Source organism: Maniola hyperantus, chromosome 17 (assembly GCF_902806685.2).
Source record: "Maniola hyperantus chromosome 17, iAphHyp1.2, whole genome shotgun sequence".
Taxonomy (NCBI): Eukaryota; Metazoa; Arthropoda; class Insecta; order Lepidoptera; family Nymphalidae; genus Maniola; species Maniola hyperantus.
In genome coordinates this window covers 10,980,579-11,105,914 of record NC_048552.1, presented here as the reverse complement: position 1 = coordinate 11,105,914, position 125,336 = coordinate 10,980,579, and the positions used below count along the sequence as shown (strand labels likewise).

The following is a 125,336-nucleotide window of genomic DNA, read 5'->3' as shown; positions in this document are numbered from 1 at the left end:
AAAAGTTTGTACCTACCTATCCCGGAGACAGACATTGGCTTATTTTCTTTTTACGGAAAATCAGAGTTCTCACGGGATTTAAAAAAAACCGTGGGAATCATCTATCAAAATTACCTATAGGACATAGGTACCAACTATAGGTATCCAGTGTAACAAAATGCAGTTTATTTATAGAGAATGTTTACCTAACTAGTTAATAGTTTTAATTACGCTAAATTAAAAGTTTGCAGACTGTGCAAGATGAGTTTCGCTTAAATTTAACTTTTGAAGTAGTTTAAAACGGTTAAAGTTCTAGGTATCTACCTACTCCTATCTTTCTATTCTTGAGAAGTCAACATTTTAGTGAACCTAGTATGCAAATGCTCAGTAATTTCCTTGAAGTGTAGATAAACATTAAAAAAATATAACAAATGCTCATGATTTAGTTTAAAGGTATCTATACTAAAACTTTTAAAACATTAATTGTCTGACTGAAGATAATTTCCAGAAATTGAGTTTAAGGTGATCACAATATAGACTTTAACTTTAACACACCTTTTTTCTCCATAATGGTCTCTTATGGAGAACTCTCAGGCGTGCAGGTTCCCTCACGATATTTTTCTTCATCGTTAAAGCCTAATACTTCATCGTTAAAGCCTAATACTTAATTGTTTAAAACGCACATAGCTCTCCGAAAATAGAGGTATTCAACCTCAAGATTAAGTACGCATATTCAAGGTTTAACATGAAAACAAAATCGTAAAATATTGGCAGGGGACAGGGCCTGACAGGGGAGAATGCTTTGTTGTGATTGGTGAACTCATAAGTCACATAATCAAGACAATGTGCGCAATGAGGGTACCTAACGGGCGTGAGCAGACTTTTATGCTAAGCAACTGCCTAAGCTTGGCGATCGGGGGTGTCCACTGTCCGGCTATTAGGCGTCTGTGCCACTATAGGCTATCGTCGCTTTGTTATTAACCATAGATCCATCCATTTCATTTGTCGGGAGTGATTAAGTTTTTAGGGTTCCGTACCTCAAAAGGAAAAACGGAACCCTTGTCTGTCTGTCTGTCCGTCCGTCCGTCCGTCCGTCCGTCCGTCCGTCTGTCTGTCTGTCTGTCTGTCTGTCTGTGTCTGTGTCTGTCTGTCTGTCTGTCTGTCTGTCTGTCTGCCTGAAATTTTGCAGGTAGGTAGATCTTATAGCTGACATTTGTGGAAAAATCTGAAAACCGTGAATTTAGGGTTAGATCACACAAAAAAAATTAAATTGTGGTCATGAACTAATAATTAGTATTTTCAACTTTCGAAGTGAGATAGCTATATCAAGTGGGGTATCATATGAAAGATCTTCACCTGTACATTCGAAAACGGACGATTTTTATTTATTTTTATGCACCATAGTTTTTGAATTATCGTGTCGAAAAAATACGACTGTAGTACGGAACCCTCATTGCGCGAGCCTGACTCGCACTTGGCCGGTTTTTTAATTTACACTAGTTATTCGATAGATGTAGGTGTTAAAGTCAAAATAAACCGTTCGAAATTGTGTTAAAATTCTACTATATGAATTTTAACAGCTCAGGGATACTATACAATGTGCTCGGGAATAATTATAACGAGGATGTAGTGCAATTTGATTCGGTGCGAGTTTCATCCGCACATGTTAATTTAACAAACGGGTGCCCACTTTTGCGTACATTAAATATCATAATTATTAACTAGCTGTTATTATAATATTAGTATCAAGTCAGCTTAATTATAGGCATGAACGTGATATCATACGTAGGTGGTTTGGTTTATGATTTATTTAAATATTAAAACTACGTAACGTAACGTAACGTTACGTAATATCTAGTGAAAAATTCTAATAGCTTTTTACTCGTCTTGACCTTTTATAATTCGCAAAATAATTATCCATAAAAGTACTTAAAGAATACATACCAAAAGTCCTGACTCACTGACTGGCCAGATTTTTCGAAATTTCTATGGGATAGGAATTATTTATATTTTAGCCGAGCGAAGCCACTGGCGGTCACTGTATTTCACACATATATACGTACATAAATAATCAAGAAGTGCTTTTTTAAACTAAAAGGCTTTTCCATATGAATCTACCAGTGGTAGATGCATCTGACGATTCAAAAATACTTGTAAAAGTTTAATTAGATAAAAAAAATTTTTTTTTTTAATTGCAGCTTTTCGGTTAGTTATCCTCTCCGTAAAAGTTATATCTAATACTTTTATTTGCCAGTTACCTTAAGTAGATTAAAAAGGTAATAGTAACATTTGAAGGCCTTTTTAATTTAAAAGCAACAATAAAACACCCTCTCAAGAACGGATTGCGGCTTATACTTTTCTAAAAGCTTACAAGTTGGGTGTAGATTTATGTGCCGCTGCAAAACGGAGCCGGCCGCCGTGACGGATCCGGTTCAGACCCGGCAACCCGGGAACTTTCCGAGGATCACTCTTCACTACGGGCTTAAAGCTTGTTACACACTTACTATAAGCTTACTATAAGCGATGAGAAACTATAGCTAATTAGAACTATAGCTGTGAAAAATATATTGTCTCATACTTTTTTGATGCCACAATATGAACTAAGCATTTTTTTAGGTGTGAGTCTCAATCAACAAAGAATGTGTAGATGTTTTGAATTCAAATGTCGTTTGAAAACAATTTCTAATTATATAAAAATTAATTAAAAACCTGAGCCGGGTAAAATGCATTAAAAACCTGTTATTGCTCAAGCCATGTCGTACCGCTAGTAAATGACTGAATAATTGTCACATAAGGAATCTAGTAACAAAATAATATTTGTCCTTTTTGGAGTAATATTGTTAGTAATTTTTAATTATGCTATTTACAAAATGCTCTGAAATTTTGTAATGGTCAATTGGTTATTATACTTTTACATCTTGCTTCTCTTACCTTCTTCTTTTACTTTTCCTTTTTGTTTTTCCAGCGGAAGAATATTAGTCTATTATTTTTAACTATTTAACATTTTTCTGTTATATAGCATCGCTAACACTGGATTCTAAGACCAAGTCTACAGTGGCGTGACGAATTGTTCAGAAAACTTAGTCCTCGACGGAGGTAGGAAGGAAAAATATATGTTAATAGGACTTTTGGATTAAACCGTTGTTCGCGATCGCATTGTGGACTCGTATAAACGTTTTGCTGTTAGTAAACATACACGGTACTTGGAAAAAGTATGCTCAAACTTAAAGTGGGTTAAAGTAGGGACTACTTTGCGTTTAAGATTTACCTACTTATTTCATGAACTGCCTCGTTGGCAGTGGCGTGCACAGGAGTTCAAGCCAGGGTATGCATTTAGGTATGAACTTATTTTACGGCAGGATATAATGAAAAATAAGCATTGATTTATTACAATGAGGGTAAGCAGTGCGTTTATGCCTCTATAAGCTGCACGCCACTGCTCGTTGGTCTAGTCGTTAGCATGTTGGACTGCAGGTGATGATGTCCTGGGTTCGATTGTGTGGGCGAAAAATAGTTGGGTATTGGATTTCTCTGTCAAGAAACTGCTATACGGAGTTAGTATTCACAGTTAGGAGCACTTAAAGCTGTCGGTTCTGCGTCTGATCTCTCTCCGGTCAAGTTCGATTTCCGTCCCATCGGGTTATGAGAGTGAGGGTGTACAAACACATGAATACCCAGCGGTCAAGGGGGTACATGAATTAAGTAAGATAATTTAAATTAATAAGAACTGTAATCTAATTAAGTTACTAACCAAGTTAATAAGGTCTACTGTTACTAACAAATTATGGATGAAATATCTGAAATAAATGTTTATTATTATTATATTACTATAATTATAATTTTATATTTTACTAGCTTGTGCTCGCGACTTCGTCCGCGTGGACTACACAAATTTCAAACCTCTATTTCACCCCTTTAGAAGTTGAATTTTGAAAAATCCTTTCTTAGCGGATGCCTACGTCATAATAGCTATCTGCATGCTAAATTTCCCCTCCAACTAAGCGTAAAGCTTGTGCTAGGAGTAGGTACGACAATATTGCAACAAGTGGGATTTGAACCGCCGATCCTTCGGAAATCAGTCCACTCCTTAACCGTTGAGCTATTGAGGCTCAAGTTAGAGGTAGGTACTCCTAAAATCGAACCCTCGATCCCCCTGAACAGAAGTCCAGAGGTTCAACCACTACGCTATCATCTAGTATAATAAAATGGAAATGTAAATTGTAGCAGGAACACAAATTGAGTTTTGTACTCACAGAGGCGGAGACAGCTGTAATATCCGGAGGGACCGTGGTCTCTCCGTCGACCGAAGAAACCCTGTAGCTGCATAAATAAGTTCTAATAATGAGGAACTTGCAAACAAAACGATGTAGTTACACCTCTTATCAAAATAATTATTTTTCTTTAATCTGCACGATATTTGGAACTCAATATAAAACTGAACAAGCGAAACAGCCTACTATTTTATATATTTTTATTATCAACATAACATACCTACACAAAACATACTTAACTTGTTAAATTGAGTTCAAAGTTTGTGAGTACAATCACTGAATGTAATTTTCAAAACTAAACGGAATAAAACTGTGCTGAAATTGAGTCTAAAGTTCTTGATTTCGATCAAAATGCTACAAAAGCATTCTTTTAGTTTTTAGTAAAATTTTATTTCATGCAATTACATCGTTTTGCTCGCCAGGCCCTCAGTAAAATAAACGCTTTCAATAATTATTAATGGTTGAATTGGAATTCAATGTTAATTGAAACAAAATCTATACTAATAGTAGTTATACATGCTAAAGTGTGTCTGTATGTATGTCTGTCTGTCTGATAGCTTTTTGCGATCCATCCGTTAAATTGATTTTGAATATAGCTTCCATCTCGGGGACGGACGTAGGTTACTGTCACGGAAAGTCAAAAAGTTCCCACGGTTTTTTTTTTAAACCGCGTTTAATTCCGCGTAATAAAGCCGCGAGTATCAAATATTTGGTACAGAGTTAACATACGTCACGTAAGTATACCAATGTCCAATATGGGCTAGTTTTTATCCCGGAAAATAAAAGAATTCCCGCGTAAAAAACTATGAACGAAGTAGGAATAAGGAATACGGTACAAATCTTTTGTATGGTCTAGCAAAAATGCATTTACTAAGTTCTGCTCCGCAGCTGTAACAGTTGGTCTCACAAATACTGAAGTAATAATGTCTCGTACGGGAGCGGTCAGTTAGTATGTGAGTTCCTCAATCTGACTTGTTGGAGATAACTACTTTAACTTTGCTTGGAAAATTGTTCTAAAGAACTCTTTAAACATTAGTCAAAGTCAAAGTCAAAGTCAAATGATTTATTCAAAATAGGTAATAAATTACTCTTATTGATTGTCTGGTATAGTGTTAGATTTGTAAGATATAGTGGTGATAATTATAACGCAAACTTAAAACTAAAGCTACGAGGGTTCCAAACGCGCCCAGGTCTGAGAAGAGCCCACAACAAACTCAGCCGGGTATTCTTTTTATTAAGATTCATCATCATAAACCAATAGACGTCCACTGCTGGATATAGGTCTCTTGTAAGGACTTTCACACGCCACGGTCTTGCGCTGCCAGAATCCAGTGGCTCCCTGCGACTCGTCTGATGTCGTCCATCCACCTAGTGGGGGGGTCTTCCAACACTGCGTCTTCCGGTGCGAGGTTGCTATTCCAGCACCTTGGGACCCCAACGTCTATCGGTTGTACGAACTATGTGCCCTGCCCATTGCCACTTCAGCTTCGCAACCCGTTGAGCTATGTTGGTTACTCTAGTTTACCTACGGATCTCCTCCTCTCCATCGGCCGCTGAGTGACTCGGAGCTTTCTTATGAGGCCCATAGTTAGCGACCATGTCTCGGATCCATATGTCGTCACTGACAACACGCACTGTTCGAAGACTTTGGTCTTCAAGCACTGAGGAATTTTGGAATAAGACATCTCGAAGCTTCCTGAACGCTGCCCAACCGAGTTAAATTCGGCGGCTGACCTCTTTCTCGAAATTGGACCTACCCAACTGGATTGTGTGTAACTTTTAATATGTATAAATTATTCGGTATTATCTGTGCCATTTGCAGTTTTGTCAGCAAATCAATTTCAATTCCGAATCGCAGACAGAGAAGTAGGTTCTCGTTTTATAGACTTAAATAATTTATGTGCTCGAATCCACACGTGAAATTGCGCTCCATAAATATAATTATTTCAACTTATGTAGATAGTTAAATACGTGCGTTGATAGATCAGTCAGTCAGTCAGTCAGTCAGTCAGTCAGTCAGTCACCTTTTCCTTTTATATAATATTTAAGATCTACTGTACCTATGTGAACTGACCCGGGCCGTATATGAACAGTCATTCATATAAGGCCGATATCGATTTTTAATCACAAAAAGCAAAAAGTAGCTTAAAAGTCAGAGCGTAACACGAAATATAGCACTCTATAAAACGAAAAAAAGCATCGAGAGCCTCTCTTCCCTTTGGTAACAAAATTACTCCAAAATTTGGATCAAAGAGGTCTTTTATATCTGCATTGCAATTCAGTGCGCACAGTTAGTTTGGTGTTTTTACATTGAAAGAACCTTGCTTACGTTCATTTACAGTACATTCAAAGTGACCTGATTTTCGTTAGGGTTCCTTGCAGAGGCGGATTAAATGTCGAGAGCACCCTAGGTAAGCATCTCATAGATATTGGATTGTGTTTAGGTATCATCATGATCAACCCATCGCCGGCTCACTGCAGCGCACAGGTCTCCTCTCAGAGTGAGAAGGGTTTGGCCATAGTCTACCACGCTGGCCATGTGCGGATTGGTAGACGTGTTTAGGTATAATATAACAATATCGTTAAGTTTTTGCTAGCGCTTTCTGGTTACAGCCTGTATACAAAGTAGCGTAAATTGACACGACAGGGTGTGTTTACACAATTTCAAAGTACTTATGTGGAATAGAATCAGGGCCCTCTTTCCCACTGGGCACTCTGGGCACGTGCCCAGGGCCCACGATCGATAGGGGCCCACTAGTCGCTGCAACTAAATCACCAAACTATAAACGACCGACCGCTACTTTATTACTGAAAAATCAAAGGTCAAAAAGGCCCTCCAAACATGACCATAGAGATTGTTAACCAGTCAAGACTGACTTATATCCGAGCCTTCTTGTTTTTACTTACTCTGTCAAGATCATAGGGGCCCCGTTATACTAATGTGCCCAGGGCCACCAATGGGTTAAAGACGGCCCTGAATAGAATTCAAAGTGTGAAATAAGCACGTGCTCATATAAATTAGTTACGCAACACATATATCACGCCCCCTTTCAGGGCACATCCTCAGAGATTCATCAGTAATGATCAGCTGTAACAGCCCCCCGGGGCGCTATTAGCTCTTAAGAGTAAAACGGGTTGTTGTTTTACACCAAAGTTCTGCACTACGCCTCTTAATAAAGATTTGCAGTGTCATACTGAAAAATATCGAGGATTCTTACATAAGGCTATTGTTTAGAGGTTACCAGAGAGATCGAAACAAGTAGAAAAATAAAGCGTGCAAAGGCGGTCTTATCACTTATTGATCTTCTACAGTCAACCCTTTTTAGACGACTGCCCACAAAGAGGAGTGTAATTTTTTCATGGTTCATGTAAGTATACGTGTGAGTTTTTTATTCCACCATAAGGGTGTCGTTAGAACTCTTACATCATTAAGACTGGCAATAGCCAATGTTAATGATATAAGGGTTCTATATATAAAAAATCAAGTTCTTAAAAAAAATATTTTAAAGAAAAAAAAATCAAGATGGCGGCTGTATTGTGCAATTTTTTAATGTGAAAAAAGAATTTATTTCACTTAATAAACACCAGACACGCGGGGTATTTCTCTAACTCAGCGTCTAACGGTAAATGATAGCCATCGAGCTCATTTGATATTTATTTTTAATCCAATGAAAAATTTTTCACGAAAAATAATTTTGATATCACCCAGTGAAGGAAGAAGGAGGCAAATCGCTGTGGCAAATATCCGTGGAATTTCGACTACGTACGGGTGCAGACCTTGTTATGAATAACTCCTATATTGCATCGCTTCAATCCTCCTACATTGAATCGCTTCAATAAATTCATTACTTTAGCCATAAATTACACCGCTGTAGGGTTCCTTTGCGAAGGTTCGTCAGAAATGATCAGCTAACAGCCCCCTTGAGCGCAGTTAGTCAGCCCTTATACTAAACTTCATGACTTGGAGTTCAAAATCCTAGATCACCTACCTACATGAGTGTGTAGGTAAAGAGTGTTTGTCTGCTACCTTTACGATCGTTAAGTAAATTATATTTGGCACAAAAAATAACGTGAGTTGTTAGGAGGGCCTTGCACAGTGTTTCCATCTACACGGTAATTACCGTAGATGCACCGTAATTCAGTCCTAATCTACCGTCAAGGTAAACATGCCATTACCTTGACCGTGTCACCGTCATACAAAAATCACGTTAAAAATTCATAATATACTGCGTAATACGAGTACGAATCTTAGTCACGTTAGCATATTTCGTAATGGCAACATTTCTCTTGCTCTCGGTTAATCTCAGCAATCTATTTTCGTCCTTATTCAAGCAATTAGGAAGGAGTGAAATGTAAAATTAATGAGATTTAACAAAATATTAATATGAATAAATCCGTTTATGAAAAACATATTGCTATGCTAGGAGAGTCAGATTCAGAATAATATTAATAATTGATTAAAAAGCAAATTCGTGACTTTTTTCTTTTAAAAATGACACGGTAATTTACACGGTATTCTTTTAGCTAATCCACCGTAATTTAATCTAGAAACACCGTAATTTTAACCCTTCAACACGGTAATTCTCGATTTACATATGGAAACACTGGCCTTGCATGGCACAGCCTGTGTGAATCGCTATATTGGTATCGCGTCGTCAAACTAGTCGGGCATACACCGACAAAGACGTGAGTTTAGAAAGCCGTCATACTATATTTGTAATGAAATCCACTCATGACAGTTATACACTCTAAAATAAACTCTTCACGTTAGTTTAAATTTTAAACTCAGTTAAAACAGTTTGCAAAATTGTACCTATATACGGAACATCATTAAAACACACGGCGAAACTAAGCTGATTTTAGTTCCGGCAAAAGTTCATCACACCCGCACTTTGTGCAGCATTTGCCTATCTGTGAATTGAACAAACACCGCCCCCGACGTTTTGAAATTATAACTCTATGCATACCCCACTCGGCGCGTTGAGTTTACATTTTAATGGCCTCTGAAACGGGTTTCATTAAATTTTCATATACCTACTTAACGAAACCGATGATCTGAAACTGGCATTTCCAGTTTCTAAAATCATTACTACTTATTAATAATTAAGTAGAAATAGTGGCATCATCGGCCTTTGTTTAGTCCGCGACAGGTTGAGATTGCAATCGTGATATGAGGTGGGGGGACGCCCCGTAAGTCACACGCGCTCGCCCGCACCGGGTTAGCGCGGGGGTTTCCTCCCCGATTGTACCCAACAGGGGTGTTACAGATATTCGCATCCTCATCTGCAAATGCGGAACATTCGCATGAATTCAGACATCAGCATCCGCATCCACGCATGTCAAAATATTGGCATCCGCCAACGATTAGTTTGATAATTTTGACTTGTCGATATTTCAACCCAGTTGAAATGTCGACCAGTCGAGATACTCTGATGTTTGCATGATAAACATCTGAATTATTCTCTGCTTCTTCATTCATTCTCCGATCTCACCCCAATGTCTTATGTCTTACGAGATACAATTAAATACATAAATTTTCATTATATGTATCTATTTCTTTACTTTATTTTCTATTTATATAATTATTTCTTTTATCATATAAGCACACCTACAGTACGCCTCACACTTTCTTAAAAGGTTGACTGGGAGATAAGGTTCTTGAACCTTAGGTCTGTTCGCCTTTTGAACGATGTATTTTGGTTAATGGGATTCCAACATCAATGGGTTATGCAATATAGTAAAAAAAAAATGTAGATACGTATTATTCCGCCCAATGTCACTTCAGATTTAATTTCACAAGGGAAAATAACAACATTTAATAGTTACTTGTGTAACAAGGAGCCTAACCGCCGTACTCAGAGTCGCTAATCGTTACTTAAGATTGAGTTAAAACGAGACAGATTTATGTGAGAGATATAGCTCTGTCTCGTTTTAACTAAACTTAAGTAACGATTATGCGACTCTGAGTACGGCAGTAAGTGATTTTTTGTTTCTCGAGGGCGGTATTTTGAGTTTAGAGCGTAGCAAAGAAGAAAGAAGAATTAGTTTGGCCATCCAAAGAGGTAATACTGCCAGCATCTTGGGTACAATGCCTCGCTGCGGTGGTTTCAATGAGGTTTTAGATTTAATTTAATTTATTTTAGTTTTAATTTAATGTTGTTTTTTTTTACTTATTCAATTTAGAATATGCTCGCAACGTCCACGTGGACTACACGAATTTCAAACCCGTTACATTGTAGTAAGATGCGGTGTTTTTTGCTTTTGCCTTGCAAAATTTTAGAACTCTTGTTAATTTTTTGTGCATTTTCCATGTTGTTATAGGGGTGTTGTAGGGTTCCAAATTCTACGAATTGTCTCGAAATCTACTCTATTTGTTTTGTACACGAATTCACCTTGGAAACCAGGGGAAATATACATACTTACATAAAGACGTCATGTACAATTACATGTATAGACCGCTTAAATAATTTCGTTTTTGCTTTGCCGTAGTCGGATAAAAATTGCTCACATAATATAACACCCCATAATATTTTCATAAACCATACAAAGAGCACAAAACGTTTGCTACAAACCATTATTGCGCACCGTAAACTAAGTTACGTCATACAGCTTTTACATAAAACGAATATGCACTAGATAACTGCATTAGGCAAGTTCGAAGCGCGTTCCTGTTTTCTATTTTTGTTTTCGAAACTTCATTTTCATTGTAGTGAGACGCGGCGCTTTTTGCTTTTGCCTTGCTAAATTTTAGAACTGTTGTTAATTTTTTGTGCATTTTCTGTTATTGTACGTGTCCAAATTCAAATTCTACAAAAGCATCTCGTAACGATTTTCCCGTTATGTAAGTAACTAGCTTATGCTCTACAACTTTATGGACTACACAAATTTCAAAACCTTATTTCACCCCCTTGCGGTTTGAATTTTCAAAAATACTTTCTTAGCGGATGCCTTCGTCATAATAGCTATCTGCATGCTAAATGTCAGCCCGATCCGTCCAGTAGTTTAAGCTGTGCGTTGATAGATCAGTCAGTCAGTCAGTCAGTCAGTCACCTTTTCCTTTTATATATTTAAGATTAAATCACTCGCTTAATCGGTGAAGAAAAACATCGTAAGGAAACCTACATGCTCTTTTATCAGTACTAATTCATTAGAATGTTTAAAACAAGAAAGTAAGTAGGAAGTGTAGTATTTACAAGAAACCAAAGTAGAGTAACAATAATATTTAAACTGTTGTCATTAAAAGCTTGCATTTAATTAGTCCGTAATAAGAAACCTACCGCTGAAAGTTTTTATCACTACCAGATAATTTAATAATTAATAAACTGTTACAACACACTACACTGGCGTTGATTCTGTTGTTTTTCTCTAAAGTATCTACATCCTTTTCTTTTAAAATTGCTAAAAAAAGGACGGAACGTGAATTTTTCATTTATAAACTCTAAATTTTAGTACAAATTTAAACAGTACGCTTGCTTGCAGTAGGCAGCTAAAGTCACGACGTTTGACAGCTCTAAATTAAATTTAAAACTGTCGAACTGTGTCTGTCCTTTCCATATTATATTAGTAAGAAGAGGATGCGAATGATCTAAAATTTAGTTATGCTTAGGATCAGTACCAATTGTTTGCCAGCTTAATACCTAATTATTTGACGTTCTAACTCAATTTCTATCTCTCTTATCGTTTATAACTTAAAGGATAATAATTACTCACTTGCTTTAACGGTGAAGCTATGCCGGCTAAAATATTCATATCTTCAAAAGAAAAGAAAATATCTAGGTATTCTCTAGCCAGATGTGCTCCAATTTAAGTGCCTAGCATTTTAGTATTTATTATAGCTAGATCTGAAGTGTGTAGTAGACAGCAAGCCTTCGAAAAAAAAGCTATCAAAGTTTTCTAAATATGAAAAGCCTAGCTGAGCCTAGACCCTAAGCTTTAAAGCTATAAATAAACTATTTATTTGTGGAGTTTAATCGAAACGTTTTTGAATCAGGAATCAGCTTTGACTGGTTAATATTTGGGCATTATTGCACAAATTCGAAATAATATTGTGTTCGTACCAAAACATTGCCCCTACTTAATCTATGCAGTATGAAATGCTATTATATGACCAGATTTAATCTCTGTTGTTACCTGCACTAAATAGTGCAGAACGAAACCAAGCATTAAATAAACATAGCATTTATGTGCCTAATAATAAGAGCTATAATGGCCTGGCAAAATCGCATTCCGTTTTGCGGTCCCGTATACAAAATGCAGCACAATTAATAGAGACCCCGAAATACAGTATGTGGGAAGCAAAAGGTAGTTTTCACAATGAAAATGAAGTTTTCGGAACAAAAAAGCCAAACCGACGAATAAAGGCAATACTCGCTTTGTGCGGTGTAGTCACCGAGTGCAGTGAAAGTTAGTTTTTTGTAAAATTCAGTAACGTGCTTGATTTTGCTGGTGTACCTATTGTTTTGTTATAATGAGTGAAAACAGTCGTTTTTGTGTTTCGAAAAACGATTCTACTTTTTTAAATCTCTAAACTCTGTTCTTAAACATTTTATAAAACACTAGTTGTTGCCCGTGACTTCGTCTACGTTCCGCGGGACCTGTTTTTTTTCAAAAAAAAAATCTTTCATACAAACCTTGTCGTAACAATAACGAACACAAAAAAAGAATTATATCCAATTCGGTGCAGTCGTTCGGAAGTTATGCGCGTAGGTACATACATTTCGGTGATTCGTTTTTATTTACATACCTACGTAGATTAAAACACTCTTCCGGTGTGGCACTACTGAAAGCCATAAAGCAAAATAAGAAGAAGAAGAAAATACTCTTCTGTTTCATTTCTCATTCATAACGCTATGATTTGCAATTTTTCAGCGTCTGTTTTTCTATAGGTACTCACACTTTTTAAAAAGCGAATCTACAAATTAAAAATGAATAGGCGCATCTTCTATGCCAGCACGCTCTTTCTTAGTCTGCATTGGGTATTAATTAGCATAAGGCGTGATTGCCATAATATTATGCCAGCAGAGTCGTACCGAGTTGGCCACTACAATTATTATAAAAGGGTCGACCATTAGTTCTTCAATTTCCTGGTTTTCCTTAGTCTCCAGCCAGCGCCTATCTATTCTATTTTCTTTTTAGATTAAGTGCACTTGCAGTAACCATTTCAGTGTGATTAATTTTCTATATCTGTCCTTTTCTTGTCAAACGTGGAATAAACTTGTCAGAAAGTGACACTATTACACAATTTTGCTAAATCAATTTGGTATAAGTCCCGAAAATTGCTATTGCACTGGAACCATGTCTCATTATAATCGAAAAGACGACGTCAGCCGAAATAAAAATGTACCATCAGCTTGCAACTTCAGTCTAGTGCTGACTTCACTAAAATGGCGGCCACGCGCATTAGAAATTTGCAGGGCTTATACAAGTGGTCCTTAAAATTTTAATCCAAGTGTAGCATGACATTTCAAAAATGGTACGGGTGGGCGAAAGCGCAATGCATAAAATGTCAAAGATACTCAATATAAGCACGGTTTACAAGTCAATAATTAAGTCGCGAAAGGTCACATGTCAAAAGCCTGGTGAACTTTGGCTTAAATTCCAAAGAGACTAAATTATGAACAGAAATTAAGTGCCCCAAATAAACAAAAGTAATTTTCCGTATTCATTATGAAGGCCCTAATGTAACTTTTGAAGTTAAAAACATGGAACTGGAGATTAAATCTGCAAAAGTATGGATTTGTTAAATCATAGCGTCTGTCTGTCAATGCCTAGCTTTCAAAATACAGAGTGTAACCAGAACGCTGGCAAAAACGAAGACGGTGATAGTACCTACTGATGATTACTGATATGATACCACAAAAAAAACGAGATTTAAAAAAAAAAATCCTATAATTTTATAACAGTTTACGAGATATTGCAAATAAAACGTTGCGAAAGTAGGGCACTCGGAGTCAGTGCCGCGTCGTAGGCCAAGCATTGACCCGAGTTTTGCACGCTATACATTGCGGGTTTGAAAAATACTAAATCACTGAAACTACAAAATGGGGCAAATGGTTATCTGTATTGGACTGTATTTAGGAAGTATAACAATAACGCTAAGTTTTTGCTAGCGTTCTGGTTACACCCTATATGTCAGACTAGATGATGTGATGATGATGATGATGATGTGGATTTAGATTTCAAAAATCCCGAGAAAACTTTGATTTTCCGGCATAAAAAGTAACTTTGTCGTACTCCAAATCATTGCTCCGTTGTGGCGTTATAGTAAAATACTCATGAGTTAAAGTTATACTTAACGTAGATGATGCCCGCGGATCATCCACGTGGATTTAGGTTTTTTGAAAATCTTGCAGGAACTTTTTGATTTTACGGGATAAAAAGTAGCCTATGTCCTTCCCCGGGATGCAAGTTATCGCTGTACCCAATTTCGTCAAAATCGGCTGAACGGATGGGCCGTGAAAGGCTAGCAGACAGACAGACAGACAGACAGACAGACAGACAGACAGACAGACAGACAAACAGACAGACATACACACTTTCGCATTTATAATTTAGTATGGAACTATGGATAATCTCTATTCTATAATATAAAAATGAATCACTAAATGTGTTGCGCATCGCAAATCTCGAGAACCGCTGAACCAAATTCGCTAATTCTTTTTTTATAATATTCCTTAAAGTACGAGGATGGTTCTTACGGAGAGAAAAATTGAAAAAAATTGAATCGACTGTTAGGCGGTGCGAAGTTCGCCGGGGCAGCAGTATAGTAATAAAATTTATGCTCCTAAAACTAAGCGTAGCTTGGTGCTACGAGCTGCTACGGCAATAGTCCAAAGTGTGGGATTTGAACCAAACCAAAGGTTTAGTCCACCTTTGAGCTAAACAATAAATTATTGTTTTCCTATTAGCTTTTGAACTCAGCTTCGCCTGCGTATATGACGAGGCAATTATTTTAAGTTGTTTTGATCTTGGAGTATGCACCTATGTATGTCTGAACTCGAACTATAGTACGCGACAAGTTGAGATAGCAATCGGGGAGGGAATGCCCAGCACACCCGCACAGCTCCCGGTGCGGATGAGCGCAGGTGACGTGCGGGTATGCTGGTAGTCACCCCGCCTCATACCCCTATCGCCATCTCAACCTGTCGCGGACTATTTAACGTGAAGTTTAAAAAAAATTACACAGACAAACTTATACTTTATAGCAGTAGATATTTTTCTTAAGTTACAGATGTAAAACTGTGACAACAATTTAGAAAATAATGCTACGCTGTAAGTACATTTTGTTTCTTGCAAAAGAAAAACAAAATATTTTTTTTGGTATTATTCCCAAGGAAACAATATAATATTTTGTAATTCAATATACGTAGCTGTAGAATATTTTTATCATACTGAAACTCTCGGAGGGAATTTGTCGCTTTTCTTATTATTGTTGGTCCAAGTTATAGGAGAATCAGTACCCTTATTATAAATGTGAAAGTGTGTTTGTTTGTTGGTTTGTTGATTTGTTGGTTTGTTAATTTGTTGGTTTGTTGGTTTGTCCTTCAATCACGTCGCAACGGAGCATCAGATCTAAGTTAAACAGCTCGATGCATCCGGTGGTTTGAGCTATGCGTTGATAGATCAGTCAGCTTTTTATTTTTTAACTAGCTGATGCTCGCGACTTCGTCCGCGTGGATTTAGGTTTTTAAAGATCCTGTGGGAACTTCTAAATTTTCCGGGATAAATAGTAGCCTATGTCCTTCCCCGGGTTGCAAACTACCTCTGTACCAAATTTCGTTAAAATCGGTTGAACGGTTGAGCCGTGAAAAGCTAGTAGACAGACAGACAGACACACTTTCGCATTTATAATATTAGTATGGATTATATGTTTTCATATATATTAGTGTACTTAGAGCATCGATATGGAATCTTGTACGCGTAATTATTTTAAGAGTCTTTGTTATTTGAAATAAACTTCTATTTATTTATAGTAGCCAGTTGGTCTAACCGGTTATAACTTGGTCTCCATATAAAGCCGTCAGAGACAAGCGCTGACTTAAATAATAACTCCTTTCTAGTTTACTTCTAGGAAATAGTGACATAACCCGAATAACGGACCTTACTCCAGCTCTTGCGTTAGTATTAGAAGGAATTTTGCATCATTAAAACACTAACTGACTCGCCCTGACTTTACACTGGTCAATTTAAACGTTAATCAGTTGGTATCATAATTATAACCTATCTACTAATCTGGTGGCACGGCAGTGCCACCGCCAAGTCGACTCTAATTTTGATGACCTCCCTGGCACAGTGGTAAGCGCTATGGTCTTGTTAGTGGGAGGTCCCGGGTTCTTTGGACTTTGCCGGTAGGATGGTAACTAGCCACGGCCAAAGCCTCCCACCAGATAAGACTAGAGTAATTATAAAATTTCAAACCCCTGCCGGAAATCGAACTCGGGACTTCTCACTAATAAGACAACATTACAGCGTTTACCACTGCGCCAGTGAGGTCGTCAAATGGAGATTAGATGATACCCGCGATTTCAGCCGCATGACTTAAGTTTTTTTAATTCCTTAGGCATTATTTGATTTTCAGAATGGAAGCAAAATCAACTAAGGTTTTGCTTTCATTAAAATAATGTACATCGGCCTTTAGAATTACATTTCGGCTTTGTAGAGCGTTGTCTCTGTCACTCATACCTATTTATGACGTTTTGTCGTTGTCAACGACAAAGACAATGCTCCACAAATCCGCTATCTCCTTCTAAAGGTCGAGTACTTACATTATTTTTTATTATTTTCTGCTGAATGCAAAGCCGATTCATGCAACCGTCTCATTACGAAATTCATCAATAGTACGTATACTATACTCTCTCACATTAATATTAAGCTTATATTATGTAAATCGTTTAAAACATTCTATTTTAATTAACTTTCATGTTGTGACGGTATTAGTCATTCCTTGCGGTAATCCCTGCTAAGTAATGGCACACAAAACTTGCACGTAAATTGCATATTTTTATACCGGCGAAAGCTTATTAAAATTTATCAAACGAAATCTTTCAGCATTTAGACATACCATAATAATATGTATTATTTTAGATGTAATTATTGCAACAATGTAAACGGAAGTAGATACTATGCAAAAGGGGCCTATGTCTAATAGTGGATTATCATCATGATCAACCCATCGCTGGCTCACTACAGAGCACGGGTCTCCTCTCAGAGTGAGAAGGGTTTTGGCCATAGGCTACCACGCTGGCCAAGTGCGGATTGGCAGACTTCACACACCTTTGAGAACATTATAGAGAACTCTCAGGCATGCAGGTTTCCTCACGATGTTTTCCTTCACCGTTAAAGCAAGTAATATTTTAATTACTTAAAAACGCACATAACTCCGAAAAGTTAGAGGTGCGTGCCCGGGATCGAACCCCGAACCTCCGATTGGAAGGTGGACGTCCTAACCACTAGGCTACCACAGATTCAATAGTGGATGTCTACTTGCAATTGGGTATTTTCCTACTTTTGAATTTGATAAATATTATTACTTTATTATAATATATCTACCTACTAGGATAAAGGAAAAAAACGGAACCCTTATTGGATTACTTTGTTGTCTGTCTGTCTGTTCATCTGTCTGTCTATCTGTCAAGAACCCTACAGGGTACTTACTTTTCGTTGTCCTAGAATCATAAAATTTGGCAGGTAGGTAGGTCTTATAGCAGACATTAGCGGAAAAATCTGAATACCGTCAATTTGTGGTTACATCACACAAAAAAAAATTGTGGTCATGAACTAATATTTAGCATTTTCAATTTTCGAAGGAAGAACTCTATACTAAGTGGGGTTCTAAAATAGATTTTTATTTATTTTTGTGCATAATAGTTGTTGATTTAACGTGCAAAATGTCGAAAAAATACGACTGTAGTACGGAACCCTCGGTGCGCAAGTCTGACTCGCACTTGGCCAGTTTTTTAAATAAAACCCACAAGCAAGGTCAACACAATCCACGATTATTTACACTGTAAATTATACTACGAACAATATTATGCGGGCGAATTTTCTTTGTTAACGTGAATTAATTAAGTAAATTAATTCACATTTTGAAATAAGTAAATCTCGCTAATGTAAATTTTTGTGAAAGGCTTTTATTTTATCAGATAAATTGTAAAGTCGGATTTGTTTAAAAAACTGGACAGTTAATTAGAAGTTTTACTTTTAAGCACGAAAATGTTAAATTGTTTTACTTTCAAACATAAAAACTGTCCCGCACAGAAGTTTTAAAATGTTTTATGAAACAAGATACAAGGAATTATTGACTAGTACCTATAATATTCGAAAACTAGCTTATGCCCGCGATTTCGTCCGCGTGGACTACACAAATTTTGAACCCCTATTTTACCCCCTTAGGGTTGAATTTTCAAAAATCCTTTCTTAGCTGATGTCTATTACAGTCTAGGTCATAATAGCTATCTGCATGCCAAATTTCAGCCCGATCCGTCAAATAGTTTGAGCTGTGCGTTGATAGATCAGTCAGTTAGTCAGTCACCGTATCGTTTTATATATTTAGATTTATTTTATTTTTATTTAGTCATCTTCATTACACACACACAGAAAAAAGTGGAAAAGGTCGCTATTTAGCGATAAGACCGCCTTTTTCTACCTAACCTACTTTTTAAGATTTCCTTTTTGTAACCTGTCATTTGTGTTTTGTAGTGCAATAAAGAATATACATACATACATTCATTCATAATATGTACAGAAAATCAATACAAGTAACAGAAGCTACTATACAAAGGCGGCGTTTGCAAAGTTTGTTTTTTTTGTATCCGCGGCTTAAAAAAGGAACCATTTTAGTGCTGTTTATTTATTTATTTATTTTATTTATTAGTAAAGTCAGCAACAAAGCTAGGTTTGCACCGGCCAGTACAAGCGACGATGGACGGGTGCAAACCTAGCTTTTCTACATTCATAATGGAAATCACTCATAAACACTAAACCTAGCTTTGTCGCTGACTGTACTTATATCAAGATACATAATAGGTATTGTATAATTCTAGGTTACCCATCTGGATATTGCGTCCATAAATCAGTAAATGTTGCTTCATCACTCAATTTGGGTAGTTCATTTATTTCGTGGGATTGTAGGCGCTAATTGTGGACGGACATGTTCCTGCGCCTTCATATATCTTCCTAGGAGATGGATGTTCTGTTCTGCTTGATTAATTTAGTCTTTGATCTCCAGTGAGCTTAGGTGCTTTACTTAGTATTCATCCATCTAATATTTACTGTGATACTAAATTTGGTGCGTGTTCACGTTGTGGGATGAAAGCGTGGGCTTCATACGTTTTTTGGTTTTTAGGGTTCCTATTACTAAGCCTCCGCTGTCCATCTGTCCGTCTGTGTCACACCCAGCTTTACTCACGTGTTTAGTCGACGTTAGCCCGACTAGTTTCGAACCCATCCGGGGTCCTTTTTCAAAGGGACTAAGCTCGCGCACGTTCCAGCGATGAAGATCAGCAAGAACTGTCGGGATACGGCGCGCAGTCTCAACCGCGACGCGTGCGCGAACTGCGTCCCTGTGAAAAAGGACCCCGGATGGGTTCAAAACTAGTCAGGCTAACGTCGACTAAACACGTCGTGAGTAAAGCCGGGTTTAAGATATGATATTTTAATCACACATAGCTCCGAATAGTTAGAGGTGTGCGCCCGGGATAGAACCCCCAACCTCCCGAATAGGAGGCCGACGTCTTGACCACTAGGCTATCACCGCTCTATAAATTAATGTAGTAGGTAATGCAGCAATAGAAGCGGCAGTGCGGACCATCATATTTCATCCAGCCCCCGAGGGAATGGTATGTATCGATGTCGATACAGTACCCGTAGTATAAGATTTTACGTCTCACCAAACGTTGCTAGAATTCGAGAATCGAAACACAATAACAAAGTAAAATTGACCTAAAGAGCCTTGTTGTTGTTGTAAATTGGACCTAAAGGTCCAGTTTACTATAACGCAGATGTGTTTCGACTCTCGAATTCTAGCAACGTTTGGTGTGACGTAAAATCTTATACTACGGGTACTGAATGTTTTAGTTTATACTCTCATATTGTAATACAATATTTATTACTACAAGAGATAAATAAATGGATCTATTTATTTTTCATAGAAATAGAAGGATTTTTTATTCTTTTTTCTTTTTTTATTTATATTTAAAAAAAAAAATATTAGCCATGTTAAATGACTAATATTCCCCTTTCCTCTCCAACTAAGCGTCAGGCTTGTGCTAGGAGTAGGTACGACAATAGTGCAACGGGCGGGGTTTGAACTTTCAGTTTTCAGTCCACTCCTTTACCCGTTGAGCTACTGAGGCCCTACCATTGAGCTATTGAGGCTCTCGATTAAATATTTGCAAGCACCTACTTTTTAATCATTTAATTCCTCCACCACTGTACTGGTTCGGAACTTATAATGCCTTGAAAAGTACCCTGGACGGGTTCTAAATTAGTCGGACATACTTCGCCAAACAAGTGAGTTAAGCTGTCATACATAAATGGTCTAAGATCCCGTTATAGAACGACCTTCATCGAGCTGGTTAATGAATGAAACGTATTTTATATTCAATTTAATATGTCAATAAATATATTGCATATGGGTTGCCTAAAAATTTTAGCCCAGTATATGAGTAATTAATAATTTAAAATAAAAAAAAAATTTAAATCATTTCACCGGTTTGTTTAATTGACAAATTTCATATCAATCGAAAGTAAAAAGCCCATAGAATATGCAAACGTTATTGTTTTCTACGGGTAGGCAGGTATAAACAGGTAAATCGATACTAGTAACTTGCACCGCGTTAATGAATAAAAGTTAAATGAAACTAAACATTATTTCATTAACCTAACGTTTGCATATTCTATGGGCTTCATATTTTCGATTGGTATGGAATTTGTGAATGATTAAAAAAAAGTTTTATTATTATTAATTAATCATCCTGGACTGAAATTTTTTAGGCAACCCATATGCAATATATTTATTGACATATTAAATTGCATATAAAATACGTTTCATCCATTAACCAGCTCGGTGAAGGTCGTTCTATAGCGGGATCCTATACTAATATTTATTTTCTATCACCTATCCATCATAGGTATAGTTTTTCGAATATTATGAAGTTCTAGGTTCGATTTCAATTTGAAAACAGTAGTATGTAAAGAAATGTACATATTCTATGCACTGAAAACACATTATTTAAGGCATAGTTCATCCACCGCTGGACATAGGTATTTTGTAGGGATTTCCACATGCCACGGTCTTGCGTCGCTTGGTTCCAGCGGCTCCCTGCGGCTCGTTTGTTCAGGTGCACTGCCTCCGCGCTAACCAGGTGCGGGCGATTCCCCGATTGCCATCTCAACCTGTCGCGGACTTTTTATTTTTTATTTTTTTTATTAATATACAAGTTAGCCCTTGACTGCAATCTCACCTGATGGTAAGTGATGATGCAGTCTAAGATGATGGCGGGCTAACCTGGAAGGGGTATGGCAGTTTTTACTAAACCCATACCCATTTGGTTTCTACACGGCATCGTACCGGAACGCTAAATCGCTTGGCGGCACGGCTTTGCCGGTAGGGTGGTAACTAGCCACGGCCGAAGCCTCCCACCAGACCAGATCAGAAATTTAGAAATTATAAAATTCCAAACCCCTGCCAGGAATCGAACCCGGGACCTCCCACTATTAAGACCACAGCGCTCACCACTGCGCCAGGGAGGTCGTCAAACTATATGTTGATACTTATTATTAAGTAGGTACATGCTATATCCTTGGATAAATGACTATCTAGGTAACACGCAACGGTGAGGGATTTGTAAATGAAAAGTAAACAGTTATCATTTCAGTTTATTTGTTGTAAACAGTCTTATAATCGAGCGATGAGTTCACAATGAAATGTAAACAATACTTGAATTTGGCGAATCTAAGCGAAACTTCGGTTACAAGAGTAATGGTCCAAGATCCCACTGCCGCCAGACGTTCCTTGTTTTCTGAGAAACAAAATATTATCTGGGATATAGTAGTGTTAGTGTGTAGGAGACAAAGAAAAGTGAGTATTTTTTTTAAATAGGTGATAATGAAGCCACCACTCGCCAACAAACTGGCTCACCAGTTTGGCGAGAAAAATAATGTAAATATTTGGTGTACCTACGCTTGTTATAAAAAAAAAAAAAGTTAACAGATTATGCGTACGTTAATAGTAACACTGCTCTATCCCACACATTTTATTTCTCAGAAAATAAGGAAGGTCTGGTAGCATTGGGATCTTGCTCTATAATCTGTTAGATACATCGTTGTCATGTCACTTTACAATTTAATGTTACATCTTACAAGTTAATATTTACACAGAGTTTTTAACCTTTTTCAACTCGCAATATTTTCTATGACATTACGAACTTGCATCGGTCCGTCAGACCGATCATCCAATGATTTTTTGTTTAGTCTTACTAAATGTCTTAATTGCATTAAAATAATAACTGTATGCTTAGTACGAGATTTTATGTCTCACCAACGTAGATAGTATTCGAGTGTTGAAACACTTTAGCGTTATAGTTAACTTGATCGTAACCTGCCTTGTTTTGAAGCTCAAGTTTGTCTTCACATTTACAGCCAGCGTTACATGCGGAAACGTTGCAAAATTTTGAAAAATGACGTATTTTTTTAATTTTCATGTGTAAAAATAAAGCAAAACAAAAATGCTCTGATTTTTTAAATTATTCATCCGAATGTTTTTTAAACTGAAAATAAAAAATTGAAATTGTGAATTTGGACTATTTAATGCAAAAATTACCAGAGCGCAAACAGAGAACTACAATTAATTTTATGGGTAACATAAATAAAATCCAGATAATTATCATGAAAACGGTACTAAAGTCGGTCTATGAGACCGCCACGCGAGTTCAGTAAGGTTAAACACGAAACTTACTTTTAAAGCAATAAAAATGATTCAACGCTTTATTTACATCATAGTGACTACGTTAACATGAATATATAGATACATATCAATATTGAGATCAATGTCCTTTCTGAATTTAATTTGGTTTCCGAGTTTCCTTTAGCAGCTTCCGTGAGACCTGTTGACAGAAAAAATATCTAATTATTACTACATCATAGTGTTACAAATAGCTCAACATACAGGGTGTAACCAGAACTCTAGCAAATTCGAAGACAGGTGATACTACTGATGATTACTGATATGACAACACCAAAAAAACACGAAAAAAAAAAAACGAAAAAAACCTACATTTTGTAAAAGTTCTCGATAAATTGCGAATAAAACATCGGACTGACGCTAGAGGTCAATGAACGTTGCGTAAGTAGGCCATTTGGAGTCAATGCCACGTCATAGGTGGGGCATTGACCCAAGTTATGCGCGCTATACATTGCGGGGTTGAAAAATACTAAATCACTAAAACTACAAAATGAGGCAAATGATTATCGGTATTGTGTTATTTTTAGGTATTATAACAATAATGCTAAGTTTTTGCTAGCATTACACCCCGTATTTTTTAGTAACACTTAAAATCTACGTAACCTAAAACAGGATCTATTTGCCAGCACACCACCCACACATCAGTGGTATAGTACGCGGCCGAAAGTAATGTACATCGATCTTTAGAAGGAGATAGCAGATTTGTAGAGCATTGTCTCGGGCGTTGAGACCGACAAACCGTCATATAGGTATGAGTGACAGAGCCAACGCTCTACAAAGCCGATATGTCATTCTAAAGGCTACTTTCTGCCGCATACTGTACTAGTATTGACAGATAAACCTGTAACCAAATGCCCTGAGTGTTGGAACTGGTGTCCAGACTTTGGGCAACGGAGACTTTTAGTTTCTTTGTTATATCTAAAAGGCCACCTGGTAACAATCCAAAACGTAAGGATAGATAATTATTTTAGACTGTAAATGGACCGGGCCGTGAATCATCCTTAACGACGGTAAATGAAATGAAATGAAATGAAAATGAAAATGAAAATGAAAATGAAATGAAAATCTTTTTTTATTCGTATAAACTTTTACAAGTGCTTACGAATAGTCGGATGCATCTACCACTGGTTCGGAATGCCTTTCCTGCCGAGAAGAACCAGCAAGAAACTCGGCGGTTGCTCTTTTCAAATATTTGATATAGGTACAAAATTATGCCATGTATAAAATAGTATTTGCAGTCTTGTGCGTTGCTGGAACGAGCTGCAGGTCAAATCCACGCTCTTTTATCATTTAGATAATCTTCAATTGTGTAATATGCTTTTTTCAGGAGCATATTTTTAATAGATTTTTTAAACTTGTGCAAAGGTAAGTCCAAAATAGTTTGCGGGATTTTATTATAAAAGGTAATAGGTATAGAGTATCGTGATTAGAACTTATGGCATTGCGGTTTATTCGCGGTGGTTCCCTGATATTTAACGGGTTATTTATAAACTAGCCGGGCACCGATTCTAAGCACAACCTAATTTTAGAGTATCCGCACCCTCTTCTTATTATTGTAATATGTAAAGGACAGAAGCAGTTTGACATTTCTAAATTTAATTTTTAGATGGTAAAACCCGTGATTTTAGCACGCACTCGCGAACCTACTGTTTAAATTTGTATTGTGCACTAAAATTTAGAGTCTTTAAATGTGAAAGTCATGTACCGTTCCTTTTTTAGCATTAGTAAAAAGAAAAGGATGCAGATACTCTAAATTTAGTTTAGAGAGAAACTAGAGAGTTGGGGCCATGTACCACTACCCAATTAAATGCAAAAGTGTGTTTGTTTGTTGGTTTATTGGGTTGTTGGTTTATCTTTCAATCACGCCGCATCTGAGCAACGGATTGATCTGACTATTTACATGGATATAAAAGAAGAAGAAGTGGTGTCTTCAAAAATATTATGCCCAGACTAACCAATCCCAAGCTCGAAGCTTCCAAATAAGTCGTTCCCTCTTTAGGTACAAGTGGATTAAAAATTAAAACACAATTTCCATCAGAACAAAGTTAGGAGAGAAATGTTTAATAAAATTGTACCACTTGCGAGTGGCAGTTATGCCGTGTTACTCAAACCTAATTCAATGGAAGTTACTTGCCAAAGTTTTGCCGAGTTCGGGTTAATTCGCACTGGAGTGGGAAAATCGCGAGCTCGACTCTATTCTGCTTTTAGAAGAAACTGCAAACTGATTGCGATAATAGGCATGCTTATAAATATCATATACTAGTAAGATTTTCTACACTCTTCAAATCCGTAGGGTTAGGTAAAAAACCTGACACCTCGAATAGGACACTAAATCATGATCGAGTGTGCTTGGTCTATACCCAGTTAAGTTATTTTTCAGATCATACGTCAGAGGTAAACTGTATGTAAAATCATTTTCTAAGGACGGAAAAGGGACGAAAATGGTTTCTGTCCCTTTCCCGTCCTTACTAAAGGACAAATTACTGTACAGTTAACGTTAACTTAAGTTACACTCAGGCGCTGTCCTATTGTCATCGTTCGCGCGATGGTGCGATGCGATATCATTTTGCGATGAAATACAATATGAACACATCGCAAGATCGCGCGATATTCAATAGAACATTCAGTAGAACACAGTTTGTTTGAACGCACGGGACGCGCGATCATTTTCGTCGAACGCACGCATCATCGCACGAGCGATGACAGCAGGACGGCGCCTAAGGCCTCAGGTATTGTTTCTGTCCACACCAGATGATATTTTCACGCACAAAACGACATAAAATCGATTTTTCTCTCCCGTGCGAATGAGCCCTTACTTGCAAAGTTTTTCCAAGTTATATACGAATGTCTGACATTAAGTTAGGTAAAGAAGTTGATACTGTACCTCCAGCGACGCTTATTTGATTGCTGAAATCCTCCGAGTACGAATTGAGCTTTATTTCTGTAAAGAAAAATTCAATTGATTAATAAGTACTTATGCTATAATATTCCAGTGTTTTTTTTGGAATAATAGATACCTACTAAAATTCCCCTAAAACTTTTTTTTAATAAAAGAATATTAGCCGTTAAATGACTAATATTCCCCTTTCCTCTCCAACTAAGCGTCAAGCTTGTGCTAGGAGTAGGTACGACAATAGTGCAACGGGCGGGGTTTGAACCGTCGACCTTTCGGTTTTCAGTAATCGACCCCGGAATATTTCGCTGTTAAGGCAATCAAGAGCCAGAGAAGTCTTCAAAACGGATATGGAATTCGTTCCGTGATTTGGCACATTCAAAACATTTCACACGAACTTCGATATCGAAATCTACACGCCGGATATTGAATACACGTGCGATATACAAAAATGGGATACTATTGGCACGCGACTTTCTCTCCATTTTCCGCTATCGTATAGCACTTGGCAAGACGCCCGGCAAACAGTCTTGCCTTTTCATGGCATTTTAGCGCTTATTAAATAGTATTGTGGGCTTAGTACGAGATTTTAAATCACACCGACGTTAATGGAATTCGAGCATCGAAACACTATGATGGTTTTCTTTGTAAATATTTGTCACTGTCATCAAAATTGGGACTTTTTTATTGCTTTATTATAAACTAGAATAAAAATAATGACGTAAACTGAAAAAACTAATTAAATCGATCAAATAACAAAAAAGTTATAAGCATTTAAATATTTCTGATTAGACAGAGATAGCGATACAGCAGTTTGACGTCACACCTACTAATGCCATAGTAGCTTCGTGCGGTTTCATAAAAATTTTCGTTTTGCGAGAAAGGGATAGAAGACCGTCCCACTCCAAAATTAAAACGCCTGTAACTTTGTAAATCTTTGTTGGATTTTAATACTTTTTTCAGTATGCGTCATTATTTTTATCCTAGTCTAAATATATAAAAGGAAAAGGTGACTGACTGATCTATCAACGCACAGCTCAAACTACTGGACGGATCGGGCTGAAATTTGGCATGCAGTTAGCTATTATGACGTAGGCATCCGCTAAGAAAGGGATTATTGAAAATTCAACCCCAAGGGGGTAAAATAGGAGTTTGAAATTTGTGTAACAAACGCGGACGAAGTCGCGAGCATAAGCTAGTTTATAATAAAGTAATAATATTTATCAAATTCAAAAGTATGCAATTAATACCCAATTAGATCAGGAGGACATTATTTATTTTCTTACCGTATAACCTCAAGGTCCCTTCACTCTTGCCCAGAGAGTTCGTACTGACGCAGTTGTAAGTCCCGATGTCGCTCTTGGCGAACTGACGAATGGTCAGCCACATCGACACCTTGTACGACGTCTTTTCCTCCCGTATTGTGTACTTTGGTCTGAAAAAAAGAACTTTTAATATAGCATTGTCGCCGATTCTGTCATCTTTCTGTAATCTAAATTTAGAGTATGCATCTTTTTCCTTTTAATATTGCTAAAACGGGGCGGAACATGAATTTTACATTTGAAGATTCTAAAGTTTATTGCACGCTACAAAAAACATTAGACTTGCGACTGGCAGCGGTTTGACGGCTCTAAATTAAATTTAAAACTGTCAAACTGTGTCTGTCTTTTTCATGTTACATTAGTAAGAAGAGGATGCGAATACGCTAAAATTTAGGTGTGCTAAGAATCAGTACCAATGAAACTTTATTATGTCTAACTTTCGGGTTGAAAGTCTGAAAGCCTTATTTTTTTACTACAAGTTTTTCCATTATAAGTTAGCCCTTGACTGCCCTCTTACCTGGTGGTAAGTGATGAAGTACCACTTCCCGTTGACCTAGAATCATGAAATTTGGCAGGTAGGCAGGTCTTATGGCAGACATTCGGGGAAAAATCTGAAATTTGTGGTTACATCATACAAAAAAAAATTAATTTGTGGTCATTAACTAATAAATTAGTATTTTCAATTTTCGGAGTAAGATAACTATCAAGTTGGGTATCATAAATGTGTGCAATGTAAACCTGTGCATTCTAAAACAGATTTTTATTTATTTTTATGCATCATAGTTTTTGAATTAGGCGTAAAAAATGTCGAAAATACGACTGTAGTACGGAACCCTTGTTGCGCGAGCCTGACTCGCACTTGGCCGGTTTTTTTTTTTGCCACAAAGTGAAAAAAAATTTAACCAGCGAACAATTTAGGAGTGCGGCAAAAAAATTTTTATTACGAACATTTTCTACTTTGATAAAAATAAACAGTTGCGAAAAACAAAAGAAGTAAAAACGTTGAAATAAAAGAAAGACTAAAGTGAGTCTCAATTAGGCCGTAAGCTCCTCTTTTCAACTTATCCAATACAAAGTACAAATTGCTTTCTCTGTCGAATTATGAAGCGTCGATGTACTTTGTTTGGCAACAAACTTGAAGAACTTTGTGACTGGCACCTCCTTGCAACTTATACACGTCTTTTCTTCATTTATTTAATTTTTTAAATTATCAACCCATCGCCTGCCACTCCTGATCGCCTCTCGTATCAAGACTGCCACCAGCTCGGAAATTAAATTCTACTGCGAAGAGCCAGCAAGAAACTTAGCAGTTACTCTTTTCAAAACGCAAAATGTTATTCTAGAATAAAATTTGGCTAGAAATCTGTCTTATAGGAGTAGTAGTTCCCTCTCCATCTTAGACTGTATTATCAATTACCACCAGCGCAGCGTGATTTGCTAACTCAGTATTGATAGACAGTTTTACATTGCTGCTTCACTGAGTGATACTAAAATAATTTTTCGTAGAAAGCCTTTAATGAACTAAAAATAAATGTTAAAGGAACTCGGAGGCTATCATTCAGAGTTCGATTAAGGAACTAACAAATGAGATCGTAGTCATGGGGCACTAGTTTTCGTTTAAAATAAAATACAGACAGTTTCATTGTATTTCAAAGTCTCGCAAGCAATTTGTCCCGTCCATTCAACTAGAAAACCAAGCGAACATTGCTCTCATATTATCCTGTACAATTCAACTGGTAACCGCACTTAATTCCGTTCTGTTCAAGCTTCCAGATAATTCCATTTCGATTTTTGATTTTTTATTTATTTGTATATACTATACCTAGACGTTTTATTTTTTATCATAGGCTATTTTCGTGAAGACTGCCTGGGGTGGCAAATACTGTGGTTTAATGGTAATAAGTGGGATTTACCGGATTTGATTTCCGCAAAGGGCAATTTGCAAATTTATAATTTCTAAATCGCCTCTAATTTAGTCTAGTGGTAGTGGGAAGCTTTGGCTAGACTGTCGTACCAGCATAGACGTGCCCCCAAGAGATGAAACGTTCCAGTACGATAACAACCAAGTGAGACATCCGTCCATGAGAAGCGGGTTGATTAATGATTTATCATCAAAGCTGTGAGGTGTCGTGAGACATCTGACTGAAGCGAAACTATAGTTTAGTTAGTTAGCTAGTATGTGTATTAATGTCACCATTACAAATTCAACAACTGGCAATCAAAAAGTGTACTCTCTGTGCTATTATTATAATACATCTACTGCGATCACCAACCTGTCTGGCCAGACTATGGGCAAACCCTTCCGATGCATAAAGTCCAGCAGTGGATTGGATACTGAAACTGATGACTTACCCGTCTAGCAGCATCTCCCCCCGGTTCTTAATCCAGTAGTTGATAGTATTAGGGTAGGCCTCCACGTAACACTTGAGTTTCACGTCAGTGCCGAGCGGCGCGCCGAGCAGCTGGTTTGGCACTTTTACTGTTGGTGCGACTGGTGGACAAAAGGTGAAAGTTAGAACAAGTCATAGAAAGCCAGCATCTGCCCGCGACTTCTTGGTTAAATGGTTGCTTAAACTTAAAGGTAGGAGAGACCTGTAGCCTATTGCGCTGGTTTACCATCGTTAGTTAAATCGGTAACTTGGGTAACCGATTCCGTAACTTGGAGAGCACGTAAAACCGTTGTTGATCCTGGTTAGTATCACTGTAATTTGTAAATAATCGAACAAAAATGTGAGAGTCGAAATCTCGCTCGTATGCTATAGGATCTGCGAGCCTACCTACTGCATTGATATCACAAAACACCCCTACCATTTTTTTATAAAAAACTAGCCTATGCTCGCGACTTCGTCCGCGTGGACTAAACAAATTTCAAACCCCTATTTTACCCCCTTAGGGTTTGCATTTTCAAAAATTCTTTCTTAGCGGCTGCCTACGTCATAATAGCTATCTGCAATCTGCATGCCTGATCCGTCCAGTAGTTTGAGCTGTGTGTTGTAGATCAGTCAGTCAGTCAGTCAGTCACCTTTTCCTTTTATATATTTAGACTAAATGATCCGCCCAGCTTTGCTCGGGTAGAATTTCATGTAGGTACCATATTCAAAATATATCGCCTATTTCAAGATAAAGTATCTTTCTAATAGTGTAATATTTTCAAAATCGGTTTAATAGTTTCCGAGTTTCCGAGTAGTTAGTTAGTTAGTTAAATATAAGCAGGTAGTTTATAGGTATTAGTTAGTTAAATATAGATATAGATTGGATAGGGTAAGACGGGTAATGAGGAATACGACGAAGAAGAGAAAGGAGAAATAAAGTCTAGGTTCTTAATCACGGTGTAATTTGCCACCGTACCCCGAGATTTGTGCTCCACAGTGATAGATGAAGTGACGTCATTGGCGAGGCGCCAACGTGCAATGCCTAGATTCCTAGGCCAAGGTACACAGGAGAATGTAGCCAAAAGTAAGATTATTTATTTAGGCTACACAATATGAATAACATAATATTTTGGCTCTGTACGTCACCCGCGTTCGCCTGCACTGGGTTAGCGTGGGGGCTGTGCGGGTGTGCGGGGTGACCCCACCCCGATTGGCATCTCGACCTGTCGCGTACTATATTATCCACTGTGATTTATACCGATCGGAGCGACCATTATTCTGAATCCGGTATAATCCCTCCTGGAAGCGGTCCAGGACAAAACAATTCATCGTGTATGGATGGAATAACACGCATCACTCCGGCGAAATTCCGAATAAAGCCATAATATCGGAATTTTCCGTAAACAAACATACTTAATTTGAAACTTGTTTTTCCTAACAACAGAAGTTACACGAGTTACTTATTGATTTTCAGAAATAAATTGTTATTTTACACAAATATGGCAGACAGAACATTTTCTTTTGTTCTCAAGTAAAGTTATGATTAATTGATACATTTATAACAGACTAGCTGACGCCCGCGACTTCGTTCGCGTGGATTATGTTTTTAAAAATCCCGTGGGAACTCGTTGCTTTTTTGGGATAAAAAGTTGCCTATGTCACTCTCCAGGTCTTTAACTATACCCATGCAAAAAATCACGTCAATCACGTTGCTCCGTTGCGACTCGATTGAAGGACAAACCAACAAACCAATAAACCATCAAATAAACACACTTTCGCCTTTATAATAAGGGTACTGATTTAATATAATATTTCCTATACTACCTATACTGTAGTACGGACTCGCACTTGGCCGGTTTTTTTTTTTACGAAAAAAAATTCCACTCATGTCACTTATTTGTAAAATTGCTTGAAATTCAAAGTATTCTTATACTTTGAAATAAGAATTATAAGTTTTAGTTTAATAGTTTTTTTGTATAACAAATTACTAGAAGCTGCTGCCGTGACGCATTGCTGCAACAGCTTGCCAGAAAATCATTCTGTAGCTAGGTACGTACGGTGTTGCCGTGTCGTCGCGCGTGAGAACTAAAATACCCAGGGGTTATTTTAGCGTTTAAACTACCGTGAGTGATTTCCATTATAAATAGTATCTGTCCCGGCTTACTCACGTGTGTAGTCGACGTTAGCCCGACTAGTTTACTTAGTTTTAGTACTACTTACTTACTACTTACTTACTTACTTATTTACTTAGACTTAGTTTTAGTAGTTTAGTGGACCCCGGATGGGTTCGAAACTAGTCGGGCTAACGTCGACTACACACGTGAGTAAGCCGGGACAGATAGTATTTACCCAGGGGTTCATAAATTGCTTAGAGTTAAAATTCAACCGATTGCCGACTGCGGGCGGCATGTCGTTCTATCGCTGTCGTCACGCATTAGCGTTCGAGGCACCGTGATACCAGGGCTTCATAAATTACTTACAGTTAACATTCAACGTGATCCTCTTGCTGACAGCGGGCGGCACGTCGTTTGATGCTATGCAGAGGAATGCACCCATCTGTCGTCTGTCGACCCGCCACAACGGCATGGAACTGCCTACGTAGCTTTCCACTGCACAGAAAAAAATACAGTTAATTTAAGTACAGCTATAACAGGTGAGACCAAGTTGCAAGTTCTCATAATATTATAAGAGGAAATGACTATAGAACTAAAGTCTTCTTATTTCAAGCCTAAGGAGGCTATAGTAAAATGTTTATGCTTTCAACCTCTTCCAATGATCTTTTTATTTCTACATTTTTATTTATTTTTTATTTTTCATGTACCAAAATTGTAGTTACAAAGTAATAATAAATACGTTCATGTCTTTTCATAAATCGACTTTTCCCAAAATATTAGCCAGCTAAATAAGTTAATAAATCAACTCACAAAACTTTTATATAAAACGAGATATATTTGCAAAAAGTTGCGAAGAGCCAAATAAGATCAACTTTTTTCAAAAGAGCTATTCAAAAGTCAAATCTATTAGTATACGCTCGAAATATTAAAAGAGTGAGGCATTTCAATAAAATTTCAGCTCAACAGATTGCATTTACGATCTGAACGAACGGATCTTACTACGTTTTTACATTGAAACCCATCAGTCTCCCAACAAAAGTTTAAAATAATATAAAATACTAGCTGATCCCCGCGGCTTCGCCCGCGTAGATTTAGGTTTTTAAAGATCCCGTATAGCCTATGTCACTCAGGAATAATGTAGCTTTCTACTGGTGAAAGAATTTTTAAAATCGGTTCAGTAGTTCTAAAGATTACCCCCTACAAACAAACTTAACGACATTACCTCTTTATATAATATAATACAACGGGCCGTGCAGCAGAAATCGTAATATTTTAATTTCGCCATAACTTCAAAACCAAACGTCCAATTTTAATCATTCAAATACCAAATATTATCTCCATAAACTGTTCTTAGTGATGAAATCATTTATTTTGATAAGGATTAATAGCATGAGTAAAATAAACGCGTTTAAATGTAGTCCAAAAAAAATTCAAGATTTTTAAATAAAAAAATGGTTGCTGTGCCTCACTCGACATAGATGGGTATAGTGTGTCGCGGACTTTTTTGTAGATATTTATAAGATCTACAATTAATTAGAACATTTTATGGTTCTATCTTTTATAGTTTAGGCAGCGTACGCAAAATAAGTAACTTTTCTGGTTGATTTTTTACACCTTGTGTCCGAAAAACCCAAATATCTTACGGAACCCTATTTTTTTCCAAAATAAAATATAGCCTATGTTACTCGTGGATAATGTAGCTTTCGAATGGTGAAAGAATTTTTAAAATCGGTCCAGTAGTTTTTGAGCCTATTCAGTACAAACAAACAAACAAACAAACAAACAAACAAACAAACAAACAAAGTTTTCCTCTTTATAATATTAGTGTAGATGAAATATCGGAAAAAGTCTCAGAAAGCCAAATAAGATCAACTTTTTCAAAAGAGCCATTTAAAAGACAAGCCCATTATTGTACGCTCGAAATATTTAAAAGAGTAAGGCTCTTCAATAAAATTTGAACTCAACAGATTGCATTTACGGTCTGAACGAACGGATCTAACTACGTTTTTACATCGAAACTCATCAATTTCCTCATGAAAGTTCAATTTCAGTGGCAGACGGAGCGGATGATTAAGTCGCGGATTTTTCTTTATTTTCCTAGATCCAGGTTATTCAGAAAGCGCTACAATGACGCTCGGTTTTCTATTTCTATTTTTTGTAGTATAAAGCAGCTATGATTTTTTTAACTAATATCAGTGTTTGAATATTTTGTGTGCGATATTTCTTACAGTATTTTTAAATTCATCTTTTATTATGTTTTATTTTTTGCAAAGTTTTGCAAGAACACTTTTCTATTATTTTCCTAGATCCAGTTTATTTAAAAAGTGCTAGATAGATGTTTTGTATCTTCAAATTATATTTATTGAACTTGTACTGGACATAATATAAACAAAATTTACATAATATAAACAATTTTTTTATAAATAAGCGTGGATTTTGCATTCCAAAATCCGGTCAATTTTTATTCTTTTATATAAAAAGTAGGTATTTTAATAAATAAAAGAGATGTGATTTTGACAGTGGCGAATCTTTAAAACGTATTTTGTTTTAATCATCTCTTGTTTTTGTCGAAGTTTTGAACATTTTCGATGGAAGGACATCATTTACTGCAAAATATTGACTGAGGTAGTCACGATTCCCAGTCATAAGGGACCAACTGGAATAAATAGAATAGAATAGGCACCTTTTTTACTGAAATAAACTTTTACAAGTGGGTATTTTTGAATCATCAAATTATACATCTTTAATTATTATAATTATAATTTTAAGTAATCTCTTGTGGCCTTCTGTTAAAACTAGATTTAGCGTTATTCTAATTCTAATAATTCTAATTATGTAATTACGCTTCAAATAAACAAAATAAAAAATAAAATAAAAATCTGATTTGGAATATCAAGAAGAACCAGCAAGAAACTGGAGTGAGATAACAGCCATAAAATCCTTATTTTTACGCCAGGGAAAAAGGGTTTTAAAAATAAGCGCTGTTTAGATACCTAAGTAAACTCACTCAAAATTTGCGTCGCCAGCGCTGCTGAGGCGGGAAATAGAAGTAGGTATGAGCAAAAACCACGCCTCCAATCCTTGCAGCAATTTGTGAACGCACCTGCGCTCCTTCGCTTCTAAAGCTTAGAACACACTACGGGATCTCAAGACTTGTATAAAATGTGGCGGACACAACTTATGTGTGCTCAGCTTTATCCATTTCTAGGGTTCCGTACCCAAAGGGTAAAATATGTTACTCTGCAGTCTGTCTGTCTGTAAGCGTGTCACGGGTCTCTAGCTCGTAAACAAAATGAGTTTACAATGTGTGGTATTTGGTGTAAATTGTAGAACTTTGACCGAAAACTGAATAGTTAATAAGAAATTGAGTTAAATTATTTTTCAGGGCGGCTCCCATACATGAAAAAGGAGCCGGAAAATAAAAAATCTTTTCCTAATGTGAAGTACGAATATCATTGACTAGACCTCATTGAGTAGGGTACAATAGTATAGTGGATGCCGATCTAAGGCTGGAAAACGACACATCTCTTTCGCGACTTTGACACAGACAACTTCTTCACACAATTTCTTTCGCGACACATTGTGTCTATATGGAAAAGGCGCGAGAAATCATTGTCGCACTGATCACGCTTGGGCTGCTGAATACTGTAATAATTCTAGTTTTACACGCTGTAAATATATCTGACATACGATCGACGTATTGACACGATAAAATAAATGCTGTTTACTGCTTTCGCGATAATGTAAACATTTTCACGAGTGTTATTCCACGGTCAACGTAGTTATGGTTCGCCCATCTGTGTTAGATTAAGACGTACCTATAGTGTTCCACGAATGTAAATTGCGTGGTCAGCGTCTAGACGCGGTGGCGATCTGCGCGTCGCCCGATTATTAATTCATTATTAAAGCAGCCTCAATATCGGCTTTACGTGTTTTAATTAATCATTTTCCCTGATGAAAATCTCAGGGAAAACCCTAAAAGCTCCCGTAATCAAAAGTGGCGCAGCCCGGGACGGATTTTCCGACTTAAAATCGTAAAGGAAAATTCGTAGAACCAAAACAAATAAATTTTCTTTTGTGACGAGTGCGAAAAAGGGGCCAAGTATGGAAATAGCGAAGCGGTGAGTTATCCTTTCGCCAATCCTTTGTCCTACAAATATAGAGACTATTAATATAAAATGTATTTTTTTTAATTGTTGCAAAGATATTAAGTATAAATTATAAATTAAAATGAATTTATTTTAATTTAAGTTTTATTTTAATCAAAAAAATAATTTGCAAATAAATTAATATTAGAAATTAAAATGAAATTATTTTAATTTCAAGTTGTATTACCTATTTACAAAAATATATAAGTTTTAGCGGTAATGTACTTTTTACTTTATTAATTTATAACTTATACAAATCTTATTTCTAATTCCAATTTTTTTATTTTTACATTACGCTTTTATTGTGTTAAGGGCCCGTGTGTGTCTATTGTGTTAAGGGCCCATGTGTGTCTATTTTGTTATTTTCTAATTCCAATTTGTTAAGGGCGCGTATGTGTCTACTGTGTTAAGGGCACGTGTGTGTCTATTGTGTTAAGTTAAAGTTTTTTGAAAGCCAGTTGCATCCTCATTTCATTACTATTATCATGGCAACCCCGTCCATCTTATCTGTACCGAAGGAAATCGTGCAATTAATTCCTTTGTATGGTGGTGATAAAAGACAGTTAAATCTTTATTTGCGAAAATGTCAGTACGTGATTGATCGGTTTCAAGGAAATGATGAACAAAATTTTTACATTTTTAATGTTTTAACGAGTAGATTAAAAGACGATGCAGCTGCGCTCCTGTCCGAACGAGAGGACATCGTTACATGGTCCGCATTAAAAGCCTTGTTAATCCAACATTTTGGAGACCCTCGCAGTGAAGCGTGCATTAATATCGAGTTAGAATCTTTAAAAATTAATCCAGGTGAAAGTTTTCTTGATTTTTGCAATAGAATCCAAAGTGTTCGTTCGTTATTAATGTCGAAGGTAAATTCGAGCGATAATTTGGAATTAAAACATTCTAAGGCAGTTATATATAATAACACAGCTCTTAACGTGTTTCTGTATAATCTTCCCGAAAATATGGTGCGTATTGTTAGGCTGAAGGCACCCACTACTTTAGAGGCGGCTTTAAGTATCGTACTCGAAGAAGTAAACTTTTTAGAGCAATATAAGACGCGTAATCGTGTGCATGATAATAACCCAATAATGAGTTCGAGTTCAAGGCCAATTAATTTTAATAACCCACAAATGAAGATGCCTCAATTTCAGGGTCAAGGTCAACCACCAAACCCAGCGTTCGGTCATAGACCTCATTTAGGTTTTCAGCCACAACAGTTAGGGATTAGGTCCTCACAACAATTTGGGTACATGTCCCCACAACAATTTGGGTACATGCCCCCACAACAATTTGGGTACAGGCCTCCACCACAATTTGGGTACAGGCCTCCACAACAATTTGGGTACAAGCCTCCACAACAATATGGGTACAAACCCCCACAGCAATTTGGGTATAAACCACCACAACCCCAGCAACAATTCGGGTACAAACCACCACAACAATTTGGGTACAAACCCCCGCAACAATTTGGGTATAAAACACCACAATCCCAACAACCAACTAATGACGTATCTATGAGAACAGCACAGCCGAAAATGCAACAAAATTTTCAGTTGAACGAATTAACTTTGACTAACGATGAGGACAGCTTTCCGAGCTATGGCGATCATTATAAGTATGACAATGACTCTTCAAATGACATTAACTACGGTTATAACGTTGACATAAATCAAACAGAGAATTCTAACTCTAACGTATCTTATCATAAATCAGTACCACTAAATGATATTGAAACCCCAATTCCGGATTTTCAGAAAACAGCCTCTGCAAATAAACAAGAAGTCATAGAATTAAATTGTGACCCCAATTTAAAACTTCCCTATATTTATTTGGAAGAAATAGACGCAAAAATGATGATTGATACAGGCAGTATGAGATCTTTTCTCAGTCCTCGAAAAGCTCATGAGTATTTTAGTGACTCTATTAGAAAAGAACAATTTCAGGTAGTTAGCACTCATGCTTCTAGTAGGCATGACGAAGTGATAGAAATTCCTCTCTTACCTAGTTTCAGAAATGAAAATTGGCATAAGTTCTACTTATATGACGTAGACAACCGTTATGACGGACTTATTGGTAATGATCTTTTACAACAATTAGGCGCAATCATAGATTTGAAAGACCAGTTATTGAAAACTAGCACTACTTGTATTCCAATTATAAACAACAATTTAAATTATACGATTAATATACCTCCAAGGTCAGAACAGCAAGATAAGTTACCCATCGATCAAAAATCAGGCGATGCTGATGCTCTGTCTACAATTAAAATTATTACTCTAAATTCAAGCGAAGAAAATTTGTCACTAAAAGTTAACGTAGATCAAAATTTGAGTAGCAAAGATTCATCTACAGTAACTATGTTAGATTTGAACCGAACAGCAACCGCTAGTTCCATAGAATTTAATGGTAAAAACGTAAATGATTTCCCAGTACGACCAGAATCTAGTAAAACAGATACAATTAATTTAGCTATAAATCCAGATTTAACTGGGATACCGATTTTGAATGAGGTCATAAACAGAAAACCTGTTTTACAGCTTACAAAAACCCAGAATGCCCCGTTTCAGGAATTATTCATTGATCTTTTTAGCATTGAGGGAATAAAGAAAAAGGTTAGGAAAAAGAAACGTGGCGAAGCTAATATTGAGTTTTCTGAAGGAAACATTGTTTTTGCAAAGGATGTTAATAGGCGTAAAAGTAAAGATAAACCTAGATATATCAAAGCAAAAGTTATATGTCGTTCTGAAGGAAATATTTTACCAATAAAAGTAGGAGAAAGGAAATCCAAAACCTCCATTAAAAACATTAAACGTCCTCCGCAGGTTCTGCTATGTCCTGCTAGTGGTGATGCAGTCACAGACTTTTCATAAAAAAAAAAAAACTTAATGTAAAAGAAACTGACTTGATTGTCTCTAAAATATTTGATCGTTTTATTAATGTAATTAGCTGCTAAGCAAAACAATTGGATTTTTGTAACTTTTTACAGGATTATTTAGTATATTTAGAAGTAGTTCTCGTACTATCTTTGTTAGATTAAGTGAAATTGAAACAGCATTAGCGTTAAGCAAAATCTCTATTTTACATTAATCAATTGTGAACTCTACTGAATTACTCTATGTATCATTTAAATGTAATTTCTAACTCTAGAACCCTAGCTATCATTCCCAAATATCCTTACCTTTTGGCGAAAGGAATAAAGTATGTACTTACCGCTTGCTAAATCATGTCAAGAATTTTCTACCGGCAATCAGTTCCTATGCACTGCAGATAACCGAGCGTTATATCATTATGGACTTACCCTGGTCACAATCGACGAACCGTGTGAGCTGGAAATTTATGGCATTCACCTCCACCACCGCATTATCGTAGAATCAGATAATATGAAGATGATTCCAATTATTACACTACCTCAATTAAACGCAAATGAGACTCTATCTGGTGCAAGTGTAGTTAACATGGAAGCAATTAGTTTAGACGAAGTGAAATACATGGCCTTTTCATTGAAACATAGTGCTGTTGTTGAAAGTGTTTTAAACGATCAAAAGGACAGTAAATTCAGTGTAATTTTAGGATACCTGACATCAGGTTTTGTAGTTTTAAGTATTTTTGTCTTCTTATGTTACTCCTGGCTAAAATCGCCAAACTGTTCATTAATTAAGAAAAATCATCGGAATGAATCTAGAATCGATCCTTCCGATAATTTTCCTCTTAGGGATGGAGGAGTTATGGTTCGCCCATCTGTGTTAGATTAAGACGTACCTATAGTGTTCCACGAATGTAAATTGCGTGGTCAGCGTCTAGACGCGGTGGCGATCTGCGCGTCGCCCGATTATTAATTCATTATTAAAGCAGCCTCAATATCGGCTTTACGTGTTTTAATTAATCATTTTCCCTGATGAAAATCTCAGGGAAAACCCTAAAAGCTCCCGTAATCAAAAGTACGTTCGTTTCATGTTTACTCGTTTATAGAATAAACAGAATTTAATATTATACTGACATGGTAAAATATAAGTATCCATAAGCATTTTGCTAATAAAAATAAATATACACTGCTTAGATATATTTGACGTTAAATGTGTGACAGAAATGTGGTACCTATAAGATACTATTATGAGATTGTTAGTTTATTTTTGTAAATTGTTTTTGAGGGTATATTTGAATCATCGAATCGATTTTAGTCCTTATTTTAAAGGTGAAACCGTACTTTTGACATGACAGTTGACCCATAGACTTAAAATAGCGTGTGAGGAGTCATTTTGTACGGACTATACTCTCTCTCTCTCTCTCTCTCTCTCTCTCTATTTCTATTTTGATTAAGTGGTTGCGATAGCAATTGCGCCTTGATAAAGTTTATATTGCAGTTAGTTAGTTTAAATATTAAAATTAAAACTCTCGATAAGCCTCTACACGTTACGATCTTAGATATCCGCGCGCCAATTTAATATGAGAGGACATATTTTTAAGTTTTAACTAACTTCTCCAAAACTAGCTAATAATTTCCTGTTTTTCTGTATGACTCATTTAAAATATAAAAAAATAAAAGAATAAATTTCGCATTTATAATATTATAGGGTAGTAATAGGAAAATAAAATTAATAAAAATTAATTATAGCCTTGCTTTTTCATAATTAAAATTATAAAAGCTTCAATTTTCTTTGAACTAGGTTAAATAAAAATAATAATTAGTACCCATTATTCAATTAGTCAAGCGTTCAGGTGGGTTTTTACAACTAATGAATAAAATGGAGTCACGGTAAGAAAATAAATGGCTTTTTCGTGCTAATTACAATTTTACATGACACGCCTTTATGTCCTAGGTTTTATGGTAACGGACTAATAGCACGTCTAGCAGAGAGTATTTTATAGTATAATGTAAGTACTTTATTAACACGAACTGCTAAAAGTAGTAAGCCAGTGGATTATAAATTCGAAACTATAATATTTTATCATTTCCTATGGATTCTCGATATTTTTCCATCTCCATACGTCAAGAATTCAAATGCGATACGAATCCCAATAAATAATTCACCCGATGGATTGGCTTCATTCAATTCGTGCGTTTCAATTTATCATGAATGTAGGTACTGTATGGAGAATTTGTATACAATTCGTTTCGGATATATTCAGTACGGGCGAAACAATCGAAATAAAAAGAGCAACTGCCGAGTTTCTTGCTGGTTCTTCTCGGTAGGAACGGCATTCCGAACCAGTGGTAAATTAAAACTACCTGACTATTCATAAGCACTTTTAAAAAGTTTACATGAATAAAAAAACATTCTATTCTATTCTATTCTATTCTATAAATATTTCTCGATATTACTTAGTCGACAAGTGAAAAAACAGTGTGAAATCACTCAACCATAAATGGATCCCATTTTGAAAATTATTTATCACGCGGACGAAATCGCATGCAAAAGCTAATTTATACTAATATTATAAATGCAAAAGTGTGTTTATCTGTCTGTCTGCCTGTCCACAAGTTTTTCATGGCTCAATCATTCAACGGATTTTCATGAAATTTGGTACTTACATCCCGGGGATGGACATATGCTACTTTTTATCCTGGAAAAGAGTTCTCACGGGATTTTTAAAAAACTATACTAACTACTTAAATATTTTATCATTTTCTATTTTTTTTTAAACATTACTATAAAACTTATCTAATTACTATACAAATCATGCCCGCGTGGAATGGTGCTAAGAATACTGCCTGCATTTACGCGCTGGACAGCCAGGCTGATCCTTTGCGCAAAAAATGAGCCAGCCCTTCTGAGCTAGATGAGATGAGGCTATTAATCGCGGTGAAATGTCTCGTAAAAAAATTTTAGCACTAAGACTCCATGCAGGCAAACGGAACAAAAATGTAACTCTCGATAAGGGAGGCATACTTGCTCCGCTTGCCGTTTTCAGCTGTTTTTGCTGCGGCTCCCGGTCTTGATGCTGTCTCCCTGATATGACACGGGGTCAATGTGTCAACACAAGTTGCGTCCCACATTAGCGTCCGTCCCCGTTCCCAGGGAACCAGCGTCAATCCATCAGGTCTTTTCTATGGATTCTTGATATTTTCCCATCTGGGGTCATAACCTGGGGTTCGATCCCAGACTCCTCGACTAGGTCGCCAACGTCCTAATCACTAGATTATCACCGCTGTACTCTAAACGTAAGCCACGTGTAAATCTACGAAATTACAACGAATTAAGTACTTTACTTTAAAGGCACGCCTCATAAGGAAGTGCTTAAATCAGAGTTGAGTAGCGTGACGGACACGATTACTTTATAAAGTTTCCTTTCGTGAATTACTTAAGCATTTTTCCTTACAACGCTTTTATTTCATAAATGACGGTTCTTTCAGCTTATACCCATGCATCATGCGAGTCGATATTGTTTTCTGACGTAGTTCGCCACCCGCTGAGCTATGTCGATTATACTCTGGTTCTCCTACGGATCTCCTCATTTCTCAATTGATAATAGGGTCTTGGACTGTATTAATAAAATGATATGATGTTTTGTATAGCGGTAGCTTAAGGGGCTAGAATTCAATATTAAAGAGGATAAGTAATTTGAATTTATTTATTTTTAACACGAACGTCACGCTGTACGGAAGACGATTAATGATGTCACAATCCATAAGCGACAAAAAAATCCAATTTTTAACATAAAAATAATTTCTGCGGGATAATATTTTTATGTTAAAAAATTTAAGAGTATTTGTCGTTTACGCATGCCTTGTGATGTCTAATAATTAATTGTTAAAAATAACCAAAATTCTATTTTTTTTAACTATTCTCTTTAATAATGAATAATTCTAGCCCCATAAACTACCGCTATACAAAAAATCACATCATTTTATTCCTACAGTCCAAGACCCTAACTCTGAGCTTTCTTATGTGGCCCATAGTTAGCAACCATGTCTCGGATACAGATTCCATCACTGGCAACACGCAAAGATCTTACCTTTATCAAAATCCCTTGAAGAAGGCTTCTTCAATAGTATAGGTTCATGATCCTCTCTCCTCCAGGTTATCTTGGGAGGCGGATGGCCGGTGGCTTTACATGTCAGGGTGGCGTTCTCCAACTCTTGCACGGAGACGTCACCCGATGTGTCGTCGCTGACGATGTCTGGCGGTACTGTTGACAATAAAATCTATTTATATAAACAGATGGGGTTACTGACTGACTGATTTTTTTTTCCAAACCAAATTTATGATTCTAGGTAACCTAATGTTTTTGATTCCCTTTTCTTGACAGATACGACAGACAGACAGAAGGACAACGAAGTGATCCTACAAGGGTTCCTTTTTCGTTTTGAGGTACGGAAGCCTAAAAAAGATTGTATGTTGGTCAGCATGTTTGTACCTATAAACCGATCCACAAATTGTGACTAATACCAAAAAAAGTTAATGATATACCCAGTTTTATATCCGTTAAATAATTGGCATTCGTTGGAAATGTTGAATTTACATTAAACATGTCAGTAATTTTCCAAACTTAACTACTAAGAAATAAAACATATTTCACAAAAGCATTTTGCATAGGTGTATTTAATATTTCGTTCAAAACATAAAAATAAAATAATATTTTCCGTGGAAATAATAAAACTACGGAGTGTAAGTACGGGTAAGTAATGCCCATTATCGCAGAACACTTTTGAAAACAATATTATTAAATATACCGCATTTTTCATCATTACACAGAAACACAGTGGAAATCGCAAGTTCAAAGGGGAACTATTATAAATAACGACCGCCTCAGTTCGCGTCGGACGAGCTCGCGAGCTCTTTGTGATGAAAACCCCTCCACTTAGAGAACACAAGAGTTCTACAACTTGTAATCACGCGCTGTTTTATTTACAACAACAAATTATCACGGTTGGTTTTTCTACAATAGAATGAAAACAGCTATAATTTTTACAAAGCTGTTTTTAAAATTTTGTTAAAATCCTTTTTACATGTCACTTAATTTATTGCATGAAAATAGTAAAAGACCTGAAGTCTTTTACTATTTTCATGCAATAAATTACGTCGATTCTTTGCTCCATTGCGGCATGATTGAAGGATAAACTAACAGATAAAGACTCTTTTATATTTATATTATTAGTAGTAATATACCGCATTTTTCATCATTACACAGAAACACAGTGGAAATCGCAAGTTCAAAGGAGAACTATTATAAATAATGACCGCCTCAGTTCGCGTCGGACGAGCTCGCGAGCTCTTTGTGATGAAAACCCCTCCACTTAGAGAACACAAGAGTTCTACAACTTGTAATCACGCGCTGTTTTACAACAACAATTATTACGGTTGGTTTTTCTACAATAGAATGAAAACAGCTATAACTTTTACAAAGCTGTTTTTAAAATTTTGTTAAAATCCTTTTTACATTTTTTGTAATCACGCGCTGTTTTATTTACAACAAATTATTACGGTCAGTTTTTTATAGAAAGAATACAGCTATAAGTTTTACAAAGTTGTTTTTCAATTTTGTAAAAAAAAGTAGTCTACGTGAATCTGTATAACGCAATTTGGCTCTCATTTGAATAGTTATTAACAAAACAAACTCAGTGAAATTTTCTAGAAGCGGGTTGCCGGATTTCTGTCAAAATGTGTAGTTTTAAACTTTTCCAAACTATATTTGTATGGAGTACTTACGATACGGATAAGCTCATCTTCGCCTAAAAATAATATTGTATTAATAAACAGATTTTATCCAACAGGAGGAAAACGCTCCTTTGTCACGTGGGACTGACTACAAAGCGAAATAAATTCGAGAGAATTCGATAAAACTTGTATATAAACATTACATTATACTAATGTACACGATCATCCCCAAAACTCACTTTTTCGACGTGTTCAACAAAAAGTTTTGTGTCAAAAAAGCTGACAGTGTTTTTGCGCGCCCCAAAGTTTATTCTACTATGTTTTTTCTCGTTTTTAGGATTCCGTACCCGAAGCAGAGTGAACAAAAGTGAGGAAACTCTCGGTTTGATGCTGAATCGACGATATGTCATATCGTCAATAAACCAACAAACAAACACACTTTCACATTTATAATAAGGGTATTGATGCGAAAGTGTGTTTGTTTGTTGGTTTATTAGTTTGGAAGGACAAACCGCAGTCCTTCAATCACATCGCGACGGTGCAACGGATTGACGTGATTTTTTGCATGGGATAGATAAAGACATGGAGAGTGACATAGGCTTTTTTATCCCGGAAAAGCAAAGAGTTCCCACGGGATTTTTAAAAACCTAATTTCACGCGGACGAAGTCGTGGACATAAATTAGTTTATCAATAGAATACAGATGCCTATAGTTTTAATATAATACTCTGTAAATAGCTCCATAATCTCTCGCAGCTCAATAACTCAACTTTCTATAGCTTTCGCCACATCAATAAATCTTGTACGAAACAAGGAAGATAACGATATATTTTGATATTTTCGGCACGGACCAACCGCGGGACCTTCACGTACGACGATGATATGAGCAACCTTTTTATTACAAAATATTACAAGCACCTATATAGCATTGAGAAAGCTGTGATAGCCTAGTGGTTAGAACGCCCGCCTTCAAACCGGAGGTCGGGCGTTCAATCCCGGGCACGCCTAACTTTTCGGAGTTATGCGTTTTAATTAATTAAATATCACTTGCTTTAACGGTGATGGAAAACATCGCAAGGAAAATCTGCATGGCTGAGAGTTCTCCATAATGTTCTCAAAAGTCTGTCACGATATCATGATGATGATGATTATGATACAACAAAATATAAATGTTAAGTTGAAAAGGAAACGTCGCTAACGAAAAATATATCCACCATAACCCCATAAGAATATTTTTCTACACTTCCAAATATAATAAGTGTATTCAAATGCTCAAATACGATTGAAGGGCTGGAAATAAACCCGTTCGATATATCCAAAATATCCAATTCCAAAACAAATTATGTCAGCAAAGTGTCGGCCCCCAATATACTGTCAATAGGGGCTTAATTTCTTCCCCTGTATGGTGCAATCCGTCATGATTGATGTGTTCGTCGATACCTCGTATAAATAACAGTCACCGCGGATCATTGGTCATGGGGTTTAAGCCTCTTTGATTGACGTCACTAAGAGGTGTGCACTGTGCATGTTGCAGAGTGTATGGGAATTTATGGTGTTATGGCGAATATCGTTTCAAAGCTTTAGAGCTGTAAAGTTAGAGGTAAAAATGTCTTACATAAAATAATATTAAGTTTAATTTAATTTAATTTAATTTATTTATTTTGTAGATACAAACAGTTACAATTAGATAAATAGTTAGTATATATATAAAAAAACACTTAAACCTAAGCAGTCTCCTATGTGAAATTAATACTTTTAATAAAAATTATGTCCACAAAAAAATGCGAAAATAATATTTTCGTAAAATATAATATTATCAAAGAAGCAATAACATTGTCAAGAGTTTCACAGGTGCTCTTTGATACAATATGAATTCCTACAAAATTCAAACAAAACTAATAAACTCGGAAATAGGGGGAAAAGAAAGGCGAACTTCGCAACGATTTGAAAGAAATTTCCATTCTCCACCAACTGGCCAAGGAGAAATGGCTGTAAAAAACTAATCGAGTCGCAAAGTCAGGTCGCGTTCGAATATGGAACAAGTTCGAAATTGGAAAAGGAATCGCGACAGCCGCCATGCAAATCGCGGGCGCAAATAAAAGTAAATTGGCAAACTTTCAGTATTTTGAGGCTAGTGAAATACATTCGTTTCCGAACTGCCCGAGCTGTGGGATTTGTGAGAAATGTTAATTTGTTACACCGATTCTCGTTTCGTCCGCGTTCCGAACTTTATTTTTCTGACTGCGCTTTATTCCGATCTTAAATTGGATATACAGTGCGACAAAAAGTTATCTTGGCGCGTGGCAAAAATTGGAACTAACGTTGCCGTCAAGTGTCCCCTTTGTTCTCCAACAACACCCGCCTGTCAATGTCATTCAAGTGCCAAGGGAGCCTTGTCGCATTGTAGATAGGCTGAGTATAATGCACAATCAAAAAAATCATTTATTTCATGTAGGACATATTACTGTCTTTTATACTACGTTTGTGACTCTACCACTGGTTCGGAATACAGATTCTATTGAGAAGAGCCAGCAACAAAAACCCTTCTCATTTTACGATGAGACTCGTTCTCAGTAGTGGGTCAGCAATCGGTTTATGATGATGATGATGATAAAAACACTAAACAAAGGAAATACATTAATAGAAGTACAACTGACGGCCTCATCTAGTGATATCTACCAGGCAACTATGTTGCAAAGGATATGGAACTGTTCTAAATAATATCTGTCCACGGCTGTACTCACGTGTTTAGTCGACGTTAGCCCGACTAGTTTCGAACCCATACGGGGTCCGTAGTCCGTTCGCGCACGTGCCGCGGTTTGCAGTCAAAACCGCGGCACGTGCACGAACTCCCTTGAAAAAGGACCCCGTGAGTACAGCCGTGGACAGATATTATTTAGAATGGAAATCACTCACGGTAGTTTAAACGCTGAAATATGGAACTGACTATGAGAAACGCTTAAGGTGACGCAGTACCTACGCTTGACCTAACCTGTTTGCTTTTCACTTGACATTGTATAAGAAAGGTGAGAGGCACGATGATTTTCACTGAAATCAAGGGTTTAGGAAAAGTATTTTTGAGAAAAAAATACTAAATGTATGTTTGCAAATTAAAAATATTTCACACTGAAATGAATAAATAAACTATGTCTAATGTTAAATTGCTTTAGAATTTTCATACCCCTAATCTTGTACGCCCAAAGTTGTCATAAATTTAGTGTTATAATAGGAATCTTTTGAGGCTCGTAACTTTAAAATCAATATTTTTTTCAATGTTTAATATATCAATAAACCTAAATAATGACAAAACAAACCGATATAATACCTATTAGTTTTGAGCATACAATTATCAAATAATGTAGTAATTACCCTCCTACGTTTGTATGAAGAAAGCACCGAACAGAGCCCACTTAAACGGTGTACGCAAGTACTTCTTTGAAAGTTATCCAATAAGTTTTGCAATTGTCTGGTAAATAAATGGACTATTTTTCTTCCTTCTTCTCTATATCCTACAATGTATACAAAATAAACTAACTTTCGAAGCAGAAACGAATAGCAGAAGTGTACAAACGTGTCCTCCAACGATACTGAATCGCAACTTTATCTTATTCCCAACTTTCTCGAGAAAGGTTAAGGCGTCAACACACTGGACTCACACGAAACGTGACGAACCGAACTGCTAGGAGCTATAATGCCCGTGTCATATCAGGATAAAAATATATCCAAATTATTATGCTAAAATTGACCCAATCATAAACTTGGAGTCTACAATAAATATTTGTAGTAATAATTTAAACAGAATCGTTATCCCGCGATAGGATATCAACGTCAATGGTACCTACCATTGTACCAACATAAATAATTATTGAAAATATCATGTGATGGTCGACGTCCGCCTGTTTTGCGACGGAAAGATATAAAAGTAGCTACCTCGACAGAGGAGCCACAGTCTCTAAGTGAAATTGATTCGGTGTTAGTTCAATTCCTGTGTTAACAACAGTTTTATAGTGTAATTCGAAAGGTGAAGTTATCTGTGCAGGGCAAACACGGCGGACCTTACTAAAGCTAAGTATTCTTATGTTTTATCGCAATTGTAATGTAATCACTTGCCTATTCTATCTTACTTGTTATAACCATGTACCAAATATGTTTTATATATTATGTAATGTTATAATGCTCTTAAAAGATGTGTGTTGTGGAGTTTCTTTGCTCATTTCTTCTCCACAACAAAACACTTTTGGAAACGGGTGGTAGATTCATTTTAATATAAATAGACCTATGCTGAGAAATACAACAAAATACAGATAGGTCTATAAAGATTAAAGTATTAAAGATCTTTCAATAAATGATTAATTATTATTCGACTTGGTTGGTTTTACTTCTGTATTTATAACCTACCCTCTTTTGCTATTCATTTTATACATTGAGATAAAAGTAAACACTAGGTTGTTAGCTTCTAATTATTATAGAAGCTTGTTTAGATGATTAGGATTCTTACTTTAAAATAATACAGCAGATGCTTTGCTTGATTTTAATAACTTAATATTTTGGCCTTACCTGACAAAATTTACAACTACCTACATTTTCAAATAAATGATAGATGATAACTTTCATTAATCATCATCACTATTAAAGCCCACTGTTTTAACTCTTTTATCTAAATTTGTCACCCGCTTTTCATGCATGAATCGCGCCACGAAAATTCTTGAATATTCCGTGAATGGCACGAAACAACCCTTCAGACTATTTTTGGGCAGACACGTGCTTTCACGATTCGCACTCGGGTGAAGACTTAGAACTTGTGCTGCTTAGTATGAGATCTTACATCCCATCAACATATTATAGAATTCAAGCATCAAAATACTTCAGCATTTAAGTAAAATAACTTGATGGCCTTGTTTTAAAGCTCAATTATTACGTTTATATTAATATTATACCTACAGCTAGCGTTCCAAGCGGAAACATTTTGAAATAAAGGTCAGTGTTACTGAATTTACGTCTTTAAATCAAGGATCTTCAAGTATTTTTAACTTTAAGTTATTGTCTTTTGATGCTTGAATACTATCAACGTGTGTTAGAAGTCTCATATCAAAAGTTACTATATGAACTGTATGTAGGTACACAATCATTCGTTGCTACGTCCAGCCGTGCGGTTTTTGTCCCGCCTTGTCTGTTCATGCCTTTATTCCCAAGTTTCGCGGGAAATGTTTAATGTCAGATTTTTATTTTCCCCATTGGATAGCGACAGCGTTTGTACTTAAAAATTTCATTTAGCTCCCGTTTTATGTTTTATCTGTCGTTGTGAAGCGGTTTCTTCAGTTTTTTGCGTGATATATTTTGTATGAAAACACGAAAACTCATAGAAAGTTTGAAGGGCTATGACATTAATTTCTATATTATCTGGTCTAGTACTCGTCAGCCACAGATATATACCTACAGATACCTATACAACTAGCGTGGCCCCGTTTAACCTAAATGTTAATAAACCAATCAATCAGGGAAACCTTTTCAAAATTTCAATATATCCGTCCATTGCTCGTTTTGTCGTTATAATATTGGTCCTAATAAACTGAACAAGTTGGAATTGAAAAAGAAATCCCGGGGCGTATGCAAATACTACAATATTGCTAAACTATTCGACACCCTCTCGGGAGAAGATTTTCCTCTCTGGGCCCTTAGTATGAGATTTTACATCTCGCCATCGTTGATAGAATTCGAGCGTTCAACATTTCAGCGTTAAAGTAAAATGGAACTAAAGTACCAAAGTCAAATGGTTTATTCAAAGTAGGTAATAAATTACATTTTTTGATGGTCGGTTGTTGCATTTGTAAGATGTAAGTGGTGATAATTTTTACGCGAACTTAAAACTAAAGCTACGAGGGTTCCAAATGCGCCCAGGTCTGAGAAGAGCCCACAATAAACTCCTACAACAAACAACTGTCTTGTTTTAAAGCTCAAGTTCATCCATACCCTTTCCCTGGGGCAGTGGTGAGCGCTGTGGTCTCGGTGGGAGGTCCCGGGTTCGATTCCCAGCAGGGGAAATTTGGATATTTTTTTTTAATTGCCTCTGATCTTGTCTGGGGGGATGCTTAGGCCATGGCTAGTTGGCAAAGCCGTACCGCCAAGCGCTTTAGTATTCCGGTACGATGCCGTCTAAAAGGGGTATGGGTTTTATTAAAAACTGCCATTCCCCTTCCAGGTTAGCCCGCTTCCATCTTAGACTGTATCATAACTTACAACCGGGCTTGTACAACTTGAAGTCAAGGGCTAACTTGTATCTGAATAAAAAATACATCTACAGCCAGCTCTCCAAGCGGAAACCTTGTGAAATTAAAATCGGTGGTGATGAATTTTTGACTTTATTTTACTCTGACGTTATTTTGTTTCGAGACTCGAATTCTATAAACGTTGGCAGATGAATGGCAACGTTTGAATTGAGTGAGGAAACTCTCCCTATTGATCCTGAATCAATTAGGCAAAATAATGATCTGGATAGGATGAAATCAAAGATACCTACAGTACGCGACAAGTTGAAATGGCAATCGGGGAGGGAACGCCCCGCACAGCCACCGTGCTAACCTGGTGCGGACGGGTGCAGGTGACTTGCGGGTGTGCGACGCATCCCCCGCCATATACCCTGATTGCCATTTCAAGCTGTCGCGGACCTAAACGTCAATATGTCAAATCTTACCTACATTACCTAGCGTGAAATGTAGGTAAAATTTGACACCTGCCAGTTTAGGTGAAGCCTCGACGTTTTGGTACAAGTTTCCTAACTGTAGTGAACAGTGACGTTGTAGGTGAGATATAAGATCTCATACTAAGCACACACTGTACATAACTGTAAGTGGGTAGTCTGTATAATAAGTGTCTTGCTACGAGGAATATGAAAAATACAACTTTAATAAAAGTGAATTTCTTGCTTGCCCTTGAACATTTCCAGCTGCAGAGTTAAGCAGCCTTAAATTAAGAAACCGACCAAGCGCGATTCAGGCTCGCACACCGGGGGTTCCGTAATACACTCGTATTTTTTCAACATTCGCGCGATAAATCAAAAATTATTATGCATAAAAATAAATAAAAATCTGTTTTAGAATGTACAGGTAAAGTTCTTTCATATGACACCCCACTTGATTTAGTTGTCTTACTTTGAACATTGAAAAAACTAAGTATTTGATCATGAACACATTTTAATTTATTTTTTTGGGATCTAGCCACAAATTCACGGTTTTCAGATTTTTCCCCTAATGTCTGCTAAAGACCTACCTTTCTGCCAAATTCACGGTTTTCGGATTGATTCCTTTACTTGTGCTGCTATAAAACTTACCTACCTACCAAATTACATGATTCTAGGTCAACGGGAAGTACCATATAGGTTTTCTTGACAGACACGATATACAGACAGACTGACAGACAACAAAGTGATCCAATAAGGATTCCTTTTTTCTTTTGAGGTACGGAACCCTAAAAACTAAAAAGCTTGCAACTCGAAACTGCTCAGAAAAGATCTGACAAAAACTAAGGGGCTTTGCACTTTAAAAAAAAATTAAGGAACTCATCTAGAAATTTTTGCAGCGTCACTACTAACCTAATTTTAGTAAAAACTAGTGCAATTAATAATTAAATTTGCCCCAAGTCTGGAAGCAAAGACTTAAAAAAATGTGTCTAATTATAAAATTTCCTTTTCACTTAAATTCACTTGCTTTCATCTCAGATTAAGTCGCCATCTCAAAGTTTATCCAGGAAATGTCCAGAATTTTAATAACAAATAAGGTTTAAAATTCTTAGTAGTTTTAACATCTTGACATAATCGTCAACTATTTTTTTTCGAAATTCTAAAAATAGTGCTTGTACTAAAACCTAACATAACTTATATTGTATTTTTATTAGTTTTCTTTCGTTAGTTCTATGCTATAACATCAAAAAGTTTTACCTTCTTTAACCGCGCGTAAAGGCTACTTACTGGATACACCCAATAATGTCTTTTTACTTCTTATGCTCGTAAAGTTCTTCTATATGCCGCGAGTAAGCGGACTAAAACTGCTTTTCATACTCTTGGGCATAAAAAAGTTTTTATGGAAATTTCTATAGTGCCCCCTCCTGTGCTCCAGTGCTCTCCTGGTACTTTATTCATGTAAGCTACTGTTGGAGTCCGTCAAAAGGTCTCTGACATTAAACTTGCGCAGTGAGTGATTTATCAATGTATAGCTAGAGCATACGTAATGACCAGAAGAGGTGAATTAGTACCTATGACATTGGGGCCGATTCTCTTGTACAGAATCTCTAAACTAAACTAAATTAACAGGTCTAAATCTAGTGCTATCCTTTTCCGCAAGCTACATTATGAAAGGGATAGCAATAGATTTAGACGTGTCATTTTAGTTTAGTTTAGAGATTGTGTTCAAGAGAATCGGCCCCAGTGGCACCGATTCCGTTGTCTTTTTCTAAACTAAATTTAGAGTATCTGCATCCTTTTCTTTTTGACAATGCTAAAAAGGGACAGAACATGAACTTTACATTTAAAGCCTAAATTTTAGTGCACGCTACAAATTTAAACAGTAGGCTCGCGACTGTGCGCTAAAATCAAGGGTTATACCATCTAAAAATAAAATTTAAAACTGTCAAACTGCGTCTGCCCTTTTCATATTACATTAGTAAGAAGAGTATGCGAATACACTAAAATTAGGTTGTGCTCAGAATCAGTACCAGTGACCTCATCCACAGGCTGCGGTCGCGTGTCACTGTTACATTTCCTCGCAATCAAAGTGAAAATTTGAGTAATTCAGGACTCCCATTTCTAAATTGATCGATTCTATGAACATCTCGTATGAAATGGCTCGTTTTAAACCCTTGTTGAATAATCTACTACTTTAATCTTACCTGAACGTTAATTTAATTTTATTCCCCCTTTTCGGAATTCGGAGATGGCGACCCCAGCCTGAGAAATGACGTTAATATTTCACGGCGATATTTCAACCTTTAACGAGGTCAATTTTTAATTCTTTAGACACGGTTTTAATTTAGAAACGTCGCGTTTCACATTAATGAGTCTGTTTCATCATCCAAAGAGACCAATTAGTGTACGGACGTATTAATTGCAAGGTAAATTAATTTCTATATTTATGTTACTACTGACTATTTCAACGAAAATAAGCAGGTTTTCTTTGAAAAGGGGCTTTTTGGCTTAAGGTCAGGAGGAATAAGGCCATTGCAAAGTAGGTAGATACATTGAGAACTAACCAAACCACATGGTTTTTTTCGGATGAGATTTCAAAACATTCTTAGGTCTACATGTAGAGAACAACAAGGGGTTATTCAAGGGGTTAACCAACAAATTCCTGAAACGTCGGCAACGCATCGGCAGTTAGCAGTTTAGAATGCACAAGTAAAGCCCTTTCATATTATGATACCCCATTTGGTATAGTAATCTTACTTAGAAAGTTGAAAATAGTAATACTTGTTCACGAACACATTTTAATTTTTTTATCTTTTTTTCATATTTTCCTATTTTTTCTCTCATGTCTGCTATAAGATCTACCTTCTTGGCAAGTATCATGATTTTAGGCCAACGGGAAATACCCTATAGGTTTCTTGACAGACAGACAGATAACAAAGTGTTCCGTCTTTCCTTTTGAGGTACCTACGGAATCCTAAAAAACTAAAAGTTATAACATCAAACTAATCTACTAAGTCTATGCAATATATCTGTGTTCCAGTATTTACCCAGCAATGTAAGAGGGGGTTGGGCGGAATTTATGAGGGCTCAAAGATACCTTCAATCTACCGCGCCCTAATGGTGCCATAACTCACGTGAGTACGGACAACGTTTTTAGTGTACTTTGTGACTTGTTTGAGCATGTTTGAAGACAAAAGTATTCGTACAGGGATTATTCTTTCACGGGGATGAAACTTTTCTCATGTTCGTTTTACGTGAAATAGCAAATATCATCCCTCCCTTTGCCACAGGCGATAAAAACCCAAATAAGCATTCTATTCAACTCAAGAATACAATAATATCTAGGTCAGTACGCTTAGTACGAGTTTTGATGTCTCACCAACGTTGATAGTATTCGAGTGTCGAAACACTTCCGCGTTATAGTAAACTCGATCTTAACCTGCCTTGTTTTAAAGTTCAAGTTTGTCTACAAACCTACTGCCAGTGCTCCAAGCGGAAACGTTGCGAAATTAAAATCAGTGGCGTTGAATTATGATTATAATTCAAGGCACTTTAGGTCCATTTTACTTTGACGTTATTGTCAATTGTGTTTCGACTCTCGAATTCTAGCAACGTTGGTGAGACGTAAAATCTTATACGAATCGTACAGGTACCTTATATAACTTGGAAAAAACATCTTTGACAAGGAAACTGATAGAAGAATAGGTATAGCTGGGCTGGGCTTGGCAGGAAAATTGCGTCAAGTCAATTTGTCGATATCCTAATACCTAAAGACGAAAGTTTTTAATGAGTGTGCCCTACCCGTGATGACGCAAGGCGCTGAAATGTGAACACTGAGGTTGAGATCTATAGAGCGCAATTTGCCTTTGCTCAAACTTAAGACATTGCTAAAATGAGACATCGTTATATCTATGGCATAAATCTGTCTCGTTTCAACTGAAGATTAAGTCTGAGTGAAGTCAAAGTGCGTTTTATGGATTTCAGCCTGACAGTCAGCCTTGTCCATAAGTTCAAAGTTGCTCAGCGTGCTTTGGAGCAGGCTATGTATCATCAGTATCAGTATTATCTGAGGGACAAACCGTAACAGGAAATCCTTAGAATAACCAAAGTGACCGACAGCTCAGTGAATAATTAGCAAGCTAGAGTCAAAGTTGTTCTCCTATCTCAAAGATTTGATTTACGCTATCAGACTATTACGACACCCGATACCTACTTACTATGTATTTTGTTTTTAATCATTGTATTGCACTGACAGTGTTCAGTGTTTCCATTTTCTTGTTAGCGAGGTTTTAATCAATTGCTACGAGCCTTCGTTTCCATCAGGCAGTCGCGTCACACGAGTAGATATATAGACCAGAGGGGAAGCTTCATACTAGCGGCTGGCTGTAGGTTCACTCACTCTAGCGCAGCTCACGCACACTACGACGTGTCTCGGACGCTCCGTTTGCCGCCAAGCTGGGCGCACGGAGCGTCCGTGGCACGTCGTGGTGTGCGTGAGCAAGTGTGAAGCTTCCCCTCTGGTCTATAGTATCTACTCGTGTGGTCGCGTTAAGCACTTAGTGCGGGGTTCACACGAATCGATTTCCGCTGCGGAGTGCTAAACAGTCAGTGCTTACCAAATTTTACATCTCATCCAACGTTGATCTAGAAATCTCGTTCTCTAAGTTCTATAGAGCTTATTTTGACTTTGGTAAGGTAAGTATTTCGTTGATCCATATTCTACGTTTTGTTAATATTTAACTAGCCGCGCGGCAAAACTCGACGGTGTGAACTTGCCTTCTTTTCATAAAAGCTGAGATTGTAAACTGCTGTTGTTTATTTATTATGTAGTGGGTTGAAGCAATCACGTCCTGTGACGGTTACGCTGTAATTACGCCGGAAAACGGACATTTGTCCCAATTTACTAATAACGCTACTAAATATTAAACTAAATGAAAATAAACTAAACGCGCACCATGATATCGAATCTCGTTATGAAAATATTTTTAAAGTAAAAGTATAGACTATAGACAGAAATCATCCCTTGTGAGGCCACTTGTAGTTTTAAAAAACTCGGAACTCATTGATTTTCCGGGGAAAAAGATCCAGATCCAGATCTTTAATTATACATATTATATACAAGCAAAAAACTCCGTCATCCCACGTTGCTTTATTGTGGCGTGATTAAAAGACAAATAGACAAACAGACGCGTTTTCGCATTTACAATATTAGTAGGATAGGATAGAACGTGAATGTACGTATAAAACAATCTTGGTCATGAAAAATGTTCCATTGGGGAAAACTATACATTGAAACCCAAGTAACTTCCAAAATAGCTTGAAATTATAAGATATATAGCTACCTTAGTACGAGTGTCTAAGCGCTCCTTTGGGCGGATCACATATTGTTATACAAGCATTATATTATTGGAACTATTTGTATAAGGAGGAAATATTGTAAGTCACTTACTTATCTTTGTAAACAAAAAAAAAATTGAAATATAGCAACTTTATTTGCGGTATTTTTTTTAGAGAAGAGATAATTTTATATCAATATTCATTAGGTACTACGAGTATCCATATATTATATTATTATGACAATTCGAATTTAGGTAGATAGCAAAATTAGAATTTAAGACTTTAGCAAAAACCTGTCACCCACAAAAAATATTGTTATCATTCGACATAGGTACCTAAATAATAATTTAGATCTGTCCTTCATAAATCAACCCGGTTTATAACTATCAATATTTCAAACAAACAATACGTATTCGCTATTACTGGCCATAAATTGCAAATATATGCCTGACTCGCGTATGCGTTATTAGTTATTACTAACCAACGTGAAATGCTCGTTTCAAATATTCCGTAGTTAACTATTTCAAATTACGCATTTGGCGAGTAGATAAGTATTTACGGCCGATTTAAGGCTACTTTCATCTGTTTCAGGTTTTCTGTACTAGTTAGTCTATTAGCAAACCCCTATGTTATCAAAAACATTCGAGATTCTAATCGACAACATAGTTTTGTTTGGGGTTGGTTTGTGACACAAAATGGTTAACGTCCACTGAGTTTCGTCTTCGTTATTTGTATAGGACTAGCTTATGCTCGCGACTTCGTCCGCGTGGACTGCACACAACCCCCTATTTCACCCCCTTAATTTTCAAAAATCCTTTCTTAGGGGATGCCTACGTCATAATAGATATCTGCATGCCAAATTTTAGCCTGATCCGTCCATTAGTTTGAGCTGTGCGTTGATAGATCAGTCAGTCACCTTATCCTTTTATTTGTATGGGATTACGTAATGTAACCAAGGTTACTGACCTAGCCCAAACTATTAGCAAGCTGAAGTGGCAGTGGGCAGGTCATGCCTGTCGTAGAGGCGATTGCCGTTGAAGCCGGAAAGTCCTCGAGTGGAGACCGCGTTAAAGCAAGCGTAGTGTGAGACGCCCTCCAGCACAATGGACCGACGATATAAAGAAGCTGGCGGGAAGTGGCTGGATGAGGAAGGCTGTGGACCGGTTGTGGTGGCGCTCTTTAGGGAAGGCCTATGTCCAACAGTGGACGTCCATAGGCTGATGATGATGATGATGACGTAACAGAGAGAGTCGTATACTAACTTCTCTTCGTGGATATAGTATACAAGGATTCTTACCGAATACATCAATGCAACCAATCTGCCAGGTCATGGTCGGCTGGGTGTTGATCTGGCACATGTAGCACCCTCGATCCTCAGCCCGCAGTGGTCTGATGCGGAGCTGCCACGTCATGGGTGCGTCCAGGCTTACTGCGTATCTGGACCCGAGGACTGCCCGCTCGTGCATCGTGAGAACTGTCTGGTCTTCTGCTCGGAGCCATCCCACCTGGAAAAAAATTACGATGAAAAGTAGTCGAAATTCCACAGATACCTACGTACGAAGCGATTTGCCTCCTCATTTCTGATTCGAACCACTAAGGTTTCCAAACTTACAAACCTTCTAATTCTATTTCCTAATTACCAATTCTATTTCGTTTATTTCCCATTTCTATATTATCTAACATTTCTATATTAATTATGTTAGAAATGTTAGATACAAACTTGTATATTTGTATAGAAAATTCACGGGTTCCTAGTATGACAAAGTTCCACGAATTCTTAATAGGCTCTCAAAGTTTTGATTTAAACAGAGAATATATTCCGTTTAGTATTATTTTAGATAGTTACAATATGACACGTGATAAATTTCACATACAAATTACCCTATAATACAAGGGTTTAAAACCAATTTTGGAAATTAGGTGTAATTGGAACTAAAAGTGTCCGCCTCTAAAACATCTATTAAAAATTCATAAATGGTAAACCACAGTGTAACAAAACTATACAGTGACTCAACGCCTTTGATGTTTAATGAAGAGCTGGCTTCATTAGACACTGGTCGTAGTACCACAGAATGGTACAGATACAGAAGGATTACTCCGTCAAGACTTTTAAAATAAGTAGCAACTGTAGCCAAATAATTCAGTTCACACAGCGCAGCACCTAGTCTCTCCTTCTATTGCGTAAATTCTTACGCAACAGTTATCGAAGGGGCACGCAACCGTAAGTATATTTCTCGGGTCATGTGAGCAAGAGAGTTGTCACCGTTCTTACCCCAACGAGTAACAAAAGTAGCGTATACAGTTAGGGCAAGTGCTTCGGGTAGACGTCCTCGTTGGTCGACTGTATTGGTCGTATCTTTAGACTAATAAACCTAGCACCAGAAGTTGCCAACGTTCTAACCCCAAAGAGTAACAAAAGTAGCGTATACAGTTAGGGCAAGTGCTTCGGCTAGACGTTCTCGTTAGTTGACTGTATTGGTGGTATCTTTAGACTAATAAACCTAGCACTAGAAGTTGCCACCGTTCTTACCCCAACGAGTAACAAAAGTAGCGTATGCAGTTAGGGCAAGTGCTTCGGGTAGACGTCCTCGTTGGTCGACTGTATTGGTGGTATCTTTAGACTAATAAACCTAGCACCAGAAGTTGCCACCGTTCTAACCCCAAAGAGTAACAAAAGTAGCGTATACAGTTAGGGCAAGTGCTTCGGGTAGACGTCCTCGTTGGTCGACTGTATTGGTGGTATCTTTAGACTAATAAACCTAGCACCAGAAGTTGCCAACGTTCTAACCCCAAAGAGTAACAAAAGTAGCGTATACAGTTAGGGCAAGTGCTTCGGCTAGACGTTCTCGTTAGTTGACTGTATTGGTGGTATCTTTAGACTAATAAACTTAGCACTAGAAGTTGCCACCGTTCTTACCCCAACGAGTAACAAAAGTAGCGTATGCAGTTAGGGCAAGTGCTTCGGCTAGACGTTCTTGTCAGTCGACTGTATTGGTGGTATTTTAAAATTTAGCCACGTTCTCTTCAATAATATTAATACAATTTTAACAAGAATATCTTGATCAAGCGTAAAGAGAGAGAACAGAGTACGCGAGCTCAGCATTAACTCTAACGTAGAACAACGTAGTAATTAAAGTCTTAGGAACTATGGCGATTAACATCAATTACAGCGTTCTCAAAACAGCGGGTTGGCGAGATGCCTGCTGCATAACAATGCACAAAAATCAAAATGCACCTCCCCGGTTTACGAGACGCGTCGTGAATTTTAATACAACACAACATTGATACAAAATACCCAAGACATTTCAAACTTTGTTGAAGATAAACTCAGTATAAACGATTAATATTATCATCATGATCAACCGATAGCCGGCTCACTACAAAGCACGGGTCTCCTCTTAGAGTGAGAAGGATTTTGGCCAAAGTCTACCACGCGGTCTTTGTGCGGATTGGCAGACTTCACACACCTTTGAGAACATTATGGAGAACTCTCAGGCTTGCAGATTTCTCCACGATGGACAACGAAACGATTAATATATTTACTTTTATTTAACTTCTCATTTATTTTACAAACATCGACATTATTATGTGTCCCCATAATTCCACGCCGACACCTAGAAAACTGTCAGAGATGGTTAGGACGTGTCTACACTATCAGCAATCCGAAACAGTTTCGAAAAAAAATAGAGCGTATGAGTTCAAAACTGGTCGGACTTACTTCGGCTAACCAAGTGAGTACAGCAGCTGGGATTATTATATTATTTGGTTACATAATGGATATCACTCACGATAGTTTAAACGGTAAAAATAGATCCTTGTACACATTAAACCAACACGCTAAGCTAATTTAATGCACTTAGCAAACGTGTGCGTCCTGGCGCTTGGCGCATATTTGCGAGCGGCCGACTTGCCGACAATTTAAAATTGGCTGAACAATTGTGTTCCGGAGCCTTATGAGTGGAAAATTATTATCTTATTCATGAGTCAAATGTCAGCTTGGTAAGTAGTACTGTCAACTAGTGCTCGTAGTAGTAAAAAATAAAATAAAAATAAAAATATTTTTTATTCGAATAAACTTTTACAAGTACTTTCGAATAGTCGGATGCATCTACCACTGGTTCGGAATGCCTTTCCTACCGAGAAGAACCAGCAAGAAACTCGGCGGTTGCTCTTTTCTTTCTTTTAGTGCTAGTAGTAGTGTCAACAAATGACCATGTAAGCGCCATATCTTTTTGTTGTACAAGAAAAGGGGATCGGTTTTAAGTATTCACAAATGTGCGTAAAAGGACTGCAAATTAGATTTATAACTGATGCAATATATGTAAATACGTTGTGAGTGTATTGTATGCAAATGTAATTTTAACTGCACGTGACAAACTCGTCGAGTGCAAAAGCATTAATAGTGATAAGTCGAATCAACTGTATATCTTGAGTTAGGTATATCAATGCGACACATGGACCTTTTAGACCACAGCGTACGAAGAGACTTTGAATTTTAATAGAACTGCTGTGCAGTGAAGAATTTTAACGTGAATTATTTTACAGGCTCGGAGAGACGTTCAATTGCTTTACTATCCGACTTCAAAACAAAGGTAACAAAATACACAAATTTCAAACCCATATTTTACCCCCTTAGGGGTTGAATTTTCGAAAATCCTTTCTTAGCGGATGCCTACCTCATAATAACTATCTACATGCCAAAATTCAGCTCAATCCGTTTGAGCTTTGCGTTGATAGATCAGTCAGTCAGTCAGTCAGACAGCTTTTTCTTTTATATTATGTATAGATTATAAATGCGAAAGTGTGTTTGTTTGTTGGTTTGTTGGTTTATTGGTTTGTTGGTTTGTTGGTTTGTCCTTCAATCTTGTCGCAACGGTGTAACGGATTGACGTGATTTTTTGCATGGGTATAGATAAAGACCTGCAGAGTGACACAGGCTACTTTTTATCCCGGAAAATAAAAGAGTTCCCACGGGATTTTTAAAAAACCTTATTCCACGCAGACGAAGTCGCGGGCATCATCTAGTATTTAATAATTTACAAAATATATAAAGTGAAAGGATTATAAATAAAATCATGCGCGTTTCTATAATCTACTTAGCGCAAAGCAGATTGCAATGTACCTTTAATAATGAATACTTAATCGCATTAAAGTAACAAATGGAAGATTATTGTTTAACGTATTAATGAATGTAATACTGAATAATGGGAATCCAGTTAACCTTAACTTCAGAGGGATTAATTATTAATTGGTATCAAGAATTATTTATTAAAGGTAAGTTCACACTGTCAAATTCTACCGCATGATTTTTTACGCAGAATTCTGTGTTAATTTGCACCCCTAGACCTAAATAAACTGTTTTAACTAAAAAAAAACCTTTTTTAGAAACTAGGTCAAACAGATCTTTAATAATCTAGAAAAGATGTAAAGATTAAAAAATATTTAGAAAGAAACCTTGAGTTTGGAATATTATACTTATAAAAACATTGCTATTACAGTTTTATTCTTGTAAAGATATTTGAATCAGTACCCGTAGTACAAGATTTTACGTCTCACCAAACGAAACCAAATTCGAGAGTCGAAATACTTCCGCGTTACAGTAAAATGGACCTAAACAGCCTTGAATTGAAGTCAAATATTCAATGCCACTGATTTTAATTTCGCAATGTTTCCGCTTGGAGCGCTGGCTTATAAGTGTAGACAAACTTGAGCTTTAAAACACGGCGTTTAAGATCCAGTTTACAGTAACGCGGAAGTATTTCGACTCTCGAATTTGGTTTGGTTTGGTGAGACGTAAAATCTTGTACTACGGGTACAGGGATCATAAAATGAGGTTAAATCAAAAGTCAAGGTTTTTGAGTGAAACAGTTTTGTTCTAGGGGTGTAGAAATTGAGTGCATGCGTTTGCATAATGACACTGAATTTTGCGAGACAAATCGCGTGGTGAAATTTAGCGGTGCAGGATTAACACAAAAACACAAGTAATCTAATCTGACGTTGATTGGGTGCTTTGGTGGGTTTAAACTGGTTTATTTGTCGGCTTTGGAAAGTTTTACTTTATTGTTTTTTTAACTCTGCCTGCGTAACTAAAAGGATGTAAGATAACCAAAAAATTATATCAAGTTAAAAAATAGTCTTGAATCTTTTTTTTAAAGATCTCATACTGCCCTGCGATTGTCTTAAGTTATTGCATAGTAAAATAAACCATAAAAGCATTGAATAAGTAAGAGTAAGTGTACGTATCTACGATACGCTCCATAACGTTCTTAAAATCCATTGTACTTAATTTGTGACTTTAAATTAATATATTCAAGGATTATTTTACTTTGACGCTGTCACGACGAATGTCATTGAATACGAATACGATCAATGGAATAACTTTTAGACAATCGGGGGCAAATTATCGATTAAAAGTAGGTGGCTAGACTTATAATTATCGAATAATATTAATAAGTCAAGCCGGTTGGGTTCACTTGGTCCCGTGGCCTAAGAAATACACGGTTTTTCGTTACTTCAACTTTTACGAGAAAGAGAGATGAGAGAGAGACCGTTATCAAATTTTAGACATTAGCGCTTGCGAGCTGAATTGCACTTTATTGCATCGTAACAAAAGTCTCTATTTATTCAAATGCCATTGCAGAGTGATTATTCTGTACCTGGAATATACTATTATGTTTTCTGTGGCTTATAATAGATATAGCTTCTATAGTTTAATTCACTTGAAAGTATAATATTTCTGCCATTAGCCATTAACAAAGCTTTCTTCAAAAGACAAACAACCTTTTTCTTGCAATAAATCTATACGGTGCTGCTGCAAGTCTGGTGCGAACATTATTTTCTTTGTTTCTTAGAAATCAGAGTAGAACTGACCTATTGACCTACCGCTATCACTACTCTGTGGCACAAGGTAAACCAGTGTATTTCCCTGTTGTGATGCAGTCTTTTGTTTCCCTTTCGCTCACTGATTTCTTTTCTTTTTTTTCTCCGATTAGTCGCTTTTGTCCCCGACTTCTTATTGTTTATTATGAAATCTAATTCCACATCACGGATTAAGGTCTAATTGTGTTATTCTGTAACACACGTTATCTAGCCCTGATGTCGTCGTCGAAATGTATCTTGGGACCTAGATACCGCCGCATTTTGACAGCTGCAGTATGACGATCGCAATTATTACCTCTGATCGGCTAACACTCTCTCACTATTGGCTAAAATGTATTGTACTAGCAAAAATACCATAAATTCGGCCAATCCCATTGAGATTGAAGCAATGCTGACGCAGGTTTTCCGCGGTTTTTTTAACTGACGTACTATGTTTTTCAATAAGTTTTTGACATAAATATTATTTTTAAAAATCATGTTTTAGAACTGCAATATTTTTATCGCAATAATCCAGCAGATTATCTTTAAAGCACATGCAAATAAATATACAGACAGCTGTCCGTCCGTCTGTCTGTCAGCGGGCTATATCTCAAGAACCATAATAGTTAATGAGTTGAAATTTTCCCAGAGTGAGTATTTCTAGTGCCGTTATAATAACCAATAATAAAAAATTCAAAATGGCCGCCATGTAAATTAAAATAAAATAAAAAGTATACACGTATTGTGCGATGTAAGGGAAACTTTTGTGTGCGAGTCTAACTCGAGGTTATTAAACAGGTAGATAGGTACATACAAATCTAAATATATATAAGGAAAAGATGACTTAACTGTCTGACTGACTGACTGTTCTATGAACCCACCGCTCAAACTACTGGACTGAAATTTGGTGCTATTCTGTTGTAAACATCCACTAAGAAAGGATTTTTGAAAATTCAACCCCTTAGGGGGTGAAATAGGGGTTTGAAATTTGTGTAGTCCACGCGGACGAAGTCACGAGCATAAAGCTAGTATAATATATCAAAGAAAGCATTTTGTCGCTGTCTCAGCGTTGACAGCGAGGCTGTGTGGATAGAGAATAGTATCACGGGCCGAGTGAGTGACTTGTACCGCTTATTGTTTTCGTGTAATTAATTTTGTGATTGGTTTAGGGGCGACTATAGACTGTGCGTGTTGCGTGGAGGGTCAGTTTTCCGGTAAATTAGATAAAGGTTTCCCTTTATAGAAATGAAGCGGTCTTTTCACTTTGATTATCTTGGATTTATTTATTTCTGCTTAGATTCTTACTTCTGCTTAGATTTATTTGTATATGAAGACTAGCTGCCCCGGCGAACTTCGCACCGCCTAACAGTCGATTCTTTTTCAGGCAATTTTTTAAATTTTTCTCTCCGTAAGAACCATCCTCGTAGTTCAAGGAATATTATAAAAAAGAATTAGCGAAATCGGTTCAGCTGTTCTCGAGATTTGCGATCAGCAACACATTCAGCGATTCATTTTTATATATAAAGAGGAAGATAAGCACTACCTACCCATAATATTATAAATACAACCACGTCGCAACGGATCGTGATTGGAGGATAAACCAATAAAACACACTTACAATACGCGACCAAAAGTAATGTACATCGGCCTTTAGAATGACATTTCGGCTTTGTAGAGCGTTGTCTCTGTCACCCATACCTATGTGACGTTTTGTCGGTCTCAACGACAGAGACAGTGCTCTACAAGTCACAGGGTCACAGCTGAAAATCAGCGTGATGCATCTCATGCGTGTTGACGCATATGATGCAAGACATTATGCTGAGCTGTACATCCATGCGGGCAGTGGCGTGCACAGAGTTTGAAGCCAGGGTAAGCGTTAGTAAGATAGGCCTTAGATACACCTTATAGAGACCTGCTAAATGGCAGGTCATAAAGAAAAATGAGCACTGGTCATTTCAACTAGGGTAAGGGTAGGTAGGTAGGGTAAGTCATTTCAAGTAGGGTAGGGTACTTTTATGCCTCTATGAATTGCACGCCACTGCATGCGGGGTGGTGTCACAGATGAAAATGTTACATTTGTACTTTGTTTTTATCTGTGACACCAACAACAAATGAATGCATTTTCTTTCTTTCTTCAAATCTGCTATCTCCTTCTAAAGGTCGATGTACATTACTTTCGGCCGCGTACTGTACGCATTTATAATAATAATATCACTAGTAATAATTATAAATTATACCACACTCATATCTCTACATTGTGTAAAATAAAGTCGCTTCCCGCTGTCTGTATGTATGTATGTATGAACGCGTAGATCTTTTAAACTACGCAACGCATTTTAATGCGGTTTTAATAGTTTAATATTAGATTGTGTTAATTAAAAGAATTAAAGGATGTATTTCACTGAGATCAATAGGTAATAGGTATATAATAATTTGACACCACAGTAGTATTACATTGCACCCAAGCGAAGCCGGGGCGGGTCGCTAGTTTATTAGATAAACCTACGATGACGAAAATCCACACTCTGTTTCAGACTTTTGTTGCTTTATATCCAAAAACAAGCCACGCAACATGAAGATAAACACAGAACACGAGGCCTAAGTGGGGCGCAAATGTTTGTTCCCACACTAGCCCGGGCCGAGGGTTTAGCACTGTTTACCGTAATGGTCAAACTAAGCACTGAAACTACTGTTTTCGGCCAAAACAGTCAATAGTTTGATTTGAGTTTGAACATGCTTTGAATAAACTTATTCATGTTCATGATGCCCGTGGGTTTGCCACGTGGATTTAGGTTGTTTGAAAACCCCTTGGGAACTCTTTTATTTTCTGGGACAAAAATTAACCTCTGTCCGCCTCTGGAATGCAACCTGTCTCGGTACCAAATCAAGTACCCTTATTATAAATGCGAAAGTGTGTTTGTTTGTTGGTTTCTTGGTTTGTTAGTTTGTCCTTCAATCTACGTGTTTTTTTGCGTGGGTATAGTTAAAGACCTGGAGAGTGACATAGACTACTTTTTATCCCAGGAAATCAAAGAGTTCCCACGGGATTTTTATAAAACCTAAATCCACGTGTACGAAGTCGCGTGCATCAGCTAGTACCTAGATGGATACATACGGATTTTTATGAATTTCATGAGAACTCTTTACTGAAGCCGTTTTGGTAATAGCAGGGCTGGTCCCTATAGCCAAGCTGGCCAAGGAGCGGGCGAAGCTATTTGAAAGCAGGGAACAGACACCTGCAGAAGTTCGGGAGAATACCCTGACGGAGTGGGAAAGCGAATGGACAGGATTAGGTAAGGGCACCTGGACAAGGGAACTGGTTACAGACCTAAAAAAGTGGCACAAGAGGAAGTATGGAGAGGTAGACCGGTGGCTAACGCAGGCCCTCAGCGGTCACGGGGTGTTTAACACCTACCTTTTCGCAATTGGCAAAGCACCGAGCGAAGACTGCTACTTCTGCGGAGATGAAGACACCCCGAGACACGCAATTTTTGAATGTCCTGGTTGTGCCGATCTAAGGTCAAAAGCGCTAGGATCGACAGACGCGGAGGGTGTGAATGCCCACAACCTTGTAGCGCGCATGCTGTCGAGCGAGGACGCCTGGCAACGATATAGCCAAATGCTGCGGGCTATAATGATAAGAAGAGAAGAGCGGGAAAAAGAAGAAAAGAAGAAGTTAGAAATTTAGGAGGTCAGCACGAAGTAATGCTTACGCAGTTCCGTGCTCACCTTGGTAGACATGGGGAGGTTATTTTAGTCCGTGCGAGTCGGACACACCCTGCCAGCAGGCAGAAGTCCGTAGGGATTTTTTCCTCCCCCGAAGAAAAAAAAAAAAATGAGAACTCTTTAATAGGATCTTGGACTGTTATAATAAAATGATGTGATTAGAATAGAATAACTTGTTTTTATATGTGAATAAAATAATTTATTTATAGAAAACATTTTTGGGCCGTCTCTTGACTCGAACTTGTGACCTTCGCCGAATAAACTACCCACTAGTGACTAGACCAACAAAACAGTTGTATTTGATTCCTAATCTACCGATTTAGAGGTTAGGTTAAGCATAGTGAGACCCCAATTCGTCATCGGTTTAGAACGCAAATGTTTGAACCTGACCTAAATCAATTTAAAAACACCCAGTGGAGATTAAATTTATAACAGAAAAAACTTAAGTTTGGTATTTGCACTTGAATTTTCGATCAAAGGGTTGGTTTGCATATTCATGCCTATTATTACTTTAGGAGCAAAACATGTGGACCTTCCAAAGTCAATCATAAAATTTAAATCCATAATTTTTTTCTTGTCCAAAATTCGTCAATGCTTGCAGAGCAAAGTCTTTGAATATGTGTCTTAATAAATAAATGACTAAAAATGTTTTTATTTAATTAAACTTTTAAAGTTTGGTGCTTTGTTGATAACCACACCTAGTTTACAAATCCATACTTCCATACTATGATTATATTAAGTGCGTAAGCGAGTGCAAAGCGAAATGGCAATCGGGGAGGGAACGCCCCGCAGACCCGCACATCCTCTGCGCTAACCCGGTGCAGGCGAGCGTGGGTGACATGTGGGTGTAGGGGGCGTTCCCCCGCCTCATACCCCTATTGCCATCTCAATCTGTCGCGTACTATAGGTAACATTTCTAGGTAAGAATGATCGTATTCGTAGACACTCGACCACATCACAGTGTACCTAAGTGTGTCCAGTGTACACAGGAAATTCCCGTTCAAATGCCCGAGTGGACACCGCAACTGACGTCTCGCATATATCTGCATTGCAAAGGGATCGCTCTGGTACTACATAGTCTAGTCTTTACTCTTTACTGGTCTCAGGTCTGCTAGTCTCTGTGGAGTGTGATGGTATTTGTAAACGTGATTTACGGTACACTAGGCCGTGTAATTGTCAATATAGCATAGCATTAGGCCCGGTCTCCGTCAAGTGGAGAGGAGAGATGTGTTCATCGACCAATCAGATTTAAGATGACGTGAAAAAATTATCACGTCATCTTTTAAAATTCCGACTTCCTCTCCGCTCCGCTTAGGTGGATACCGCGCCGAACGCTCAGATGGGTGATGCATTTGGCAAGGTCTTGCATGAACTAATACAGCAACACCAAACTTGCCAGAGCATGTTGCCAGTGATGACGTATGGATCCGAGACATGGTCACTAATTACTGTGGGCCTCATAAGAAAGCAAAGAAAATCAAAGAAGAGAAAGGAAAGGAAGAGTCCGACCAAGTCAATGGGAGCCGCTGATTCATTCATTCGCGGCGGCGCAAGACCGTGGCGTGTAAAAGTCCCTACAAGAGAACTATGTCCAGCAGTGGACGTTTGTCGGTTGACGATGATTATGATGATGATAATGACTCTTGAATGCTCTAAAGTGGTGACAAGTAGCGTCACCAATTCAGTTTCAGTTTACATTAAATAAATCTTGACCAAAAAATTCAGTTACTCACTTTATGTTTTCCAATGTTTGTGACAGCACAACCGAGTACCGCTTCTCTTCCCAAGAAGAACGTGTGGTTTCCGATCGGCCTCTCAAAGGCTGGTTCTTCTGGTGAGAATTTCTTAGTTGTCGGTTGAGAATCTGCAACAAGATGAAGATGTAGCATAAGGAGCGGATATTTGCTTCATCACCATGATCAACCCATCGATGGCTCATTACTGAGCACGGATCTTCTCTCAGCTTGAGAAGGAGTTTTTTAACGTAATACCACTTGAAGGGGTATACCACCTATAAAAAAATTGGCTCTTGCTGTTAATGTTCAGAAGGTAGGTACTAAATAACCCTCCTGCATGTTTAGCAGTACGAGGGCGGGCCGTGTATGTCGCATGCTGCATGTTGCACCATACAGATTTGATCTGTTTCAGCGGATTATAGCAAACTAGACTAGATGATGCCCGCGACCTCGTCGAACTATTTTACAAGGCTTTATCAAAAACGTATTCTACTGGACCTCAGAGCCTCAGTTTCCGTGGACTGGGTGGTAGCCGTTTGAAAGCACTCTAATTTGCATAGATGATGTAGCCTCACCGTAAAGGCCTTCCTTGGAAATTAATATTTAACATTTAATTTAGCGAGAAACCTGAACTTATTTACAAGTTAAATTAAGATCATTATCGCGGTGGTGGAAATTAACATATTTTTATGTTGGTTTAATTAAATTATTAAGTTACTAGTTAGTGTCCGCGACTGTGTGTGTTAAAACCCCTATTTTACCTCCTAGAATTTTCAAAAATCCTTTCTTAGCGGATGTCTACGTCATAATAGCTATCTGCATGCCTTTCAGCTAGATCCTTCCAGTACCCGTACTACAAGATTTTACGTCTCACCAAACCAAACCAAATTCGAGAGTCGAAATACTTCCGCGTTACAGTAAACTGGATCTTAAATGCCTTGTTTTAAAGCTCAAGTTTGTCTACACTTCTACAGCCAGCGCTCCAAGCGGAAACATTGCGAAATTAAAATCAGTGGCATTGAATATTTGACTTTCAATTCAAGGCTGTTTAGGTCCATTTTACTGTAACGCGGAAGTATTTCGACTCTCGAATTTGGTTTGGTTTGGTGAGACGTAAAATCTTGTACTACGGGTACAGTAGTTTGAGCTGTGCGTTGATAGAAATTGGCATGCAGAAGATATACCTATGTACGAGTATTATAAGTTATAACGTAGACGTCCGCTAAGAAAGAATTTTTGAAAATTCAATCTCTAAGGCCTAAGCTAGTCTGTAGATCAGTACCCTTATTATAAATGCGAAAATGTGTTTGTTTGTTGGTTTGTTGATTTGTTGGTTTGTCCTTCAATCACGTCGCAACAGTGCAACGGATTGACGTGATTTTTTGCATGGGTATAGATAAAGACCTGGAGAGTGACATAGGCTCCCGGAAAATCAAACAAATGAAATAAGGTTTTTAAAAATCCCGTGGGAACATTTTTAAAAACCTTATTTCACGCGGACGAAGTCACGGGCATCAGCTAGTCAGCTAGTATAACATAAAAGTTATGGACAATATTGAGTTACTTAATAAGATAAGTTCAAATATTTAAAATCCATCTGTTACGCAAGCGAGGCAGCAGGCGTCCGCTAGTACGTTACACAAATATTAGCTTCGCTCGCGCTCCCCTCAGGGAAATGTATGGGCGAATAATTTTGCGTCATTGGGAATATTTTTCCTATGTTTTAATTCCGAGAATATTATATATTCCACGGTCTTTCTTTTTTCTCTCGTTTTCTGCGTATCACTTTCAGTAATAAGTAGAGATGTCTCATGTTATATTGAAATTACGCGCGTCGCTTTCTTTTTCGAATGTCATATTATTATAATAGTTGATTCCTGCGACTTTGTCCGCGTGGATTGATGTTTTTCAAAATTCCCGTGGGAACTATTACTTTTCCGGGATGAAAAGTAGCCTATATTCGCCCCCGGGATTCAAACTAACTATGCGTACCAATCGTCATTTAAAATCGCCGTAAAATGGAAATAGACAGACACACTTTCACATCGAAATATATAAAACGAAAAGCTGACTGACTGACTGATCGATCACTACTCAAACTACTTGACGGATCGGGCTGAAATTTGCCATGCAGATAGCTATTATGACAGACGTCTGCGTCTGCTATAAAAAGAGATTTTAAGAATTCAATGCCGAAGTGGGGAAAATAAGTGTTCGAAATTTGTGTAATCTCAGTCTATGTGTTCCGTTACAATACCTCCTAAACTCCTAAAAGCAGATTGGCAAACTTACAGGTCAAAATTACTTATCGTTATTCTACCTATCAAATCATAAAAATCAGCTAAGTACTTTTTCTGAAAAACAAAGCCACTTCACATACATACATAGTTCCAAATGACAGTAGATGCAGCTTTCAAAATGTTCCTGATACCAAGATAATAATGTCGATATTTCAGCACAAGTTATATAAATAGCCGGCAAGTAACAGAACTTCGACTTTAAAACTCGGTGGTTGTAATAACAAAGGCGGATGGTACAAAGTTATACGGGCATTGGCTGTTTGAGTTCTCGATTTTAAACTTTGATGCTGAGTTGATAAAGTTAGTTATCGATTGGAGTAGACATCCACGAGTAACTGTATTTAGTCAAAAGGTTCCTGGTATATCAGTTTACATGTTGCGAATATTCATGATTCGAAACAAAGTTACTACGTCTCGATGCATTGTTATTCAATAACAATACAAAACAAAGAATTTCATGTTTTTTTATTCTTTTTAGGGTTCTGTATTTCAAAAGGAAAAACCCTTATAGGATCACTTTGTTGTCTGTCTGTCTGTCTGTAGTTTACATTAAGGATTTCAAGTGTGTTTGTCTATTTACCTACAGGTTATTTTGTCTGACTGTCTCGTTTGTAACTTTTAAACGGTCTAAAAAGTAGATTCTGCTGATTAGCCGGCAAAAACCTGAATACATAATTACTTTTCATAAAGCTATTAACAGATTTTCTTATGTTTGTAAAGAAAAGGCCTAACATCCCGCACAAAATTCAATAGATATAATGTAAATAAGTGATAAGTGAACACTTAATAGGCATATGTACAAATCTAAATATATAAAAGGAAAAGGTGACTGACTGACTGACTGACTGACTGACTGACTGACTGACTGACTGACTGACTGACTGACTGATCTATAAACGCACAGCTCAAACCACTGGACGGATCGGGCTGAAATTTGGCATGCAGATAGCTATTATGACGTAGGCATCCGCTAAAAAAGGATTTTTGAAAATTCAACCCCTAAGGGGGTGAAATAGGGGTTTGAAATTTGTGTAGTCCACGCGGACGAAGTCGCGAGCATAAGCTAGTTAGAAATAAGTAGCTAAGTTAAAATGTAAAAGCTGTTTGTGTTGCATTAATTAAAAAAAAAACATAAAATATGATTTTTAATTCAGAAAAAAAAATTGTACAGCTACAAATATAAAAAATAGGCTCGCGACTGGCAGCGGTTTGACAGCTCTAAATTAAATTTAAATCTGTCAAACTGTGTCCTTTTCATATTACATTAGTAAGAAGAGGATGCGAATACTGTAAAATTTAGGTGTGCTCCAGAATTATTACTTTCTACATCGATGGTGTGCTCAGAATCAGTACCAGTGTCATATTAATTTTGACAGCACTTATGGAACACTATTTTACTTTCAAACAGCTTGATACTAGTTTAGTTTAGTTTAATGGTACAACCCTGTTTACTAGGGTAGAAATTGAGAATTTTGTTGATTTTGTTGTAGAGATGTGCAGATTTTCTGGTGTACTGATTGCGAGAAAAAGGCGTTTTATTATTTTAGATACATAGTTTATCGACGTTATATTACATAAAATAAAAATAATAAAATAAAATTCTTTTTTATTCGTATAAACTTTTACAAGCACTTACGAATAGTCGGATGCATCTACCACTAGTTCGGAATGCCTTAAGTAAGAAGAGGATGTGAATACTGTAAAATTTAGGTGTGCTCAGAATTATTAGGTACTTTCTATATCGATGGTGTGCACAGAATCAGTACCAGTGTCATATTCATTTTGACAGCTTTCTAGAACACTATTTTAGTCTAACAGCTCTTCTATTGATACTAATTAGGTCTAGGAAGTGTTTCATGTAACGATATTTTATATGTACAAATATGCACTAATTAACAGCTTTTAATTTTTATAACAGTTTTTTACTTAGATTTTATTAAATTTGTATAACGCGAACTCGCCATCCTCACATAAACTTTAACAGTTTCTAGAGGATGGCGAACTGTTTATTTTAAAATGTATTATTGAAATTTACGTGATCAATAAAAAAAAAATTTAGTTTAGTCTAATGGTAAAACCCTGTTAGTAATCCGTTAAAAGTAGACATCAAAAATGCATTTCGGATGGAACAGTTCTATTTAGGTTATTGATCCGTATTCCGTCGTCTACGACGTGCGGGCATTAGCATTCGGTGACAGGTGCAAACCGGCCCCGCGTCACTCTCGTCGCGCCTCGTCTTACAGCCTTCGCTCCACGATAAAAGGCTTTTATTGAAAAGGATTTTTTTTATTCTGTTAACCCTTGGCTGCGATCTCACCTGACGGTATGTGATGATACAGTCTAAGGATGGAAGCGGGTTAACTTGGAAGGGGTATGGCAGTTTCATAAAACCCCTGATCGGTTTCTACACGACATCGTATCGGAATTAAATCGATCTGCCGGTAGGGTGGTAACTAGCCACGACCGAAGCCTCCCACCAGACCAGATCAGAGAAAATTTCGATATTTTCGGATAGAACAGTTCCCTTTAGGTTATTGATCCGTATTCCATCTTTCACGACGAGCGGCCATTAGCATTCGGTGAAAGGTGCAAACCGGTCCCGCGTCACATTCTCGTCGCGCCTCGTCTTACACCCGTCGCTCCACAATAAAAGGCTTTTATTGAATAGGTTTTTTTTTAAATTCTGTTCTGCAGTCAAAGATGAAAGCGGGCTAACTTGGAAGGAGTATGGCATGGCAATTCGCATTCTCGTCGCCTCGTCTTTTTTTATCCCGATACAAGTTAACCCTTGACTGCAATCTCACCTGCTGGTAAGTGATGATGCAGTCTAAAATGGAAGCGGGCTTATCCGGAACGCTAAATCACCTGGTGGCACGGTTTTGCCGGTAGGATGGTAACTAGCCACGACCGAAGCCTCCCATTAGACCAGACCAGAGAAAATTTCGATATTTTTGGATGGAATAGTTCTATTTAGGTTATTGAATAGAATAGAATAGAATAGAATGTTTTTTTATTCATGTAAACTTTTTAAAAGTGCTTATGAATAGTCAGGTTTAATTTACCACTGGTTCGGAATGCCGTCCTACCGAGAAGAACCAGCAAGAAACTCGGCGGTTGCTCTTTTTAATTTTTCAATTTACAATGTTATTATACCGTACTATACAAGCCATTGCAGCTCCGTGCATTGCTGGAGCGAGTCAAATCCAAGCTTTTTTATCGTTTACATAGTCTGCGACTGTATAATATGCTTTTTTTAGGAGCATACTTTACATTGATCCGTATTCCGTTGTCCACGTGACAGGTGCAACTGGCCCCGCGTCACTCTCGTCGCCTCGCCTTACAGTCCCTTACACCCGTCGCTCCACGATAAAAGGCTTTTATTGAATAGGAAATAAAAACTTTTAACATTGAAAAATGTATTTTTTATCGATTTTGAATAAAAGCTTTTTTCAGCGAACGTGCGACATAGCTATTTTGTATATCGTTGTTGTCGGACCGATTGAGAGTCAAAGTGTGAATGCGATGTCAAAAAAAATGATGCCTGCGACTACGTCGATGTGAATTTAGGTTTTTTAAAGTCCCGTAGGAACTTTTTGATTTTCCGAGACAAAAACGATTATCTACTTTTTGCTGCTACTTTGTGCACAATAAGCTAACTCTGTAGGTACATGTAAAAAGTTTAATTGCATGGGCCGTGTAAAAGGTAGCAGACAGACATATCTACTTTCGCATTGATTATATTAGTATGGATGGATATACTCTTACCACTGGGGTTGTATTGTAATACAACTAAAAGTTCTTCTCGATAGAAAAAGTAAATAAAAAACCAGCCAAGTGCGAGTCAGGCTCGACCATCGAGGGTTCCGTACTATAGTCATATTTTTTCGACATTTTGCACGATAATTCAAAAACTATGATGCATAAAAATAAATAAAAATCTGTTTTAGAATGCACAAGTGAAGCCCTTTCATATGATACCCCACTTGATATCTTACTTCGAAAATTGAAAATCCTAATTATTAGTTTATGAAGACAATTTTTTTTGTGTGAGATGATAACCACAAATTCACAGTTTTCAGATTTTTCCCCTAATGTCAGCTATAAGACCTACCTACCTGCCAAATTTCATGATTCTAGGTCAACGGGAAGTACCCTGTAGGTTTCTTGAAAGACAGACAGACAGACAGACAGACAACAAAGTGATCCTATAAGGGTTCCGTTTTTCCTTTTGGGGTACGGAACCCTAAAAACACCTAAGTAGGCGGGTATATACTTAGAAGTGATGTAATAATAGAAAGAAATAGAAATGTAATAATTTAAAATTCAGACTACGTTTTAAGCACTATACTGAACAAAATAAAAGTGTTTATTCATCAATAAAGAATTGATCAGCATTTGAGCGTGAGAGCTAAACGATCGGCGACAGGTGCTGCAAATCAGCCTTATGTCACTGTGTTGTGTCCTTTATTTTCCTTTGCTTTGTGAATTCATTAAACTTTTAGAGCTATAGCAAGAAACTGCTTTATGCCAAGGATTGATTTTTAGGGTTCCGTACCTCAAAAGGAAAAACGGAACCCTTATAGGATCACTTTGTTGTCTGTCTGTCTGTCAAGAAACCTACAGGGTACTTCCCGTTGACCTAGAATCATGAAATTTGGCAGGTAGGTAGATCTTATAGCTGATATTTGGGGAAAAATCTGAAAACCGTAAATTTAGGGTTAGATCACACAAAAAAAATTAAATTGTAATCATGCAGTAATAATTAGTAATTTTCAACTTTCGAAGTGAGATAACTATATCAAGTGGGGTATCCATATGAAAGATCTTCACCTGTACATTCTAAAACAGATTTTTATTTATTTTTATGCGTCATAGTTTTTGAATTATCGTGCAAAATGTCGAACAAATACAACTGTAGTACGGAACCCTCATTGCGCGAGCCTGACTCGCACTTGGCCGGTTTTTTTTATCATTCTACAGTGGATTTCAAAGTTTGAGCAGGTGGTCCGATTTCCGCCGATTCATTGTCGTCTACCGTAGCGTGTGTTCACTCATAGTCGTATGTTCTCTTCGTTAAAAATCGGATCTAGTCAGCGAGACTTTTTTTTTTAATAGAGATAGCGAGCAAACGAGCAGGCGGGTCACCTGATGTTAAGTGATTACCGCCGCCCATGAACATTTGCAGCACCAGAGGAACCGCCGAAGCGTTGCCGGCCTTTTAGGAATCTGTTGGTCCGCCCCTTGAATAACCCCATGTTGTACTTTACTCGCACTTCGATTTTATCAAAGAAAGAGTTTTTTTTAAACTTCATATTGTTTTCTATTTTCGCCCACTATAATCAGACTATTTAAACTAATATTAACGGTCGTCTAAAATTCAAAATTGTAACGATGATAATTTTTTTTATATTGAAAATATTACCTACATCAAAACTTAAAAATAGCCTTATCATGATGTGCATGTATGCCTCTCTTTTCGAGAGTTACCTACATTTTTGTTCCGTTTACCATGGAGACCCTGGGGCCATGGAGTCTTAGTGCAAAAAAAAATTTACGAGACATTTCACCGCCAAATAGCCTCATCTGGTGACAGAAGGGCTGACTAATTTTTTGCGCAGTGGATCAGCCTGGATGTCTAGCGCGGAAATGCAGCCAGTATTCTTGGCACCATTCCACGTGGGCATGATTTGTATAGTAATTAGATAAGGCTAACTTTAAGTTTCATTGTAAAAATTTCATTAGAAAAAATCTTTATTGCATATCTGTTTACTTACTAAATGATTTTTAAAAACGTTTCTAAACTTATGTTATACTAAAACAACTTGATCAAACTAAAACATTAAATCGCAACAACTAAGCTGAAAATTGGTTTAAAATTCCAAAGTAGTTGAACCAAGTTGAAATAGATTTATTACTAGTTTGAAAACTATTGATCCTAGAGTCCAAACTCCGAAGTGTCCCAAACAAGTTAGAAACACCCATTAGCACACAGTGTCAGGTGCAGGTGCTAAGTTTTTAACGTTATGCATATTCGTTTAATAACTTTAAGTAATATTATAATGTTTTGAAACTTTTTACTGAGTTTAAAACTAATAATTATGAGAAACTAGATGATACCCGCGACTTCGTCCGCGTGGATTTCTTAAAAATCCCGTGGGAACTCTTTCATTTTCCGGGATAATAAGTCCTTCCCCGGGATGTAAGCTAACTCTGTACCAAATTTCATCAAAATCGGTTGAAACATCGGCAGGTAGGTAGACCTTATAGCTGACATTTGGGGAAAAAATCTGAAAACCGTGAATTTAGGGTTGGATCACACAAAAAAAAATTAAATTGTGGTCATGAACTAATAATTAGTATTTTCAACTTTCGAAGTGAGTGACTATACCAAGTGGGGTATCATATGAAAGGTCTTCACCTGTACATTCTAAAACAGATTTTTATTTATTTTTATGCATCATATTTTTTGAATTATCGTGCAAAATGTCGAAAAAATACGACTGTAGTACGGAACCCTCATTGCGCGAGCCTGACTCGCACTTGGCCGGGTTTTTTTTCAATAAGCTGTATCATCTCAGTAAAGTCAATTAGGCAAATGGTGTCATTGATTTTCTGAACACTTAAAGAAACGCGGCCGTTCCGGTAATATTCACGCCGAAGTGGATATTATATCAACCATCTGGCGCTGTAAGTATGCAATTTAATACGGGTCACTAGGTTCAGGAGTGGCAGAGCGGTTACAATATTAGTATTTTACCTACTCAAAGGGTTTAGGCTTCATTACGGCTATCTCCGCCACCGCTCCAAATTTTTCGTAAGTCCGTTTAGTCGCACGGTAGCGCGCTCGTCACCCATACCGCGCACTTTGGCTGCGCTCAACGCGCTGCTGAAGGAGTCCCCTCGCTGTGACATATTTGCTGACAAATGGGCTGACCTCATGGGTCAGATCTTGCACTTTGTGAAAATTTACAATTTTGCTTTTTAAAATTTATAATTTTAACAATTTTTGTAAGTATGTTTATGTTAGTTTGTACTCGTAGTTTAATTAGTGTAATTGGCTTTATGGCCGTTCTAATTAAATAATAAATAAATAATAATAATAATAATTTATCATGATCATGACCACCCATCGCAGACTCAATGCAGAGCACGGGTCTCCTCTCAGAGTGAGAAGGTTTTGGCCATAGTCTACCAGCATTACAAATCAGCTGACTGGGATGGTCTCCGCGAATTCTACGCCTCATATCCATGGGGGCAGCTTTGTTTTTCCGTAAATGACCCCAACATCTGTGCTGTGGCCGTTGCTGACGCTATACTCCAAGGTATGGATTGCTTCATCCCCAACTCTTTAATACCCACCGGTGAGCGAGCACAGAAATGGTTTAACGGGACCTGTAAGAGGGCTGCAAACCTTAAGCAATCCTCTTACCGATCCTGGTTATCAGCACAACGCAACAATGAACCAAATACCGCCATCCTGAAAAAACAATTTAATGCTGCCTCTAGATCCTACAAAAATGCCATTGCCAGGGCAAAATTCAAGCATGTCGACAGAATTGGACAGAGACTAGTCGCAATGCCATCTGGTTCCCGCGCGTTCTGGTCGCTGGCAAAAGCCATTCAAGGCAACTTCTGTCGTTCCTCGTTTCCACCTTTGCGCAAACCGGATGATACACTGGCCCACACCGCCAAAGAGAAAGCCGAAATTCTAGGCACACTATTTGCTGCCAATTCAACGCTTGATGACGGGGGGAGAACACCGCCTACCATCCCGCGGTGTCAAAGCTCGCTGCGTGACATACGCTTTACCCAAACAGCTGTGCGTAAGGCACTCCTCTCTCTCGACGTCAATAAAGCGAGTGGGCCGGACGGTATTCCTGCGGTTGTGCTCAAAATATGTGCTCCTGAGCTGACACCCGTCCTGACTCGTCTGTTCCGTCTGTCTTACTCCTCCGGCACAGTTCCATCTTCGTGGAAGACTGCCTTAGTTCACCCTATTCCGAAGAAAGGCAATCATTCGGACCCCTCAAATTATCGACCTATCGCGATTACCTCCCTCCTGTCCAAAGTCATGGAGCAAATCATAAACGCCCAGCTGCTGGGATATCTTGAGGAGCACCAGCTGATCAGTGATCGTCAATACGGTTTTCGCCACGGCCGATCAGCTGGTGATCTTCTTATTTATCTCACGCACCGCTGGGCGGAAGCCATTGACAGCAAGGGAGAGGCTCTGGCGGTCAGTCTTGATATTGCAAAAGCCTTTGATAGGGTTTGGCATGAGGCACTTCTATCGAAACTACCATCTTACGGACTACCAGTGAAGCTGTGTAATTGGGTCGCCAGTTTCCTTGACGGTCGCAGCATCAAGGTCGCTGTCGACGGTTTTTGCTCGGAACTCAAACCCATCAATGCTGGCGTCCCTCAGGGCTCGGTGCTATCGCCCACACTGTTCATCCTGCATATCAATGACATGTTGCATCACAACAACATCCATTGCTATGCGGATGACAGTACGGGTGATGCCCTGTACAAAGGACATACACAGCTTTCTCGCGCAGTGCTGGAGGAGTGTAGAGCCAAACTTGTGTCTGACATAGAAACCTGCCTAGGTAAAGTGTCAGAATGGGGCGCACAAAACCTAGTGCAATTTAACCCAACTAAAACACAGGTTTGCGCGTTTTCCGCCAAGAAGTCCCCTTTTACACTGCCTCTTCTCTTTCAGAGCACTCCCCTCACACCTTCCAACAGCATTGGGATCCTTGGAGTCCACATTTCGAGCGAGGTTCAATTCCGCGATCATTTGGAAAGCAAGGCCAAATTAGCCTCCAAAAAGCTTGGGGTGCTCAACAGAGCAAAGCGGTACTTCGCGCCCGAGCATAGGCTCCTACTCTATAAGGCGCAAGTCCGCCCTCACATGGAGTACTGCTCCCACCTTTGGGCTGGAGCACCCCAGTACCAACTCCTTCCATTTGATCGGATCCAAAGGCGGGCTGTTCGACTTGTGGACGATCCCAAACTAACCGCCTCGTTGGAAAGCCTGGAGCACCGCAGAGACGTTAGCTCTCTATGCGTGTTCTATCGCCTGTATAATGGGGAGTGCTCTGAAGAGCTTTTTGACCTCATTCCACCCTCTTTTTTCTACAACCGCACCGCGCGCCACCGTAAGGAATTTCACCCTCACCATCTGGGTGTCTGGTGCACTTCGACCGTCCGCTGCGCCAGATCCTTCTTTCCACGCACGTGCAAACTGTGGAACCAACTCCCATCGGCGGTGTTCCCACTAGATTATAACATGGGGTTATTCAAGGGGCGGACCAACAAATTCCTAAAAGGCCGGCAACGCATCGGCGGCTCCTCTGGTGCTGCAAATGTTCATGGGCGGCGGTAATCACTTAACATCAGGTGACCCGCCTGCTCGCTTGCTCGCTATATCTATTAAAAAAAAAAAAAAAAAAAAAAAAAAAACGCTGGCCATGTGAGGATTGGTAGACTTCACACACCTTTGAGAACATTATGGAAAACTCTCAGGCATGCAGGTTTCCTGATGATGTTTTCCTTCACCGTTAAAGCAAGTGATAGTTAATTATTTAAAACGCACATAACTCCGAAATGTTAGAGGTGTGTGCCCGGGATCGAACCCCCGACTTCCGATTAAAGGCGGGCGTCCTAACCACTAGACTATCACAGCTAGTTATACAGAATACATTATGTTTAATTTGTTTTTGTTTTATTAAATTTTTCCACCGCGAAAGATTTAGGTGTTTGCAAAATATACATAAAATAGGTTTACGTTTCGTAAATTTTAGTCATACTTTAAATAAATGTGGAATCCTAAACTCCCAGCTCTAAAATGAATATTCCATCGAACATCTGGCGCCGTAAGTATTCAATTTGATCTAGGTCACCTGTTTCACTACTGAAAAGGTTATAAGGGAAAGATAGGGCGCTTTACAATACGGCTTCGAAAATATTTTAAAAGTAAATATTATGAAAAGGGACACGGCAAAACATTCTAAATCATCATAATATTTTCAATGTATATTCGCATGTTTTTAGGGTTCCGTACCACAAAAGGAAAAACGGAACCCTTATAAGATCACTTTGTTGTCTGTCTGTCTGTCTGTCTATCTGTCGGTCTTGCAAGAAATTTCAAGTTGACCTAGAATCATAAAATTTGGTAGATAGGTAGGTCTAATAGCAGACATTAGGGGAAAAATCTGAAAACCTCGAATTTGCATCACATTTACAAAAATTTAAATTGTGTTCATGAACTAAAAATTAGTATTTTAAATTTTCGAAGTGAGAAAACTACACCAAGTGGGGTATCATATGAAAGGGTGCATTCTAAAACAGATGTTAATTTACTAATGCATCATAGTTTTAGAATTATCGTGCAAAATGTCGAAAAAAAAAACTGTAGTATGGAGCCCTCGTTGCGCGAGCCTGACTCGCACTTGGCCGGGTTTTTTTACTGCTGAGCACGGGTTTTCTCTTAAAATAAGAAATGTCTATTTTAATCCCTTAGGGGGATGAATGTTCCAAAATCCTTTTTTAGTGGCTTTCAAAATAGCTATCTGCATTCTAAATATCAGCCCAATTCGTCCTGTAGTTCGAGCTGTGCGTTGATAGGTCATTGGGTCATTCAGTCAGTCAGTCACCTTTTCCTTTTATATATTTGGATAGAATATAGCACTCAGGGATAATGATGGCTATCTGACAGCTTAAAACGTACATAACGCCAAAAAGTTAGAGACGCGTGCTTGGGATGGAACCTTGAACTTCCCAAATACTAGAAGTCTGACATCTTAACCACTAGACCAATGAGGCTGTTATATTATCTCTAAATATATTATAAAAGGAAAAGGTGACTGACTTACTTATCTATCAACGCACAGCTCAAACTACTGGACGGATCGGGCTGAAATTTGGCATACATGAAATTTGAGTAGGCATCCGCTAAGAAAGGATTTTTGAAAATTCAACCCCTAAGGGGGTGGAATAGTGGTTTAAAATTTGTGTAGTCTACGCGGACGAAGTCGCGGGCATGAGCTAGTGGAGGTATAAAACATTTAACGAGTCATCGGATTCATACACTTTTAATCTAATTGTAATAATACGACGGCATACGATCGGTTTTGTGCGAAATTATAATATGAATTAATGTCAAGTAAATATATAATTCAAAGTTTATACATATATTATACGCAATGGGGTATTCAATATTCATATCCCCTTATTATTACTATTTGTTTAGGACGTTTAATACAATACGATGTATGCTTGATAACTTCGTCGTTTATAATGTACCTAATGTTTGACCTTTAATCTTATATTATATTATATATTATATATTATAAATATATAAAAAGAAAAGGTGACTGACTGACTGACTGACTGACTGATCTATCAACGCACAGCTCAAACTACTGGACGGATCGCGCTGAAATTCGGCATGCAGATAGCTATTATGACGTAGGCATCCGTTAAGAAAGGATTTTTCAAAATTCAACCCCTAAAGGGGTAAAATAGGGGTTTGAAGTTTGTATGGTCCACGCGGACGAAGTCGCGAGCATAAGCTAGTCACCCTAAGACCATGCGTTTAAAATAATAATAAATAATGTCCGATGAATGTTAACAAAATTCTTTGAATGATAACCATCTACAGTCCAAGTGCTCAGTCATCGTTAATGAAGGAAAAATAAAAATTATAGAAATAGAAATGGCTGGAACCGGCAAGCGGTGCAAGTAGCTATTTTTTACAGAAATCTTTACATATTTTTTTTTTACAAAAATCGCAAACAAGCAGGCAGGTCACAGTTCCCTAAGTGATCACCGCCGCCCCTGTACATTTTCAGCGCCAGAGGAACCACCAATGTGTTGCTTGCCTTTCAGGAATCTGTTGATCCGCGCTTAATGGTAAGGTAACCGTCTGTTACGCGGACCTAGACTACAACATCAGTTGCCTTGAATGACTAACTTGTGATTGGATGGATAAAAATACATTTTTTTTAAACAAGTAAAGATGTAATAGTTACCTAAAATATGATTAAAAAATGAGTAATATTATGTACTAGCAAATGCCCGCGACTTCGTCCGCGTACTGGTTTCACATGAGATCTGAAATTTTCCCTCTGCAAAAGGCCTCACTTATCTACTCACTCAGTCTCACCTTAAGACACGGAACCCAGAATACCTAAATGCCAATTTTCATATCTCTAACTTCAAAAACGTAGGATTTTAATATAACCCTTCCACCCCCATTTTACTCCCTTAGGGGTGGAATTTAGTTAGATCCTTTCTAATCTGATACCTACCCCCTAGAAATAGCCTACATTTCAAATTTCAAGTAAAAATAACAATTGTTAAAACTTTTCTATAAAAACATTGCCCCCCTATTTTACCACCCTTAAGGGGGAAATTTCCCAAATTGAATTATACAGATTTTTATTATTTAAAGCTAATAACCTAAATGTCGATTTTCACGTCTCTAACTCCAATAACATAGGACTTTCATACAACCTTCGCACCCTTAGGGGGGGAATTTTTCAAAACCGTTTCTTAGCTGACACCTACGTCCTAGAAAGAACCTACCTTCCAAATTTCAAGTTTGTAGGCTTTTTAGTTTCTGAGATTTCGTGATTAGTCAGTCAGCCAGTCAGTCAGTGAGTGAGTGGTATTTCACTTTTATATATTTAGATTTAGAACAGTCTTACAATTGTAAGTCTTCTTGGTGCCCTGGTTTACATATACTTAGAACAATAATAAGACGTTGTTAAATACTAAGTATGTCATGTACCTATTATATTATTAACTGTGCCATGTTTCAATTAACTCATAACTAGGACTCTCACAGCTAAGCAAGAGGATAAATTTATCAGAGCTTATGAAAAAATATTCAATAGTCTTTTATGTTATTTACTTGGATTTAAGTTTTTGAAAAATTCCATGAGAACTCTTTGATGTTCTAGGATAAAAAATTAGAGTAATGGGGCCCCTATGATCTTGACAGATTAGGTACCTACTATTTTCTTAGAAAAGAAAGTAGATAATAATCGCCGAGTGTCGGATACAAGTCATTCTTGACTAGTTAACAATCTCTATCGTGTTTGTTTGAGAGGACCTTTTTGACCTTCGATTTTATCGAAAGAAATATATTTTTGGTACTTAATAAAATGTCGGTCGGTCGGTTATAGTATGGCGATCTGGCAGGGATTAGTGGGCCCCTATCGATTTTGGGCCCTGGGCATGTGCCTTGAGTGCCCAGTGGGAAAAAGGGCCCTGGGTACAATAAAAAACCACAGAATACAGACATTAATTTATGCAGCGTGTCTGAAAAATTTCATTGAGACAAAGCCATACTTATAACACTACTCTGTTTGAATTGCGGGTTAACAAAATAGACTTACCTTTTAACGCCATAGTAGGCAGCAAAGCCAGAGCCTGCAGCATGGACCAAAAACAAGATCGCTCGCTCCTCATTCCGCCCACATAAACTATTCACACGGCATCATCCCAAACAGTACATTTTGTGTCCGCGCTCACTCGTGCATTCATTAATATCACTAGATGGTTCATTTATTTTTGCTTTGGGTTCATTTATTTTTATACTTAGGTCGATTTTGGGACTAATGTATCATTCTAACGTTTGTGATTTCTTTATACTTAAAAGAACTGATACTGAAATTAAATAGAAACAGCTGTCTACTAATATTGTAGAAGGTATGCAATACTATGTGCATATTACTATTTATAATGTATATATTATGTAATAGTATTTTCGTGTGTAAAAACATTTTACTCATACATACATACATACATACATTACATTTTTGACGACCTCCCTGGCGCAGTGATGAGCGCTGTGGTCTTAATAGTGGGAGGTCCCGGGTTCGATTCCTAGCAGGGGTTTGGAATTTTATAATTTCTAAATTTATGTCTTGGTCTGGTGGGAGGCTTTGGCCGTGGCTAGTTACCACCCTACCGGCAAAGCCGTGCCCCCAAGCGATTTAGCGTTTCGGTACGATGCCGTGTAGAAACCAAAGGGGTATGGGTTTAATAAAAAAAAAAAACTGCCGTACCCCTTCCAGGTTAGCCCGCTATCATCTTAGACTGCATCATCACTTACCACCAGGTGAGATTGCAGTCAAGGGCTAACTTGTAAATATATAGGTGCGGATACCGACAAATATTTATCAATATTCCTGTGATCTTTGATATATTGGAATAGTAAGCAGCCTGTTTATCTCCAGGATACCAGCTATCTCTGTACTAAATTTCGTCAAAATCAGTTCAGTGGATGAAAAATAACCGGCGGATACACATTTGTATTTGTAATATGAGTATGGAAGTATGGACGTTACTTTATTAATTAGAAATTCCGAACAAGACAACCTTATCTTTAAAAAATCTAACAAAATAAACAGACCGCTTTATGAATTTTATTATGAGCCCATGGGATTCATTAATTTCAAGATTATACAATTAGTGTACACATTTTAGAGTAGAAGAGAACAATAAAAGCGAACAATAAATACACTGAATTAAGCCGAAAATAAAATGAAATGAATAATATTGCAGCGATTCCAATCATTGTTTCAGTTCGATTGGATTGATTGTAGCCAATTAGTTTGTTTCCGTTCCCTTTTTAATAACCAATCCATTGTTCGATTGCAAAACGTTACCAATATTTATAATCTCCCTCGTATGGATGCAAATAATTGTATGAAAAAGGCTTAACTCATACTTGAATGAATACAATGAAATGGAAAATATTTATTTCATAGACTAGCTTATGGCGTTTATCAATCAAGGCTGTATAAAAATCAGTTCAAAAAGCAAATTCTATCGTGAAGAATCAGAAAAATCACGAGTCTCTAGCTAGAATAGGCTTAATTAATATTAATCGCCATTAATTATGTTCGGATAATTGGAGAGTGCGAAAAATCACTATTCTATATTATTTCAGTGACATAAAATCATAATTTGTGTTACGATGATTATATCTACAGTGTCATGCATTATATTATATCAGATGTACGTGAAAAACAGTCATGCTTTCGTAACAAGAAAGAAATTGTCATTAAAAATTCTTCTTTGTCAGCTTTAAAATGTAAATCTAGCAAATAAAATCGATACTCGACTCAATCGTTTTTCTTTTGAATAATAAATTAGAAAAAGAAAAGCTCTCAAACAATAGCAAGACAATAAATTATTCTAAAATCGACGTTGTTCCAATATTGTGATGTGTGCTTCGTTTCACTTTACCAAAGGATATCAACCGTTAAATCAAGCATGTCATTCAGCACGAAAGTAAACCACTCAAATCATTTCCTTTATTCACTAAACATCGCAACAAGTCACGATTAGGTTCATACACGAATGTAGCCACTATCGGGTTCAGGCACGTCCGAACCGCTCCAGGCCCCGTAGCACACTGGTCCCGCCGTAGCACACAGCTACGTACCAGCTACACCGCGGCTACGTAACGTCGCATGAAAAGGTTACGCTCAAACGTTTAAACCTTGCGCCTTTTGCATGAATAGGGAGTACGAATGTGTTTTGTTTCCTTTTCCCGGTGTTCTATTTTTGAAAACAAAGAGTGTTTGGATTCCCTTACGTAAAGGCTATTTGTATTTTTTTTAATATGCCGCAGGGGAGACGAGCTGTGTTATAAGACGACTCAGGCATTCATCCGCTTTGTCGACTCTTGAATAATTTAAGACAGTTTTAAAATGTTACGCCGCTTTTATTTCGTACTGAACTCTTGATAATCCATCTTCTTACCCTTATCTGATTTATATCGGTACTAGTGTATGTCCGCGACTTGGTCCGCGTGGACTACACAAATCTCTAACATCTATTTTACCTCTTTAGAGTCTTATTTTCAAAAATTATTTTTAGTCGATGTCTACGTTATAATCGCTATCTGAACGCCAAATTTCAGCCCAATTCGTCCAGTAGTTTGAGCTGTGCGCCGAAAGATCAGTCAGTCATTCACCTTTTTCTTTTATATATTTACGTCCGCGTGGACCACACCAATTTCAAACCCCTATTTCACTCTTTAGAGGTTGAATTTTCAAAAGTCCTTTCTTAGCGGATGCCTACGTCATAATAGCTATCTTCATACCAAATTTTAGCCCGATCCGTCAAATATATTGAGCTGTGCGTTGATAGATCAGTCAGTCAGCCAGTCAGTCAGTCAGTCAGTCACCTTTTCCTTTTATATATTTAGATTTTGTGGATGATTTGATTTTGATGATGATGATGATGAAACATTATTAAATACACCCAGATATTCTACAGGTTTCCAGGTTTCTGCGCCAACGTTTATACATTAAGTTAAGTACACACTAGGGCGGCAGATAAATGGACTAGGATTGCGCAATCCGTGGTTAGTTTGATTAATAACCGGCTTCAAGAAACCTGCGTGGATCCCTCTCGAGTGGAAATACCATTTATTGTCGAAATTAATGTGGGTAAGATTAAAACTAAGATGGTATAAGTCCCGCAAATTGCTATTGCGCTGGAACCATGTCTCATTAACATCGAAATGACGTCATTTTGACGTCAGCCCAAATAAAAATATACCATCAGCTCGAAACTTCAGTCTAATGCTGACGTCACTAAAATGGCGGCCACGCGCATTAGTGATTTGCGGGACTTATACTATAACATTAATTATTTTTTACTAGCTGATGCCCGCGACTTCGCTAGCGGGGTTTTAGGTTTTTTTAATCCCGTGGGAACTCTTTGAATTTCCAGGAGAAAAAGTAGCCTATGCTGCCTATGCCCATCCCCGGGATATAAGCTGACTCTAAACAAAATTTTATCAAAATCGTGAAAAGGAAGGATTTTTTTTCCAAACCTTAATTTACGCTACATACTGTAGCCGCGGGCATCATCTCATCATCATCATTCATCATCAACCAATAGACGTCCACTGCTGGACATAGGTCTCTTGTAGGGACTTCCACACGCCACAGTCTTGCGCCGCCTGTATCCAGCGGCTCCCTGCGACTCGTCTGATGTCGTCCGTCCACCTAGTGGGGGGTCTTCGAACGCTGCGTCTTCCGGTGCGAGATCGCCATTCCAGCACCTTGGGACCCCAACGTCTATCGGTTGTACGAACTATGTGCCCTGCCCATTGCCACTTCAGCTTCGCAACCCGTTGAGCTATGTCGGTTACTCTAGTTCTCCTACGGATCTCCTCATTTCTGTTTTGATCACGTAGAGAAACTCCGAGCATAGCTCTCTCACTCACTCACTCAGCAGGCGATGGAGAGAGCTATGCTTGGGCATCATCTAGTTACACTATATTTCGGATGATGGTATAACTGAAAATTAAATGAAGTTTTAAGTTAAAGTTATAAGCGAATGCACAGAGACGTCGCAAATGGCGACATTAATTTTTATGCTTGGTATTTAGAGAAGCATATTTTTCCACGTAAGAAAAACGTTTATACATTAAGCTTAGTACACACTAGGGTCGTGGATGAATGAGCAAGATTTGCGCGCTCTTGTGGTGTGATTAATGATCGCTCTCAGAAACCCGTGGATCCACTTAAGGGGACACGTCGTTTGTTGTCCAAATACATTTACGATTAAGACGAGACTGTCCGACGAACATATTTCATCTTTTTTAGGGTTCCGTACCTCAAAAGGAAAAACGGAACCCTTATAATATAGGGGTTCCGTTTATCCTTTTGACGTAATCATAATATTATTATGATCACTTTGTTGTCTGTATGTCTGTGTCGGTCTATCAAGACACCTACAGGGTACTTCCCGTTGACCTAGAATCATGAAATTTGGCAGGTAGGTATGTATTATCTTAAATGGCAGACACATGTACCTATAAGGGGAAAAATCTGAAGTTTTGGTCATGAACTAATAATTAGTATTTTAGGTAAGTCTTATAGCTGACATTAGGGGGAAAATCTGACAACCGCGAATTTGTGATTACGTCACACAAAAAAAAATTAAATTGTGGTCATGAACTAAAAGTTAGTATTTTCATTTCCGAAGTAGGATAACTATATCAAGTGGGGTATCGTATGAAAGAGCTTCACCTGTGCATTTTGAAATAGATTTATATTTATTTTTATGCATTATAGTTTTTGATTTATCGTGCAAAATGTCGAAAAAGTACGACTGTAGTACGGAGCCCTCGGTGCGCGAGCCTACTCGCACTCGGCCTATTTTTTTAGAAATATCTTGAAATTGATTAATAGATACTCGTCTTGACTTATGGATAAAGGAAATGGATGTAGACATTTCTTTTATAAAAAAAAATGTTGTAAGAAGTAACTTATATTAACAGAATTTAGAAAATAGATAAAGGCTACTTTTTTCCCGGAAAATCAAAGAGATTCCACGGCATTTTTAAAATCCTAAATCCACGCGGAAGAAATCATGGGCATTAGCTAGTCTAAATGTATACCTAAAATGAAAATGTAACTGACTGACTGACTGACTAGTCTATCAACGCACAACTCAAACAGATAGATATTATTATGACTTTTGTGTAGTTCTACGCGAATGTGGCTGCGGGCATAACACTCGTTCAAAAATTAGTAGTATGTTTTTGTTTGTTTACACTTATAGCCGTACTCAGAGTGGCTAATCGTTACTTAAGATTGAGTTAAAACGAGACAGATTTATGTGAAAGATATAGCTCTGTCTTGTTTTAACTAAACTTAAGTAACGATTAAGCGACTCTGAGTACGGCAGTTAGACTCTAACTGCCTTACAAATAAACCCATTATAAAATGTTATACTAAGAATATACATAGAATAAGCGAAATGTCAACAAATAAACTCTGAATAGTCTAAACCTACCATAACGTCGGCGTATCTCTTCTTACTAACACTATTCCATCGCTAAACTTAGTCGCACCCTAGTTTAAATTAGGAATAACCTCAAAATCGTGTATTTACATTACATTCATAGGTGTTTTAAAATTTTGAAATCTAATATTTATAGAACAAGTAGAGCAAGTTAATAAGTTTAAGTTTTCCCAGGTCATAGAGTGCTGTTTTTTAGCCATTTTTGCGTGTTTTTCTTACAATTAATTAATGTTTTCGCCAATGGACAACGGAGTCTTTGTAGTGGTTTTGGAAGTCGGTTTTTTATTTTTTATTTTTATTTTAAGCTTTTTAGTGGTCATTGCTTGGTACCTAAAATATCAATTCACCAGCAAAACTTTGCAAATCCACACGGCTTAGGAGTTCAGAACCTTGCAGCATCAGGATTGAAAAGTTGGGACTTGGAATTCAATAACAAAGTCTATGCTTGGCATTAACAATATTATTTCACCAGGAACAGCTCCTGAATCTCTATAGTTTAGGAGTGCTGTACCATGCATCATCAGGTTTGAGGAATTCAAACTTGGAGTGTAATCATGAAGCCGTTGCTTCATACCTAAAATATCAATTCACCATCAAAAGTTCTCAAATCCCCACGGCTTAAGAGTTCAATACCTTGCAGCATCAGGATTGAGGAATTGGGATCCGAAGTTCAATGATGTAGTCTATGCTTGGCACCAAAAATAATATTGCATCATCCGCAGTTCCTGAATCATTATAGTTTAGGAGTGCTGTACATCATCAGGGTTGAGGAGATGGGATTTGCAGTGCAAGCATTAAGTCGTTGCTTGGTACCTACAACATTAATTCACTATGAACACTTCCTGAGTCTTGATAACTTAAGCAGGCAGTAACCCTGCAGCATCATGATTAAGGAGTTGGATCCAGAAATTTTTATGGGACCACTACGAAAACATCCCCTGTTGATTAAAAAAAAATTTGCAAATCGGTCCAGAAACCTCGAAAAAAACGATGTACATAGGTACATTAAAAAAAACGGGCCGAATTGAGATCCATCTCCTCAATAATTGGAAGTCGGTTAAAAATTAAATTAAGTACGAATAATAAACGTCAAAGACATCAGTCTACGCGTCAAAGTGACGGCTTGTTGACAGAAACACGAATTCCGTAGACAAAATTTTACTTTTTTATAGGCTTGTATACATCTTGTACGGCATAACCAGTGAATAGATAATACGAAGCTATACCGAGTTTATTTGTAAGAAAATATTACCTGCTTATTACTAGGATATTCTATGCATAACAATATCTAGTATATGCTCTGAATAAACGTGGTTTAAACATTTTTTATTTGTAAGGCTGTAATGGACTAAGGGTTAACGCCCTTAAGTTGAAAGTTTCGCTGCGTATTGTCCCCAACACTGGGAGGAACATTTGTTTGGATCATGGTGGTTTTGGGATAACAGATAATAAATGTGTAAAAAATCTTGCTTTAAAGTATAAAGTCTATTTTCTTCATATTTTTTTCGGAATAGTATTAGAAAAATTAAAATTTCTTTATTGCAGGCTATGGCCCATATAGTGTTAGGTAGTTACATTTAAGTATAACTTAAATCTAAAAAAATCTTAATTTAAGTACATTAAAATAAAGTTAATTAAAGTAGGCGAAATAATGTAAGGTTTTAATTGGGTATTTGACTCCAATTTAATTATCACTTTATTATAAACTAGGATAAAAATCATGACGTAAACTGAAAAAACTAATTAAATCGATCAAATAACAAAAAGTTATGAGCATTTAAATATTTCTGATTAGACTGATAGCGATATAGCATTTTGACGTCACACCTTACTAATGCCATAGTAGCTTCGTGCGGTTTCATACAAATTTTTGTTTTGCGAGAAAGGGATAAAAGACCACCCCACACCAAAATTAAAATGCCTGTAACTTTGTAAATCTTCGTTGGATTTAATATTTTTTTCAGCGTACGTCATTATTTTTATCCTAGTTTATAATAAAGTAATAATATTTATCAAATTCAAAAGTAGGAAAATACCCAATTAAAGATAAAAATACTTATAATAAATAAACTATTTATAGCAACATATTGGAAACGGCCAACTTTTCAGGTCAACGAGTTATTGTGATGGATAGTGTTTTTATCGACGGGAAACATTAAATATTTGTTATCGATAAAAGGTCGTCTCTATTACTGGCAAAAGCCTATGCTATAGGCAAAAATCTAAAAACCAGCGCACATTCGATTGCCTAGATGAAATAAAACCATCTCAAGTTAAAGTGGCAATGTCGCAAGTCGCTTTTACGATTAACTAAATAAGTTAATCATACGATAAGCCTACGCCGTAAAGGCGACTAATAAAGCGTAAAGCGAAACCATGCTGACTGACATAAAATTGTAATTTTAAATCATTGACTTAAAAATACGTTTTAAATGTATACTTAATTGACTTATCTTATTATTATTGACATGATTTGCAATCTATTAATGTAATTTGTACCTAACAATTAAGTAATTAATTTTTAATCTTGTTTATAAACATTGTAATTATATTTTTGACTAATACTAACTTCTAAAATTAATTTATGTTTTATAATTTAATAGAAATACAATCTTTATTTAAATATCTTTATTTCAAAAAATAAAGATTCATCTAAGAGAAAAAAAAGAAGTAAATTACAGTCTAACACAATAAAATATAAAACATGAATGATTACTATTTGATTATTATTTACTAATGGAATATATGAATATTGCAGTAATGTACAAACTTAATTACGTATTAGAAATAAAGGCTTTTTTATTTATTTATTTTTATTAAATAAGTTAATCTTGGAGTTTGTAGAAATTCCTACACGACATGATTCATTTCCAGCAGTGGACTTACTCACTTGGATAATGAAGATGGCATTTGAAACTTCGTATTACTGTGTCGTATTATAAATGTATTATTTTTAAGATATTCATTAATAATATTATGAACTAGCTGATCCCCGCGGCTTCGCTCGCGTGGATTTAGCCCGTTCAAACATACAGACACTTCAATTTTATTTATTATAGATTTGTTAGACAAAAATTAATGTGTTAGTACTTATAATTATAGTGAAATCATTTTCTAGGCAAAATTGGATGCGCCGATGTTTCGGTTTTTGCCTATAACACTTATAAATAATCCTTTTTACAAAAATCCTATTATATTGGATGAACAGTTTAGATGTTTGTCGTGACTATTATTATCTATGCGTATACATTTACCAGTAGGTATTACTTAGATAACATTATAGTTATATTACTGAGATAAGTTATAAGCCTACCTTACCTATTACCTATCGAATATCGGTCAAGTGTGATTTGTTTGTTTAGTTAAACCTTATACCTAGAATATCGCAACTGCAACGAAAGATGAGCACAATAATCAGAATGTCTAATCGTGTTGCACAAAGCTAATCATAGATACTTATCTATATATTATTATATAAAAGGAACACTGACTGATCTATCAACGCACAGCTCAAACTACTGGAAGAGCTTCACTCATAGACTATATAGTAATATTAGAAGAGAACTGCTGCTAGCACTTTACGTTCAAAAAAAACTGACCAAGTGCGAGTCAGGCTCGCGCATGAGGGTTCCGTACTACAGTCGTATTTTTCGTCATTTTGCACGATAATTCAAAAACTATGATGCATAAAAATAAATAAAAATATGTTTTAGAATGTACAGGTGAAGACCTTTCATATTATGATACCCCACTTGATATAGTCACTCACTTCGAAAGTTGAAAATACTAATTATTAGTTCATGACCACAATTTAATTTTTTTTGTGTGATCTGACCCTAAATTCACGGTTTTCAGATTTTTCTCCAAATGTCTGCTATAAGATCTACCTACTTGCCAAATTTCATGATTCTAGGTCAACGGGAAGTACCCCCGGGTTTCTTGACAGACAGACAGACAGACAGACAGACAGACAGCAAAGTTTTTCCTTTTGAGGTACGGAACCCTAAAAATGTGATATCAGTTACCATTTGAATATATTTTGTTTCTAGCAAAAGATAAATAGTAGTTTTGATTATCAGTTAGGTCACATAAAAAAATCTTTATTAAAAAAAAACTAAAGCCAACTATTAGAAAAGCCAATTAATTTGCTAAACGAGCCTCAAACAAAAAGTAAGTAAAAGCGCATTTGCTGCAAGGCGCACAGTAAAATAATAGGAAATGAGGAAAGCCAAAGATAATAACCACCAAAGAAAACCGGACCCGTAATATTTTAATTATACTTAACTAGCTTATGCTCGTGACTTCGTCCGCGTGGACTACACGAATTTCAAACCGCTATTTTCCCCCTTTGGGGTTGAATTTTCAAAAATCCTTTCTTAGCGGATGTCTGCGTCATAATAGCTATCTGCACGCCAAATTTCAGCCCGATCCGTCTAGTAGTTTGAGCTTGTGTGTTGATAGGTTAGTCAATCAGTCAGTCAGTCAACTTTTCCTTTATTTATATTTATTCTAGTTTAGTCTTTTGCAATTTTAAACGTTGAAATCATCTCGAAAGTTTTCTCCGGCATTTATAAGTGGAAAAACAAAAGAGACGTTATAAAAAAATAATTAATTATGACGAACATTTTCTATGAGAGGCGACGAATCAAAAATTCACGACCTCCGTTGGCCCAGAGTTTTTATTGGAGACAATAAAACTTGCGTTTCAGCGGGATGTTATTATTTATTCATCACTGTAAAATCAACTCTACGTTTCGAAACTTAAAGTTGAGATTGTAAAATTGAAGTTTATAATTTTATCACGGTGTTAAAAATGCCCTCCTCTCGTCCTCTCGTATTGCTGTTTACGCAACTAATTGACAACTGTTAAACGCGTTTACGTCCATTTATCAGTATTTGTGAAAAGTTAATAATATTATGTTATTGAAATATTTGCAAGGGATTCGGATAATTAGGGTTCCGTACCTCAAAAGGAAAAACGGAACCCTTATAGGATCACTTTGTTGTCTGGCTGTCTGTCTGTCTGTCGGTCTGTCAAGAAACCTACAGGGTACTTCCCGGTGACCTAGAATCATGAAATTTGGCAGGTAGATAGATCTTATAGCAGACATTCGGGGAAAATCTGAAAACCGTAAATTTGTGGTTACATTACACAAAAAAAATTAATTGTGGTCATGAATTAATAATTAGTATTTTCAATTTTCGAAGTAAGATAACTATATCAAGTGGGGTATCATATGAAAGGTCTTTACTTGCACATTCTAAAACAGGTTTATATTTACTTTTATGCATCATAGTTTTTGAATTATCGTGCAAAATGTCGAAAAAACACGACTGTAGTTCGGAACCCTCGTTGCTCGAGCCTGACTCGCATTTGGCCGGTTTTTTTGTCCTGTAAATGATATACTTATTATTTACCTACTTACTAGATTTTGTGAACGGATTTGTGAACGATTCACTCGCAAGGATATCTACGTCATACTCGTGACTAATGCCAATATTCAAAGTGTTGACTATGAATTTTTAAGTTAACTAACGTTACATTGATCTGGGTAGGTATATATGAAGTTGTCTAGCATTTGACTACATCACCTAATTGTAAACTTATATGTAAAATACAGTCACCCATTTTAACCCATTTTATTTAGCGATGAAACATCACTAGTCTCTAAGTACGCGGCCGAAAGTAATATATATCGACCTTTAGAAGGAGATAGACAAATTAGTAGAGCGTTGTCCCTGTCGTTCAGACCACGTTTTTGCCATTGCTACTAAATAAACTGACTACCTACACCTTAGAGGTTTACACTCTTAGACTAACAGACCTATTTGTATAGATTAATTTTCTTAAAGAAACCTTTCATGGTACAAAACGGTGTATTAAGTAGACAATGCTGAAGACCCTGGCGGGCTTCTTTGGCATTAATCTTCTCATAAGCGATAAAGTGCTTTAAGTTATTTTGACGATCCTATTTAGGTATGACATAGCTTAAATATGTAGGTAGGTGTTATTGGATTTAGTCTGGTAAAGCCGCAGAGTAACGATTGTTCTCTCCTTATACTGTGGTAAAGCAGTGATTAGTCTAGTGGTTAAGACTTGGGCATCTCATTCGGCGTATCCGGGGTACGATCACGGGCGCACACCTTTTTTAAATCAATTACCTACAAGTTAGTTGCCATATATCTCACCTGGTGGTAAGTGACCATGCAGTCTTGGACTGTGGGCTAACTTGGAAAGGTATGGCAGATTTTTTTGAATCTTTATAGTTTTTTACATGGCATTGTACCGGAACACTAAATCGCTGGGTGTTAAGGCTTTGTCAGGTGGCAACTAGACATGAGCAAAACCTCCCACCAGACCACATCAGAGATAAATAAGAAATTACAAATTTTCAATTTTCCCCGGCTGGGAATCGTACCCGGAACCTCCCCTCCCACTGATAAGACCACAGCACTCAACCCTGCGCAGGGACATCGTCGTAAATTATTTACTTCCTAATTTATTCCTTTCATTGAACAAAACTAATCATGCGCCCATAATAGAATCACGTATATCGAACAACAATATTGTATCATGAATGTTAAGGTAATTACGCCAGTATAAAGTTGTCCAACTTCGGTCATTAGGACCGGCCCGGTAAGTGTGTAGAGCCTGTTATATCTACCAAACAGGCAGGTGGAAACACTACAGTGTTTTAAGATGTAAGCGGCCAGCGATTTGTTTTTATTCGATGAGAAGTTATTAGCCAACAAACCTTCGAGCATTTCGGCAATGAAAGTGTATTTAAATTTGTTAGTGATTCTCTCAAATTGATATAGTTTTAGGTTTAATTATGTAGTTTGATTTTAATTTAGTTTGTAACGATGAGGCAAATTATCAGATTAAAAAAAAAGTTATAAGCCGACCGAAATATCTGCGAACCTGGCTTAGTAACGTCATGCAACTCGCTCGCGTCGGCACCGGTACTGGATAGAGGAAACGGGTAAGTTGCAGGGAAGTGCGAGGGGAAGCGCATTCCAGCGAGGTTCGTAGATATTTCCGTCACGTTATAGCTTTGGATAGGCACGACTTTCACCGATTACACTGATATTGACACTTATCAAGTTGAAAATCGTGACACCCGAGTTATGTTAATCTGCCTAATTTATACGGAGACTATACTTCAGCGGGGAAGGGCACGCACAACAGACGGAAACGTTTAAGTGCGGAAACCAGCCCAGAGCGAAGAAAAATAAGAAGAACATGGGGACTAGCTCATGCCGCGTGGATTTAAGTTTTTAAAAACCCCGTAAGAACTCTTTGATTTTTCGGAATAAAAAGTAGCCTATGTCACGTCACTATCCTGGTCTTAAACTATACCTATGCAAAAAATCATGTCGATTCGTTGCTCCGTTGCGACGTGATTGAAGGACAAACCAACCAACCAACAAACTAATACAACTTTCGCATTAAAATATGGGTAGAAAGGGGTAGTGATGTCAAATCATAATATAGTCGCGGGCATCATCTAGTAAATCCATACTAATATCATAAATGCGAAAGTGTACATCTGTCTGTCTGTCTGCTAGCTTTTCACGGCCCATCCGTTCAACCGATTATGACGAAATTTGGTACACAGATAGCGTGTATCCCGGGGAAGGACATATGCCACTTTTAATCCCGGAAAATCAAAGAGTTCCCACGGAATTTTAAAAACCTACATCCATGTCGACGAAGTCGCGGGCATCATCTACTATTTCATCATTATTATACGAAATAATAATTGCTAATCATTCTGTAATGATGTTTTTAAATGACATCGATCGCATTTTCAGTACCTACTGAATTTCAGTTTCTCTATCCACCTCAGAAGTTTGTAAATTACACCAAACACCCAAACGTATAGGTGCGCAAACTGCCAAAGTTGTAGCTATTATGTCAAAACAAGTTTCATTGGAGCTTTTCGTTACACATATTCATGTTTATGGAAGACTTTATACTGGTAAGCTTCTTATTAGGCCCTATCGATTGCCATGGTTTGTTTATACTAGATTTTTCTTCTTAAGCAGGGTACTCACATAGCCGTGTAGCATGTAACGTATCTGATACTGTATCAAATGAGTACGTAGGCCCGCTGCGAGCCGCTCGCGCGTGGAGTGCAGTAATGGTACGATTACACCTAACGAGTACAGTGGCGAGTCAGTGTCCTTGGCCGAGTACTCGGTTGGTATAAACACTTAACGAGTGCAATTTCGCCACAATTCTCAGCCACAGCACTGTCTCGCCGAGTGATATTTTACTGTCTCGCTTTACAACTCGGTAGGTAATCATACCATAAGTTCGCAGTGACCCGCCGAGTGGCGGGATCACTGGGCCGATGTACATTACTTTCTGCCGCATACTGTACCAACAATAAGTTTATAGTAGTTACCTATGTACTACACCAATAATATTCAGAATTTGAGATTGCTTTAGCGATAAAGTCACCTTTGCATGCTACAGCTACTAGATTAAGATCCTTGCATGTTTTTAATTATGTTTACTTGTGTTGTGTGCAATAAAGTATAAATAAATAATTATATCAAAATTGGTTTAGATATTCATATTTAGCGAAGTTCTAGAGTAATATTGACAAAATGTTTTATCCCCTGTCCTGAAAAGAAACCTTGAGTTTAGAGTGACAGGCAGACAAATTTAAAAATCTTGTTTTGGGCTCCACATTGAAAGTTGGCAGACACCCTTAACTTTAAGGGCGTATTATAATAAGCGTACTTGGTGTCTACTTGTAGGTAATCTTAAGAGAAATACGCGTAAAAAATAATATTACGCCAATTCTGATTTCATCAATTTTCTGTCATCCCTTTGATGTGAGGGTAAAATAAGAGCCTTCGAGAGGGATGTGATCTCATTTGTACCCCTCAATGGGACTTCGCATCGAGGGGAATTATTGGTATATTTAATCTTTCATGCTTTAACATGTAGGTATAGTACGCGACAGGTTGTGATGACAATCGGGGTGAGGACGCCCCGCACAGCCCCTGCGTTAAACCGGTGCGAGATCGCATGGGTGACGTACGGGTGTGCCGAGCGTCCCCCCACCTCATACCACGATTGCCATCCCAACCTATACCAAATAGGTAAGTACCTACTTCCCAATATATAATACTAGATGATGCCCGCGACTTCGTCCGCGTGGATTTAGGTTTTTTAAAATCCTGTGGGAACTCTTCAATTTTCCGGGATAAAAAGTAGCATATGTCCTTCCCCGGGATGCAAGCTATCTCTGTACCAAATTTCGTCAAAATCGGTTGAACGGTTGAGCCGTGAAAAGCTAGCAGACAGACAGACAGACACACTTTCGCATTTATAATATTAGTATGGATTACCTGTCTGTAAGTCTACTAGATTTTCACGGGCCATCTGTTAACCTATTTTGACGAAATTTGATAGATAGTTGGGATAGTTTGCATCTCGGGGACTGACATAATATTAAGTAGGTATACTCGTATAGTATAAAGTATATTCTTTTAAAACCTTATTTCACGTGGACGAAGTTGCGGGGATCATCATACTAATAATTATAATTATTATGAATGCGAAAGTATGTTTTTTTTTTGATGGTTGGTCCTTCAATCACACCGCAAAGGAGCAAATGATCAGCGTGATTTTTTGCTTGGATATAGTTAAAGGCCTAATTATATAAAAAGTATAATATTCTACTTTTTATCTCGGAAAATCAAAGAATTTCCACGGGCTTTTAGAAACCTAAATCCACGCGGATGAAACAGCGCTCATGAGCTAGTCTAGTAATGAATAATTTTAAAACAGAACACTTAGTTGAAATCGTAATCTTAGGCCGAGGTATAGAGCGCACTTTGACTTTGCTCAGACTTAAGATTGAGTCAAAACGAGACAGATTTTATGTGAGAGATATAACTCTGTCTCGTTTTAACTCTGTCTTAAGTCTAAGCTAAGTCAGAGTGCGCTCTATAGATCTCACCCTTTGTTGGTGTCACTTCTTTGCTACGTCCAAAGCGTCCCACTAGGCTGGGAAATAAACGAAGGACCTCCTATTTATAAGACCGGTTAAAAATAACTTTATATAAGTCAGATAATTCTGTTGTTCACTGTATAGATAATGTGTATCGGAATTGCGATCCACCAGTACCGTGAACGTGGCCACTTTAAGTTGAAACCCCTCACCCCTCTACGCCAAACCCTTGTGGATATAATGAGGGTAGTTCGATACAAACTGAAGGGTCTTTTCAAAATGGTTAAGTTAACGTTCGATGGCTGGATTGGATAGCTACTTATGACTATGAATATTTATAACGTATTAGCTGAACGTCGTCGCTACCGTTCCGTTTATTTATAAGAAAATATCGTATTAAGCTTGTTTAGAGTTTGGTATAATAATAATATGATTATAAGGCAATTTATATTTTTTACCCACGACGGAACGGTATATATTATTATAATATGATAGGCATATTTTTATGGTATTTATACAGTTGGTATTATTTTTTGCCATTTTTTCAATAATCAAAAATATTTATTTCTGTATAACAATCTTGCATAGGACCATCCCAATAAGTTTATAGTACTAGTACTTATGGCAGGCGGCCCCGCTCTTCCATAACATCTAATATAATTAAAATCTGGTGGGAGGCTTCGGCCGTGGCTAGCTACCACCCTTCCGGCAAAGTCGTGCCGCCAAGCGATTTAGCGGTCCGGTACGATATGACGTGTAAAAACTAAAGGGGCATGGGCTTAATAAAAACTGCCATACCCCTTCCAGGTTAGCCTGCTGCCATCTTAGTCTGCATCATCACTTACCACCAGATGAGATTGCAGTCACAGATTAAATTGTATCTGAATAAAAAAAATAAGTAGTTCCTTAATTACTTCCCATAATATTATAAATACGAATGTATTTTTAAGTTAATGTGTCCTTTAATCATGCCGCAACAAAGCAACGGAACGACATTTTTTTTTTGCAAGGATATATTAAAGTTCTGTACATAAGCTACTTCTTAGCCCGGAAAATCTAAGAGTTCCTACGGGATTATTAAAAAACCTAAAATACAAACTCGAAGGAAGTTGCGGGCAGTCGTGATAGAGTACCAAATGAATTATTCGAAGATACTTTACTTTACTTCTCAAGTATAAGAGGCGCCGGGATAACCTAACCTAACCAGCTAATGTCTAGCTGGTAATGTGTGGTACAACCTTAAAAATAAACGTTTTTCTTTCTTTCTTTCTTTCTTTCTTTAGATAGTCGAACAAATCGATAACAAATGGCGCGTGATTATAATAGAACTATAATAATATTTTTTAGGGTTCCGTACCTCAAAAGGAAAAATGGAACCCTTATAGAATCACTTTGTTGTCTGTCTGTCGGTCTGTCAAGAAACCTACAGGGTACTTCCCGATGACCTAGAATAATGAAATTTGGCAGTTAGGTAGATCTTATAGCTGAAATTTGGGGAAAAATCTGAAAACTGTGAATTTATGGTTACATCACACACAAAAAATTAAATTGTGGTCATGAACTAATAATTAGTATTTTCAATTTTCTAAGTAACATAACTATATCAAGTGGGGTACCATATTATGAAAGGTCTTTACTTGTGCATTCTAAAACAGATTTTTATTTATTTTTATGCATCATAGTTTTTGAATTATCGTGCAAAATGTCGAAAAACTACAACTGTAGTACGGAGCCCTCGTTGCGCGAGCCTGACTCGCACTTGGCCGGTTTTTTTTTGTAGATGAGACTGCTTGTCACTGTCCGTTCTTTCAGCACATAGGTACATGTACATGAAGATGTTGATACCGCCCTAGTTCTAACGGTAAATATGTCATCCAGCGAACCAACATTTTTGGTCTCCTGGGGGAGTATGGTTGCAAAGCTGAAACCTAAAGGAATTTACCAGGAGTGGATATTCCTCTGTTACGTAGTTAGATAGAGAGCGTTTATTCAGTAAGTTATATAAGCACAAAACATGCTAGAGAATGGGCATAATGGTTCTTCCTGAATTTCACTTTTTATGCCTCTCTATGTCATCATCATGATCAACCCATCGCCGGCTCACTACAGAGCACGGGTCTCCTCTCAGAGTGAGAAGGGTTTTGGCCATAGTCTACCACGCTGGCTATGTGCGGATTGGTAGACTTCACACCTTTGAGAACATTATGGAGAACTCTCGGGCATGCAGGTTCCCTCACAATGTTTTCCTTCACCGTTAAAGCAAAGTGACATTTAATTACTTAAAACGCACATAACTCCGAAAAGTCAGAGAAGCGTGCCTGGGATCGAACCCCCGACCTCCGATTAGAAGGCGGACGTCCTAACTACTAGACTATCGCACCTATCTATGTACCTCCTTAAAATTATAAAACGATACCAGCTAACGTTTATGTTACTCATAATAATTAATTATCTCTGACAGACGTCACGTGATGTGTTGCATCACCATCTTGAATCGATTGGTATAAAAGCGAGTATTTGATGATTCTTAAGCCAGTCTGTGTTCACCCACAGACTCATTCGACTATTAAATGCTTTTGTGTTTAGGTCGCATTTGTGATTGAGTGGTTTCAATAGCAAGCCGCTGTGTGTCGTGGTTAATATTTAACTTCACTTCTGGTATGTTTATATTCACTATATCTATAGGGTTTGTATATCAACGACGTTTTATAAAGACTTCAATTTATATTATAATTCGATGGCGTCTTAGCGGCTCAGTATTGGAAGAGGTACTTCGACTAAATAGGATGCACTTAAGATTACTATAAGGATCGTGGAACAATGTTGTCTCTATGGTTACTAAGTAGGTACCTATTTGATTTCAGGGTCTAAGCGACGTGCATACATACAGACTGGAGAGTCAGGGCACAGCACAGCACATTTTTCCAGGGTTTTGTACCCAAAGGGTGCCAACAGTACCCGTAGTACAAGATTTTACGTCTCACCAAACCAAACCAAATTCGAGAGTCGAAATACTTCCGCGTTACAGTAAAATGGACCTAAACAGCCTTGAATTGAAGTCAAATATTCAATGCCACTGATTTTAATTTCGCAATGTTTCCGCTTGGAGCGCTGGCTGTAGAAGTGTAGACAAACTTGAGCTTTAAAACAAGGCGTTTAAGATAGTTTACTGTAACGCGGAAGTATTTCGACTCTCGAATTTGGTTTGGTTTGGTGAGACGTAAAATCTTGTACTACGGGTACAGTACCCTTCTACTGCCTCTACTGTCCGTCCGTCTGTCTAACAATAGGCTGTACAATGAAATGAAATAATGATTTATTGTACACCGTCATAAAAAGAAAGTATCTGAATAAAAACAGACAAAAGTAAAACAATACACACATAAGAAAATCAAGCTATTTTCCGAGGTAGGTACTATTTTTTTAAAGTAGTAGGTATTAAAATTATAGTCTTTGTTTTTAAATTATAATCACTGCAATATTATCTAAATATATAAAACGGAATAGTGACTGGCTGACTGACTGAATGACTGACTGATCTATCAACACACAGCTTAAACTACTGGACGGATTGGGCTGAAATTTGGCATGAAGATAACTATTTAAACGTAGAAAATTTGAGTAGTCCACGCGGACGAAGTCGCGAGCATAAACTAGTGTGTCATAAAAACTAAAGAGATTCTTTTCCAAATTATGTCTCAAAGAAATATTTTCAAATACTGGGCTATTATTATTTGCGATTTTCATACAAATGTAGATAAAGTGCAGCTGTTATCACACTATTGATAAATAAAGTGATAAGAATGATATTATCTTGTAACTTAAAGTAATAAATATTGTTTTTGTTTTAGGTATAGAATATAGATACATCATACATATTATTATAACTAGCTTATACCCGCGACATCGTCCGCTTGGACTAGAAAAATTTCAAACCCCTATTTCACCCCCCTTAGGGGTTGAATTTTCAAAAATCCTTTCTTAGCGGATGCCTACGTCATAATAGCTATCTGCATGTTTCAGCTTGATCCGTCCAGTAGTTTGAGATGTGCGTTGATAGATCAGTCAGTCAGTCAGTCACCTTTTCCTTTTATATATTCAGATAAGACTAGCGGGAAAAATCACGTCGCAAAGGAGCAAAGGATCGACATGATTTTTTGCCTTGTTATAGTATAAGACCTGGGGAGTGACATAAGCTACTTTTTATTCTGGGAAATCAAAGAGTCCGAAGGGATTTTCAAAAGCCTAAATCCAAGTGGACAAAGTTGTGGGCAATATCTAGTTACCTGTATAAAAGTTTATCATGTGGAAGATTTCGATAAATAATAATAATGACGTCAAGTTATTAATCCTAATCAATAAAATATAATATGGCTCCATTAAAAGACATAATTGTACCTATTTGACGAAGATAAAAATATAAAGATGTAAAGGAAATGCGTAATTTTAGCTTTCTACGACTAAACATACGACGATTATAATTTGTTAGAATAAATGAAACAAAATAAGCAATAGTTTTTGATTTTATATTTATTTTTTATTAAAGTAGGTACCTATTTAGATACAATTTTTTAATTAATAAATTTACTTTATCCCATGTAAGTACCACAATAAAAAATACATATGATATGATTTATCATAATATATTGCACAATGTGTTGTTTTAATTGCAACATAGCAATTGTCCACTGTATACGAGTGCCAGCTAACTGCAAATATATCGCCAAACATGGAAAGGTTTTGGTGTGAATGAGTGTGGCCCGTCTAAATAAAGCTTTATTGTACGGTAAGGGTATTTGTACACTATAATGTTCTCATAAAGCCGTAAATAAAAAGCCGTAACAACTTAACAACCATATATTTATCTCAGATGTCTGAACTCAATACAATATTATGCTCTCATGATCTCGAATAATAATTAATATCAACCTAGTGCACTTAAGTGCCTTGGTGACCGAAAGCAAGTGAATGGTATGGAAAAAGGTAAGCTACAGATAATATAAATACAGCAAGTTCCCACTATACCAGGCCGGGTACTAGAAACTAAAACTCGAGTAGTTACATTCAATACCTTAGCCATCCGTTACAAAAACCGTCGTGAATTCGTTTGAACACTTAAATCCTCTAAATCTGAAATTCTTCATATAAATCGTATTGGCATCATCAAAACCCGCGGGGTGGACAAGGACAAGTTTGCGACAGGTGTAAATCTCGCGGTCATTGCTGTCAAACGTCCGGCTAGAGAGAAACAGCAATAGCCACAAAGCAAAATAAGTAGAGGAAGAAGAGAGACAGCAAATGAACTGTCGCATTGCTATTGCTGCCGCTACTGCAACGTTTTATGTAATCACTTCGCCGCTCTGACTTTGCGGGAACTCGACTTCCATAGACTAACTCAAAAAAATATAAATTATATAACCATTGATTAAAAATTTATTACATAATCACAATTCTCTCACTAAATACACTAAGGTCGAATGGCCTGTATCAGCTTACTATCTTCAAAAATTTGGTCAAGATATTCATCTTCCTCGGCCGAAATACGATTCAAAAACCTATCACTATTTCCGGACTTTTCTTCCTGTTTGTCTTCTTGCTTTACAGTAGTCGATACAGTGGTAGTTTCAGATTCAGTTACCTTAGCCTCAGTGGTAGATTCAGTTGACGTAGAATCCAATACAGTGGTAGAAACTGTACTACTTGAATCATCCAAATGTGTGTCATCTTTCTGTGAAGTTGAACTTGTAGGTGCTTCAGTAGTTGTTGTCAAGTTTGCTACTTGCGCTTTAAGATCATTCACTTCATTTCTCAAACTGTTTCTCTGGCTCGACAGCACCAACGTTGACACGAACAAACAGAAGCACAGCAAACTTAAAAACACAATTATTTTGTTATTCAGCATCCAACCGATCGTCCTGTCACAGTAATATTTGCAATTCATTTTGTTATCTTTATTCCTTCTTTTTTAACACGACAATTTCGTGTGAATGTTTAATAGATATGCTCTTTGTTTCACTGATCTAGCTAGCCAGCTTTTCATCATCGACGTTTATCAATATGTTATCCGTATATCTAACATTTTTATCATTGTTATGCGAATTTGTATTTTAAATATTCTGTAATAGAGTTTGTTTTAGGTTTTGATATGTATTTAGGTTGGTATTGATAAAGATAAGTAAATGATTGTTATAAAAGTATTATATAGATAACGTTAATCAACGTTCCTGTGACTGATAATAATTTCGTCTATCATAATCTACCTTTAATTGTATTATTTAAATAATTATTTCATTAGAATTTGGGAGCTCGCCGGCATGTGCTACTACCTCAATGAAAACTCTAAAACCGTCTTCACATTATTGCCTTTCTAATTTAACTGGTTTGAGGCACATCAATTTGATGGTTTCAAAGCACTTCAAAGTCTATAACGGATCTCCTCATTTCTGATTTGATCACGAGGAGAAACTCCAAGCATATAATTATAGCTCTCTCCATCGCCCGCTGAGTGACTCTGAGCTTTTTTATTATGAGGCCCATAGTAAGCGACCATGTGAGCATGTAGAAGAACTAGAGTAACCGACATAGCTCAACGGGTTGCAAAGCTGAAGTGGCAATGGGCAGGGCACATAGTTCGCACAACCTATAGACGTTGGGGTCCCAAGGTGCTGGGATGGTGACCTCGCATGAGAAGACGCAGTGTTGGTAGACCCCCCACTAGGTGGACGGACGACATCAAACGAGTCGCAGGGAGCCGCTGGATTCAGGCGGCGCTCTGGCGCCGCCGTGGCGTGTGGAAGTCCCTACAAGAGACCTATGTCCAGCAGTGGACTTCTATCGGTTAGGTATATGTAAAAACATTTTTTGTATGTTCCAATAAGATAAGCAAATTCATATAGTTCAATCATAATCCACTAGGGATCTTTGCTAAAGAGGTTATGTACTTAATTGGGGAGCTTGCGAGCACAACGGTGTAATTGCACAAACTTCAATTTTACAGGAGGAGCTAAAAACTGAATGAAAGCTGTTCAGGGTTATAATTATGCTGTTTTGATTACCAACTATGATCAATTATTTTAACACAGTTTTAGGCTGTTTCGCTTGAAACGAACGTTAGAATTATAGTATTTAATGATTGAAGTCACGAACTTTGGATTCAAGTTTAGCACAATTTTAGTCCATTATGCTTGAAAATGACTGTAGAGTTGTATTCAGTGATCGAAGTCACAAATTTAGACTCAATTTTATCACAATTTTAGACCGTTTGGCTTGAAAATGGTACCTATGAAAAAGAATTTGAACTCATTTCCAAGCAAGGTGGTCCAGATGAAAAAAAGTATTTTGATCAGAAGAGTAACTACAAACTACACCGTTTACTTAATAGAATACTCACATATAGCTGTGATAGGTTAGGACGTCCGCCTTCTAATCGGAGGTCGGGGGTTCGATCCCGAGCAAGCACCTCTACCTTTTCGGAGTTATGTGCGTTTTAATTAATTAAATATCACATGCTTTAACGGTGGAGGCAAATATCGTGAGGAAACCTGCATGCCCGAGAGTTCTCTATAATGTTCTCAAAGGTGTGTGAAGTCTACCAATCCGCACATGGCCAGCGTGGTAGACTATGGCCAAAACCCTTCTCGCGCTGAGAGGAGACCCGTGCTCTGTAGTGAGCCGGCGATGGGTTGATCATGATGAATGATTCTAAACCATGAACACATCTATGGGAAGCAAATACTAAAGTAAATTTTTTTTGCTGTAAAATATTTAGGTACGAGGTCGCATACCATCCACATTCCAAATTATATGACTAACAAGATTAGATAAGTTATCTGTTCTGTTTAAAATATCAGATAGACACAGAGTAAAATGAAATCAAATTTCCTAGCGTGTCGGATATATCTCCCGGGAAATCATCCCGGGTGCTCGTCGCAAATAATTTCAAGTGTCATTCCAAAATGTATTTTATTTATTAGCCCTTCGTAGCAAGGTTTTGGACACAGATTTTCCTATACTTAAGGTATGATTCCGAACCACGCTGCACGCAGCAGCGCTGCCGCAACAATGCTGTCACCAGCTGTCACAGTCCTGTCGCGGCACTACTGGTCCCCATACAATCTCTATAAGCTTATATGAGATTACATGTTCCGCTCTATTGCTGCCGCGACATTACTGCCTAGCTCGGAATGTAATACTATATATAGCTCAATCTCATATAAGCTTATAGAGATTGTATGGGGACCAGTAGTGCCGCGACAGGACTGTGATAGCTGGTGACAGCACTGTTGCGGCAGCGCTGCTGCGTGCAGCGTGGTTCGGAATCATACCTTAAAACATGCGTCGAACCTAATCTAGATAATACTTGCTGTTGCTCGCGACTTCATCCGCGTGGATTTAGGTTTTAAAACCCCGTGCAAACTGTTTGGTTTTCTGAGATAAAAATCCGGATCAGCGTGAAATTTGTCCGCGTGAATAAAGCCGCAACGCACCAATAAATCAACTAACAAACAAACAAACTTTTGCATCTATAATATAGGTTAGTTATGGGTAGTGATTTCGAAGATTTTTCATGAATTTTCCATTGCATAACAATTTCTTAATGACAAAGTTGTATGAAAACCATCGGCTTTGCATTCAGCAGCCCACAAGGTTGTGTAAAAATAGTTTAGTCAGTGTAAATAAAACTGTGAGACCGGTTACGCATCATCCGATCCGAGTCCGTGAAAATACGGATACAAAAAATTCGAACCGAACTCGGATATTGCTTACGCACTTATCCGATCTTTGATCCATTTCCAGGCTATTCAGTGGACATCTTTGACATAACGTCATATTATGTCCGATTTGAATCCAAGATATTCTCACGGATGACGGAGAGAACTCGGATAACGGAAGTTGGAGCTAGTGCGTAAGCTACCATACAAACAGTTCTATGACTACGTCGAATTCGGATCAGATGCAGTGCGTAATCACCCTGATACGTTCATAACACCAAGAGAAGTAATCTTCTTAAATATATAAAAAGAAAAGGTGACTGACTGACTGACTGATCTATCAAATCAAATATCAAATATCAAATATTCTTTATTGCACATGTGGGTATGTATGTATATACAGATGTTACAGTTATTAAAGTTTCACCACAAATAGCCATATTATGGCATGCAAAAAAATAAAAACTAAAACCAACTTACTGACTATCTATCAACGCACAGCTCAAACTACTCGATGGTACGGGCTAAAATTTGGCATACAAATAGCTATTATGACGTAGGCATCCGTTAAGAAAGGATTTTTGAAAATTCCACCCCTAAGGGGGTGAAATAGGGGTTCAGAATTCCTGTAGTCCACGTGGACGAACTCGCGAGCATAAGCTAGTAATATAACAAACAACAATGTTAGACAGAACAGAGTTCCGCCTGCAGCATGAAGATAGTGTTGTCAACGGTTTAATCTGTTGAATGAGCGCCAACTCCGCTAATCGCGGCTGAATCAACAGCCTTGACAACTGTATGGATGGTGTGTCTGTGTGTATACGGATATCTTTAGGTATTTACGTTTAGTAGTGGCGGTACCTGTCTTCGATAAAAATATATAGATACTTTAACCAAAGCACACGAGTAGATATATAGACCAGAGGGGAAGCTTCATACTAGCGGCTGGCTGTAGGTTCACTCACTCATAGCGCAGCTCACGCACACCACGACGTGTCACGGACGCTCCGTTTGCCGCCGTTTGCCATCGAACAGCAGGGCGATTGTCTAAAACCTGCATCAATCATTATTACAATCTCAATTGTTCTGATTGGCTGAATTTGTGCGATTCTTGTTGCAACAATGCATTGTGGCCAATAGTGAGCGAGCATTAACCAATCAGAGATGATTGCGATCGTGACATTGTAGCTGTCAAACAACCGCGGTAGGGCCACTGGGCGCAAACGGAGCGTCCATGACACGTCGTGGTGTGCGTGAGCTAGTGTGAAGCTTCCCCTCTGGTCTTTAATATCTACTCGTGTGACCAAAGTCCGTGCCAATCACTAGCCCTATTATCAATACCCCTACTATAAATGCAAAAGTTGCATAGGTCCGAGTATCTGTACACGCACGTCAAACTACACTACGCCCCCCTGACTCGACTCGCTCGCAAGCATTCGCGTCACTGATGCGCGGTTTCTGAGGTACTTTTAACAACGGTTTATCTATTCAATAGCGCTATTGGTCCGATAACTCGAGACAGTGCGTTCCTGAACAACGCAATGCAAGAATTATCTACCACTGGTTCGGAATGCTGTTATTAATGTCGAAATTTCTGATAGGTACGAGTGTTTGGAATTATATCAGACCGGAATCTGCACATTACAGAAATTGCTACGCGAGAAGCCTTTTAATGAATTACCATAATCATAAAAAGTCGCGTCGTACTGGAGGGGGAGCTGTTCGTAAATTTTAATAAAAGCTCAAAATTACATCGCATTACGTTTCGCGATACGATTGTATCTAGCGAGGCGGCGTTTGAATATTAATCTCATTTATTATATTAGTTTCAGCTGGAATGGACATGACATTCATATTTTTATTTTTTTATTTTTTTAAATTCTTTATTATCAATAAACATTTTACAAAACATATATAACGTTATATTATAATGTTAAACTTAAATTATTAATACTTACAGGCTAAGTCGGGCCTCTTAAAGTTTATAAAGGAATATTATCTTACACGTTTAATCATAGATAGTTACATTTATATCACAAAACGAATTAATTGAATGCAATATACTTAAATGGTATATTCGCTTACAAAAAAAAGTTATTATTTGTTTAAAAAACGCGGGTACAACTAGGTAAGTTATGCCTACTCGTATTAGTAAACTGTCTCAGCTTGCATTACGAAACCGGCATTCATTGACATTCATATTAAAATGGTAAATGACACCAGACTATTCCAATCCAAGCCAATCCATCAGCCTGTTTGCGTCCACTGCTGGGCATAGGCCTTTCTAAGAGCGCGCCACCAAAAACGGTCATCCGCCTTCCTCATCCATCCGCTCCCCACCACCTTCTTCAGGTCATCGGTCCAGCGGGCTGGAGGACGTCCCACACTGCGCTTACCGGTACGCGGTCTCCACTTTAGAAGACGTCTGCCCCCATCGGCCGTCGGTTCTGCGACAGACATGACCTGCCTATTGATTGCCACTTCAGCTGTTACCAGACTTTTCATCATCATGATCAACCCATTACCGGCTCACTACAGTTCACGGGTCTCCTCTCAGAGTGAGAGGGGCTTCGGCCATAGTCTACCACGCTGGCCATGTGCGGATTGGTAGACTTTACACACCTTTGAGAACTTTATGGAGAACTTTCAGGCATGCAGGTTACCTCACCAAGTTTACTCAACTCCGAAAAGTTAGAGGTGCGTGCCCGGGATCGAACCCCCGAGCTCCGATTAGAAGGCGGACGTCCTAACCACTAGGCTATAACAGCTTTTTACTACCCAATAATTATTAATGAATCCACCAGCAAGATTTCTTATTGTTTTATAGTTTTTTTGTAAAGATCGTTCACGTTCAAAAGAGGTCTTACGATTCAAATTGAAATAGTGAGTGTGACTTTGACTTAAAATTGAGATATCATACAAGTTGATTCTTACAAATTCTCTTTTAAACTCAAATAGTAAAATCAAATAATTCCAACGGCGGCATCTTATAAGACACGCTCGTAGATGCCTCAGTTTGTTGGAGTTACTCTTATCTTGAATAAATAATTCCTTAAATTATTTAGATCTTTCTAAGCTCTTGGGAGGGATAACGTCTTGAAAAGTTTTACAGACGAAACAAAATTTGTTTTCATACCTACTTATCTATCATCATCATCATCATCAACCGATAGACATCCACTGATGTACATAGATATCTTGTAGGGACTTCCACACGCCACGGTCTTGCGCCGCCTGAATTCAGCAGCTCCCTGCGACTCGTCTGATGTCGTCCGTCCACCTAGTGAGGGACTCTTCCAACGCTGCGCCTTCCGGTGCGAGGTCACCATTCCAGCACCTTGGGACCCCAATGTACCTACATTGTTTTTTTTTTCGAACTATTTATGTGCCCTGCGGCGTGCCCATTGCCTCTTCAGCTTCGCAACCCGTTGAGCTTAATCAGTTACTCTAGTTCTTTTACAGATCTCCTCAATCTCCTTGTTTGGTCTCGATCTTCTTGTTTGGTCACATAGAATCTCTCTATACCTAGTATTTTATAATAAACCTACATATAGTACTAAATAATAAATTACATACTGTAACGTGGTGAAAAATAAAAAGCTGAATTGTTACAATAGAATTTAAAATGGCGGCGTCGTGTTCGAAGCATGAAGTCTTCGGGTCGAGGTACCCATCCTATTACCACATGAGTAGATCTATTAACTTTTAGGGAATGCGCCTTCAAAAGACGGTAGCCCGTAGGTATAGTCCGCGACAGGTTGAGATAGCAATCGGGCTATGAGGCGGGGGGACGCCCCGCCCCGCATACCCACACTTCACCCGCGCTCGGCCGCACCGGGTTAGCACGGGGGTTGTGCGGGTGTGCGGGGCATTGCCATTTCGACCTGTCACGTCCTATAGGTACATTCGATTCCATGGCACTTTCAATAAAGTGACAAATGCTACGTCGTGGTTACTATGACGTGAAAAATGGACCTTTTAGATAAGGGGAGACCAATTGTTATGTATGGACTATCGTGCCGCCGCGCCGCCCGCTTTACCCTTTGAAGCTTGCGTCTCACTCACAGTTATAAAACAGGACTCTTGATACTAACTCTAGCAACCGCCCGCGGCTTCGCTCCTGTAAGAATTTCAAAAAATTCACACTTAGGTAATCATTGTCAAGGGAACAAGGGAACCTTTATGCAAAAAATTCCGCTCGTTCCCACTAGTTCAACGAATTAGTTCAACCGTTGAATTAGTGAGACTTTTCCCCCAGTAGTTCAACTCTTAAAAGGATTTAGACGCAGTTGTACTACTGGAAATAATAGTTGAACTCAGATGGTATATACTTGATAGTGTATGGAGTTTACGAAAGCTGATTAAATTAAATCAAGATTAAAATTTATTTATTTATATTATACTAGCTGATGCCCGCGACTTCGTCCGCGTGGAATTAGGTTTTTTAAGAATTTTAAGAAAGAAGAAAAAGTAGCCTATGTCACTCTCCAGGTCTTTATCTATACCCATTCAAAAAATCACGTCAATCCGTTGCACCGTTGCGGCGTGATTGAAGGACAAACAAACACACTTTCGCATTTATAATAAGGGTACTGACTAGCCGTTGTCCGCGACTTTGTCTCTCAGATCTATTTTGTTTTTAATCCCATTGCCATGAGTCCCCTAGTTAGACAAAGACAAAGACCAGAAGAAGTAAAGTATGAGAGTGAGTGTTTCATTTCCTCGTAATCGAAGTGAAAAGCAGAGTATATCTCGGCCATAAAACCCATATCCTCGACTTAAATATCTGCCCTGGCCTTCGGCTCGGGTAGATAAACGTCTCAGATAAAATAGTTTAATGCCCTTGTTATGCAATGTACTATTTTTTGTTTGATTACAAGTCAGTTTTTGTGTTTGTGGACAAAGGCATAGCTTCCTGATGGACATAGACAAGACAGAAGAAGAGAACTCTTGCTATTATGTGATTAATGGAGAGAGTCGTGGCCCTCATCAATGAGGAAAATGACTTTAAAGAATAAAGAATTACAAATTTTATGTACTTAATAAATAATACTATACTATAATAAACTAAAACAAAACCGGCCAAGTGCGAGTCAGACTCGCGCACCGAGGGTTCCGTGCTACAGACGTATTTTTTTAACATTTTTCACGATAAATCAAAAACTATTATGCATAAAAATCTATTTTAGAATATATCTACAAATAAAGCCCTCTCATATAATAACCCCACTTGGTATAGTAGTCTTAATCTGAAAGTTGAAAATACACTTATTTTTTCATGAACACATTTTAATTTTTTTTCGTGATGTAACCACAAACTCACGGTTTTCGGATTTTCCCCTTGACGTCTATTATAAGGCCTACCTACCTGCCAAATTTCATCATTCTAGGTCAACGGGAAGTACTCTGAAGGTTTCTTGACAGACAGACAGACAACGAAGTGATCCTATAAGGGTTCCTTTTTACTTTTGAGGTACGGAACCCTAAAAATAGAATATAGGAGGCATATTTTGTGTATTCTAATATCTAGACCTTGTATTGAGCATGACTTGAATATTTTCAAACATTGTATACGTTTATATAAATCACGAGCACTTGCTGAAGGAAATTGAATTCCTAGAGGTTGACATTTGTGATACGTTACGCCTTTCAAATTGAAGAGATTCATATGAGAAATCTTCTGAAACATCTATTACCTACGTCAATACACAATAACTGTCTCGGTGGTGTAATGGTTAACTTATTTGGCTGCCGATCATAAGGGCCTGGGTTAGATACGAGATATAAACAAGCCAGCTGATGCCTGCGACTTTATCCGCGTGTATTTAGGTTTTCAAAAATCCCGTGAGAACTCTTTGATTTTCCTAAAAAGTAGCCTATGTTACTCTCCTACCTTTCAACTATCTCTATACCAAAAATCAAGTCGAATGGGTACTTAATTAGGGCGTGAAGGAAGGACAAACAAACAAACACACTTTCGCATTAATAATATTAACTAGCTGATGCCCGCGACTTCGTCTTCGTCGCGATAGATTCTTTAGAAGACGATTCACGTTAGTCATATTCAACCTTTATGCAATACATTAAGGTAGTGTACGATACATGTCGTCTGAATCGTCCTTTGAAGAAGCCCCTATCTTGACTATAAATTCCGGTGTAGGTAAGTTCCGTCCTAAGTACTACGACGCAGTATTAAAAACTTTGATAACATTTCAATGACTCAGTGGTATGAATCAACCCGTTTCGCAAATTTGCATATGAACATATTATTCGCACCATGATCGACCATTCTGAATTTTTTGAGAGACTTCCCCGCTGCGGTGGTGTTGCCACTACCTAAGTATATAAATTATCTTGAATGGATTTTTTTCTCAGCTTTTATGGTTCTGTTAACATCTAGTAAGTAGGTATACCTTACGTATAAAATGAGAAACTGGCTGACTGTTTATGTATCAATCTACAGTTTAAACCGTTGGGTCTACAAACGTGGTGAGCATGTATGATTTTTTTAAAGATTATTAGATAAGTTTATTATGCTAACTAATATTCCCCTTTCCCCTCTGTAATGTATGAACTATTAAGTACCTACTGTCGTCTCGCTCCGATACGCCACACACTATAGATAGAGTGATCATCCCTTCCTTAAGGCCAGGAAGTGAAACAGACGTGCATGTGGCGTATAGGACAGGGAGCCGATATTAACAGGTGTAAGTGGAATAAGCATACAGTACACCCTCCAACTAAGCGTAAAGCTTGTACTAGGAGTAGTAACGACGATAGTGCAACGGGTGGGGTTTGAACCGGCGACCCATTCAGTCCGCTCTTTTAATTGTTGAGCTATCGAGGCTCAAAATGCCTCGACACATTAAGCACCATCCACCATCTCCATGCACCGGCACAAACCGAGGCGCATCAGCTGCTAGTTGACTCGCAAACTTAACAGTGGTGCCGATTCTGTTGTCTTTCTCTAAACTAAATTAAGAGTATCTCCATCTTTTTCTTTTTAATATTGCTAAAAAGGACAGAACATGAATTTTACATTTAAAGACTCTAAATTTTAGTGCACGCTACAAATTTCGCTCGCGAGTCGCGACTGGCAGCTAAAAGTCACGAGGTTTGACAGCTCTAAATTAAATTTAAAACTTTCAAACTGTGTCTGTCCTTTTCATATTACAATAGTAAGACGAGAATGCGAACACTCTAAAACTAAGGTGTGCTCAGAATCAGTACCAGTGTTTGACTGTATCCATTCTAGCCAACTAAAATACCTCCGTCTTGAAAGAAATTCCAGAAATAGTCCGAATATAATAAACGTTAAAATAATTCCAGCAACGCTTTGATATTTTGCAGCACAAATCCGCTGTATTCCTTTGCGTTCACGCTGTCATAGTTACCAAAGCCTAAATAACATGCCCGCCAGGTTTTGCTAAGCCCCTACCATGGATGACTCCAATTTGTTTTGAAAGAAAGTGAAATTGCCTTCACAACAATTACAAACCACAATCATTATTTTTTTCTTTAATTTTCTAAAAAAAAGCAGAATGACGAACAAAATAATATATGTTGAATTCATTTCGTGCTTGAGTGCTTAATCGGTTGGTGGGACGAATTTACCGATAAGCCTAATCTAACCCAGTGGCTTTGGCAGTCTAAACCATCGCTAACGAATCTACAAAAGAGAAATCATTAAGTTTTATTTTTTAATTAAAACTAGCGAACAAACGTGCTGGCGGGTCACCTGATGTTAAGTCATTACCATAGTGTATTCAACGATTGGATCATGAGATTTGAAAATAAATTAATTATAAATAGTCATGAACATTAACAATTGATAACAACGATATTTTTTACTTATTATTAGATCAAGGTAATTATGAAATTGAAAAAACATTCCGACGAATTGAGAACCTCCTCCTTTTTTGAAGTTGGTTAAAAATCTAAATTTTTCAAAAACAAAACACTGATAAAATCTCCTTTAATATTTTTAGTTTATTTTTGTTTTTAGAGACATTATTTTCGTAACGTGCTTCGAGTTTTTTAATAAACTTTACTCTTAGTAGTGGAATGGATTATGGAGGCATTAGAGCTATTCAATAGTAAATCGGGACTTTAAAATAAGCTGCAAATAGTATCGGTTCATTATTATGAAACCGTCCAGTCGATAAGTCCTAGGCATACTAAGCGAGTCAATCTTATTGCTGCAATAGAAATAGAAAGATATTTTTATAAATAAAACTTTTACAAGTACTTTTAAATCGTCAAATGCTTATACTGTATGCTTCGGAACGCCTTTCCTACCAAGACGAACCAGCAAGAAACTCGGCGGTCGCTCTTTTCAAAGGTTGGATTTACAATAATTATGCATATAAACTATGTATGTATATTATATAATAGCAGTCCCGCGCATTGCTGGAGCGGGCTGCAAGTCAAGCCTACGCATAAATTTACATAATTTTCGATTGTGGTTCAATCAGGAGGAATACCGACCTACTTTTAATAGATCTTTTAAACTTGTGTAAAGGCATTTCGTTACAAAAGTTTACACTTATCTGTATATATAAAATTCAAATTCCTGACTGACTGACTGACATATATATCAACGCACAGCCTAAACCGCTGATCCTAGAGACATGAAATTTGGAGGGTGTGTTCTTTGTAAAGAGTAGGTATCCACTAAGAAATGATTTTTCGAAATTCCACCCCTAAGTGGGTTAAATAGGGGATGAAAGTTTCTATGAAAGTCCGTCATTTTTCAAGTTATTTGCATGAATATTGGTATTTGGGTTTTCGGTCACAAATGAAGAAATACGTGTTTCAGGATTTTTGGAAATTCATCCCCCTCCTCAATTTTCTAAATTCCACCCGAGCGAAGCCGGGGCGGGTCAGCTAGTCTAAATATATAAAAGGAAAAGGTGACTGCCTGGACTGATCTATCAACGCACAGCTCAAACTACCAGACGGATCGGGCTGAAATTTGGCATGTAGATAGCTATTATGACGTAGACATCCGCTAAGAAAGGATTTTTGAAAATTCAACCCTTAAAGGAGTGAAATAGGGGTTTGAAATTTATGTGGTCCAAGCAGACGAATTCGCGAGCATAAGCTAGTTCCCACTAAAGTCTTTTGAACTTCTAATCGTTTATAATAATTTATATTCTCGCATCCGAATTTGATTTGTATTAATAGACTTTTTCCTTTCATCTCAAACACATGAGCGCAAAAGGTAAAGTGATTACATATTCAACAGAGGTTGAACCTTTATAATCTTTTACAGGTAAATTAAATATTTTAAGCAATATCTACAATCAGCGAGAACCCACAACGTAGGAGAGCGTTGGTATAGAAAGAGCCTGTGATAGCCAGACCTTCGTTATTTTACAAAAGCTGAAAGTGTCTAGAATTAAATGCGCATTGTCCCCAACACAGGTTCCGATCGGCGACTATGAAGTTAGGATCATCGTGGCTTGGACAGGTAACAAAGGCTTTTAAACTCTTTCGTCAAAGTATAAAGTATAATTTTTTTTTTATTTTCTGTGGAATAGTAATAGAAATCACGTCATGCCAGACACTTAGTATCGCGGCGACCCCCTGCTAGACACCCTTAAACATTGACAACTTTTTAATGTTTCATCATCATCATCAACCGATAGACGCCCACTGCTGGACATAGGTCTCTTGTAGAGACTTCCACACGCTACGGTCTTGCGCTATCTGAGTCCAGCGGCTCCCTGCTTTTAAAGTTTAAGTTTTATAAAATAACAAAGGACTGGCCCTCACGGGTTCTTAGTCCAGTAGGTCAGGTAAATAATTATTTCCAGATTTGATCTACCGAATTTAATTCGAATCTGAATTTGTTCCTTTGAAAATAATAAAATAAATGCTTTTAAAGTCGACTTCCAGCCAGGGGTCTCACTGATATAGGGACACAATATTTACATACTTATCTTTTGAAAACAGATATACAGGTTGTAACCACATTGAAATTTGTGATACCACAAAGAAAAACACGAAAAAAATCTTACATTTTGTAAAACTTCACGATATATTATTGCAAATTAAACAACTGACTGACGCTAGAGGTCAACGAATATTGCCTAAGTAGGCCACTCGGAGTCAATGCCGCGTCATAGGCAGGGCATCGACTTGTGTTTTGCGCGCTATAGATTGCTAAAACTACAAAATGAGGCAAATGATCCTTCTTTCCACGCACGTGCAAACTGTGGAACCAACTCCCATCGGCGGTGTTCCCACTAGATTATAACATGGGGTTATTCAAGGGGCGGACCAACAAATTCCTAAAAGGCCGGCAACGCATCGGCGGCTCCTCTGGTGCTGCAAATGTTCATGGGCGGCGGTAATCACTTAACATCAGGTGACCCGCCTGCTCGTTTGCTCGCTATATCTATTTAAAAAAAATGGTTATTGGTATTGGATGGTGTTTAGGTAGTATAAAAGTTTTTGCTAGCGTTCTGGTTACATTCTGTATATGCCCATAGCTTTAATAATTGTTGTCTCAATTCGTGTCCACTGCTGGGATTTCCGTCCTCTACATACCACACTACATTTACTACATTTAGGGTCTGATTAATAACCGCCAGATAAACTTTATCTAACGAATAAAGACGCCTGCCACTGACACTAAAAATAGAGTTTTTATCTATGGAAAACAGCTGTTCTCTGCTCTGTGCTAACCCGGTACGGGCGAGCGCGGGTAACGTGCGGGTGGGCAGGGCGTCCTCCCGCCTCATACCCCGATTGCCATCTCGTCCTGTTGCGCACTGTAGGTATAAATTGTATTTATCTAGTGGTAACAGCCCCTAGTTGTTTGAGCACACAGAGTCCTCATTAAACGGGGCCGCAAAGAACTTTCCAGTTTTCAGGGGAATCGCAATACTTCATTTTACACTAATTAAGTTTTTCTTTTACCTCGACTTTACATTAAATTGCTGCTGCATAACAAGTTTGTTTTTTGTTCTTTTATTTCGAGTTTTTCTATCTGTGAATGCACTTTTTATTGGCTATCTTAAGAAGTGTACTTACCTAAATGTGACGTCACAATTATTTGACGTGCTTTTTTTAGTTTAATCGATAATTTAAAATGGTTATTATTACACTTGAAACTAACAAAGGGCGTGGATTTTACATATTTTGGAAGACCCTCTATTTGATAATCACTGAGAAGTGATTTCTTTTAGACACAGGCAAATACCCAATTATTTATCTTACATTTAGTGTAAAACAAAGTCACAATGCGAATTTCTTTTTTATATTCATAATATAAAAAGAATATAAATAGAAATTCGCATTGTGACTTAAGTACTAGATGATGCTGCAGGCGACGCAACTATCTATGTATTAGGTACCTACCTACTGGATTAATCATACAAATGGCGCATCGCCTCAGTCAGTTAGTTAGATCTCGAGTCTCATGTTCCAAATCACCTAGTGTTTTATTCTATCGTGAACAGAGTACTTATGCCCACGACTTCGTGTGTGTGGATTTAAAATTTTTTTTTAAATCCCTTGGAAACTCTGATTTTCCGGGATGAAAAGTATAATTGGCATATCCTTTGGGGTGCAATCTGGGCCACAAAACCAAACAGATGGGCCACGAAAAAGTAACAGACACACTTTCGCATTTATAGTTTAAGCATAATATACCTAGATAGATTGTGGGTTTAGTACTGTGTACCTTAAAGGTTTTGTTTTTATTTGCTTATTGGTTATCCCCTGAGGAAACTGTCTCTTTGGACTCCGGGAAAAAGTTGTTTATTTTCCCTGAAATGAAGTCGAAATTAAACTCGCATTTTGTATTTTTATTGTATATTTTAAAATGAGATTTGTATTCCGTGAGCGTCTGACAAAATATTTATTGTCTTAATTAAATTTAATTAGGAAGGGTAAAAAATGGGGGCTACCAAGAATCCGACAGATTCGTTATCTGGATTTACGGCCACTGAATAATTAGTTACTGAGTATAATATAATGGATAACTTCGAAATCCCGGCGCGCTAGAGAGGAATCCTTTCCTAATGTTTCTTTCCTAATGTTTATCAGACCAAAACCTATGCTATAAAAAGATATTATAAAAGCCGGCCAAGTGCGTGGCAGACCACGCGCAGTGTTGGGTTCCGCAGACACAATCCTCGAAGAACAGATATAACTCCTTAACCTGTGAACCCTACTTAGCCATGATAGTTTTCCTTTAAAATTGGTTATATTATATACTACTGCTGTGAATTTTTTCACGTTCCTATATACTACCATTTAGCTGATAGAGGGGGGAGACACTTGACTCTAATAAAAATTAGCACTTTAAAACATCATATTTTATTTATATATATATATTTTACAAACGGATCTAGAAATCGAAAAATTATGTTCCCACACCCACAGTATTTTTAAAAGACCTACTCAACGATACCCCACACTATGGGGTAGACGAGAAAAAAAAATCATCACCACTGTACATGTAGGGGAGCTACCCTAAAAAAAATATTTATCAAATTTTTATTTTACCACTTTGATGGCGTGATTAATATTTATACCCATGCCAAATTACAGATTTCTAGCACTAATAGTCTCTGATATTAACCGAGGACGGACGGACGGACAGACAGACGGACGGACATGGCGAAACTATAAGGGTTCCTTGTTTACTACGGAACCTTAAAAAGGTGTATCTATATAAATCATTCTATCACTCATCTCGTAACTCGTCTCCATAATGCATTAATTCTGAAAGAATCATAAGTTTAGCTAATGAACTAAGAGCCAGTGAGAGCCAAAACTTCGTTATTTTATAAAAGCTGAAAGTTTCTCTGCCCATTGTTCCCAAAAGGGAGGAACGTTCAGTGACTATAAAGTTTGGATCACGGTGGTTTTGGCAGACAACAACTTCCTTAACAAAGATGTATAAAATCTTGCGTCGTATAAAGTCTAATTTTTCCCTTTTTAACCCTTTCTTGGATGCCTGGCTTTCTTGACCCTTTCTTGGAGCTTGCTACGGATAAGTGTCTAGCAATGCATGACGTGATTTCTAATACTATTCTGAAGAAATATAAAAAATTAGACTTTATACTGTGACAAAAGATTTTATACGTCTTTGTCACACGCACACGCAAGTGATACATGTTATCCTTGAAACCTTCAGCTTTTATAAAATAACGAAGGTCTGGCCCTACTGTGCTCTTTCTCTATAATGTGACACGAGAGTAAAGGTATATGTTACACTCAAAGACCAAAAACGCTAATTGAGCGAAAAAAGCTCACACACGTTGTGGAAATCACAATAACAAAATTCGTGTAGTGGCTATTATCCTATTCGACCACAACGCATTGTGGCAATGAAGAAAAGCCACGACGAGTTCCGAACACTAAACCAGAACGAAAATTCTAATTAAAACTCCACGAAGTCTCGTCTGTCATACCTCTAGAGTTTTTTGTAAAGCGCTAAGTCAAAAGCTCGCGAAGGAGGTTTTGAACGAAGCGAGTCTTATGATATCAACGGTCTCATCATATTTTTTTATTTAATGCTGCCAGCATCTTGGGTACAATGCCTCGCTGCGGTGGTATCGATGAGGTTTTAGATTTAATTTAATTTTAATTTAATGTTGTTTTTTTAGATTTAAATTTATTAATAGTTTATTTCTTAAAATATACATTATTTTACATTTACTACATGAATTACTAACTGTAACACACACTGATATGTATATCGATGACAAGTGAACACAACATTTGCGATTTTTGCGCCAAGTAAACTTAATATGAAGGTGTATAGCAAAAACAATAAAACTATATAAACACAAGTAGGTAATAATATATAATATCATATATTATAATATCATATCAATGCAGAACAAATTTATACTTTATCTTTTTACACGTGTTTAAAATATTCGGCAAACACTTATCTCAGCTTATCATATTTAAATCAACCTGTACAAAAATATTAAAATGTATCAATTTTATGTATCGGCGTACGTGATGCGGCAGTTCTTTTACTTAATTATAATAATTATGGTTTAAAGAGTTCTTTATTAAAACAAGGAACTCTTGATTCGCCTAATCTGGCTCTTAGTCCATAAGTAAAGTACCTAGTAAGTGTTTTAGGTATTTTATAAAAATAAATAATCATAGTAAAGTACAAATCCCACGCTGTAGAGAAATAGAAAAACTTATAATTATTATTACACTCACTCCAAATCTCACAGCGTCCCGGAATAGATAGCAACTGAACTAATTAAAAACGTACGCCCAAAAAAGTCCGACGAGCTTAAACAACCAAGATAAATTACTAAGTTTAATTCCAAAACCAGTCGCGGTTGTCCTGGTCCACTAAAGAAGCGATGCTACTCTACAATGATGCTATAAATCCTAATCCTAAAAAAAATATAAATATGTTTGGATGTTTGTTATTACACGCTACAATGACTGAACCGATTTGGCTGAAAGGAGATATCTTATACCTACTTTGTATTCTCACATAGGTTTCTTTTACTAAGTTTAATTCCAAAACCAGTCGCGGTTGTCCTGGTCCACTAAAGAAGCGATGCTATTCTACAATGATGCTATAAATCCTAATCCTAAAAAAAATATAAATATGTTTGGATGTTTGTTATTACACGCTACAATGACTGAACCGATTTGGCTGAAAGGAGATATCTTATACCTACTTTGTATTCTCACATAGGTTTCTTTTTACCCCGGAAAATTACAGAGATCCCGTGGGATTTTTAAAAACCTATATCGACGCGATCGAAGTTGCTGCCATCATCTAGTTATATTTTATTAATGTGAAAGTTTGGGTGTTTGTTCCTTCATATACAATTATTGAACCAATTTTCATCACATAGACTACTTTTTATTCTAGAAAATAAAACAGTTCTTGTGGGATTTGTAAAAATCCACGCAAACGGAGTTGTGGGCTTCATGTAGTGAATAAATAAATAATAAAAAAATATAGCAGCAAACATGTAGAAGGGTAAAATTACCCTTTTACATGTTTGCTGCAAATTTTTACTTCTTGAAGTATCCATCTTTCAGATGCGGTAACATTTTTCCGCAAATTTTTCATCCAAAAAGCATTGCAACACAATGCTGGAGACGTCAAATTTATTTTTTAGAGTAGGCCCTCAATAAGAAAGTTTTTTTTGCAATTCCGCCCGAGCAAGGCCGAGGCAAATCTGCTAATTATTTATTTAAACTCAATAACTTTAATAATATAACATTGATTTGCATCGCTTAGAGGTGGAACACAATCCTATTATATACTTCTGTTTCGCCGTTTGCTCTCAAAGTTTACGGATGTTTTTCTATTTCGTAGTTCATAACAAAATGCTTAGCTTTCCTTCCACATTCATTAATTTGAATAAGTAATCTCCAACTTTAGAAAGTTTGTTTAATGGCTATGTACTTTACTTTCCTTTATCTTTTTAAACATAATAAATTATTCACACTAATATTATAAATGCGAAAATGTATCTGTCTGTCTGTCTGCTAGTTTTTTTACGGCCTTACAGTTTAACCGATGGTACAGAGTTAGCTTACATCCCGAGGAAGGACATTGGCTACTTTTTATCCCGGAATATTAAAACTTCTCATGGGATTTTATAAAACCTCAATCCGCGCGGGTGAAGTCGCGGGCATCATCTAATAGTAATATAAAAGTAGTGAAATAAAACTCACATACATACATACATACATGAACCCGAAAAACATTAAGTATCTACAATCCTTTTTTACCAATCCGCACGTGGCCAGCGTGGTAGACTATGACCAAAACTCTTCTCACTCTGAGAGGAGACCTGTGCTCTGTAGTGAGTCGGCAATAGGTTGATCATGATGATGAGATGACACTTCTTTTTTGGGCAGCCGTGTAAAAAATATTGAGGTCCAAATACCTAACATTTTCTACATCTTATTAACAATGTTGCAATCTCATTATCAACGCAGGCACGGCTCAGTTTCACCTCGTCAGCCTTAATGCCTAAAATCCACGTTAACGTATTGGAATCAATTAGTGACACAAAAGCGGCTTGAAGTTCAAAATGTTTTCGATGTAATCTGCGGTCACACTACTATCCCTATTAATTGTATCTTGTTTACTCTTGGCCATACTTACTTTCTACAGATAAACAGACACACTTTCGCATTTATAATATTAGTATGGACTAATAGAACCCAAGAGCTCGTAATACCGAACATGCTAACCCTAGACTTAGAGTTAGACCATCGAGGCAATCTATAGTTACCTAGATCGTAAACCACGAGTCTTAAAATTCATAGAAACTACGAATTTCGATATAATAATAAAAGATCCAGAATCCAGTTGTATAATAACGACCCAAATAAACTATAGTACCTACTTCAGCCATTCAGTCGGTCTTCAGTAGCCCACGTAGTAATAATATACTCGGAACTCGAGGAAATCAAATATGGGTAAATAAGTTTTCAACCAAAGATATTTTAATAGGAGAGCGGCTATTCGAACATTGATATAAAATTTTATGTG

General features: G+C 37.4%; 1 protein-coding gene and 1 long non-coding RNA gene across 3 annotated transcripts; one reads left to right on the top strand and one right to left on the bottom strand.

The window, feature by feature from the left end:
- Positions 1-22,114: 22,114 nt before the first annotated feature.
- Positions 22,115-86,712, bottom strand: LOC117990312 (lachesin-like). 2 transcript variants are annotated; one of them, XM_034977776.2, is made up of 10 exons: positions 86,557-86,712; positions 84,699-84,969; positions 68,990-69,120; positions 57,970-58,177; positions 43,018-43,191; positions 32,279-32,407; positions 29,779-29,917; positions 27,391-27,539; positions 26,096-26,152; positions 22,115-23,353 (listed from the first exon to the last, which is right to left on the bottom strand). In XM_034977776.2, the coding sequence occupies exons 2-10, from the start codon at positions 84,769-84,771 to the stop codon at positions 23,253-23,255; spliced, it is 1,161 nt and encodes a 386-aa protein (XP_034833667.1). In that variant the 5' UTR covers positions 84,772-84,969; positions 86,557-86,712; the 3' UTR covers positions 22,115-23,252. The 2 variants fall into 2 exon arrangements, with proteins under 2 accessions (XP_034833667.1, XP_069360299.1); XM_069504198.1 differs by having other exon boundaries at positions 86,571-86,712.
- A 15,945-nt stretch (positions 86,713-102,657) lies between these two features.
- LOC138403459 (uncharacterized) lies at positions 102,658-104,712 on the top strand. The gene is made up of 3 exons (XR_011237720.1): positions 102,658-102,767; positions 102,974-103,517; positions 103,961-104,712. It is a non-coding gene; the product is annotated as an uncharacterized lncRNA (long non-coding RNA).
- The last annotated feature ends 20,624 nt before the right edge of the window (positions 104,713-125,336 follow it).

Excerpts from the sequence above, each read along its gene's own strand:
- LOC117990312 (XM_034977776.2), bottom strand. The coding sequence starts at position 84,771 with ATGAGGAGCGAGCGATCTTGTTTTTGGTCCATGCTGCAGGCTCTGGCT. Across the intron at positions 29,918-32,278 it reads GATCACGTTGAATGTTAACT|TCGCACCAACAGTAAAAGTG; the intron begins GTAAGTAATTTA and ends TTTGTCCACCAG. Across the intron at positions 27,540-29,778 it reads GGGGAGATGCTGCTAGACGG|ACCAAAGTACACAATACGGG; the intron begins GTAAGTCATCAG and ends TCTTTTTTTCAG.